General features: G+C 43.1%; 7 protein-coding genes and 1 long non-coding RNA gene across 16 annotated transcripts; 3 read left to right on the top strand and 5 right to left on the bottom strand.

Moving 5' to 3' along the window:
• Window positions 1-1,622: 1,622 nt before the first annotated feature.
• Window positions 1,623-8,925, bottom strand: gcdhb (glutaryl-CoA dehydrogenase b). 2 transcript variants are annotated; one of them, XM_067477681.1, is made up of 12 exons: window positions 8,789-8,925; window positions 7,868-7,983; window positions 6,817-6,849; window positions 6,578-6,718; window positions 6,004-6,066; window positions 5,395-5,565; window positions 5,168-5,297; window positions 3,061-3,277; window positions 2,880-2,983; window positions 2,659-2,784; window positions 2,409-2,569; window positions 1,623-2,204 (listed from the first exon to the last, which is right to left on the bottom strand). In XM_067477681.1, exons 2-12 carry the CDS (start codon window positions 7,968-7,970, stop codon window positions 2,131-2,133), a joined length of 1,323 nt encoding a protein of 440 aa, XP_067333782.1. In that variant the 5' UTR covers window positions 7,971-7,983; window positions 8,789-8,925; the 3' UTR covers window positions 1,623-2,130. The 2 variants fall into 2 exon arrangements, with proteins under 2 accessions (XP_067333782.1, XP_067333783.1); XM_067477682.1 differs by lacking the exon at window positions 8,789-8,925 and adding an exon at window positions 8,307-8,445.
• Window positions 8,926-11,559: 2,634 nt separating this feature from the next.
• On the top strand, window positions 11,560-37,548 carry LOC137100064 (choline transporter-like protein 2). Of its 3 annotated transcripts, none has more exons than XM_067477678.1 (22): window positions 11,560-11,719; window positions 23,063-23,111; window positions 23,193-23,266; window positions 23,365-23,449; window positions 23,526-23,610; window positions 25,724-25,837; window positions 25,936-25,996; window positions 27,134-27,257; window positions 27,616-27,699; window positions 27,797-27,909; window positions 28,664-28,795; window positions 28,879-28,978; window positions 29,143-29,235; window positions 30,195-30,279; window positions 30,654-30,916; window positions 31,010-31,104; window positions 32,611-32,714; window positions 32,807-32,880; window positions 33,130-33,200; window positions 33,764-33,852; window positions 34,161-34,245; window positions 35,096-36,306. In XM_067477678.1, exons 1-22 carry the CDS (start codon window positions 11,692-11,694, stop codon window positions 35,254-35,256), a joined length of 2,169 nt encoding a protein of 722 aa, XP_067333779.1. In that variant the 5' UTR covers window positions 11,560-11,691; the 3' UTR covers window positions 35,257-36,306. The 3 variants fall into 3 exon arrangements, with proteins under 3 accessions (XP_067333779.1, XP_067333778.1, XP_067333780.1); XM_067477677.1 differs by lacking the exon at window positions 11,560-11,719 and adding an exon at window positions 19,649-19,922; XM_067477679.1 differs by lacking the exons at window positions 11,560-11,719; window positions 35,096-36,306 and adding exons at window positions 19,728-19,922; window positions 37,085-37,548.
• A 5,515-nt stretch (window positions 37,549-43,063) lies between these two features.
• Window positions 43,064-56,160, top strand: LOC137100242 (ral guanine nucleotide dissociation stimulator-like 1). 2 transcript variants are annotated; one of them, XM_067477923.1, is made up of 16 exons: window positions 43,064-43,278; window positions 44,505-44,794; window positions 45,534-45,578; window positions 45,680-45,879; window positions 45,987-46,141; window positions 46,231-46,479; window positions 46,612-46,715; window positions 47,024-47,108; window positions 48,888-48,974; window positions 49,666-49,698; window positions 50,300-50,421; window positions 50,608-50,697; window positions 50,962-51,079; window positions 52,224-52,514; window positions 53,237-53,351; window positions 53,444-56,160. In XM_067477923.1, the coding sequence occupies exons 1-16, from the start codon at window positions 43,255-43,257 to the stop codon at window positions 53,590-53,592; spliced, it is 2,157 nt and encodes a 718-aa protein (XP_067334024.1). In that variant the 5' UTR covers window positions 43,064-43,254; the 3' UTR covers window positions 53,593-56,160. The 2 variants fall into 2 exon arrangements, with proteins under 2 accessions (XP_067334024.1, XP_067334023.1); XM_067477922.1 differs by having other exon boundaries at window positions 43,065-43,278; window positions 45,984-46,141.
• A 344-nt stretch (window positions 56,161-56,504) lies between these two features.
• LOC137099523 (uncharacterized) lies at window positions 56,505-74,485 on the top strand. Of its 3 annotated transcripts, none has more exons than XR_010910765.1 (3): window positions 56,505-56,693; window positions 66,421-66,533; window positions 71,813-74,485. It is a non-coding gene; the product is annotated as an uncharacterized lncRNA (long non-coding RNA). The 3 variants fall into 3 exon arrangements; XR_010910764.1 differs by lacking the exon at window positions 56,505-56,693 and adding an exon at window positions 58,483-58,813; XR_010910763.1 differs by lacking the exon at window positions 56,505-56,693 and adding an exon at window positions 62,429-62,736.
• A 6,393-nt stretch (window positions 74,486-80,878) lies between these two features.
• Window positions 80,879-91,329, bottom strand: nfil3-2 (nuclear factor, interleukin 3 regulated, member 2). Of its 2 annotated transcripts, none has more exons than XM_067476493.1 (2): window positions 91,188-91,329; window positions 80,879-85,092 (listed from the first exon to the last, which is right to left on the bottom strand). In XM_067476493.1, exon 2 carries the CDS (start codon window positions 84,608-84,610, stop codon window positions 82,820-82,822), a length of 1,791 nt encoding a protein of 596 aa, XP_067332594.1. In that variant the 5' UTR covers window positions 84,611-85,092; window positions 91,188-91,329; the 3' UTR covers window positions 80,879-82,819. The 2 variants fall into 2 exon arrangements, with proteins under 2 accessions (XP_067332594.1, XP_067332595.1); XM_067476494.1 differs by lacking the exon at window positions 91,188-91,329 and adding an exon at window positions 90,493-90,749.
• A 7,014-nt stretch (window positions 91,330-98,343) lies between these two features.
• Window positions 98,344-100,745, bottom strand: nfil3-6 (nuclear factor, interleukin 3 regulated, member 6). Its single transcript, XM_067476495.1, has 2 exons — window positions 100,452-100,745; window positions 98,344-99,792 (listed from the first exon to the last, which is right to left on the bottom strand). Exon 2 carries the CDS (start codon window positions 99,687-99,689, stop codon window positions 98,532-98,534), a length of 1,158 nt encoding a protein of 385 aa, XP_067332596.1. The 5' UTR covers window positions 99,690-99,792; window positions 100,452-100,745; the 3' UTR covers window positions 98,344-98,531.
• Window positions 100,746-115,856: 15,111 nt separating this feature from the next.
• LOC137100161 (general transcriptional corepressor trfA-like) lies at window positions 115,857-122,834 on the bottom strand. The gene is made up of 3 exons (XM_067477797.1): window positions 120,458-122,834; window positions 118,335-118,417; window positions 115,857-117,728 (listed from the first exon to the last, which is right to left on the bottom strand). The coding sequence occupies exons 1-3, from the start codon at window positions 122,832-122,834 to the stop codon at window positions 117,624-117,626; spliced, it is 2,565 nt and encodes an 854-aa protein (XP_067333898.1). The 3' UTR covers window positions 115,857-117,623.
• A 1,573-nt stretch (window positions 122,835-124,407) lies between these two features.
• On the bottom strand, window positions 124,408-131,298 carry LOC137100343 (paralemmin-1-like). Of its 2 annotated transcripts, none has more exons than XM_067478119.1 (4): window positions 131,181-131,298; window positions 128,104-128,128; window positions 126,691-126,771; window positions 124,408-126,359 (listed from the first exon to the last, which is right to left on the bottom strand). In XM_067478119.1, the coding sequence occupies exons 3-4, from the start codon at window positions 126,734-126,736 to the stop codon at window positions 125,566-125,568; spliced, it is 840 nt and encodes a 279-aa protein (XP_067334220.1). In that variant the 5' UTR covers window positions 126,737-126,771; window positions 128,104-128,128; window positions 131,181-131,298; the 3' UTR covers window positions 124,408-125,565. The 2 variants fall into 2 exon arrangements, with proteins under 2 accessions (XP_067334220.1, XP_067334221.1); XM_067478120.1 differs by having other exon boundaries at window positions 127,926-128,128.
• Between the last annotated feature and the right edge of the window lie 10,867 nt (window positions 131,299-142,165).

The raw sequence follows: 142,165 nt of genomic DNA on the forward strand, positions 1-142,165 counted from the left end.
AGCTGCGTCTCTGTGAGCCGAGGAAGTGGCTGCACTTCCATAGCAGAGACGTTGTCCTGGAAATAAGGAATAAAGGCGCAGAGAAGCTCATTTAATCTAAGCCACAGTGTCAGAGTGAGGGAAGCACCTGCTATGTCGACGGCCAGGTCCTTGATGAGGTGGCCAACAATCGCGTAGGCAACACCGAGCACCACCAGAGCAGCCATGAGCATGTAGAGGACCCCCTTCGGCAGGGGGATGAGCTCCTTCACCGGGGGCTGGTACTGTTTGTACAGAGGCTCGGTTAAAGACAGCGCGTCCGCGGTGGAGTTGACGCTGATGAAATTCATGATCACAGCTGAATTTCTGTTCTCTGGAACACGGAGCGTCATCCAAACGCGATCACGCGCAGATGAATCCGAAGAGATGCGAATCAACAAACTGCATTTAACTCCAAACTTCAGCGTCTGACTGAGCGAGTCCTCAGAGTTCACAGAGTCCACAGAGTCCTGAAGCTGGACTGGGAGTCTGCGACAGATCCTCCAACGCGCTCCCGTTGGCGCTGAGCCTTTAATTCCTGCACTTTACCGAGAAGTCGAGTCAAGTTGTTTCCATTTGATCCGGCTGATGGAGCGGTGGTGGAAAGTCAGAGGGAGGAGGGGAGGGGAGGGGAGGGGTGATGCCCAAAGAAACCGCACCTTGATCCTTTTGATAAGCTTTGACTTTTCTGTCAAAGCCACAAACTATACAGTTTTATTGGCAGATGATGTGAATCAAGGACACTGACGTTTTCTTTCACTTCCTGTTTTTCTTTAATCAGCTTACGGGACATTCACAGGAAAACCACCTGTCCCCAGCAGGTATGAGACCAGGTTCAATGATCACATTTCTGTCCATGTTACTGTAAAACTGAAGACGTCCCTGACCGACAAACGTCTCATTCATAGAATCCTGGATCAGAACCTTTTGGACGAAAACCATCCACAGTATCAGACTGTCGGTGTCACACACAGTCCACTCAGGCTCCTATTGGTCACAGCCACACATGCCCACGAAACGAAAGGACAACGTGCTGGTTCCTCATTCAGACGGTTCTAAGTGGCTGGAGATGGTGTGTCCCCCCCACCCCATCATCAGAGGACCTTGGTCAGGGAGGTGACAGGAACACAACAGTCACTCTGACAGGAGGACGAATGTCTCAGTCTCATCAATCAGACCTTTGTGGTCTGAAATTTAGAGTCATACATTTGTGTCTTCTGACAGTTAGACGAGAAAAGGAAGAAAGTCTGGACTGAGCTCTGAGATAATCATTCAGAGCAGGTTGAAGGTTGTCAAACACGAGAGAGGACAAGAGACACAATTTCAATTTCCCCATTAAGTGCTTTCAATTACGTTTAACAAGCGTTGAACTTTTTTGATTGATTTTATGATGGACATGTATTACAGCATGTACCTAATATACTTGCACTCAAATACTGTTCTGGGCTTGTACTTGAACTTTTACATGAGTTGTGCCTTTTTGTTTTTTTCGTGAACTTTTGTATTAACGCGTATTACGTTGTTTCTGTTTGACATTATTACTTTACTTCAGTAAAATGAGAATAAATGTTGGTTTAACATTTCCAGCTTCATGACTCTTCAGACAATTATTAAAACTGCATTTATTTCTTTACAGTTCTGAGTTACATCTCTGACATCAGACATTCAGTATTAGTGTCAGATACAGTAAAGTGCAGCATAAAGTAAAGTATTTAGCAAAATAAACCCAACAATGATCTTTAGGTTGACACATCATACAGTGGCATCGTCTGCATAACTGAGTCGTGGTTACAAGTCGGGAGATTTTTTTTATTAAAACATATATTTGCACACATCAGTTACCAGCAGCAAATCTGGAGCTTGACCTCATATTATACACTGAATATGATCTTTACATTTGGGAAACTAAAAAAAAAAAAGAATCTCTGCTACGTTGTTGTGGCTCTGAGTAGAAAAATAGCTTCTTTAAAATCCACTAAATTACATTTCACACCGGTTTCTCTCAGATGAACTCGCTCCATGTTCAGACCTGAGAGGAAACAAACACTGCTGTCGCACAGACGACCTGCGGAACCCGTCTTGTTGCAGAGGACGTGCTGGTGGTGCTGGGTTCTAGTTGTCCACAGTGAAGGACTGCAGACCCGTGATGGCTCTACCCAGGATCAGAGCGTGGATGTCATGAGTACCTGAGGAGGAGCAGACACATGTCACACAGTGTTACATGATCTGCTCTGCGAAACACACTCACACACACTGGAATCAATCCCCATAAAGTGTGTGACAGTTTCCCATGAAGTCACTTTAACCTCAGTCAGACAGATCAAACAAACTATCCCCAGCCCAACTAGATAATCCTGTACGTGCTCCATCGCCCTCCTCTTCCTCCTCACCTTCGTACGTGTTGACGGCCTCCAGGTTCAGGACGTGGCGGATGACGTGATACTCGTCCGAGATGCCGTTTCCTCCCAGCATGTCTCTGGCCTGCCGGGCGATGTCCAGGGACTTACCGCAACAGTTTCTCTTCAGCATGGAGATCATCTCTGGAGCCGCTCTGGGAACAAAACAGCATTTCTGGTTTCTCAGAGAGGAGATACTGAGCCGTTTCTGGGAGATGGGGGACACCACACTGTAACAACGTACTTTTTCTCGTCCATCAGTCTCCCCAGCTGCAGGCAGGACTGCAGGCCGATGGTGATCTCTGTTAACATGTCGGCCATCTTCTTCTGCATCAGCTGATTTCTTGCCAGTGGGACGCCGAACTGGAGTCTGGGTCACAAAACAGCAACACCGTGTTAACAAAAACTCAAATTCGCCACGACGTCATTACCAACGTCTCTTTTGTGTAGTTCGTGACGTCCGACCTGTCGAGTGTGTACTGACGAGCTGTGTGGAAACAGAACTCTGCAGCACCCAGAGAGCCCCATGCTATCCCATAACGGGCGTTGTTCAAGCAGCCGAAAGGACCCTGGAGGCGACAAAGGAGAAGAATGTCACTTCTTTAGCAGATTATTAAAGCAACTTAAAGGGTTTCTCTTCGCTCACCCCGAGCCCGGAGACTTTGGGCAGCAGGTTCTCCTCCGGGACCTCCACTTCGTCCATGAGGATCATACCAGTGGCGGATGCTCTGAGGGAGAACTTCCCTTCAATCTTTGGCGTGGAGAGCCCCTTCATCCCACGCTCCAGGATGAAGCCTCGCACTTTCCCATTGTCACATTTGGCCCAGACAATGGCAACATCTGCCTCGGGGGAGTTGGTGATCCTGAAATTGAAGGGAAGGGAAAGGAATCAATGAGTACACTCAGTTTTTTTAATAAAAACGCCAGTGCACCTTAAAAATGTAGATTTTTTTGGTAAATATGATTCAAAAACTGAAACTTATAGATTCTAGATTCATGACATGTAAAGCAAAATATTTCATCCCAGAGGCCTGAAGCAAAAGAACAGAGGCACAGAATGCAAGATGTTTGAAGTCCAGTGGAAAGTTTCCACAGTCGGTGATGATTCCAGGCCAATTCATCTGCTGGTGTGGGTCCAATATTTATAAAATACTGAGTTTTTGATTGTCATAAGCTCTAAGCCGCAGTCATTGAAATTAAAAGAAACAAAATCCCTTTACATGTAACAAATCTACAATAGACAAGTGAAATACGACATATGACATCATCATTTCTTCAGAAGGATTAATATATATGAGGTGCTACTTACCAGTGAACTTGCTCAAGTACGATAATAAGCACTAATAATTAAATTTTAATATAGTGTTTTCATATATATATATATATATTAGTGTTTTACAGGTGCATTAATTAATGTATAAAAAATGTTTCGTTGCAATATATTTCAGAATTCGTGTATGAATGATTACATTAGAAGTGAAATGATATTCTGAGGTTATGGCATTATGGGCCAAATATGTACAACTTCAATTAATCCAAAGAATATGCTCCCTGATCAAAGAAGAAGAGCAACGAGTATCTTTAACCTTATCACAATGACTTAATTATAAAAATTAGGTTCTTTTAAAAACCTTATATATAAAAGTTTCTCACTTACAAAACAATTTGAATTTAACTATATCACAATTTAGTCGAGGATTTTAAAAACTCTAACAGCATCAAAAATAGGTTTGAAAACTACATGAGTTAAAAAATCCGTTGGGTGCATGTTTGCACTAATCAAATGTCTTTTAACTGTGCGGTGCCACCATGTGGACAGATGTGGATGGACATGTTGGACAGCTTGAACCCTGTGACAACAAAAAACGTCAACTAACGAAAACAACTGAACTATTTTACAATATATAGTTATAAATCGTTACTGTATAGTAATAGGTTTATTTATTTATACTAAAAAATGTAGTAAGAGTTTCTTTGTGAGCAGATTGGTCAGAACAGAAAACATTAAAGCAGGTAACTGGTGATCAGACACAGCCCACTTGTGGTTCTTTGGCTCATGGAGACGTTTTTGATCAGATTAACTCTATGATCTATTAAGATCTGCATTAAGTTAAAATATCACAAAGGGATAATATACAGTGGTTACATTAAGTATTCAGACCTCCTCACTTTTCTTTCCACTGTAAAATTACATCCACAAGATCTGAGTACTTGCTGTAGCAACAGTTACCACATTTCCACCGAGCCAGTTCCTGCTCTACAACCAGCACTTTGCATTCCGACAGCGAAAGAACTGGTTCCATCCGCTCATTTATTAGCTAACAGTAATGTGATCAACACCAGCAGAGTTGATGCTAGTAAGCTAAAGGCTAATGGGGGCTAATATTACCTTACGTATCATAAGTTCAGCGTTGTTGCGTTACACTAATTATTGTTCACGTCAGAACACAATCACAGTGCAAAGCAATCAGGACCCAAAACTCCTTAACCAGTGGTGTTTGGATGCTAACGTAGGCTCAAAATCGGGAGCAACATTTGTAAAGAGATGCTGCAGCTGTGCTAAGCAGCAGTGTTGACGTATACAGTGATGTAAAGATGTGAATCTGTGATAAAAAGCAGTGCGACTCTTAACAGGCTCCCAGGTTGAACTGGCCTTGAACCGGCTCTAGTACCAGTTCAGCACTAGCACCAAGTTCATGTTGGATGAAAAGGGGTAAGAGTGGTTCAGTTTTCTGTAGATTTCCACAACTCACCAGGTCTTGGAGCCGGTCAGGGTGTAGGTGCGACTGGACGGATTGTATTTGGCTCTGGTTTCCATGCTGCCAGGGTCGCTGCCGTGGTTCGGCTCTGTCAACCCAAAGCAACCCAGCATCTCTCCACGAGCTGGGACAGACAGGGGGGGACGTGTTCAACAACAAAATACCCAACTCCAGTGTGTAGAGTCTAAACAGGTCAAGTGTCTGACAGCAGGGAAACTTACCCAGCTTGGGTAGGTACTTCTGCTTCTGCTCCTCGGTGCCGTAGGCGTAAATCGGGTGCATCACCAGCGACGACTGGACGCTCATAACCGAGCGGTAGCTGCTGTCCACTCTCTCCACTTCTCTGGCGATCAGACCATAGGCCACGTAGGTCGTTCCAGCGCAGCCGTAACCTTCACATTGAAGGAAGAGGAGTTACTTTCAGATGGTTACAAGAGAGTGAATCTACTGAACTATAATTAGTTTTTCACGTAAAATGTTATATATTACTGGCTTAGTATTAGCCATACATTATTCCATAAGTAGCATTTTGTTGTTGAGCTTGGTTGAGGTGGAGCTCATTAGTTTTGTAAAGGTAATAAATCATTTATGTTTTTCCCATCTAAAGTTGTCACACTGTGCCCATAAAAATTTAAATGTACTCAGTTATGTTCCACCACTCATGTAAAGCATTAAATGAATGAAAGTTAATAAAGTAAAACAGTCAGTGATAAACCTGGAAATGTGTCAAAAAACAAAGTGTCACAGACCTAAACTGCAAATAACCAAAGTCCATTTAGAGCAAACATTGATTTACTGTCAGAGGAAGGTAGTAAAACGTGCACACTGACCTTTAATGGTTGGGCCCAGCACCCCCAGCTCTCCCATCTCTGACACGATGTCCCTGTGAAACACTAAAAACACCAAGGTTCAATGAGAGGAGCTACATTTCGTTGGTAGTATTAACATCAATCTACATACAGTTGTGTGCAAAGAATGTCATAGAAAGGAAAACTAACATAATATTTTATGCCTAATTAGCTCGTACAAGTGTTGATCCGTAATTAACTGAAGTTCATGCATCACCTTACAGTACAGTGGACTTGCAAACTTAACCCTCAACCTACCATCTCAATAACAAGAATGAATGGAAGAATGGTCAAGGACTGTATAAAAAGTTATAGCAAAATAATACAAATGATATCAGTGCAAAAGTTTGCATCGTAATTGATAAACTAACCTTTGCACTAGCTTAATGTAAAATAAATATGTTATGACAAAAACCACTTCCCTTTTCAAAATAATTGGATGCAAACTTTTGTACCCAAAGGTATTAAACACAGAAACATGATTTCAGCTGCAGGATAAATTATGACATGAATGAAGGAAGGAGTCAGAGAAAATGGGAGAAAATGAGTTTCTCACCTTCGTTTCTGTTTGCCATCAGGATGCGAGGCATGAGTTTCTCTTGGCAGTAGGTCCGGAAGGAGTCTCTGATCATGATCTCCTCCTCCGTCAGCTGGCCCTCCAGGTCCAGGGCATCACGCCAGTTGAACTGGACCTTTGCTGTCAGACATGTAGAGAAGGAACAAGTGAGGACAAATTAAACCAACATTAAATGCTTCAGTTTGAAAATTCAAAAACCAGCAGCCATCAACACCTACGTGCTTTAGACTTCTGCTCAGTGTTCTCTGATCCTGTGGAAACAAAAATCAGAAACATGATGAAAGGATTTCTTCTGTGGCTTTTTACTGTGTTCAACATGAGGACATGTAGTGGTGCTTAAAAGTTTCTGAACCCTTTAGAATTCTCTCTTTATTTGTGCATAAATGTGAACACGATCAAACTTTGTTTCATCACTGTTGCAGGATTAAGCTGAACCTGACTTCTAATCTGGATTTTGTCTATTTTCCTTCGGGTGTAGTTAAGTCTAAAAATCTTATTTTCAGTTATAGCACAACTACTATGAAATCTAAACCCTTTAAGAAAAAAAAACATAGTATTTGTAAATCATTTTGCTTTTCTGAATTGCAGAACTCAATGTGCAGTGAGATGTGCTGTTTTCTGGGGAGGTGCAGCTGGAATTGGTTCGTCCTCCCAGCCAGCGAGGGTTTTTCTTTTTAGTTGTCTCTCTTTTGGTGAGATGGACTGAGTTCTTCTGTTTGGGTAGTTTTCTTTCTGTTAGGGTCGGTTTCGCTGCTAGTTTAGTTTTAGGGGAAGTGCCCTGGTCTGGCTGCCCTTTGTGTGACTGGCCTGGGTGGTTTCAATCTTTTTGCCAGCTGGTCACTTCCTACCTCAATCAAAAGTTTTTTTTAACCTGTCTTGTGTCCATAAATTATTCACCTCTTGGTCCTAAAGCCTTTTCAGGGGTCATAAATGGCACGTGGTGATAACAATGAAAGAAATGGTAACAAACCAAAAGGCAAGAATTCACCTAGTTATTTTCATCAGCTGAAGTCTGGTTCTTACATAACTTAGCTTTATGTTTGGTTTGTGAAACTTGAAGCATTAAAAGCACATCAGTGAAGTTTCTTTGCTTATTGTGAGCAGGTTCCTGGTAGCAATCATCTGCTGGTAGTAACCAAGTAAAAACACTTTTTGTTTCTGTGCAAGACTTCTGCTCAGTTTCTGACATGCATTTTTTTCATGACGTGACGATGAAACATGAATGCTACTAACTGCACTGCTGGGGGCTGCAGGTGTCATTGTACTTACCCCGTGTGGCCGCTACTGCAGTTCCCTGAGCTCTGGAAGCTGAGATGAGGGCACATCTCTGGGGCTTGACCAAGAGACGACACACAGCGCTTCTTAATGCCATGATGGAAGTTAGTCTGTAAAAGAAATTAGGTTTCATATTTAATTCAAGTTTATGCAACTGCCACAACTTGTGATTACAGGTCAAACCTTTTAGCACCAAAAGCACCAAGTTTATAGTTCTCATTTAACACGTAATCACTGTTACAATGGTAGAAATACTGCAACAAAGCATCAGTTCCAGGAGCAGAAGTACTGTGCACAAATGACACCGTGCATGGCAGCGGCCATCAGTGTGTGAATGAAAAGCAACTGTAAACTCTGCTGAGTAACTAAAGCTTCACATGCATAAACCGGACATTAAAAATACTCAAGTCAAACTGCACTGGAACAAACTCACCACTGTAATGTTTAATCCAGCAAACAGTCACAACAACCGACCCTGAGGTCACTACACCCGGTGTTACGTCGATGTTTGTTCCCCTGTCGACGTGTTTCTCCCACGATCTAATTACGGTTTCACGTTACCTCAAGTCTTAACCACCTACGTCCACCTGATCCTGAGAGAAGCGTGAGGCTGACACCAAGCCCGAGCTGCTGCACCTCACCGGTCCCCAAAGTGACCACGGGACACGGAAACTCTATCTGAAGCAGAGACACACTTTGTCTCAACACCTGTTCTGCCAAGTAGCCATGCTAGGCTAACGCTAGCTCACCTGACCTGTGCAGCTAGCTACAAGCTAACAGCGACAGCTAGCTAGTTACGCAAGTGTTAATGGCAAGTTATCCCAATGAAAACAGCGACGACGTGACTGAACCCGTCTGCGTTTTTCATGGTAGATAAACACGGGCCTATGTTTTCAGGTTATAGGGAGAATTTACCCGACTTTAGTGAGACAGTGACCCGTGTCCTGCTTCTCCTCTTCTGGTCAACGGTGTGGCGACAGACACACAATTACTCCAGCCACCAGTGGCAGCAGTAAGCAGGTCCGAAGAAGAAGAAGAAGAAGAAGAAGAAGACGAGCGGCGGCGGCGGCAGCGGCACCAGCGGCATCAGCATCAGTAGCAGTCCCGGTCCCAGATGGATATGTACTGGAGTAAACCACACGAAGGTGATATCTGTGCTTGATTAGACTTTTTGAATTTTGTGTTATGTTTTAGAGAAGAGATCTGGGTGAGGACTGAGTGCTGGCCATGAATATGTGTGTTTGTTTGTTTCTCAGCTTTGCTAAAGCGAAGCGCATCGCCGCGTCTCCATCTCAGGGTCTTTCTCTTTTCAAAGAAGATGCCAGGTGTGGCGAATCGTTAGCCTGAGTTTGAAGTGGGTCTACTCGTAATAATTACTTTATATGACTGTCTAAATTGTAAAAACAGGAAAAATGTTGTACGTTTACCTTCACTCCAGGTATCTGAAGCTTTAGTTACCTTGCAAATTGAAATCGTTTAAACAGAATCTCATGAATTAACTAGAATGGGCATTTCCTAAATGCATTTGATTGCTGAAAGCCAGCGGCTATAGCTGCTCGCAGCCTTCGCCGCCGTGAAATTAGAGGCCCTGAAGTTTTTAGAAGTGAAAGCACCTGGGGAATTCTGTAATATGGGAAGCATTTCATCATGAGGCAGCTGTTCACCGTGTTCTGTGTAGTGTGTGTGTAGTTTTTGAGATGTTGCTATTTGTAGCCTTAGGTGCTGTGAGATTGGAAGCCCTGAACTATTTTGAATTGAAGTCCTCAAATGCAATTCACAAAGTCTCCAGCAGATGGTCATCATGGTCATCTTGCCCCTTCAAAATTTGAGACAGCCATTCAAAAACTAAATTTGTGAAAATATTCACAACACTTATTGTGCATTAGATGTCAGCATGAAAACGCTTAGCTCACCTTTCCTAACTGTGCTTAACATGTTACTACTAGCATTTCATGGAGTCCACGCAGTAACATGAGAAGCTTTTCATTCTGATATCTTTTTACCCTTTATTGACAATTTATTGTGAACAGTATGATACCAAACAATTCAGACAGCCATGAAATACAACTACACGCCTTTTACATATAAACGTAGAGGCTAGGTCATAAAAAATACCTTGGCAAACATCCACCAAGTGTCAAAGTAATGTACGGGTGAAAAGAAAAGGGATAAATAATTCCAAGTAAATCAACAGTATTGCAGAGACATCAAAGTTTAGATTTGGCTGAACATCTTTTAAAAAACGTCAGTTATTTGATGGGAGTTTTTGTTTAACAACAGCTAAATGGATTTGATATAGTGTTCTACTTTATTTCAGTGATAAATGGTTCAAAGAATGGGAAAGATATTGAAAAGTTGGATTTGTTGAAATGGAATTTACCCATGTTGCTGTTGATTACTGCTATTACAATATAAGATACTGTGTTTACCAATTTAGTCACATCTGAATATGGAATGTTTCTACATCTACATAACTTACATGTGTCTTCTGTAAAATATAAACATACATTTTACATGTACATGTAATAAAGTAAGTGTAAATAAATGAAGCTCAATTATCCAAAGGTCATTGAAGTCAGCAGCTCACCTCATTTATAATCAGCCAAAAAGAACCATGTCACACCACTGTTCAGGTCTCTGCACTGGCTTCCTGTAGCTGCTCGCATCAGGTTCAAAGCTCTGTCTCTTGCTCACAGGGTGGTTAACTCAACATCTCCTGCTTATCTCAACTCACTCATTCAAGTCTACAATCCTTCCCGTCTGCTGTGGTCTGCCAACGAATGACGTCTGTTGGTGCCAGCGCCGCACAGAAGACACCAAGCAAAACTCTGCAGCACAATGATCCCACGATGGTGGAACGAGCTACCAAACTCTGCACGCTCAGCAAACTCACTCCCAATATTCAAAAACTGCTGAAAACAGAACTCTTCTACATCTTCGTATGCACTTAAATCTATTTTTAAAAAAAATACCTTTCTGCTCTTTCTCATTTTTCTCCTTGACTTACATTCTTGCTGCCTTGTTCCTCACTTGTAAGTTGCTTTGGATAAAAGCATCTGCTAAATGGAAATGTAAATGAAGTTGATTCTTTTTGGAGTTATAGTGGACATGTTGGATTCTAAAAGTCAGGGTAAACCTGGCTCATTAGAGGAGCTGCTCCTCTTAACCTGAAAAACCTGATTAATCATCAAACAATTGTTTTTCAAATATTGACATGAGTATGTGAAAAGGGAAATGATACCATTTCACAGAAACAGGACGGCATCCTCACCACTGCTCATCCACCTCTGCAGCTGTCGTGACTCACATGCAGCAGTGACACCAGGCGGTTTCTGACCCGTGAGGTGAATTATGAATGAATACTTTGCTTTTATAATTAATGCTCTCTCCAGTTTCATCAGGCCAGAAAAAAAAAGTTATGCTGCAACTGCTTTGCTGCGCTCCAGACAGCAAACGTTCACAGTGAAATGGTAATGATGGACTGAAACAGTTGGCGTAGACGGCGTCACGCTTCACGAGTAGTTGCTATGGACTGTTTGGTTCTTTATTAGACAGCAATAACAGCTCAGTGGGCGGAATCCTCCTGTGTGAGTTAACGGTGCTGCGCTCGCCCACTGATTGGTGCAGGGCCCTGTCACTCACCACACGCTGCGCTGTCATTGGTCGGCTTTCTCCTGTCAGGAATCTCTCCCAGTACTGGGAGATTCTTTTAAAGCAGACTTGTGCGAAGCGATAAACCCTCCGGGAGCTCAAGCAGCTGCTGCCGAGGCTGGAGGTACTTAACTGCAGCTGGGTCCACGGAGAAACCCTTGGTGAACATGGAGCTGGAGGAGAAATCAAAATACGGTAAGTACTTAAAGCTGCAAACGGGTTCACTTGATTTGTACCAACAACAGCCGAAGTTTTCTCTCCACGCTAGAAACGAGCTCATTGCGTGTATTTGCGTAGTTTAACTGTGTAACATTACTGACTGGAGTATTACAGTGAAGTATTTTCGCGTATTACTGCAGTTTGACGGCTGTTGCTAGTCACTTTAACTTGTCCCCAACCGACACTACGACTTTCTACCGCAAAGAGTTCAGTTGAAAACATTATCAAATCTTTTGGAGTATTTTACTGTCAATAACACTATACTGACAATTGTAGTATTTATAGACATGAGTACAAGTACGAGCCGCAGTTTGTAAGTTTCGTTACTTAGGAATTAAATCAGTGAAGAAATCTGTGGATTCTGTAAAAAATCAAGCAGCGATGTTTTAACAACTCCAGAATGTCCTTTTAAGACATGTATCACTATACGATGTTTATTTAACAATCTGTAGAGAGAAAAATAATTTGCTGCAACGATTAAAAAAAAAAAAACATTTACCATTTTGTACCTGTTACGGCGCTATTTTCGCTCAAGCCGCCATCTTTGTTTTGATTCCGAAACAGTGAAAATACTTTGGAAACGAGTTAGAAATCGCTCCAATCTTTCGGTGGACTGATTGTTACATAACCCGGTTGTTCAGAACATCGTCTGTGGATTGTAGAAATACATTGAAAAAAATGGTGAGGGGTTTTTAACGGCCTCCCGGGCTTTTCCAAAAGTCACCGTTAATTTATCTATTGCAGAAAAAGACCGTCGGCTCCGCGAGGCGTCAGAACACACGTGGGGCCAATGTATTTACTATAGTCAGTTCACCCACAGTTACAGTGAATAAATGGGGACTAGTAACGTCACGTTTTGAACATTTGAGGAACAGCAGCGTACAGTGTCCCAGTTTGTCCCTTGTTGTGCAATTGGTGCCACATTCCTCAGACGGGTATGGAAGCAGCAGGAGCTCATGTATAACGTATAAGAAAAACCTCATGATGTGAGGATGGCGTTTGTTTGGCTTTAAGGGCTGTAAAGCTTCGTTGTTGCACTGGTTGTCACTCTCTAGGGCTGCTTCTGTGGGCTTGTGATTATTACCACCATACTGTAAGTACACCTCCATAAATGTGTTTTTATGGCAGCTGTGCTTGGTGATATGGAGCTTGCAGAGAAAGTAATTATGCAATAAATGATATACACATAAGACAAACCATATTCCTGTTTAGGGCCAGTACAACTGGCTCCCGCAGAGATTTTGTAATTGTTCTGCTGTTATTGGCATATTTAGCTTATGAAGCATGTTGATGGCTCAGTTGATAGAGTGGAGGCCTACTGACCATAGGTTCATGTCCACATGTCAAAGTGTCCCTGGGCAACACACTGAACCCCCTACGGCCCATCCCATCCCCAGCCGTGCAGCACCTGTCCCAAGTCCGGTAGAAACTGGGGAGAGTTGCATCAGGAAGGGCGTCTGGCATAAAAACTGTGCCAAAACAACATGCGGACAATGATCTGAACTCAGCGTGTACAGCGTATGAAGGATGATGAAAGGAAAGATGATAGGAAGCTTTCCTCTCTCGCTGAAACTGTAACGTGATGTGTCCTCCTCGTCCCTGCACACAACCTTTGTCTTGTGCTGACACATGACAGGTGACTGAGTCATGTTACCAACCTCACATGAAGGCGGCACAATGCTGCTGCTCAGCCAATCCAACCGAATTACTTGGACAGTTCCAAAGTCCGACACTGTCTCTTTGAGAATTCTTGTATTGACAGTCTAGCTGGCAGCAATAAGAGTCTTTAAGGGCACTAAACGATTCATTTGTTGTCACCTCTGTAGTCATTCTGTCTCTGGACATTTTGTGTCTTAGTGAATACTCTGCATAATTTGTGTCTTGTTGAGGACACGTTATATGACTTTGTTGACGATTTCTATGTGTTTAGGGACATTTTGGATATTTTGAGAACATTTTGTGTCACTGCGGGGAGAATATTGTTTCTCTTTGTCATCACAATTTGTGCCCGTGCCTGAGGCCTACTCAGTGATGTAGGCATGAGTTGGACTCACAGTAAGTGTTCACAAATGGAGTAACACAGGAGACACAGAATTGCATTTAAACCCACAGGAGGAGACGGTGGGGACGTGGCTGCAAATTCACTTAAGCAATAATGTTGATTAGTGTGAAAATTCTCTGGAAACTTTTAGCACAACACACATCTTAATCACAGTCAGCTGACAAGGAGCAGCAAGAGAGAAACTGAAAAAGAGAGCTGAGCATGGCACAGGGCGGGTGTCCCAGGCTGTGCAATAGGATCCACCACAGACTCACATGTTGGACTAATTTCAGACTGAGGTATATAAAGAAACCTCAATGAAAGGATCTGAAGCAGTAATACACCCTGGCTTTGCTGCAGATTATGTGTAATTATAAGCCATATTTAGGTTTGAAACCTGATCTCAAACCTTTCTGACCCCCCTTTCATGTCTGTTAAACCTTATTCAAGCTGCAGTTGCACAATTACTTCTAGCCTCTTACAGCTTATGTCCTCTGTAGTCCAGCTTTACCAACAAGCCACCCTAAACATCTCTGTCAACCATCCAGAGCCTCTGCTGAGGACCAGCTCCTCTTCAGTCTGAAATACAAAAGCATGTTCAGTGTGGTGTGAGGCTGATTGACCATTTAGGTCAGAATAAATGAGTCTGGGCAGAGGAGGAATGACTTGGATGTGGGAGCATGTGATGACTCATTTACTCGTCCCACTCAGTAGCAGAGTTTGTTGATGTTGGCTTCTCTCCCTGTCTTCAGAAAAGTCTCTGTGAAACGGGGGTGGCAGCAATAAAAGCACCTGTTATTTTCACTACTCAGATCTCTCACGTCAATAAACATATTATTACCACCGTGGAGACAGACAACTATGAGAGAGAGAGAGACACAAAGTAAATGTCGTGTCAAGGAGCTCAGTGCATCAGGGAGGGGGGTCCCCCAGCAGTCTAAGCCTACCGCAGCATGACCGTAACTAACTATAAGCTTTATCAAAGAGGAAGGTTGTAAGCCGAGACTTAAAAGCAGAGAGGGTTACTTCTGATTTTGAAGAAAGCAATAAAACATTTTTCTTTCATTATTCTGGCATTTAGCTAAAAGAACTAATTTTAATAATTTTAACTGACCTAAAACAGGAAAGGTTTAGTCAGATTTAATGTCAGACAGTGAGGAAATAACGGTTATGTGTATTTTTAAACTCTGTGTGTGTGTGCGTGTGTGTACACACAACTTATTAGTCATAATTTGTTATTTTCTTAATTTGAATACACAAATAACTAAAGCTGTCGAATAAATGTAGTTATTAAAAAATATAGTGTCGCCCATAAACTTGGAATCAAACCGCTTCTCATGACATTATTGTGACTGTGGGATTTATTCTTTATGGATAAAGTGTATATCTTCTCAAAACTTTATTCATCAATTGCTTCCAAATATATCAGGGAAAATGAAACCACAGTTTGAAACCAAAGAAAACAAAATTATTCCAACTTTATGGACAACACTGTATAAAGTATTTTAGAATTGAAATATTTCTACATAAGTATATTGATTCCAATAATTTTAGTTAATTTGTTCAGTAGTTTCTGAGTTTCCTTTTTAATGGGTCAATATGTCTTTAATAAACTTTGTTTTAGGAGTCTGCAAAGTAACATAAGCTTTCAGATACATGTACTTGAGCAAAAAGGATAAGTTTACAAGTCTAAGATGTATTTGATCATAAAGTAAAAAAGTGTAGTACTTGAGTAAATGTACTACGAGTAAATGTTTTGATCAGATGCTCTTCAGCCTCAACTTTAGGTAAGTAAGAGAAAAAGTATTCCAGACAATATCTCGCTTTCACTTTGTGTGTGTGCCCAAGATAAAGAAATAACCCCAGAGATGAGGAAATGATGTTAGTGTTGCGGTCAGCAGACCCCAGGAAATCATAGGGGTGGGCTGCATCTCCAATATGTTCGCTGTAGCTGTGGCTGGTTCTCTGTGGCTTGTGGTAAGTTATCATGTCACATACAGAGAATACAAATTGTTGCTTAACTTCTAAAGCCACCGTCATGAGATTTGCTTTGGTCTTTGGCTTCAGACTCTGCTCTCTGTCTGCTCTAAAAATTCTGGAAGCGCTTGTTTTTGGCACAATACATCCCCACTTTACGACCCACCCTCTAAACACAGTGCTACTACCAACCCACCACCCACTCGGTTAGACAGGATTTTAAGGGGAACGCTCCCTTTATGCTACTGTACGCTAACAAATCATAAACGGTGAAGGGAGGGTTGGCTTAAATGCTCGGTGTGTCACGATGTTAGAGTTCAGGTAACTGAATGCATGTGGTGCATGAGAGTATATAAAGAACAAACCAACACAAACAGAATCTCCTGTGCACGCAGCCAAACTTTATTTAAAAAAAAAGAGAGAGACAAAAGTTGAAAGGCCCACATCTGCAGACATTTAAGTATCTTGTCTCTGGGAGGGAAATTTGCTTCATATGTTGTTGTGTGAAAATATTTTAGTCCATATACAAACAATTTCCAGTTGATTTTCCTGTGAACGGTCTGTGTGTGATCGTAGAGTTGTTTCTTTGTAACACTATAAATAGATGTGAATGTGAACTCTCCACACCCTGTTACTGTGATGAAAGACATGGGGGGGGGCTGAACATGAAATGACTGTACAGTTGGACATGGTTCGGGATTATTTTCTCATGCAAAAGTAGCAGTACTGCAGTATGAAAGTGATTTCTCTAGTTTCCTGTCTTTATGTCCAGTCCAAATTTGTTCCAAATTCAAAGAGAGAACCACCTCAAAATATCAATCAAAATATTTTTCCGCTCTAAAGTTGTAATGGTTATCACAGCTTACGCAACAGCCCCTAAAATCAGGTCTATTCGGTTTGGGAGGGTCCAGAGGGTTCCAAAAGACCCCTCTGGGGTTCCCACAGCAGAGCATGTTCCACACATTGATTTGGCATGTGATTTTATGCCGGATGCCCTTCCTGTCGCAACCCTGCCATTTTTACGCGGGCTTGGGACTGGCACCTAGTTTGCCCTCGGTGGCTGGGGCGGGGTCACACCTGGTGGTGTGGGATTCGAACCCGCAGCCTTCTGCATCCCAGCCCTAGCTCTACCACTGAGCCACCAAAAACTTCAAAAAACCCAAATTGACAACAGCGGCTAAATTGGACCACAGTTTAGTGGCCGTTTGAGGACCGTACGTAGTAAATGAAGTACTTTCCACTGATGTTTAGGGTTCTGGTCCGCGTTGAGGATTTCACTGTGAGGGACAGATAAATAAACTTCACACTATGAAATGTGTGAGAGAGGAAGTGAAGAAATACGTTTGTAGAGAAATGAGACATTTCCCAGAGCTGTTATGAGTCAGTCATAGAGCTTTTTTTATGGTATTGTATGTAAACCTGCTTTATTCTGTGTGAAGATGGTTTAAGGGACTTTAAGCTTTGTGTGTTTTATGAAAATTGTTTATTACTGAAAGACAAACACTTTCCTTCTGTCGTTGGGTATTATGTTCTTCAGGAAATGACAGGTCATGGAGAGAAACATATTTTTAATCAGTAAAGCAGCTGTTTGCAGTGAACAGCAAAGAATTCCAGCTCAGGAAAAGGTTGAGGGACAATCGAATTATACAACTGCAGTGACATACAATAAAAGTCTGATGTGAAAAATCTCATAAAGAGTAAAATGAGCAGGCTGAGAAACAGAAAAGCCACGAGACCACGGCTCAATATATACTAAGCATCTTCTAGTTCACTTATGAATCTCATGAGCCGTCCTACATTTTAAATAAAGGCCTTTATATACCTGATAAATTGCTCTTGTCCTAAAAGTCGAACCAAAGGGTAGGGAAGGGTCAGGGTGCCCGGAACATGGACATCACATGATAAACAAGGACCTAAAGTTACACAAATTCAAAAACTGAAAATAACCAAAAAACAGACATTAAAAGGGCAAAAGAGCAAAAAAGACAGAAAACGTTGACATGATAATGTTCTAATACTTTGAATACAGGACTTGTACATAGCACTCGGTGAGCTGAATTAACGGATGGTTAATCTGACGACTTTGAACAGATTAAAAGTGCCACAAATCATGTAGCTCGGTTACTTCCCCTCACAAAGCCGCCTGCATCGCACCACTGTGTGGCATCAAGTCAAAGTAGTTTAAAAGGGAAAATGACAATTGTCGGATGTCTGGCGTTTGACTCAAGAATTAAAATTCCTCAGAACATATCTGCCTAGGTTTCACTTCGTCTGACTATGCTAAAAATGTTTTGTTGTTTAGGAAGCAACAGCAGAGCCACAGTTCCTGAGGGAATTGGCCATGAAACGAGAATAAAATGGAAACTCTGAGTCTTTCCAGCTGTTGTTCTACTCCTGTCAGCATCTGTAAGCACACAGTGCTGGAAAACATGTTCTTTACTTTCTATACATTTACTGCAAGCAAATAAAAATCCTTCAAAATAATTTGAGTGATTTGATGGAATAAACAATTACTTTGCCTGTAAAAATTCAGAAAACTGCGATTTATATAATGAGAATAATGTGCAATACAACCCAACAATGGTGGAAAGTAACTAAGTACATTTACTCAAGTACAATTTTTAGGAACCTGAACTTAGTTGTGAGCGATTTCATTCACTTCACTCAGAAGAACTTTTGTACTTTTCCCTCCCTTTTATGTGACAGCTGCTTTTAGCTCATTTTTACAGGACTGCACATTTATTTATTAAATATTTTTTTAAATAAATACAGACCTTTAAATAATCAAACGTGTATACAAACGCACACGTTTTAAACCATTTTATTATTTGTAATAAAAAAATTAACTATGTATATTTTATAGTATAAGAGCAACATAAAATAATTATAAACTTTAAAAACAAATGTAAATATAACAAATTTTCATCGTCAACCTCAACATTTCCATCTGAAATGTAGTGGAGTACAAGTATAAAGTGGCACAAAGACGATGTGCACTGGTGAAAACACTGTGGAGTCTATGTTGTGTCATCAGTAAAGAAGCTTCAACATCCAGGAAGAGAGAAGAACATCGACAGAGTTTCAAGTCTCCATCTTATGCAGTTCTAAACCTCATACATCACACATTAGTTTTATAACTTTCTGTTTCTGGGCAGAACATTCTCCACCCTCAGGACACTGCCCCCGACCCTTTTCTCCTTTTCTGGAAACCTTTTCCCTTCCCAGCACCTGTGAGCTGGGATTGACTCAGTGTGGGATGGTCTGCTGTTAGACAATAACTGATCTTGGAGCAGTTCTGCAAACACTTAAAGTCACATAGTATATATGAGACAAAGTTTGAAGAAGATTTTAAAAGTACACTAAGTACAAGTTGCCATTATAACTAGGAAAAATGCTGAGTAAAATGCAATCATTTAATCACACTTGATTTTCCATCCCATTAAGATTCATTTAGAAATATTCTGATGGCCTCAGGCTGCTGAGTGCAGAACAGAGATCTGTTTTATCTCTGAGGCATTTGGAGAAGAAATTCAACATCACAGAATGAGTTTTAGATTAAATATTCTGGATTTTCCCTCGATGGGAGTGATGCTTTTTACAGCCAGAAACCTCCTGCACACCTGAAACTAATCCTCCCACCTCTGCAGCAGCTACGCAACCCTCCACTGGAGGCACTGGAGTTCAGCCCTGTTTCCTCCAAACACATGGTTTTGATAACACACACACACAAACACACAACCTTTCCTCCTCCTGTGCAGCAGTGGCAGACCCCACCTCCTTCTATTCCTCCACACTTTTCCAGCTCTCCTCGAGTTCACTTTTCTGTTTGGAAGGAGACAGAAACCAGACAAGAGGAGGTGTTAGGGGAGCGGGCGGAGGTAGTGGGAGATGCACAGGTGGAGCACGGGCTGAAAAGAGGCCGTATTTTCAGACTAAACCGCACAGGGGGTGGGGAAGTGTGAGAGTGAGGTGGGTGTTGCTGCTCACACAGTTTTTCAGGGACAGGAAGAACTGGTTTCTCCTCCACAGTAGCTACTGGCAGCGCTCATTTACGCCGGCATAGAGGAAGGAAGAGCAGGTGAAGCAGCTCAGAGCTTGTTAGAATAGCCCACAAACGGAGTTTCAACATGCCTGAAGACGGGCAATATTACGGAAAGAACGGTAACTACTGAAAGTCACATCTTTATGTGCTTAAAAAGGAATCTGTGATTGTGAACAGTTGGGAGTGAAAGTGGAGCAGCAAGTCAACACGCTGTGGGCAGAGAATGGGTGTGATTGTACAGGTGTGTGTGAGAGCAGGGAGCTCGTTTATCAGTGGGAGTTTGTTGTGCAAATGTTTGATTCTGTGAGCAAACGAGCTTCTCTTGTAAAAGTGCAGCTGCATCCAGCTTAACCAAAGCTGCCCGGTGCGTATTTTTACCTGTTGTATCTCCATCATCGACGTGGAATTTCCTCGTTGGAAACCTGGTCACACTGTGTGAATGAAAAGCTACGCCCCTGCTCTCTCCAACAGGAAGCTGTGACCTCTCTGAGTGCTTGTCTGGTAAATGCTTTCTGCAGCATTATCCCACTGCCCACATACATAATTAATATGCACAGACGCCACGGTGAACAACGGAGCCCTGTCTGCACCCTGAGGGGCCGAGATCCAAAGACCAACATGGCGGCTGTCATGTCCTGTTGTTGGTTAACAAAAGCTGCTAAAGCTCCATTTGTTCAACTTTCATCACTTCATTCTTTCCTCCATCCTTCATCTAACAGTTCCTTCCTTGTTTCCTTCACCTTTTCCTCCCACTTGAACTCATCCTTATCCTCCTACTGTCCTTTCCTTTTTATTCTCAAAGCTCCTTTCTTTCTTTGCTTGATTCTGTTTCTTTGCATGCTTCCTCTCTCTCATGTTTCATTCCTATAATTTCCACTTGGACTTCCCTTCCACCCTTTTGTCTTCCTTCTGAAGACGTCCCTCATTGTTTCCTTCTTTCCCTTTTCACTCCCTTGTTTTTTTTTTTATATTTTCCTTTCACCTCCATCTTTCCTCCTTTCTTCCTGCATTCGCTTTTTCCAATGTCTTCCCTTTTTAAAATGCTGTTTTCTTCTTTACATACATCCTTTGGTTCTTTGTTCTTCCCTACTTTTCTCAGTTTTTATTTCCTGGTTTCTTTCTGATTTCTATCCTTCTGTCTTCCTTGTTTCACTTCTTTTAAATTTATAATATCTCTCCTTTCCTTCTCCTTACACTTCCATCACTACCTCTGTTACTGTCCTTAAATCCCTTTTTTCTCTTTGTTGCTCCATCTTCACAGTTTTAAATGAACTGAAGATCCTTTATAACGCTCTGTTCTCTTGTTTTCTTCTGAAATGACTTTCTCTGCTGAAGCTGCTGTTGTTGGATGGCTGAGTTTGCAGCCTGATAATCAGTGACTTCTGATCAACATGTGGCACTTTGTTTTTATAGCTGGTAGATAATTTGGTCTGATAGCAGTAGTTTAGCCTCCTCCTTCTGACACACTGTTCTGAAATGACCTGCATGCCTGCAGAAACAATAGCAGCTCAAAGTACATCATCCAACTGACAGGACCCACCCTAATAACGCAGTGGAACCTGATGAAAACAAGCAATAAACATGGCCAGATGATGGTGATGATGCAGCAAAGCTTTAAATAGAAACTGGTTTAGCTCCTTATGGTTCCGTGTTTCAGAAGCTACATATGCAAAAATCTGTTCTACCTGTGGAAACTGCAAAAAAAAAGAGCACAGTAGTTTTCATGTGTACACTCAGAAATGAGCTACTAATTACCCAACAATGGGTTTATCAACGAAGTTCCAGCGGATCAGTAACAAAGTCTGGTTCAGTCAGGATGACCATCCATCATTTAATGTCAGACACCAGTGAGGCGTTTGTGCTGCATGTAGACAAAATGTCTGTCTGCCTCATCGTGGAAACCAAGTACTTTCACACAGGATCTTTGATATGTTTCAGCACTTTTTGGAGCCACTTACACTGGAGATTTTTACCATTTTAAAACGCATTTTACTACATTTGGATTAGTAGTACAAAAAATATTATTTGGGTAAAGTATGCAGAACAATTGGGTGCAAAAGTTTGAAATGTTTAGTTTATTGGACAAATGTGTTTTTACCCCAAATTAAAGGTAATTTTTATAACTATTAGTTCTAAAAGTTGTATTAGCTTAATAACTAATCATTATCAATTATTAATATTTCAGGTGGAGGGTTAGGTTTGCAGCCATCTACAGTACATGACACTTCAGTGGCCACTTCAGAGACAAGTTTGAGTTTAGTCTGCACATCAGTGCCTGTTTGAGTGAGTGTAGGTTTGTGTATGTTTGTAATGAGAAAACCCAGAGTGTGTATGATGAGTGGCCCCCTCTAGTGGAAGTGCTGCTTGGAATGGCTTCCTCTCAAAATGCTGCTGCTTAGTCACCAGGGAGGAATTTGTCGGTCTTCCAGGCGTGTCTGTCTGCAGGGCCTTCACAGGAATGGTGGGGGGCAAAAACTGTGTGTAACTGTTTGTAAATGTTAAATCGCCTCCCATTGAAATTCTTCAAAGTGTGTAGTTTGGAATGTGGTCCTGCAGTTGAAGGCACGGGTGACGGTTGGGACTTGTTGTAATACCGATGCAGTACTGTCCTCAAGTTGTGTGTAACATTGTTGCTGTTGAACTGAAAATGAGATTTTTAGTGTGTTAAACAACAATTTTATCTCGCTCTCATATTACAAATGGGAAGCAGAGTAACTTCAAAGTGAAGCATTAAATATGGATGAAGCAGCTTTTAGAGTGGTTGGTTAATATCAGACCACAACATTTGCTTATTTATTGCTACTAACAAAAGTGTCAATTAGTGATTAGAAGAAATGAAAGAAATGTTTAGTTTTTTCTTTTACAGTAACTAGTCAGAAATCTGGTTTTTGAAGTGGTTCTCTCCTTGAAGACCTCCACATTTTAGGTTTCTGCATAACCTTTATGGGGCTCATGTGAAATAAGTCTGGACTGGATTCATGCTATCAACAGCTCTGATTTCAATAGTATTTAAAACACTTTGTTTTCATCAGTAATTCAGAGAAATCGTTTACTGCAGTACTGCTGCTTTTGGAATTAAGGTACATTTTGCAGCATGAACTCTGTACTTGAGTAAAGAATTGAAGTGGAGCACTTTGTTTGGAGTAGATCATGGATGGATAAAGTAGCACGCCCAACAAACACAGGTGTTAAAAGCTGCAGATCTCAGGTAAAAGATTTTCAGCAGTCAGTGTTCATCGAGTGATCTTCTCTCTTTCAGGCGAGCCGAAGAAGTATGACCCGTCCTTCAAAGGCCCGATCCACAACAGGTGAGAGAGAGATTTTACCTGCAGCTTTGCAGCATCCAGATGACATTACTAACCCTCCAAATGTTGCTCCCACCTTCCCAGGGGCTGCACAGACATCATATGCTGCATCTTCTTCATTATTGCCATTCTGGCTTATTTCGCTGTGGGAATACTTGGTGAGGAAACTTCTCTGCGACTTGCTTTGTGTACCACACATTGAAATTGACCTCTTTGTGACTTGTTATGATGTTTCTCTTATATTTTGTGCACCCAGCCTGGTCCCAGGGTGACCCCAGGAAGGTGATCTACCCCACAGACAGTCGAGGGCAGTTCTGTGGGCAGGTCGGGACCCCGCTGGAGTGAGTCGTTTTCCTGTCCAGGGTGTGTGTATGAGTATGTTTCCACTCTTCTCTTAATTGTTCTGCATTTTTACAGGAACAAGACGTTGTTGTTCTACTTCAACATCATGAAGTGCGCCAGCCCCTTGGTGCTGCTCGAGTTCCAGTGTCCAACCACTCAGGTGACAACTCTTCTTTCCTGCTGCTGTAAAACTACACTTCCCTCCATAATGTTTGCACTCCACCATTTGAGATTTGCAGGAACAAAAGTGGTTAAATGAGCTTTTTTCAAGTTTTATTTGTTGTATGTTTGTTTGTACAGAATTTTTTTTTTTATTGCCGTAAAATACAGCCAAAGTATTAAGTAAAATAGAATTAATCTCATTAAGTCATGTGATTTCATTAAAACTGATGCATTAAATCGTGAGCAACATTGGAGCGAGGTTTCCCTGTTTTAGACTTGATAATCCATCAGTTTTCTTTCACCGTGTAGAACTTCAGAAAACGGGGAGCATTGACGAAGTTTGTGCTGCTCAACCAAGTCGTTTGGAATTGAATTGATGAATAATCTAAATTCTTAAAACGTGAGAAGCAGCAACAGAGCAATGTTTCATATTTTATGAGCGTGTATGTAGGTTAGGTTTATTTTTGTCTCCTGTGGGAGCAGTTTGTCTTGGGTAGAAGGGCAGAGCTGCAGTGACTGGATATACATAAAACAAACATGTGGTGCCAAGAACATACAAAAAATAATACAGTTTCTCTGGCAGTTTATTGTACAGTGAGTGTTTAATTTTTACCAAAGAATCATGTTTCATCACATTTTAAATTCCTCACGTTTTGTTTGTAAAGGAACTAAATGTCTTTCCTCTGAAATGTAGTGAAGTAGAAAAGTAAAGTAGCGTGATAACAAACATGTTTCAGTAAAGTCCAAGTCCTTCAGTCATGCTTTGGACCTGGGTATCAGTTTGTTTTTCCACCAGCTTCACTCCGTCTCACGGACTTTTATTTTGTAGTTGTTACCTCATCACTAGTCCTCATCACCTGTTCTCCAGTCTATTTAAAGCCAGCTTTTCCCACGGTGCCCCTTCAGATCACCTCTGCATGCCGACAGTCAGCCTGGCTGTCTGTAACCCTTTAGCACCAGACTCTGCTTGGATTCCTGTCCTGTGCTCTTTATCCCCCTCGACATTATTTCCTGTTGTTTGTTGGCTCCTGACTTCTGATTTCGTCCTTCGTCTCCTTTATTTGTTGTTCTGAGGTTTGGTCTTTTATTTATCCCCGTCTGTTAGTCTCTGTTCATGTTCTTATGTGGGTTTTGTTAATTTGGACTGATCCTTGTATGTGCACTCGTTCTGTTCGTCTCTGCCCTATATCTGTCTGTCCATCTCATTACAATGCATGGAGGGTTTCAGCCCAAATCCACCATCCTCAGACTCTACACTAAGCAGAAGGACGGAAGCCGAGGATTATTGAGCATCAGAGCCACTATCCAGGATGAAACAACCAAGATCCATGAATCCATCAGGAAGATGGCCCCATGTGATGATGTGCTTAGTGAAAACAGGCAGCAGAGACCACAGGAGCAGGAAACCTCATGGAAGGAGAAGCCCTTGCATGGTATTTACCGCTGTCTGATAGAAGAAGTGGCTATTAAAAAATCCTAGCAATGGCTGGACTGAAAGACTGCACAGAGTCACTGGTCCTAGCAGCACAGGAGAAGGCTCTAAGCACAAGATCAATAGAAGCTAGGGTCTACCATACCAGGCCGGACGCCAGGTGCCCCTGATACAATCCAGCACATAACAGCGGCGTCCAAGATGCTAGCTGGCAGGGCATACGTGGAACACCGAGACCCTTGTGGCTGGCATAGTGTACCGAAACATCTGTGTCGATTACGGGCCCGAAGTCCACATCTGCAAAGGTGGTGGAGAACGACCGAGCTAAGATCGTGTGGGACTACGTGTGTGTTTTGTCTGAGTCCTCCTTAAAGCGGTCGCACCATCTTTTTCCGTCCTCGTTTTAGGGGAAGGTTTCCGGCTGTTTTCTTTCCATTTCATATTTTCATTAAAGCCTGTTAACCACTTCACCTCCTCCTCTCTGTCTCCTGACTTAGGTCCTTATGCAAAAACGTTTAAACTTCAAGTACCTACTTATTCACTGTGTGAAATGGGCTTAAATGATGAGAACTTTTCAGTTTTTTTTGTTTCCACTTAATGTTCATGTGCAATTTCCACTGAAATTATTTCCTGCTTGTTGTAAAACTGCACCCTGCTGCAAATGTTGCCTCCTCCTCAGATCTGTGTGCACAGTTGCCCCAGTAAGTTCATGACTTTAGTCAAAGCCACCACCAGCCAGAATGACTTCAACTACTACAAGCAGTTCTGCCAGGAGGAGGTGACCTATCAGATGGTGAGTTTATGCTTTACTCTTCACACTGATTCGCTTCAGATATTTTAAACATCCAAAACGTTTCAAACACCCTATTGTCTGCATATACTTTGTTGCAGAAAGCACCAGAGATCCTGAAGAATGGTCTCTGTCCTGCCACGCTGATCCCCAGCACGTCATGTGAGTGTAACCTCTGTCTATCAGTAAATGATCCTTCTCTTGTTAGAAGTCGTCCCGAGAGTCGATGCAGACACAGGTAAAAGTGTTGACCCTGAAACGAAGCTCCTTTCCTCCTGAAAAGTGTTCAGAAGTGGACAGTAGAGAGACTCCAGCTTGTTGTCTTCAGTCTCAGAATCAGTCACAACGCACTGAATGTGGACGAGGGAAAGACGAGAAGTAGAAAACAATCAGCAACTTGGTGACGGTAAAGACTACAGGAGCGTGTCCGAGTTGCTCAATGTTCCTCGGAGCACAGCTGCTGATGTTCTCAACAAGTGGCTCCATCATCACACACATACCGACACGTTGGATTCTGACAGTGACGTAGTGACTGATGCATTGTGGATTAGTTTGGGAACATCACAGCAGAATTTATCTGTCCAACACTGTGAGGCGAGCTGAGAAATGGGTTCATGGAGAGAAGACAGACAAATGTGAGAGTCGGCAGCTTATTAGATTTAGAAAATGAAGAAGACGACGTCCCCATCACAAACCAACATGAAGATCTCTTCCGTCACTCTGCTCATCTGTTCCAACCAAAGAGAAAGTGTCAAATATAAACTGAGGGCAGCTCCAGCAGTGGTTTCTGTTCTGAAACACACACAGAAGAACATTTTCTACACAAAAGACACAGTTACCCTCTATTGAAAAGGTGCAAATGACACATGAAAGTCGTGCTGTTTTATCCCTGATACTTTTTTCTGAATCTGAAGTGATGCAGCTCATGTGTTGGACCCTCAGTCCTCTGATTGGCTCGCAGTCCTTGGGTCCTCAGAACTGATGTCTGCAGTTGGATCCTCTTGAAAATCTTGAAGTTTTTTGGTGACAGAAGAAGAGAAGAACATCCCCACTGTGGACCAGGGAGGAGGACCAGGTCTGTTCTGGAGCTGCTTCACTGCAGAAAACGGTGAAAGCAGAAGATGGTGGAGACGTTCTGGAGACAAACAAACGGCCCAGTGTCAGAGACTCTGTCTCAGGATCATGATCCAGACCCTCTAAAAGCACCAAGAACTGAATAGAGGAGACAGTGACTTCACTTCAGAAATAATTGTGTTTTATTAAATAAAACTGTTTGTTTTTTCTTTTTCTGTCCGGCAGTCACTCGAAGGTGTTTCCCCTCTCTGGGTAAGACTGGAAACGTGATAACTGTGGGAAACAGTACCCAGTTTGATGATGGATCTGGAAAAATGGTAGATGCCAAGGATCTCATAAACGGTGTCACGTGAGTTTACATGTCAATGAATTTATTGTTCTACTGTAAATTAATGTTCAGTCGTCCTCTAAAGCAGCAGGTCTGCACAAAAACATACAGGAAGATACTTAAGAACCTCTTTCTATGCAACACATGAGCCTCAATGTTTTCAGATCAGGTTCAGTTTTTAAGCTGTTACTGGTTATATACCAAACCACCGAACCTTCACAAGACTTAATTAGAGCTGGGATTCGTACACAAACTCAGTGCTGCAGTAAGACAGTTGCTGTCCTCCATGTTTCTTTTTAGCAGCTGGATCTGATCTGAGTTCTACAGACCCACAGATCAAAATTCCCCAGTGCTCGAACTGACTAGATTCTTTCCACAGGAACGCCACTGTGGTGATGGAAGCTCGTCAGGTGGTCACCAAAATCTTTGAGGACTTCACTCAGTCCTGGTACTGGATCCTGCTGTAAGTCACTGAATCCACCTCTTGCTGATTGTGACCTTGTTTGTGTGTGAAGACTGGACCCTCAGCTCACTCGCTCTCTCTCTTCCTCTCTCTGCAGAGGCTTGGTCATTGCGATGCTCACCAGCCTGCTCTTCATTGTCCTCCTGCGCTACCTGGCTGGTATCATGGTCTGGGTCATGATCGTCCTGCTGATACTGGTCATAGGATACGGTAGGAGCCAAAACACCACAGACTCTTGCTGTTGTCTTGTGTTTTTCACATCTAATTAGTTGAGCACTACGTTTGGTCTGGTTTTAAAAGTATGCACAAGCTTCATTGGTGCCACCTGTCACAACAGGAGTCTCTGATTGGCCAGTACTCATTGCTGGCTAAGGCATGAGGACTAAGATTGGTCAAGGTGAGAAAGTCAGCCAATCACAGGCAGAGTAGGGTGAGCCTGCACTGAATAGATTCATGGAAAACCTGCATTCCAAGTAAAACATAAAGTGAGAAGACAAGCGCAGGAAAAGAAGCCAAATTGAAAGTGGGAATGTGAAATGCTGCTACTGAACAAACCAAAATTACATTCGGAAAAAATTACCCACTAAATGTTTACTTAAAATGTCAAGTTGTTGGTATTATTGCTATGAAAGTACTTTAATATTGTAATGTGGACCTGTACATGAGGAAAGTTTCTCTATCCAGACCTCCTAAGACCCTCAAACATCGCCCCACACTGGATGTAATTCCACCTTTAAATGTGAGCAGATATGTTTTCATCGGCTGCAGACTGACTGAATGTGCACAATGATTTCTTACTATGAAATATTCATTACACCGGACTTGAGTTCAGTCTGATAGCAAAATATAAATGTATTTCCGTCTGCAAGTTATTCCAGGTGCCCTCAGCCGGAAACATGAACCTTTCTTTCCCGTTCGGAGCATAAAGTGACAGCGCCGTGCTGGTGCGTTTGTGTACCTGCAGGTATCTTCCACTGCTACATGGAGTACGCTGCCCTGAAGGGAGAAGCAGGCGCCAACGTGACCATACAGCAGCTGGGCTTCCAGACAGACTTCTCGGTCTACCTGCAGATCAGACAGACCTGGCTGGCCTTCAGTCAGTACACAGCACACACTCTCATGTTGTCACACTATAAAAAGCTGGGATGTGCACTCAACATGTCCCTCTGCCTCCTCCAGTGATTATCCTTTGCATCGTGGAGGTCATCATCATCCTGCTGCTCATCTTCCTCAGAAAGAGGCTCCTCATCGCCATCGCTCTCATCAAAGAAGCCAGCAGGTTGGACGGCACATGTAGAGCAAAAACACTTAGATATGAATTAACATTTTGAGATAATTCTGTGCAGTGGTACTTAAAAGTTTGTGAATCCTTTAGAAGTTGAAAAAAATGTGACCAGAGTTTCTCTCAGATCCTAAAACTAGATACTGCTGTTATGTTTCCAGAGCCATTGGACATGTGATGTGTTCCCTTTTCTACCCACTGTTCACCTTCCTCCTGCTGGCCATAGTCGTCGCCTACTGGGCAGTTACTGCTGTGTATCCTTCAAGTCACAGTCAGTCATGGCTGATCATGCTTGGTTGAATGCAGACGAAACCTTGGAACTGCAGGTAGACAAAATGAATTTCTTTTCAGGACATCACTCACTCACTATCTTACGTTGGTAAACCTGATTTCCAGGTCGGGAAATTCGGAATTTTATCCAACAAAACATAATTTTCATCAGCTTTTTGCTAAAAACCTGATCTCAGATAAATGTAGTGGATTTGTCTGAATTGTCCTGGAGAAGAGTTGTCACAGATGTGGCAAGAAAACAATAAAGCTTCTAGAATGAGTTGCTGGACAGTAAAATGCTCCTCAGTCCACTGGACAAATAACAAATATGTGGACATGGACTGTAGAGTCTACACAGGAATATGAAGGTAAAATAACTTCAGGTAACGTTCTAGTTACTGTATATAACGCTCGTTGCCAACGTCTCTCTCAAATGTTAAACGCTTTTATAATGTTCTTGAGAAACCTGAGTATAACGGACTGTCGTCATCGATTAACTTAAACCACGAACGTTTTTCCATGTCCACTTACCTGCGCAGGTTAACGTGTACGAGGACACAAAGATGTTATTGTATTATAAATAGTCCCAGATCTTTAGATCTTAGACCATCACAGTTCTATTCAGCTCAAATCCTAATGCTGCCCATTTGTTTTTGTTCTAACCCAGAGGTTCTCAGTCCTTGGCCTTAAGGACCCCTGCTCTGCTTGTTTTCCAACAACCCACTGCTGATTAGTGCTCTGAAGTGTTTTAAGTCCATTACAAGCTGGACGATACCATCTCAGATGGGGGTGGAGAGGGGGGGAGGCAAAGTGAATTGGTATTTTCCAGCTTCCAGCTGATGTCTGGTGTCTTAATGTTGTGGCTGGTTGTGCTCATATGTCATGTATGTTACTTTGTTCACAAGATAGCAGGACTTAATCAATCCTTAACAGAACCGATCAGTTTCTTGTCTACTTCAAACGAGCCCATCTACAAGGTGTTCAATGAGTCGGCGTGCGACTACTCGCTGAGCAAGTGCAACCCAGCTGTACGTGAATTTAGTTTTTACTGCTACAAATGTGGTTAGTGTGAACATCAACTGCTGCAAACACAGGCTTTCTGTGGCACATGGAGTCATTTTCTTCAGTAAAAGTTCCTTTTATTTCAGAAATACAGATATAATAATAATAATAATAATAATAATAATAATAATAATAATAATAATTAATGATGATTTTTCTTCTGCTGCTGCTTCTTGTGCATCTGTTCATCCAGGTTTTGGCTTAAAATGGGGATTAGTTTAATTTAACGGGGTAATTAATGAGTTGACTAATAGCAACTTTGCTCATTGTAGCTGTACACTGTACTAATCCACGTCCACATCACACATGAAGACATTGTTTTCTGTGTATTTGTGCCCAGAACTACTCCACCAGTACTATGAAGACCCAGTGTCCGGACTCCAAGTGCCTTTTTGCCTTCTACGGTGGAGAAACCGTTTACCACAAATACCTGATCGGGCTGCAGTTCTACAACGTCTTCCTCTTTTTCTGGTGTGCCAACTTCGTCACGGCTCTGGGACAGATGACCCTGGCCGGGGCCTTCGCCTCGTACTACTGGGCCTCTGTGAAACCGGACGACATGCCCGCCTTCCCTGTGTTCTCGGCTCTAGGGAGGTCTCTCAGGTGTGTGTGGTCCATCTGTTGATTCTCTAATTTGTCGTCCTCTTACAGTTCGTACATGACGCACAGCAAAACGTGCCGTTTGTGTTGTTGCAGGTATCACACGGGAACTCTGGCGTTCGGCTCCCTCATCCTGTCCATTGTTCAGATCATCAGGGTTCTGTTGGAGTATCTGGATCACAAGCTCAGCGGTTTGTTAATTCTGTGCAGATACAGTAGAGAGGTTGGGTTCCACAGGTTGGCAAACACGACCTTTGATCGAGTCGGCTGCAGCCGCACAGTGATGTACAAAGTATTCAAATCTAATTTAAAAAAAAAAGTTGGGACACTGTAAAATGTAAATTTTGAAAATGAATCCTTTTTTATATGGATACTATTTTTAATTGTAAAAGTACAAAGACAGCACATCTAAATTACATTTATTATTAATATGCTTCAATACTTTTATTTATGTCTTTTTTTTTTATTCATTTATTCAACAAGATAAAACTCATTAAGCTTGAGATCTTGATTTGCTCATCGTGAGTTTGATACCAGCATCATGTCTTAAAAATCTGGATCGTGTGTGTGTGTGTGTGTGTGTGTGTGTGTGTGTATGTGATCACCTCTTCTCTTACCAACACTCTTTAGGAACTGAGAGCATTTGCTTTCAGTTGGAAAAGAAACTTGTTGCTTGATAAAGGATTGGATGTCCTCAGCAGTCCTCTGACAGGTGTCCTCTGTCCTGTTTTTGTCTTCAGTTTGACACCTGGACTCTTACCACTGAGCTTTGCTGGTGTAATACCTGCAGAATGTTGTTTGACATTGTGTTGCTGGGAAAAAAAAACACGAGCTGAATGTCTGAGTGTTGATTTGAGCTGTAGGTGGTAGAATCCCCACATTCTTCCACAGTGATGCTTCTCCACCTCAGTCTTTAAATGTCATCAATGCTCCAAATGTGATACTGACCTGCTCCCATTAACCTCATTAATTACACCAACTTCTTTGTGCCCTGGTCCCAACTTTTTGTAAAAAAACAAAAAAAAAAAAAAAAAAAAAAAAAAACAGATTTAATTTGAAATAGTACAAAGACAACATCACATTTGTTTTTGTTCTAAATCAAATAGAGCAGATATAAAAAGAAACACAAACAAATGTGATGTTGTCTTTGTACTATTTCAAATCTAACTTGACATAAGTTGAGAATCATACCTTATTTACATTTTACATTGTGGCCCAGCTTTGAAACGGTCAGGTTGTTCAGTGGGTCTGTGGGTCACACAGTGAACGTGAGGCTGCTGATCGAGTCCAGAAGAACAAATCGCATTGACGTTTGTTGTTTAGTTAAAACCGTGGAGAACCACATCTTTCTGGGGGGATGTGGAAACCACTCATACTTCTTACACTCTGGATTAACTGTGCGTTAATCAAACTACTGGTTTAATATTTCACATTGTTAGAACTAAGCTCATGTGGTTTTCGGGGATTAGAAAAGTCAGAACTAAAGCAGTGAGACAAATGTGATAGAGTAGATGTAGCATGAAATGGATGTAATCAGGTGATGTAAATGTATAATATTTGAGTAAATGTTCTCGCTAAAATACCTTCTTTTCTACCAGCTTTTTATTTCTGATGTATATTTGTACTTCGAGATGACGTGAAAGACTTGTCTCTTGTGTCTAATTGTCCGCTCGTGTGTCCATCACTGTTGTCCACAGCTGCGCAGAACAAGTTTGCCAAGTTCGTGCTGTGCTGTCTCAAATGCTGCTTCTGGTGCCTGGAAAAGTTCATCAAGTTCCTCAACAGAAACGCCTACATCATGGTGACTTTCCCCGACCTCGTTATGAAGTGTGAAACCTACTGTACTGCAGTATTATTCCAAACGTACATGTAACAAGCGTGTTTGGCCTCCAGGTGGCGATTTATGGCAAGAACTTCTGCACGTCTGCCAGAGACGCCTTCTTCCTCCTCATGAGGAACATGATCAGGTGAGTTCAAACCAACACCTGTAAAAGTAGTCTGAAGTTGTACTTGGCAGTACCACTGTGTAAGTACGCTGTGGTACGAGAAGAGGTTCTGAGTGTCAGCTGAAGCTTTCACCTCTTGCACTTGTAGAGGTATTTTTTTTTTTTTTTCTTCATGTCACTTTATACATCAGCTCTGATCCATGTGAGTGGTGAATTTTGTACCTTTTCCATAAATCCAGAGGAGATGTATAAAACCTTTCCCCCCTGCAGGGTGGCAGTGCTGGACAAAGTCACTGATTTCCTCCTGTTTTTGGGAAAACTGCTCATTGTTGGACTTGTAGGTGAGTCGCCTCAGTTTGTGCTGTGTACAGTTACTGCGTTACAAATGTATAAAACTCCAGTTGAACTTTGTGAATACAGTGAGCTCTGTGTGTAGCCTGTTCATAACTTTATAACAGGTTTACGTGAATTCATTTATTAGTCCATGAAGTAGTGGAGAAAAAGTAATGATGCTGTTCGTAGTTTCCCTGCTTTTCCCGGCATTTTCGCCAAAGTCACAAAGATCAACAAAGCATGACTTTTCTTGGGACTGGACATGAAGACACATACTGTAGTTTGTCTAATTATGAAAACATTGTTGTAGAAGACAGGACTTGACGTGTCTTGTCGGGTTCCCTGGGCCGTCCCTGTTTCTGTAGGTTTACATTATTGTCTTTTGAGCCTTCACAGTGACTTTTTCCTCAAAGCAAATAAAGCGTCGCTCCATCTAAATAACCACAAAATAAATGAAAACACAAAAGTCACTTAGGGACAATATTCATGCGTTTACACACAGAGATACTTGGTGCAGCTTCTAGAATTTTGCAGGATGTCTGACTTGTTTTTGGGTTTTATTTTTCCACAGGGGTCTTTGCCTTCTTCTTCTTCTCGGGCAGAGTAAAGGCCTTTCAGAGCACAGCTCCCAGTCTCCACTACTACTGGGTTCCCATCCTGGTGAGTCCGATGCTGCCAACACGAGCAGACAATTGTTAAGTCAGTGCAAGAAGCAAGAACGTTTCCTTTGTCCTAAATTCCTCTCGTGTTTTACGAGTCAGATTTAACTGTTTCAAACTGGACAATTTATTGACACCTGTTAATGTCCGTAAAACCATGACCTCACGCTTCAGTTCTGCTTCATTCACAAATGCACCAAACCAAAGTCGAGAGCAGGAAGTGTCAGTAGGTGATGTTCCACTTCCCCTTTGTGATCTTTGAGTCTCCTTGTGTGTTATGAGTGACGTGTTTGTTGTTGTCGTCGCCAGACCGTGGTGATCTGTTCCTACCTCATCGCCCACGGATTCTTCAGCGTTTACTCCATGTGCGTGGACACTCTGTTCCTCTGTTTCTGTAAGTAGCACCTCCTCAGCTCTTTGGACATTTTTCATGACACTTGTAGATTATCTATGGAACACGTTGGACTGAAGAGCAGATGAATCTCTCAGTGCTCTGAATTCAAAGCTTAACAGTGACGTAATGTTTAAATCTGCATCTCGCAGCTTTATCCTCCTGAATCTTGAACACATCTTTCAGAAGCTCCTTGATCCAAATGCTGAAGGTCCTGGTTCGAACAAATTAAGTTTCAGATATGACACAACATCTCTGTAGCTGGTGTTAGACTGGAGCATCTTCCCTCACAGACAGACACCAGCTACCACATAATTAATGTCACGCTGAAGCCACGTTTGTCACCTGAAGCAGTGAATGCAGCGCTAGCTCTGCTTCAACAAGAGAAGCTGCTGCAGAATCAGTGCACACTTTACAAACCTCAGCGTCTGAACTCCTCTGCAGCAGGAAGCTGCTCTGTGGAGCAGTGGCTTGATGTTCGACTTCAGGGAGATAAAGTAACACATTGTATTGTAGCTGATATGGATCATTTGACGTATGCTCAGGTCAGCTCTGCACCCTAATAATCAACTGAATTAAAGCTTTTCCCACTGTGCTCTTTGGTGTGGGGCTGTGCCTAAGTCTAAACTGCATGAATAATGTCTCCAAGATTTCCAAATAACAGTACGTTCAGCTTGAAATGCTTGGTGTGGGCTCCTTTGCTTGCTCTTTGACTTTCTGTTTTGTCTCTCTTCTTTTCTCACTTCTCTCAACTCGCCTCCCCCTCCCATTCCCTACTGGCCCCTTTTAACCCCCTTAACTTTCCCTTAACTTTCCGTTCCATTCATTAACACACACACAAACACACAATAAGGTGAAGACCTGGAGCGCAACGACGGTTCAGCCGCACGGCCTTATTACATGTCGCCAACACTTCGGGAGATTCTGTGGAAGATGGCCGCTGACGATCGGTCTCCGGCTCAGCCACTGGACCGTGAGGACACGCGGCCGACTCAGCAGGAGGACGCAGCTTAGACGGGTTTTATGGGCAAAGACCCTCCGTCCAGCCACATGGTTTTTAACTATTATCGATGAAGAGCATCTTCAGTTCTGGAGCCGCTGCTTTCTTGTTGCCTGTTGGGAAATTCGTCTTATCCCACAGATGTAAAGGTGGCAGTGCCTTAAAGTGGCTCTGCTGCAACCATCAGAGGTGCAGACTGAGCAAAGCTGATTGGGGCTTTTTGTTTCTCCTCTGTTTTATCCGCCTTTCAACAGGAGGACACAAAATAATAGTAAAGCATTTTTTTTGTTGTTGTTGATGATCCATTTGTCAAATGCTGGAACTGGATCAACAGAAACTGAACCAGGTTTAGAAAACATCAAGCATGTGTTGTAGAAGTTGCACAGGGACATTGTTACTTTGGAGGTTTATTTAAGGCCTGTCCTCATTTTTACTAGGATGGTTTGTAGAGGATTTATGATCATATTCAGACGTCCGATGCAAATGAACATTTCTAAATGTATTTGTTCTTCCCACTGCCACTTTTCAATAGAAGCTTGAAGCCATTCATGTGCCTGATGTCCAGAAATAAGCGGCTGATGTATTTGTTTTTTACCAACATGTAGAAAACAGCTGCAGCTCTGGTGTTAATTGGTGCGTTTACCTGCTGTTTGGTGACTGTGTTCAGGCGTCTTTCTCCACTGAGTGACTTCTTAACCGTCTTAGAAAGAGAAACCAGGTCACTGTCATGGACACAGGTCTTTACAGCATGTGCAGGATGAAACATTCAGTCGGGATGTGATGTGTGAGCGTGTTGGAACAGAACTGTCTACACTTCATTTAACCCGAATCACATCGTGATCATCGTCCTTATTAGTGCTGCTCTATTAGCACTGTGCAGTTACTGCTCTGTAATTTCTGTTTACACACGGAGTCACAACAGATCTGTGTTTAGATGAATCCTGGTGTTTGGGTTGTTTGGTTGCACACGGTACCTTTTTTTTACTGGGCTCAACTGATTTGACAGTATTTACGGCAACAAGTCTTCACTGTAAAACCGAGGGATTAAAGTTATGGTAAAGATACATGTTGGTGACTGTTTGATGCATTTTACCGTGAAACTGGAACAGAATCAAAGTTTATCACATTTATTAGAACATTGAAGCTTATTTGTAACGTAAAAAGGAAAACGCTCCCTGAGCTGCCGGAACCTTCTCCTGCCCACCTCCCTCGGTGCTATGCTGAGTGCAAACAGGAGTTTGCGGCCAGATGTGGAGAAAAGCAGGAGCCTCAAACACCAACTTTGGAGGAAGTTGAAAACAAGCAGAGCTGTAAAGTTTGTTTCTGTTACTTTGCTGAACGAATAAAAAGCTGAAGCTGAGCTTCAATTCAATTCTCTGTGAACCTGACATGATGCTGCTGCTCTGAAACCTTCTGTTCAAGTCACAGCTGTGCAGCAGCAGGTTTTTCCCCTCACGTTCAGGATCACACTCCAGTTTATTCGTTTCTTTATTAGGGACAGTGAAAGGTCCCAGACTGGGCAGCATTAGCTTCAAAGCTGTATCAGCTGCACACATTACTCCAGGTGAAGAGGCCTCGTTAGAAACTTTGCATCCTTCATTAAAAAGTTCTAATTAGCTCAAATAATGCAAATGTTGCAGCTGCTGCAATACAGAGGAAGCTCACCTGTTAGGAAAGATCAGAACAATGTTTGGTGAATAAAAGCTCATGTTTAATTTCCACTTAGCATCTACAAAAAGGAACCATCGTTCCGGCTCTTTAGAGAACAAAATTACAGTAGTTAAAATAAAAACTGGCTCCAAGGACTTGACTTTAATTTCAACACTGTTTTATTATTTTCAGTGGAGGATCTTGAGAGGAATGATGGCAGTCCAGAGAGACCCTACATGATGCCTGAGAGTCTGCGCAAAATCCTGAATAAGAAAAACAAGGCCCAGCCGGATCCGTAGGACTCTTGGGTTCCAGTCTTCACGGTGTCGCTCTCTGGTTTACGAGCTTTTTGTTTCCAACGCCGTTCACATCCAAACATGTAATTTTTTCTATGTTGTTACTTTTTATAAGAGAAGCAGCAGGTTTCATCTTAAATGTTTGCATGAACGTAAAGTCATCTATTAATATGGTTTAAAAGTATTTTATCTGCTTGTTTTATTATGAGATGTGTATTCTTGTTACATAGGGATTAAGATTTAACCTTCTTGTTAAAGACGTCAGACAAAGGGAATTAGAACTGATATGTGGGACTATATTAGATGTTGACTTCATGTTTCTGGGATAATGTTTTTGAAATAAAATAGTTTTGTACATAATTGCCAGACCTCTGTCATTTCCAAACTAAAAACAGTTTCCACACTGTTATTCCACTGGTCTTCTGCTCCACCCTGCAGCGACGCGTTCGGCGTTGTTGGTTTTGAAGCTGTGCAGATGTTTTTTGGATTTTTTTAATTCAACTTTTACAATGTAAAAGTGTTAACGCACATGACTTGTTTTAATCGTCCACAGCCTGCAACTGTCAGTTGGAAGGTCTGGAAGTACCTTGAGAATTGGGCTGAGGTTGATCTTTGGTGATACCAGCAGTGTTGCTGGGGCTTCAGGACCTGCTCATTAGATGCTTCTGCACTCTGATAGAGGCCTTTACATGTATCTCTGAGCCTTATCTGCGTGTGGGGGCCATGCTGGTTTTACCTGGCGTTTGCAGGAAACTTGCTGCATGCTTAGATCATAATCATCGTATCAGCACCTCATCGACCGGTGCATCACCTGCTGGTTCACTCTAACCCTGTGCCAACACTTCAGTCAGGTCTGTTGTTGACCCCACATTAATGCCACGATCTTTCCAGCCAAAACAAACGCGCCCGTATCAGTGACGGGTCTGAGGTAACGAGGTGATTGGCTTTTGGTGGATCTTGTCCTTCATGTCAGGTGTCAGCTGGGTAAGTTTCCAGCAGGGTCACGACTGAAAGATGCTGATGGTGCAGCGTGTCAGTGGAATATGTGCATGTGTTGGCAGTAAGAAGGTTTCTGGGTAGAAGCTCACTCTCTCGTAGTGAAACTGTGCTGCCTCTGTGTGTTAGTCTGACGAAGGGGTATTTACATTTTAATACTTTGACGCTTTTGTTGAGATGCACAGACCCACTGGGGGCTCAGTGTCTTCGCTGGGGACATGAGGATCCTTGGTGGACGACTTGACTTGGTTTTCCATCTCGTTGTGCTCGTGTTGTCTCTGCATTAGTTTTGAATCACCTGTGGCTCTTTAATTTTTTTGGCTGTTGTTGGAATTTTGCACTTTTGTCTTGTTATGTTTTTAGGATTATTAGCAGGTGAAGACCAGGGTCCCGGTGGGATTTTCCGTTCTGTTTTTTTTCAGTAGCGACTCCTGTGACTGATACAGGACACAGCTGACCTACACTCCGTACAGTCCCTGAAACCCCTCACGGACACATCAGGTCAACCAGAGGTGAGCTGGTGTCTGACCAGAACGTAGAGACGCACATCACTTCAATGAGCGTCGCTCTTATCGTGCTCATGTACAACACTGTGATACACGTTTGAACTGGTCTGAGGGGTTTGGTAAGTTTGGTCGCCATGATGGTCACAAAGCTCTCGGCCCGATGTCAACGTCAGTCAGACCTGCTACTGTCTGAGAGTGGACGGAGTCACTGTTACTCTAATGCTAAAAATATGTGAATGAGTTTTTTGACAACTCAGGATTTTTCCTTTGGAAGCATTTCATGTCTTAGTTGTGTCTCACAACAGTGTCACAGGTGCATAACTGTACCCAAACATGTCTGTAATAGCTTGTGTGACCTTCCCTCCACTTGTTGACTGCTTACATCAGCTGGGAAGAATTCGGCGCAGCATTGAAAACACGTATGAAATTCTTGCTTTAACCAAATCCAAACACACCGAGTCAGTGATCTATAAAGGCCAACTACTCATATGGGCTTTATGAATGTTGAGTATGTCAAAAGGTGCAGTGATAACAAATCGTCCGTCTGCATTCCTGACCAGCGCATCAGCCTTCACTGGAGGTTCAGACGCCAAGTGGCTGAAATGTGCACGAGCTTTAGTTTGCGTCTCATTCTGAGGGAGGAGGGAGTCGATCAAAGCTTATTTAAACCTTTCTGTGTTCGAGTAAAAGCCGACTAAACTGTTCATCGTCGGATCCACGTTTCTATGTGCTTCATTGTTTTGCAGGTGTTTTGGTTGATGACTAAATTCCTGCAACATGAATGACATTCAGCGAGGTCAGCAGTGAGTGTGTGTGTTTTCATGGTTCATGTAGCAGCTCCACAGTCCGACCTGCTGCCGCCGGCCTTTCCAAGAAGAAGAGAACACGTTTAATGTTTCTCTGAAAGGCTCTTTGGTCTGCAGCGTTCTCACAGCTGATCCTCCTCTTCCAAACACACGTCATGTGCTCTGTGTTTAGTGTTGAGCTACGACCCCGCGCTGTTTTATGTAATAAATACTTGTGAGTCACACACACAGAAGCTCTGATCTTTTGTGTTCACAGTGAAACGACTGACACAAGTAGAGGTCATGTGTCCTCTTTGTCTAAAATCGTGTTTAGAGTGTTTGTGAAGTATGTGATCATGAGAAATCTTACCAGTGTGAAGCAGCAAGAAAAGAGTGACCCCTTTGGTTCTGGTCACCTCCACTCAAGTCTGACTGAAGTGGTTCGGTTTTTGAGTCGACACAAACAGAACACACATCCAAACCTCTGCAGGTGTTTTTGTGAAGGTCCTTACTCCTCCAGTTGAGGTTAGAGTCCCGGCAGCAACAGAACTTCTTCTTCAGCTGGTTCAGGACCCTGCTTTTCTAGTCCGTCCCCTGGCCCACTTCAAACTGAAAACAGAGATTCACTGTGTGCACTGAATTACCAGGAGCAGTGCAGCGTTTGAGTCAAAGATCAGCAGAGTGTTGGTCTTCAACTCCTCTTTCAGTGCTCGCTGACTGACCCCGAGGACGCACATCATGTCTTGGCTGGTTTTTCCTGGTCTGTCATTGATGCAGTAAGCAGCACAACAACGTCCTCCATCGACGCGTTGACAAAGTCGCTTCGCTTTTTGTACATGAATTTTGAATTGGAGTAAAACACATTTTCCTCATCAAGTGGTTCCAGATTTCCTCCAGTTACTGAGGCCACTGTTCTGGGAACATTCAGAGCTTCAGAAATGGTTTCTGATCGGTGCTTTACCACTAATGATCAGAGTTCCTTGGATTATGTGTCTTGGTTTTGGTCCTGACATGCAGCTTGAATTGTGGAACATTACATAGACATAAGGAAGTGTGTGTGTGTGTGTGTGTGTGTGTTAATAATTAGTAAGTGCTTTGGATAAAGGTGCTGCATTAGCAGATCATTTCTCATTCTGTAAATGAGAAATCTGAGTTGTTGTTTCCTGTTGCGTCTTCTCTCACTTTACATTTAAAATTATTGAGCTGTGCTTTCAAAATAAAGTGCAGTGGACAAATCAGATTACTTTTCATCTGCATGTGCTTATGTGCACGTTTCCAGTTGCCCCTTCATGTGAACATAGTCATTGGTCATGTCCCGGTGGATTGTTTACTTCTGGCATCTTCTTAAATAAATCCAAATGTGCAGTGTCTGCTCCAACCTCACAGCCTGGACATCAGATCGTGTGACGTAGGATGTACGATGCCTCCGTATGAGAGGATTCGGTGGATGAGCGTCAGGCCAGTGGTGGATTTTACACCAAACGACACATGAGCAGCACATTGTCTGTTTACTTACTGTAAGTACAAAAGACGGACACATGAGCCCTGAGGCTTGTGATGCACAAGGGATTCTTACATAATTCAGCCTGGGTTCATTGCACAAAAGCTGTTTTCTGTTAGAAAGTGTCCACGTCCATGTTGTATCTGGAGGAGGATCAAGTGTGAGGACGCTGCAGAGGAAAACTTGTTTTGTTCTTTTTGGAAAAAAGCCGCATGTGAGCTGGACTGTGAAGCTGCTGCATGAAACACAAACACACACATTCAGCCACATTCAGTCACAGGCTCTGACCCAGATCTGAATAAACTGGGGTTTTCACCGTTTGGGGAGCAGAACTAAAGCATAGTGTCAGAGGCTGATGATACCCTGTGTCACACACACACACACACACACACACACTCACACACACACCTCTCACGTCATCATTTCTATTTGTCAGGTCTAAGCACCTAGAACATTTAAAAATAACATACAAGGAAAGAAAGACAAAGGTGTTATTCAGTTTTACTCATGAGGAGAACAAGCATAGATGCAAGACAGTAACATCTCCTACTCGCTCTGAAATGCATCTATGTTGCTGCCTCTCTTTTATTCAGTTTAGGGAGGTTTCCTGTCCTTCCTAAAGGGAGAGGGATCACACAGCTTTGCACCAAGATAACACTTTGAAATTAAAACAGAGTTCAATGTCGTGTCTGCAGGTGGATGTGGCTTTTTACTTAGCAACTCCTCTCAGAGAGGTTTCCGAAAGGTCCGTGGGATGTGTCTCCTGTTTTTCTCATAAAGCAGAAATGTTAGTTAGACACACACATGCACATACTGTTTATTAAACAAAGAATATATAAAACTTAAGTCGGCCACTAAGAAAATACAGAAAATGAGATAACTTTATATACATTTATTCCAACACTATTTAATTGACTTAAAACGTAGTTGAGAGATACAAAATAACTCATTTGATGACTAAATCTGACTCAAGGGTCTTAGGATTCAAGATTCAAACAACTTTATTGATCCCACTGGTAATTGTGTTGCCTTGTTACAGCTGTCACCTCTGACCTTTACAGCGTCTCTAAACGTTTGAATGCACGTGTCCAACTGTTCAGTGTTTCACTACTTAATGCGAAACATGCTGTTCTCCAACAAGGTGATTAACCACAAACATCCCAACGTGCATCACGCGTCGTGTCTGATCCATGAATCGACCCCTAAATGTTCTGGTCTAATGACAGTTTGTATTTAAACGGTCGTCTTCTTCACGCTGGTCACATTTTGACTTCATGAGACCAAGACGACACCTAACAACTGAAAACTTATTGACACGTTGACGTGTTTTGCGGCGGTTTACCGACCACTGTTGTTAGCTTTGGGTTCAATAATTAGTTTGAGATGAAGACGTCACCACTGCAGGCTTCTACTCAAATGTCCTACTTTCATGATATAATATCACCGTAGCTTGAACTTTTGACATTTTCCATAAATTCCACGTGAAAGTCAAATATCTCTAACTTTTTGTGAGCAGTGTACACAGACATGCATTTCCAGTTGAGGTTAGAGTCCTGCATGCAGGGAGGAAACCCACACGAGCACAGGAAGAACATGCAAGCCACACAGAAAGACAACGGTCGTCTAGGGACACAAACCTGTGACTTGTCTTATCTCATTCTTTCATGTTTTAGTTTTTGCAGGAAACTGACCAAATGTGAATAAACTAATTGAGTCATCATTTAAAGTGGTTTCATGTACTTTGAGACGATCTAGTTTTGTAGCAGCAGGCACATTATTATTACAGGAGGTGGATGTTTACCTCGTCCAAAGTGTTGTTGGTGTTTGTATTTGGAGTAAAAAAGACTGAACTAACTAATATACTGCTTATTGTTTCCGTAAAGGATTTAACCCCCCCCCCCCCCCCCCCCCCCCAATGAAAACTTTCCAGATTCGCCCCTGAATCTGGGTCAGTGGTGGTGCGGACTAATCCAGCTGTCAGTAAACCACGTCCCGACCTGTGAAGGGTCCCCCCCCTGCCAAACACACACACAGTCACTCCTCCCAGCGCGCACTGGCGGCACTGGCCGCCTCCCACTATAAAAGCCGGTGCCTGTCAGAGAGCGCACAGCGGGTTTGAGCGGAGCCAGTTGCGCTCGCAGACGCGCGTGTGATTGGGAACGAGGCGCGTTCATACAACTCCGAGCAGGAGAAAAGCCGCTTTATATCACGATGCAGTAGCAGATCCCGGTTCGACCCGCTGTTTGTGCCAAGATGGAAACTTAGTCAAGCGGACGAGATGGGAAAATGGGAGTTAACGATGGTGAGTTTCGATCCGGATCAACACCCGAGCTGCACTTTGTAACGTGTGACTACAGAGTCAAACAGGGCTGCAGCGCACTTCATTCCACAGTTCGTGTCAGTGTTGACTTTATTCGGAACCTCCGGGTAAAGGGAGTCTGCAGGAAATGTGCCAAAGCTTTGCGCACAAAACACCGTTAAATCACTTTGGTTCACGTGTTTATTGGAGCTGTAATGTGCACAGACTCGATCAGGCTCCGGATGCTGGCTCAGAAAGTCCTGAGACCTTTTGCTGCTCCGTGATTAGACGTGCTGCCTCTGCCACACAGCGGAGGACACAGCTTTCTGTCGTGTGTTGCGTGTGTTGCAGCAGTAAAACACAGGCTGCACATTTACATATAGACATTTAAATAGTGATTTACATCGGAGAAAGTCACTGGAAATGGCTGTGACGTCAGTTTCTTCATGTCTTCTGCAGCATTAAGTCACTGTCCAACAGTATTTATGGTTAAGATGAAAAAGTGCTCAGGCTCATTACGTTCTAGTGGATTTTGTTCCGAGCTGACAGCTGTTTTTTTTTTTTCATAAATGTTCTAAATTCACTTGAGGGACTGGGATTGGACAGATGGGATAAGAGTCCGTGTCCCAAAGTGGACGTGTGGCGTTTTACTATCTCACACAGCTTGTGTCTTCTGTCCCTGACAGTCAGAGGACAGCAGTTGTCCTTTAGTGGACGGCGCTGCGCTGCGTCTTTAGGCTTGAACAGTTAGTGTAAGTTTAACTCAGCGGATAAAGCAAAGCTCTGTTTTTCTTTGGAAGCTGAGAGATGGTGACATTTTGCATGTGTTTGGTATTTTTACTAACCTTTAATAATCCCGTATTTGTCTGTAAACACGCTGTGTCAGAGGTAAAATTTTGAAAATGAAAACTAAGCACAGGCTGGAACCAGCATCTGATAACTGTTATTATTACTACACACGAAGCTGTTTGTGCCTCATTACATATGAGCAGATACTCGCTGCGGCTCATCTGGGATCAGTGCGTGTCTCACTGGTGTTGTGTCACTTGTTGATGTGTGTGTGTGGGTTCACCTGCTATTTTTACACCTTCGTGACTCAACTCAACCCCAGAAATACTGTATTTGTGCCTCTGTGATCCATATCTGTGTAGTTATAAGTCATAAACCGGGCCTGGACGGAAATGTGGGGCTAAACCTCCAATGAGACTTTTCACCTCTGCCGCTCTCAGGACCCAGTGCAGGAGTGGGGTGAGGAGTTCGAGAACGGAGCAGTGTACGGGGTCACTCTGCGTCGGGAGCCCGTCACTTCTTCCTCAAAGCCCTGTGAGACCGATCCATGCTGCGCTTTTGTCCAGTACCGGACCTGCAAGGTGCGGCGACTGAAGGCCGCCACCCCGGACCTGCTCGTTAACCATCTCCTCGACCCCGGCTGCCAGGAGCAGGACTATGGCAGGATCTTCCTCTCCACGTACAGAACCTTCACCAGTAGCTCAGAGCTCATAGAGCTGCTCTTCCAGAGGTACAGTCACATTTGTAAATTAATTTCCATCCCCATAATGAGCGTTGGCTGTGCGATAGGAGCATGGTTGCATTAAAGATCAGGGTCAGTCTCATTGCTCCAAAGATGACAAAGCTCTGCCTGACACCACCTCTCAAGTTCACTTTACACATTTGTTTATCTGTCGAAAAATCCAGCTGCTAAAGTCATTAGCTGGGTTTCAATGCGCCAGTTTTTACTCACGTTTTTCAAAATGCAACAAAGTGCAGTGAATTTATGATGGAACACATGAATCGCATGGAGGCTGACACACAAAATGTTGAACTAGTCCTTTAAAGGCTACTGAATGACATCCTTAATTTCAGTTTACTGACTCTCTCTTTGGTTATTCGCCTCTGACCAGAACGTATTGTTCGTCTCTCGCCGTCTGTTTATGGCAAAACAACTTGGTCGGCACATGCAGAGTCACCGTGTGACGTCAGGATCTTTTTGTACATTGTTTCCCTGACAGAGCAGCCGTCTCCTGCCAGCTTTGATGTAGTAATGAGGACCCAGCAGCTGCTCATTTTCTAGACTCTTGACAACAGCAATTATGCAGTGGTGGTTTCAGACTTGAGGACAGGGTCAGGACAGCTGCAGAGCTTAGATACATAATAATTTAGGCCAACATACAAACACAGCCTACCGAGTGCAGATAAGTGCATTGTAAGTGTCGTCATCCTTTCGTTGGCTGTTTTTGAACCTGTGTCTTTCCTTTCAGGGACAGTGCTGTCTCCAATCTGGACACCAGTGAAAGCTTCAGCAGGTAGCTACTGATCCTTTGACCCACTTCCTTGAAGAAGTTGGGTTATAGTTGAACCCTTCTTTAGTTTACTAGCTTACAAAGTTAATCTGTTGCCTCTCCAGCCCTCTGCTGGCCTTTGTTCAGACCTGGTTGGATGAGTACACTGAGGACTTGAGGGATCCTCCGCTGCACCCGGCGCTCAGGCTGCTGTTGGATCACCTGACCATCAGCTCTGCAGTGCATGACAACATGCGCAGGCAGCCCAACTTTTGCTCGTTGGCCGGGCAAGCGGAGGCCCTGCTCAAGAGGTTCCGGGCAGAAGGTAATCGTCCTTTGTTCGTGTTGCGGCAAAGTCCTCGTGGTCAGCAGCATCGAAATCCTTCCAGACTCGCGTTGTGTTGATTGCTGCTCCGTCTGTTTTCTCAGAAGCTGAGACTGGTGTCAGTTCTGCATCAGCCGATCTGGAACATGATGAGCCCAGATCTGGCGATGACGATTCAGGGTGTGAAAACACAGTGGATCAAGGTGGCATCATGGATTTCTCTGCGGCAGCCATAGCTGAACAGTTAACTCGAACTGACTCGGTAAGTGTGAGCTTGTCTGTAGTGTTGCACACTGACACCTCTCTGTTGTTTTTACACCAATTTCTAACGGCTGGTGGTCGGTTTTTCAGGCTCTGTTTGTCAGAGTGGTGCCTTACCAGTGTCTGGGCTGCGTTTGGTCACAGAGAGACAAGAAAGAAAACATGTCTTCAACCATCCGGGCCACCATTGCACAGTTTAATTCTGTCACCAACCAGGTCATCATGTCCCTGCTCTGCCAGCCCACAGACACCACATCCAGTCCCTCCGTGTCCCACCGGCCTCCCACTACTCCGGCACAAAGAGCCCGCGTCATAGAGAAGTGGATCAGAGTAGCACAGGTCAGTGCATAGGGTGTGTTCAAGACCACATGTGTTTGCCTTAGAACAAATGTGTGGGAGCGTAATTAATTGACCCTCTTTAGGAGAATAACGGTTCTGGCTGTAAATAAAGTGAACTTGCTGTTTCTGTAGGAATGTCGTCGGCTGAAGAACTTCTCCTCCCTCAGGGCGATTCTGTCGGCGCTTCAGTCCAATGCTGTTTACCGCCTGAGAAAGACCTGGTCAGCTGTTAGCAAGTAATTTAAAGTCCACTGTTATCTGTTGGGTTGTGCTCTACATTTTTGGTCTTTATTGACCCTCATTCAGTGCAACACATTGTCTTTAACACAGCAAGTCAGCAAGTGTCTGGCTTCTCGGTGACCCACATTCAGTCTGTGGTAAACTATTACACAAGGACAGGTTAAGGTTCAGGTTGTTGTCTTTACGGCGTGAACATCTGGTCACGGACCAGGAAGTGAAATGTTAAGTTTTAACACTAGTTACTATATATGATCAATGTGGCCTTAAACTCCCCGTGTTGTAACTATCTGTGTCCTCTTTGCAGAGACAGCGTGGCCATGTTTGATAACCTCTGGGAAACATTCCCTGATGAGAACTGTGTTCTGATCAACAGAGAGCTGCTGGTGGAGGTGAGAGGAAGACGCCTTGACTTTTTAAGTTGTGCTAATGTCGATTGGCTCCAAAGCCAGCTTAGCATCATGCTAACGAATTGTAGCAACTCATGACGAATGTTAGGTAGCGAGCTGTTTACCAATAGGAGGAAAAAAATATATATAAGTGCAGTTTTACCTGTCCGGTTTACCGTGAGATGAAATCGCATGTCTGGATTATGGTGAGTATGTACGGGATCCTAAACAGACTCCGTTTCTCTTGGCAGTTTCACGATTTCTCTCAAATTATTATTCCAAAACATGTCAGTCAAGTTTGTTTAGGGCCTGAACAAACTTGACTGACAGCCTCAACTTTAGGCTGTAGAGTCACTTTGTAAATGACCGTATTCACTAACTTATTTCAGATATTCCACGTAGCTAGCAGGCTAATGTTAATCTTGGTGACGGTTTATTGTTTGAACCACCTGTGCATGTAAAGGTCCATATTTACCAGTGTGAATCTCCTCTGTACTGTTGGATTTTTAGTCTTTCAAATCCTAAATGATGTGATCACAAGCACAAAAGAGCAGGAACTTTGAAATAAAACACTGTGCAAAGAAATTGGATAATATCATCTTCCTGGACTTGAACTTTCAATTTTACACATTCATTTTGTTTGGTTAATATTTACAGAAATATGTGACAGAGTGTTAATGGGAAACTAGAGGCCTCACTTTTCTTCATGTTGTCTCCTGAAGGAAAGTGCGTCACAAGTGTCTTGTGTCTAGTTACACTGAAAGGAAGCTTAAGTCAATATGTCACCAGTGAGCTCAGGACACAACAACCGAGAAACCTCCACTAATATTTGCAGCCTCAAAATAATCAATTTCAATTCTTCACTAGGAAACCTTGTTGTGCTCCTTTTCACTGTACGTTGTAGTTGTGCTCAGTCTGGGTCTTCTAATTTCACTTGTATGAGACGGATAATAGATACCAACTTTGAGGACGTGTGGAATTTGCCGCCGTCCTTTGACATGACAACAATTGAACAGGATATCAAGGCTAATGTTTAATAAACTCCTGTTGATGAATAGTTAGCTTCATAAGTTCGTTCCCTCGCATCAATTGTGGCATTTCTGCGCAAATGAATGATGTTCGTAATCTTTCATTTATTTATTTTTTTTTCGATTGGTGTATGTAACCAACTGAATATAGCTCTGCCTGACCTGCTTTGGCTAACATTTCTCTAAAGATGTCCAAGTTGTGTCCGGTCCCCAGACAGATGGTGACCCATTCCTCCGCATAACAAACAGTGAGACCTTTAAGGACAAGAGATAAAAGAATGAGACAGAGAGAAAACCAAGCAGCAACCCTCTTTTTTCCCACACTAAATGTGCTCATGCACAGTACAAAGGCTGCTAAATTATTTTCTGGGAGTCATTTACCTGCGGACAGGTTTATTTTTTTATTCAAGTCTAAACGCTTGATTTCTCTGAGCGTGGGTGGAGTATCTCTGGCATGGCAGAAACCCAAACCTATCTTTAGCCTCGCTCAGCGCTGAGCAAGTTTCAAATGGCCTCCCTTCACCAGGATTACAGGACGGTAATAATAGCCTAGACGTCTGAGTCATATGCACATTCCCCTGGGCTGTAACATGGATCCACAGTGCTGCTAACAGTGCGTCCGGTCTCAACCCAGTCGACACAGTAAAAGAGCTAATGGCTGCATTTAAAGGCTACGAATGAGCAGATGCGGTGACGGTCGAAAGCACTGCAGCACCTGGACTGAGCGGTTTGCTTACATGCTGTCTGTTTGCAGAGCACCTCCAGTGGCGTGGTTCCTTACCTGGGCACGTACCTGACCGTCCTCACCATGCTGGACACGGCCCTGCCAGACACTGTGAAGGTGCAGCTCTACTGTACAATATTTGACCCTTGTTTTACCGGTTGCTAACGTCTCATCACGGACGTAACAGATTCTTTTAGAAAGCTTTACAGAAAGCTGTAGACAATGAAGTAATGCTAATCCATGTATCCAAGCTGTTAGTTTCATATCCATTTTACCTGAAAGGAAATCTTAGATAATAAAACACAAGTCTTTACAAAATCATGTAACCTACGGACATAATGTAGCTAAGTGACAATAGCAGTTGTTGATGTGTTAAATGCTCAAAATGGGGATGTAAAGTCAAATGTAAGAAATATTTGTCATATTTGTGACATTCATTTTTTTTAATCATCAAATTAGCCAAATTGCAGAAATATTTTCTACTTCTTTAAGAAATGCTACCATCTGCTAACTCCTAGCTAAGCTACTGTGCTAGCATTGACAGCGTCCAGATCATGGATGTTTTATAAGAGCTGGCTTCTGGTTTAGCGGGCAACAAAAAAATCCCCCTTCGGACCAAAAAGCATTTTCTTCATTAACAGGACCCTTCCTACTACAAACAAGGTGGGACTTTCCTCCATCGTGGTTCAGTCATGCGCCTGTGCTGCTCCCATAACACATCCATGATCAACAGACACAAGTGCAGTAATATTAGCTCGTAAGCTAATGGCGGTAACACTGTACCAACCCTGCTCTCTTTCTCTTTCAGGCTGGTCTCATCAACTTTGAGAAGAGGAGAAGGGTGAGTGGATCTTCTTGGTGTTGTCTGTATGTAGGCTGTTGTTCCCACTTTAGTCCAAAGGTGTCTTCATAGTGTGGTCGGGCGTAGTCGGGACGTCACTACTTTTTTATATTTCAATGCGGTGCTACTCATTTTCCCGACTTTGTTCTGGAGAATGTAGCGACAAAAATAAATGTTTGAGATCTTTAGTTATGGAATGCTTTCTAAATATTCTTATCTGGTTCTTCAGTTTGGTCCACTTATCTAAACCCATGTATTCAAAGCTCGTAGAGACCTGTTGTCATCCGCATTCAATATCTCGTTTCATGTATCAGCTGCAGTTTTAGGTAGTAGAACTTCCTCACACGTGTGTTTGCTCGTCCTAAGTAGCAATCATTACTATAAAGGTCTAAACTGTTTTTGTAAGTCAGATTTCATTGGTTAAAGTCTCAGACATTTCTAAAAAGACATTTTCATGTTGAGTCTATATTTGTGGGCAGAAGATGCAAATGATATATGTACAGTACAGTACAGTTTGCAAAAGCGCTTTGTATTGGAGCTGCCTCTCTGAAACAGCCTGTGCACCTCTGGTTTGTCCACCAACAAATCTCTGTGTCTGCAGGAGTTTGAGGTCCTGTCACAGATCCGTGTCCTGCAGACGTCCTGTTCCCAGTACAATCTGCCACATCACCCCAGAATTGCTGCGTGGCTGCAGGGGCACGAGCTGCTTAGTGACCAGGAGAGGTGAGGCGGACATTTGGAAGCTCAAAGTTAAACTGATAAAACTTAGTTTAAACATTACCTTACTCTAACTGCTCTCATCAAAACTGTCTCCTCACTTTGCCTTTTAGATTTTATTAATTGCCATTATAATATTTTAATATGGAATCATTTCAGTTCGTTTCATTTTTCCCCTTTGTTGTGTTGCAGCTATGAACTGTCGAGACAGCTGGAGCCTCCAGTGGACTTGTGTTCACCGACGCCCCGGAGCCACCGCTCCCTCACAAAGAAACTCTCCAGGTGAGTTTCGTGCTCTGGTGTCCTTTGAATATTCAAAGAAGCACATGCACCTGCACATTTTACTGTGCACACAGACCTGCATGCAACACTTCAACAGTGAAGTCACTATCGTTTTCACCACAACACGCACACAAAGAGATTTTGATGTGTAGAGAATGATTTTCTGCACGTAGTGCTGAGTCAGAGCAGAGGGAAATAAACTCTCTAATGTGATATTGTTCGGTTCGAGGCAGCGTTTTAAAATGAAGTCAAATGTGTCTCCAGTCTCCTGACAGTGAGCGATGGGTCTAAGAAACTTCCTGCTGACCAGATCAGCGTTTCATCTTCTGGATCCAGTGGATCTGAGATGGAGGATCTCTCCTCTGCAAACTCAGGACTTCAGGTAAACACATGTTCTTGTGTGTACTTGTGTATGTGCACATGGCTGCCTCACTAGCTGGGCCTCCATTCACCCGATCGTGTGCATTTTGAGTTTAATGAGCGACAACTTGAATGGAAACACAGGAAATTTCAAATACTCTTGAGGAGACGGGAAACTTTCAAATCAAATGCCACATTTCTATCATCCTTCCTGCGTTTTTTTTATCAGTGTTCACACATTATAATTATAAAATGACTTCACACAACAAATTTATTTTGCTGATTTGGATGGAAACCCACTTTCTTCTTTAATGGCATGTGTCTGACATTATAGAGAATTAGTTGCACTTTCTGTTAGGAACCAAATTCACGAGTAGTCCAGATCTGTCCTGCAAGTCTTTTTAAAGTCTTTTTAACTTCAGAATTCAATGAATCTGACTTCAAATACTTGTACAAACAAACCTAACAGAACAAAAGAGAATGTACCATTAAAATGTTCTTGAATGAGGTTCATTGTTTCCTTCTTTCTTGTCCTCAGTGATGCCTTCTATGAAAAGTTTTATTATGCCATGTCTTCATCTATTTACACTTCGCAAACAATCAGCCTCTTTAACATAGTCCTGCAAACCCAGAGGCGTTTCTGATTAGAAATAAACGGACTAAATGTCTTTTAAAAGGGGGAAACTTACATAATCTCTCTTGACAAAAGCTCTTTTTGAAGTGCCTCAGCAGGTGGGGTTTCACCGGAGCAGGTCCGAGCAGGAGTTTGTCTTAGTGGTGCACGTTGGCTCAGAAGTTGTTCGGCAGAACAATCGGTTTCCAGTTAATTTGCACAATATCAAAAGGAGAAGATAGGTTACAGAAGTCAGACGAATTCAACAGAAAATTGCATACACAAAATAATCTGCATAGAACCACAAGAGCTGTGCAGACAGAGCCACAAAGCACATCAATCCAGAGAAAATATCCAATCAGCATTCATACACTCACCTGTAAAGACCAGAGTCTCAAATCCTCTTCGATCCTCATACATGTTTTTCTTAACATATTTTTTTAAAAACATCTGGGGACAAGTTACAGAATCAGTTTCTAGTTATGTAATGAAGAGTAGTTTGAGCTAAACTGTAACAATCAAAGAAACCATATTATCTCCCTCTCTTCTTCAGTCCCTCCACAGCTCATACTCCAACGTGTCGGAGGTCTTCTCTTCCTCCTGCTCCTCCTCTTCACATTCTCCCACTCCCTCCAGCTCCTCGTCTGACGGCCGAGTGGATCTCTGCTCTGCGGCCACGTCCCGCAACGGCGCTCAGCCGAAGCCTGCTCCGGCCTCCCACCACAAACGCTCCGTGTCTATGACCGCGCTGCCGGTGTACAACCGTCAGGTGGCCGACTCCTGCATCGTCAGGGTGAGCGTGGACCTGGGCCACAACAATGGCAACATGTACAAAAGCATCCTGGTGAGTTTGTCCTCAAGTAAAATATGTCATCTTAACCAATCTGTTGTTTTTTATGTCAGAAAGAAGTGAGTTATTCTTTTGTTTGCTGGCAGAGAGAAACTAGGTACAAACAGGTTATTAATATTACTAATTCACTGCAGTTCTGATGGAAATATAGCACATTTTCCTTCAGTACTTTTCCCTGACAGCTATAGTTACTAATTACCTCATTGTATATTAACGTTATGCTTAGCAAACATATACATTTGAATACAGTCATTAAAAATTTCAGCGCACTGAAAATATGTCTACATCTTCATTTATTAATAATTGTAACGTCATTACAAATCTGCAAGAAATGTCTGAGCCTGATGCTGCTGCTAAACCAAACTTGTTTGTTGTAAACCAAATACTATGATGTACTCAGCTTGACATTTGTGCAGTCAACATTCAGTCAACAATCATTAAAAGCATTAAAATCACAGTTTCTGGGCAACGGACGAAACTCAGTTTAACAAATGAAACTTTTACAGTTCTGCATATCATATTTTAGGCCACATTTATGGAGAAATAAAGAAAATTCACAAAGTCTGAAGCCCCCCTGTAAGCTACTTTTGGAAAATTCTGAATATATACTACTAGTTACATCTAGCTGAAACTAAGTCATTTGCCTGAAAATGGTAAAACTACTGCTTTTTAAGGATGGGAAGTCAAGATTCACTCATTTATTCATTGTTATACAGTTGACCAGCCAGGACAAAACGCCTCAGGTGATACAGAGGGCTCTGGAGAAACATCATCTCGAGCACATGAACTGGGAGGAGTTCACCCTGACGCAGATCATCTCCTCAGAGAGAGGTCAGAGCAGAATGGCTCGAAAAATACTCCGTGATAAAGTGCTGAAGTAAGAAAACAGCCCTTTCTGACAATTTATCTTGTTTGGTTTTCAGAGCTGCTCATACCCGAGAAAGCAAACGTCTTCTACGCCATGTCCACGACGGCAAACTTTGACTTTGTTCTCCGCCAGTTTCCCAAAGGCCAGAAGAAACCCCTGAGAGCCACATGTAGCCTGGGACAGTGCGCAAAGCAGCTGCTCTAGTCTGCAAGTCCTGCTCCTGGAAGATGTTCTTCAAGACTTAAAAGAACGTACTTTCTCTAAGATCCTTAATTTGAAGAACTTTGAAGGTTAAAAACATTTTACTGTAAAGGACAAGATTTTGGAAAAGCACTTTATGAAGGAGAATCTTAGAATTCACCTGGATCAAAGCCCCTTTGATCCAACCACGGGCGTTACCGATCGATTTTCACTCCGCTGGGACTGCTGCTACAGTAGATGTCCTGTAAGAACTGCATGAAAACACACGTGACATCAGTGATCTATGTTTATGTTTAATATCCCGACACCTTCACACTTTTTTGTGTTGATGCAATGCAATGTTTGTCCATCTGCACACATTCAATTACCCATAATGACAAAGTGAAAAACAAGTTATTAGAACAGATTTGCAAATGTACCTGTATTCAAATTCAAAAACTGGAATCTCTCATTTACAAAAGTATTCAGACCATTTCCTGTGGCACCAAATTGTGATCAGTCACATTGTGTTTGCTTTATTTATTCTTGCCTTGAGTCCAGCTGAAATAAGATGGACAGTGCAGCACTGTGCTCTTTAATTACTACAATCCAAGAATTCTGGAATTCTCTTCTTAACAGAACTAAGTTATTTACAGAGATGGAAGAGCGTGACAGAAACTTTAGAATTACGCAGAAGCTACAACCTGTTTGGAGTTTGTCAAACAACATTCACAGGACCCAGACAGCATGTAAATAAACCCACAGTGTGAGCAGAACTCCAAGCACTGCATCTGGAAAAACTTGTCATTTTGTCTTTCTGAGTAATCAAATGCACGCGGATGAGATTTTATCCATTTCAGTTTAAATAATGATAAACTGTGAGTTCAAAGAATGAAGGTCAGATGCTGCGTGCATGGTCCACAGACAGGCCCTGCCGCACATTGTCAGCCCCTCCTGGTGCCATCTAAGGAGGAGGCTGGATGAAGACAACGTCAGCGAGGATCAATGTGGCCGACTCAACTTGTGATATCCATCATAGCCCTGACTGGAAGGGTGGCATTCCTGAGTGGGGTGATCGTGGTGGCAGCAGCAGCAGCAGCTTTGACAGACAGGACGGGATGTACATGTGCAAATGTCTACTGTGTCTAGAAGAGACCATGTTTGTGCGTTCAGTGTTAGTGCTAGTGAAGTGGATGCTTAGATTTTCTACTGTCTTGTATTTATTTTCACTTTAGTTCAACAGTGATTCACTTTGATTGCACCTTTATTTCATGAGCACCATGAGCCTCATGCGAGACAAAGATTTTCCAATCAACAAAGGAGGGAAAGTTTTTGCTGAGGTATTTTTGAATTTCTGGTCCATGTCTATTCCAGAGTCCTGTACAGACAGACTGACTTTGTTCACAGGGAAGTAATTTAAATCAAAATCTAACTTAAAGTAATTTATTATTCCTAACATTATAACCTCATCATCATGGCTGCAAACCTCACACAGGCAAGTCTGAGAAATTTAGGATCAAAATGCAAAACTGTTCTTGCATGAGGCCCAATGTGACTGGAAATTGTCTTGTGACTCGATGAAACATGTTTGATTAGTGTAGTTTTAACAATATTGACCTGTGACGCCTGGATGGTGCTTTACCGGCTTGACCTGAAGCCTCACGAGGACTTCAGATATAACCATTCCAGTGACGTCAATTGATGCCAGCACTGTAGTGAGATAGTGGATAATGATCATGTTTTCATACCGTCACAGCTTCAGGGAGTCTTTGTAAACTGAATGAGTTATACAACATGTGCTGAAATCACAAGTTGTATCAATGGAAGTCAGGAGCTTGGCTCCAGGACACAGCCGTCATGGAGTAGTACAAACATCTCAGTGATTCTCTCTACAGAAACTAAGAACTTTATGACACGTTTATTGCTTCTGACATTGAATTAATAGTTATTGATTATTGAAAACTGCCATGCCAAGAAATTGTCCATGTTGTATTGAAAACCAAAATAAGTCCTATTTGCCTATTATCGAATGTATATTGTCTATATGCCTAGATATTGAAGTTCTGTGTTTTTCAATCTTACCTTTTTATCTGGTCATGAAGCTAATGTGATAGTCACAGTAAACAGTATATTATGAAAAACTGAGTGTTTTGTTATCATGTTGGAGTCAGCACAAATTATTGCTACATGTCTGTGAGATGTGTGCACAGGATTATTAGGATTTGACTACTGTAAATGAATATAAATGTAATTTTTATGTATTTATTTATTTCTTAGCAGGAATTCCAGGAAGAGATAACGTGTCTTTAACAGAAAAAAAGTGCAAAGGTGGTAGTTATTTATTTTATAATGGCCATTGGCAAAGTAGTATTTTAATAGATTATATGTCAAATTCTGCGTCCGAATCAAGTGAAGAACATTAAAAAAGAAATGTTTGCATGCCTGACTGAAGCTTCGCTTTATTTTTATTGATTTGATTTTGTTACATTATTACTCAAATTGCTATATGAATATGTATATTGTTGTTACAGAATGTTTAGCTCAGTGTATTTTGTAGTGATTATTCTGCTTGAGGAGTTACTGTTAAATAAAGGTTTAATTAAAGAGGTTTTAAGACGCCAGTTCTGGCAGTAAACAATTTAATGCACAGCTGAAACAAATATTCTTTAGAGCTGTGGTGTTATAGGATTAATAAGTAGTCAAAGTAAAACGTAAAATGAAAATAAACCAATTAGTATGAAATTGAGCTTTAAAATAAAGTAAAAATATATAAATAACAAATAGCCTAAAAAACTGGAAGATAAATTGTGGATATTTTCATATTTAAAAACAACAAGGAACGGTTTTGTTCGGGTGGATTTGTTGATATTGTATGAAAGTTCTTATTTATGTATTTTTTAATTTGAAACGGTCACCTGTTTCCCGCTTCCCGTGACGTCACCGTGACCCCTGCGGCTTGTCGTGCTGGGCTTATTCGCGCCTCTTTACTTTTCCTAATGGATGCAAGCAGACAAAAAATACCACAACGACTACGTTCATGTAGAGTTGATTTCCTCGTTGAAAGCAAATGTTGAAAGAAGGTGTTGTTCGCGTCGGCATCCGGAGAAGACCGGAACCTGACAAATGTAAGTTGAGTCAGCCGCCATGTTGTTACACTGCGGCCTTCTCACAGAGGCTGAATTTACAGCTGTTTTACAGCTGTTTGGGTTGTTGTAAACGCTACTGGTGAAGACGCCGAAGCCTTTTGAAGCAAATATGTTGAAAATAGTTAATTGTTTTGAAGCACGTGGCACAGTCAAAGTGGCGACATCTGCTGGTGTATCTGTAGTATGACGCGTGATTGCTGCCATTGTTGTGTTATTCAGTTCATTCAGTATCATAAAATCAGCTTTCTGATAACAGTGTGACGTAAGGAAGCTTCATTTGGAGGTTGTCACGTGGGCGAAGCCTCCAAAGCTCCACTGCGGTTGGAGCAGAGAGAACTTGTCCTTTTGAGCTTTTGTGGACGATTTGTTTGTTGTGTCTTCTTTGTTGCCGTTGTCCTGCCTCAATTCTGAGTATTTGAAATACTTGGACATTTTTGCCACTGTGTATTTCCAGTGTCTTTGTTGCTGTGAGCATTATGTGGTGGTTTGTTGCATCTTTAGTCATTTATGCTTTAGTCTTTATGTCTTTGTAGCTTGTTTGATTATTCTGTACTTGGTTTTCAGCTTCTTTGTGGTGGTTTTGATTCTTTGACTGTCTGGGATTTGTTTTTCCTTTCTTGTAGTTTTGTCTGTCTAGTTGTATTTAGCTTTTTTGTGGTCACTTTTACCTGCAGCCATTTTGAGTGGGCTCAGTGTTCAGTGTATTAATAGTATTGTTGATATCCTAACTTAGTTGGTGCTGCGGGCCTGGTAGGTCTACTCAGTAAACCGTCCACGAGTCTTCTTGGTCTTACATTTACGTTTAGTCGCATGCATTCTTCTGTTGTCCATAGTTGGCCCTTCATTAACATTAGCATTTCTTGGCACCTTACCCAAAACATAACAGTCACAACTAAATATCTAATCCTTGTCTTGGTTTATTTGTTTATTGAAAACAGTTGTAACCTTGTAAACTTTGCTGATCACCTTATTTGAAATAGGGTTTAAAATATTTCGACTGTAAATATAATGTAGTGGATTATTATTTTTTAATTACAGGATTACTGCACAGTGATTGTTGCTGCTGTTAACTGACTGCACTGGCACTGAGACACCACATGGGGGTGGTAGCATCTTGGCTGCAGAGTCTGAACCTCGGTTTCCTTTTATGCATTTGGTGGTTCTAGTATGGCTTTAATGTTGTAGGTGTGTTTGGTGGGAGTTGTTGTAAAATGTGAGCTCCTCAGGGAATCATTTCCACACCTTCAGTCTATCAAACCTGAATCGTTTGTATGCATTTCTTTTCTGTAGAAAACACTCACATTCTATATGTATGCGACTCTCTACACGATCTGAGGTTATCTGTCAGGACAGACCTAAAAGCAATGAGCGCATCACTGAGCACTGCTGGATCTTCCACACAGTGTGCACTTGGCTGCAGGAATCGCACACTCAGCAGACTTGTATAACTTTGGATTCATTAGACAAGGGCCTGTTTGGTGGACTGCGTAGGTCAGCAGTTGTAGAGGAGAAACAGGACACTGCCCCTCACCTCATACTTTCTCATACATTATGTATAACTGTGAGTGTGTTTGTTGCATGTAGCCACACATCGTATCAGAGCTGCCCTTGAGCCCTGACCGCTCCAAAAAGGTACTTATCTGCAGGTGAGACATTCAAGGTCATATCTAGGTTTGGCCTGGAAATAAGCCAAGCCAGCAGGTCTGTAATGGACATTGATTAGATATTGGGTTCGGTTGTCAATAAATTCAAAGATCTTTACCTCTGCTGACCCGAGAGTGAGGAAGCCATAGACGTTTCTGGCGAGGGGTGTAACGTCACCATGTTGTCGTGTCTTTTTGTCGGTTTCCTCCTAAATGGAATATCTTTGCGTAATCTAACACTGACTTGAATTAGCCCCGTCTCGATCTAAAGGTTTAGCTTTTTCATAAAAGGCGTCTGCATTGTTTGAACAAGGCGTGATGACATCCTGTGTGTTGAGTAAGAAGGAAGTGCGGCAAGCACGCAGTGAAACTAAGCTGTGTGAGGAGGCTTTTATTGGTAGCTTTTCTGTCAGAGCTCATGAACCTCAGTCTTTACATCAGGATGGATTTGAGCAGGTAAAAACACAACAAAAGTCCTTAGTTTTTCTATTGTTTCACAGCCACATTGACTGCAGTTATGGGACACGGGTGGGTGTACAGCTAGGACAGTGTGTAGTGGTCTGATCTCTGCTGACAACACACAGCGGAAAAAATAAAAATCGCAAACGTCAAACAAATCTCAAAAATACCAATTTGCCGTCATGATTGTTGTCGTCCTATCATCCCTATTCATTCATTGCACTGCAAACCATCGCACCTAGTTATAAAACTATTTTATTCATCTTTTTAACAGTCATGTTAAAATAATAAGTCAAATTTCATTTTTGTCATTGATGCAAACAGTCCAAGCCGAGACTCAAGTAACAAAGTTGTGTGGTGTTTACATTTTCTAATATTTTATACATCGCTATGTTTCAAGTAATGTACTATTTCATCTAGTACATTTATAAAAAACACCTAGATACTTTTATGATTGGATTAATAAAACAAAATATGATAAACTTAGCAGCTACCCAGCAGCACATAAAGTAATTCATATAATTTTTTTGATTTATAACATATGACCATTAAAAACAGTCAATCGTTAAATCTGCAGTATTGAAGTGATAAAAACAGAAATGCATTAGTTGTTATAATTTTAAAAAACATTTGCTGCTGTTGCTGAAATTGTTACTATTGTTACTCCAAGTATTTTTAATATGCTAATACTTTAGTACTCAAGTACAACTTTAAATGTGGGAGTTTAACTTGTAGAGAGTTTGTGAGTTGTGGTAAGGATACTTTTAGTTACCACCACTGATGCTGTATATCACAGCTTTTAATATTTGTCAGTGACAAGTGCAAGAAAACATGTTGTCAAAACATGTTCAATTGACCTAAATGACACCGTGAACCACTGGAACTAGTGAAACCACTTCATTGTTTGCAAAACAGTGGATACGAGAAGCCACCTTAAGCAAGTTACTTGCATTTTGGCTGCGGCGAAGGAGAGGAGCTTTGCAGCCGGCGGTAAAACTCAGTCCATCTGAATAAAAAAGGAGTAAAAGTGGGTTTTATCTGATAATGATAGACATCTCTTCTACAATACACACTGTATATATTACACATGTGCCAGCTCTGCAGGCTGCTAATGCCTCCAACCTTGTTCCTCATTCTCAGAACAGGAAGCGAGAGGGCAGAGGGTAGTAAGAAAAGCCCACTTGCTGACCCCAAATAGCCTTCGCTGATGCCACGTGTGGTTTACTGAAAGATGGTGTAGAGCTAAGTTATGTAATCACTTGATGTAGAAAGCAGCTGACAAAATGCAGAGATAATAAGTAACAAAAGCTTTTGACCTCGGATTGATGACCGATCAACATTTAATGAAAGTTCAGTTTGCACAGAATAACTGCAGTGGGACTAAATAATGATCTTTATAACCACGATAGTGAGAATTATGCTGTAAATAATTTAGTGATAACTGCAGATGGATGCAGGGAAATGCTTCAGCTCTGACATCTGGTGTGAACATCACATCTCACATCTTCTTTGTTCGTCTCGGCTCTGGACTCTTGAGTCCGAAAGGAGGATTTTCTTGTATGAAGAGGGTTGCTGCAGAAAGGGCATCCAGCATAAAAACTCAAACTCATTCCATGTGTGTTGGTTGATATGCACAACTTCCTACTTGTGTCCACACTCACACACACTCACACACACACCAAACAGAATTCCCACAGACACAGCATACATGCACACACACAGAGGAGGCTGCTTTGAGTGACAGCCGTGCCTGTTTGGACTCACACAGCTGAGAAAGTCTTGGCACAGTGCAAATTGGTTGCAACGTATGTGCACACGCTTGTGCATATGCATGAAGGAATAAGGACCCCCCCACCCCCACCCCCACCTCCACTTTAGTGCACATTTTTACTCATGTACAGATGTTTTGCCTCCCACATGAGTTATTCAGGGCTCGCTCGTTCTCTCTCTCTCTCACACCTCTGAAATAGCGTAGGACGTTAATCACGATTACTAACCTTGTCCTCGCTCTGACTGTAGTCGTGTCACACTGTTACAGAGCTTACACGGTTATGCTGAGCTACTTTTAGAAGATTCGATCACATGATTGCTAATTTTGTATCCCTATACTGAGGCGCTGCTGCTTCTCTTGATGCCTTCATGACTTCTCTAAATGTCAAGCTTCACACGTCTGGCACTCTGTAGTGGAAATCTTCATAGCTTCTAATGATTGAGATCTTGTATTTATTCATTTATTTATTTTAATAAATATGTAAAGCTGTAAAATATAAATGTTGGGAAGGTGAAACAGACATGTGCTGCACTTTGTATAAGTCCAAACTGAGCAGTGCATTCATTGTTGGTGGCTGCAGATAAAAGTCAGGGAAACAGAAGATGTTAATAGAAGTTGTGATTCATATTGTTTCGGCTTTTTTAAGTTAGTTTAGTTTCTTTTAGTTTGCGTGAAACCATAAGAAAGGGATTTACACCCAAACCAGTGACATGTTATGTTCTTGTTAGACCCCTCCCAGCTCCAAGCTCTTAGTGTAATGGTTGTGGATGTCCCAGTGCCTGATGCTTCCTTGGTGTACTTGTACTCTTACTCATACTTGTAAAACCTCTCTGATACTATGCCGAAACCACGTTAGCTTCCGCAGGTTGCCGGGGGTGAAAAAAATAGTTTCGAGCGGTTTTAAGATGCCTAATGAGGACAACAGTAAAGCTGAATGCAAACTCGGCTTCGCAGGAGGGCAGTCTAACAAGAGGGGCTTCTAATGTTGTGGCCCCCCTATAGAAATTGAACAAGGTGGCCACAACATTAGAACCAACTCTTCTTGCAATGCACTCCAGCACGACTTTCACCTAAAAAATAAACCCATAGTAGATTTATCACCCTTCTGGTAGTTTCAACTTATAAACTGTGGAGGAACCTGCAGTGTCTCTGAAACAAAACCTAATTCCTTCAATCATTTAAGTTTGTGTTTCTAGTTTAGGTTGTGGGCTCCTCTGGACCAGGAATAGCAACAACAGAGTTGGTGAGATGTGAACATATTTATTAGCAATAATTAATAGGACATCTAATTTCGTGACTGCTCCAGCACCGATCGAAGAACGGATCCTACATCTTATAATAATTTAGCTGAATAATAATCTCATGCTGTAATCCAGTGGTGTGTTAGCTGCCTGAGCCAACTCAGCTTCCCTCAGCTGCAGAGTGTAGTGGTCCATCGAGAGTCTCCCTCCACATCTGTGCAAAATGCTCTCAAATTTGTTGTGGTGTGTAGTAGTTTTTTGCAACTATGCATTATGCGTATTGTATGTGCTACATTTTTGTGTTAGTGTCTATGTTTAGTTTTTACTTCACATACTCCCTGTATGGATGGGTTGAATGGAGACGTATGAACCTCTGGCCTCTTTCAGTGTGAGTCATCCAGTGACGTGAAAAGCTTCATGCCAGGCCTGAGCACATGGCTCTCAGACAACACACTCCCTGCCTTCACGTGCTTGCTCTCCCTCGCTTTCTTTTTAGTCTTTTTTAATGCTTTTCCCGAGACCCCCCCCCCCCCCATTTACTCATCTCTGCCTGTTGCTTCTCGAACAAGCAGCCATTATTACTTCCTGATTTAAGTGCATGTCAATAACCTCGTGTCTTTTGAAAAACCAGTGACGGAGGAGCTTTTTTCTTTCTTTTTTTTTCCTTTTAACCCTAAGATTTCACATCGTTCACCTGCCCCCTTTTTCTGTTTACCCTAAGTAGAATTTATGCTGTTGCCGGAGAGTTTTTTTTAATGGCTGTTTTTCAGCTCAGCGCAGCTCAAGCTCAATGTAAATAACTGCCCGTGCTGTAGCTGCTATAAATAATGAGCTGTGTGTGCACTAGTTGCATAAGATTTGCCACGAATCGCAGTGGGTTATTTGGAACAGGAGGACTTCTGAGAAAAGTGGGTGAGCGAGCATGTTGTTGGAGGTTTAATCATATGTGTGATAAGTAGCTGTTTGAAACTTTTCTGCTTGGTTCTTATGTCGTAGCGCTTAATTGCTCATGGCTGCAGCTGAAGGTCAATCTGCTGAGACGTGTTCAAACCAACGCAGCATATGTTAGTTGTCACCAGCAGCTTTATGAGAGGGTCAGACATAACTGGTGTTACAGGTTTAGTGACACACATACTCGCGAGTGAAATCCCAACATGACCGGCCTCTCCAACATGTAGAAAAGCTGCCTGTGTGTGTTTAACTCTGGTCTCATGTCTGGAGAGACAAAGACTAAAGTTAGTGCCTAAAAATAGAGCCCTGCACTTCATTTATTTATTGGTGTAAAATGTTTGGAATCACACTTTGGGATTTGTCACCCCCTCTGCTCTCATCACACTCTGATTAAACCTGTTGCATATAAATTACTCGCACATTATGTTGCCTTGGCAGTCGGCTCGCTGTGTTAACAATGCTGCAGCTTATGGTGGCACACTTGAACACAGCATGTAAGAAGTGAAACAGCAAAACAACAGCTGATACTGTAAATCCTCTCGGCCCGAACCCACCGGCTGAGCCTGCTAATACGAGCACGTCTCTCCTGGTATATGGGGCTGCTTTACGTAACTGCCGCCCTGCCGGTAAAGGTGTTACTGTAACACGTTGAGCGCTGGCTGCATGTGAGCAGCCTCTCACATGGGATCTGCTGTTTGCCCTCCTCCCTCAGGGTGTTTGGATTAGAGAAGGAAGAATTGACTGGCGGGGAAGAGAGAGAGAGAGAGAGAGGGAGTGGGGGGGGCTTTACTGTAAACTGACTCCTCTGCTGTCATTGTATAGACTTACAGGCCACTTCTGCCTCCATACTTCCTTATTTCCCTCAGATAACAAATCTCTGTCACTACTTTTGTGCTGTTAGTTAGTGGCTGACTCTCGGTCTTCCCCAGTGACCCAGGGACTGCAGGTCTTTATATTATGATCCTGTCCAAAGGACTGAAAGCAGGCAACAACAAGTATGACAAGCACCACAAACTCCAGTAACCCAGTTACTGTTGCTGTTCTCCAGCAGCTGATTGATTAGCTGTCCTGCAAACCGAGACCTGGTTACTGTAATCAGGGTAGTGGATCAGAGAAAAACCCAGTTTCTCATAGTTTATGGCTCCATGAGAACACAGCTTTCTCTGCCATGTACACATGTAACCACTTTTACTGTGCTGGACAAATGTCTGTAAACTGGGAGGATAAACTAAATCAGACTGAAAAGTAGTTGGCTGTTGCTGGATTCTGGCAACGCTGTAGTTCTGGAAGGTGTTTTGTCTTGTGTTCGTTGTTGTCGGAATCAAGATGATTCTAATTTCCGGGCTGTTGCTGAGCTTCGTCAGTGTCTTTAAATAGTCCCCGGTGTCACACAGGTCATCTTTTTTATTTATTTATTTATTTTTGTCTCCGACTTGCACAGCACTGCAGAAGTTAGAAGTTCTTTTCAACAGCATATTTGTAAAATAGGTTTGTGCTGTGAAAAGGACCTATTGATTTTTTCCCACAACTTCTTAAATGATAAAAACCGTGTAAGTGGCTTAGAATAAGAGCATATGTCAAATTTCTAAATGACTTGCAGCAAGACACTGCTGCATCTTCTGTTAATGCACAGCTTAAATCTGCTGATCTTTTTTTGCTGTGAGTCTGCACTGATTAGTTCCTGCACTGGTCACATTGTGCACATTGTCGACATCTGGTTCATTTGGAATCTTCTTTATTTTTTTTTTTTTATCTCACTAATTATATTATATATGTTGTAGTACGCAACTCTTTCTTAGGTTAAACTAATGGTCTTAATAAATTTAGTAATTTATGGATTTAATGGAACCAGTGAGGAGGTTGGGAAAAATCCCTTTGACCAGTGTTTTTCCTTTTAACTCTCTGAAATGTGGTAATCCATTAATAAACGGTTCATTAATTGTTAACTACTGGATCCTCGCCAGCGCTTCATTAGTCATGAAAATGACTTTTTCACAGTCTGGCAACACAAGTACTTATGACCCATCTATAAAGATTTAGTAAGTTACTTAGTAACTGTTAATAAACTACTTTGGTTGGTTGTTTTCTTAATGTAACTGTTTGATATGTTGAATAAAGTGGGAAATGTAACAGCTAAAGAGAGACATTGATCTCAGGACGTGGTGGAGACCCAAATAGTTTAACCAGTAGAAAACTGAATCAGATTTGTTTTTCTACACCCAAACACGAACAGTAAGTGTCCATTAATAAATATGTATGTAACTGTATCACAGTTAGCCAAAGCCAGAATTAACACAAACACACCAAACATTAACAGGGTTAGACAATGTTTAAAAAATGTATACCCCCCCCCAAAAAAAATACATTATGCCAGGTTTACCTTAATTTAATACTTCAGCACCTTGGCCTGGTTTCACTGAAAGCTTTTTTTTACTTTCATTAAGTAGGACTGTTGGATAGATTGACTAAGATTTTGCCCAGTGTACCTAACAAACTGACAAAAAAAAGTTAATGCCAGTACCAATACTAACACATAGAGTTTGATACCAGTTCCTAAATAATCCTCTCTTTAATATAGATTTTATAAAATCCTTTTTAACACAAAGAAAACTACACTACACATAATTCTACAATTCTAGTACATTTTTGAAAGCTGTTTTAAAACATAAAAAAAAAAAAAAACACAACTTTACCACAACTTAAACTACTAACATGAATACAAATGTGTGAAAACCATATTTGGTTTCAGCACCTCCAGGTCACCAGATGACTCATGAACCTCCTGAACCACATCCACTCTAAAAAAAAATGCTGTTGTAAAAAAGAATGACATGTAAACAATAAAACTTTTTTTCAATGTTAAGTGGACATGTGCTTGTCAGTGTTGAATTCTCACTAATGCTGATAAGGACAAAGCATATTTGGAGCTCGACAGTATTCAGTACCAGCCCTAAACCTTAACAGTAACTATCATTTAAACCATTAAACTTCCTCTCTGCAGCTTTTGTCATTTTACTGCCTTAAGCAGAGGAGTTGCAATTAGAAACTTCCTGCATATTTGGTGTTTGTCAGCATTCAGCAAACTCCTGAAGGGCTGGTTGTGAGGTTGTTGCACCAGGATGCAACCCCCCCCCCCCTCCTCCCCGCCCTCCTCCCCCCCCTCTGCTCTATTTTGTTGTTGTCTTACAGTTCAGTTCATCTTCTTTGTACTTTGCACAAGAAACAGGAAGTGCTCCTTCTGTCTGCTGCCTCCTTACACTAACGTAGCTTCAGGTGTAATCTTCCAGACCCGACTCAATGTGTGTTCTGCTAAACTGTACACTCAGTTGTTAGCTGCATTATAACATTTGGATAGTGTTTTTTTTTAGGCCCTTGACATAAGTCTGCAGCCTATTGACCTCTTGAGTCACATTTGTTGCGTGTTTTGCGTCGTGCTGTGCCGTTTCTTACTTTTATGGAGTTACATGCACCTAAAATAAACACTAATGAAAAATCCTCCTGATTAATGTGAATTATTTGTTACAAAGACGAGTTGATCCAGTTGTGTGATCAGTGTGGAGGCTGTAGTTTGAGGTGTTCAGAAGCACTGTGGGTTATTAGCTTACATTGTTTACATGTAAAGTGTGATTGTGTCTTTACAGGAGCAAAGTGTGGGACAGGAGCACAGGCCCCTGCTGCTGTCCTTACCATCACTTAAAATAGGGCTGATGGAGACAGATGGATGGACCTGTTGACACTAATCCTGCTATATGAGGTAATGGAGCTCGCCTGTGTTTGTGCCGCTCCTTCCTGCCACTCCTGACTTACTGACTGACCTACTTAACCAACAACTCACGTGGCACCAAAGCAAACACACACACTTGGTGTCTTGTTCCCAGAAGCCTGGCGGACTGTAAGGTACTGTGTGTGTTGTTATCACAGTCCTGCTGTTGGTTTGCTGTAATAACACCCTAAATTGATATCATTAATACTCTGTAGGTGTGTGTGTGTGTGTGTGTGTGTGTGTGCTTTGTCTTGTGTATTTCTCTTGTTTTGGTTGGTGCATGTGTGGGTGGATGGGTGGGTGAGTTTGTGCAATGATTCATTTATCTGTAATTAAGGAAACTCACAGAGCTGGAGGTATGATTCAAAGGAGTTTTTACTGCCGTGTGACCTGCTCTCTCAGGAATAAGTTGAGAAGAAAGCGCTTTCACTCCAGTCAGTAAACATTTGTAAAATGAAGAAGTGAACAGAAGTTGTATTTGCATATGCATAAACGCAGCAATACAAAGAATGTAACAACGGTAAAATGTGATAAAATGAGGAAATGTAGTAATATACAATATTACCATACTATAGTCTGTAAAGTGTAAGTAAAAGGAGAAAGCAGCAATTTGCATATCATATATTTGTTCATTTAAAATTTGATGGCAGCTGCAAGTATCCAAAAAGTTGAGGGTGAAACAAAAAACTGGAAAAGCTGCACATTATAAATCTAAAAAACAGTTGTAAAACCTATTTTTTAATTCTAATTTTCTTTTAGTGTGTCTCAAGCCTTTTTATTTAATTTAATTTTCCAGATTTCAGTGACTTTATTTCTTAAGCCAGTTCTGCTGTTTACTCTCAGTGAACCACAGAGACATCACCAAAATCTTTTATCTTCAGATTTTATTTTTAAATTTCACTTGCAGATTAGATTTTTTTTTTAAAATCTGTAACATAAGTCGTATTCATATGTACATATATCTTAGCGCACTGATGATTTTTGTTTTCTCACAGTAGCTTTAGTTTTAATTAATGATTTAATTGCTATATTCACATACAGTACAACACACATAACATTGAGTCATAAATGAGCTTAATACAGAGATGACTTTTATTTAATTTTCTCCACACCCCAGCTTTGCGGTAACAAGTGATAATGGTCTGTCATAAATGGTTGGAGTGGCTGGAATTATAGTTAACTTATGAACAAGTCAGTGCGGTGAAACTGAAACTGAAAGAGTCGGATTTGTTTGAAAACCAATTATTGCATCAGGGGAAAGGTAAGAACGTTGTAGTGACATAAAAGTTGACTGGATGCCAGTTGAAGGAAACGATTGGGATGATTATCATTATTAATTTATTGAGCGATTTATAAAAAATATCTTTTATTTATTGGGTTTAGTGCAGGGAAAGGGGCGACTGGGTGAAGGACAGTGTGTTGTTTTAGTGTCTCTTCCTAGTTCAAGCTTAAATTGCAATTTGTAGCTTTAAGTTTAGTAAAGAAAAGGCCTCAGTTTGTAACGATCGTAAGAGAGAAACAACTGTGTGGATATTTGATTGAGATTTTTTTTACCCTAAATCATGAAACCAAAGTTTTTATTTACGGCCTCTTCTTGTCCTTTTATTACAACAAAACAACATATGAAAAAGTTACCGTGACATTACAAATGCAGCTATATTAAAAATGAAAGTGTGGGGTTGCACAAACAGTACACACATGCACAAATAGGAATTTGCAGTATTTCCCATTACAGTGTAAATCGTGTGTGGAGCGATGAAAAGGCTGGAACCTTCCTCACATTAACATAATGTCTCCATGGCAGTGAGATCTGTGATCAGAAGTAGTATGTTTTCATTTTAGTGATTGCAATATGTCAGTAATGCCTTGAGGAAGTTTCTTCAAACTTTCCAAAATATTCCCATTGAAGGAAGTGATTAGCATATAAGTTTAAGCAGACATGTTTTTAACCTGCAACTTGCCTGAATGCTAGAAGTATCCGTGTGGAATGTGGTAATTCTGCTCCTCTCTTATTTCACTGTTTGAAGTTTGGCTGGAGCACTTTTAATTGCATTGTCTTGTTGTGTCATCTTCTTTCCCAGATGTTTATCCAGACAAACCAACTCAATGTTCTATCCGACATTATTTGGTGAAAACTTTATTCTTTTTCATCTGCAGATTTTCCCAAAACCTTAACCCTCACAACAAAGTCATCCCAAGGCACTTTACAGAATAAAGTTAATGTCAATTATTGTCTATCATTTTTATTGTTGCAATCCACAAAGTGTAAACACATGATAAATGATTTTCTCTTTCCCTGCTTTGATCAGTGCAGTTACAGATGTAGTGAGTGAGCTCTTAAATGTCTCATTATCGTACTCTTAAGTATTATTCCAATTAATTTCATTTGAATTTCCTCTGATTTATCTCTGTGGAAACTTTTTAATGTTATTTATCTAATTCACATGCGGCAGCTTCTCTGATGTTCTGCAGACAGGTGAGACGGGTAAACGAGAAGAAGAATGTATGATTGAGAACATGGTGAGCGGTAAAGACACAGACTCACAAACAAGGCCTGTCATTGTTTAAGAGTCTGAGAATCAGTGTCTGGCTGGCACAATAAACCAGATCCACATGGTGGCCTGTGAGGAATCCAGGCTGATGGTCCAGACCTTTGTCTGTGGCAGGAAGCAATTTCCATGACACATTGTGCAACATGTCAGTAAACTCAACTCTGTACCTGCATTCATTATGTATTGCAATGGATCCTACTGTAATAGGAGAAAAATCACTTTTATGGTTTTTTTTATTTTTTAAATCTGATCCTGTGAGTTCAGTGTCGCCACAGCGGATCATTGTCCGCATGTTGATTTGGCAGTTTTTACACCGGATGCCCTTCCTGACGCAACCCTCCCCAATATCTACCAGGCTTGGACCAGTACTGCACTGCTGAGGAGGGGACTGGTCTGTTGGGGGTTCAGTTAGTGTGATGATGATAATTAAGGAGATGCAAATTTTTACTAAACACATAACACTTCTTATTGTCTTGTACACAATAGTTGTTTGTCAGGTGATAAAATTTCCCAGTGTGTACATGCACCTAAAGTCTTAAAGTGCCTTTTAAAAAGCCTGAATTTTCTAAGTAATGTCTTACATTTTTATATTTATAACCCATAAGCTCAAATGTTTTTGAATGAGTTCTTTAGTCTTAATAAAGTGTTGAATGTGAATCAGGCTTCTGTATCGTTGGCCTGGTTCTGCAGGGACTCCCCCCGAATGCATTTATGAAGAACTGTTAATAATAAGAATAAGAAGAATATTGTTGACTTAAAAACAAGCCAAGTTCCTGAGAAGAGGGCACATCACCTTCTAGCAAAATCTACAAGCAGGACGTAGTCTCTCCAGGAATTTGTGACGTTGGATCACAGTGTTGTCACGAAATCAGACACTTGGGATGGAACAACCACAAAAAGGTCAGAAATCCTCGAGGGACTGTGTAGTTTATGTTACCGTATGAGCCACCAGCGGGGGGCCAATGTCTGACCCAGGGCAACAGAGAGGAGGTGGACAACCTTTAAACTTTACGAGTGTTTCAATGGTTAAATGGATTCAGCTCTGTTTGCTTAAGCATCGCACTGTTCCAGACACTGGGTCATTCTGACCAACAAATGTAGAAGCTAATAGCCCCTAACCTACATTTTTAGGGGGATTCATATTTGCCCCCTTTATGTGTGAGAGAAGGACAGTGCACAATTAAGCATGTGATGCTGTCACTGCAGTATTATGGTCAACTGCAGTGACATTAAACTGTCACAGCAAAAGTCCAAATATCTTTTTCTCTGGAGAATCCCATGTATTTATTTAGGCATTTCAATTAATCACAGTTTTGTTTCATATATATAATGCTTGAAGTGTTGGGATGACTAAGTGACAAGGCTCCTACACACAGTGTTTTACATATGAGAAGTTGATGCTAATGCAGAGCAAATGGGATCATTGAAAACAAAAGCAAACATCAAATCTTATTTAACTCCAGGCTTAAATATAATACATGCTGTGATTAATCTTTGACCAGGACTTTTATTGTTTTATTGTTTGTTTGTTTTTATTAGTTTTTGATCTAACGCTGGACCAGGCAGCATTTATTAAATGATAAATGTACAAATTCTGTAAAGCAGATTGTAAACAAAAGCTACCAAAACAGGGATGTACATCTTTGTATGAAAGCTTTGTGTTTCATGTGTTGCATACGTTATGGCCTTATACATTATGTACATTTTATGGGAGTTTTAATTCAGTATTGGCAAAATAGCATTGCCAACATAGTGACTGATTGCTGTAGCTGTTAAAGCACATTTAGTTGTTCCTGAAAGCTTCTTTTCTTTTTTTTTATTTGGGTCTTAAAAAGTGGGTCTGAACCCTTTATGCAGTTGAGGTGTCTCAGCTCAGTAAATCAAAGGGGGGTTGCAGCTATGCACCAGAAACACTGAGTAATGTTTATACAGTGTAGCTTTGACCTCTGACCCTTTTGGGAAATGGCCAAGTTTTTTTTTTTGACACCCGATCGCAGAGTAATTTCAGGCTCTGAAGAATGTCAGCTCACTCTCAGGTCACAGTCACCTGTTTGCTGCTTTGTGACTAACTGGATAGAACTAGAGGGAACCAGTCACTTTGGCCTTGTTTACCAGTTGAACACTGTGGAACTGAAGCTGTGTGTGTGTTTAAAGCTAAAGCGATGCAGGATGTGAGGTGTGTGCGTTCTACAGTGTTAACTGTACGTGGGAATTAATTAAGATGCTCTTGTGGCCACAGTACAACCTGTCACACTGTGTAAACAACCTTCTAGAATTCTTGCAGTTGTTTGTGCATCTCCTTCCTTTTCTCTGCAAACCCCACAGTGGATTAGATCACCGTCTTCTGTGTTGTCATTACAGGAGAGTTTTTGTCCTGTATGTGTAACAAGCCACTGAATGCAGTGTAGCTTCGCTGCTTTCACATCATTTTTCACCTCAGACCCTTTTCCCTGCTGCATTTCACTTCTGCCAACTGTGGGTCTGTTTTATTTCTGAACTGGAAATTGCAGCAATGCAATCTCTCATTTATTACTTGTCATTGTTTATGAACATGGTCTCTGAGATTGACACATGCACCATGTGTCTGACAGATGCACAGTTCCTGTTGCTGTAAATTGTTGTACCTGTTTCGTATGTACGCTAACATTTTTAAACTGCACAGCTGTTGCTTCATTACCTATGTTTTAACTTCCTTTTTATGTTGAATCTCCTTCTCAGTAATCTGCCCTATAGTGACTGATGTACACTTCCTGTCCATTACATTGACATCTCCTGATGTGACACACTGCCCCGAAAAGAAGACTCACATCTGAAGGCTGTGGTGAGCCACACACACCAATGCCTTCAGCTGCTGCTGGGGGCCCCCTGTGTGAGTTTATGCTTACATTCCTTCAAAAACCACATTTGTTTAAAGTCCTTAAAAGGTGGTCTTGTGTCTGCACCGCAGATAAACAGCCACGGCTCTGCATTAACACTGTGGAAAACTGAACCCGCTGATAGAAAACGGTTGCGCCTAAGAGCTCCCTCCATAGACACGACATTCCTGCAGCGACCGTTGAGGCAGAATCAAAGCCAGCTGAGACACGTGACTACAGTTTGGTCTGTTGCTTTGTAATCCCACAGGCTGCTGTATATGGTCAGGATTCTTGGAGGACAGAGGAAATTTCCTCAGAAGCCTGGGAGGGAAAAAAAGCCAGGAGGTGGGTCGCCAAGAGACACAGCCTTGTTAGGATGGACAAATCTGAATTTTTAGCAGCGCCTCCTCCAATTTGCCCTGGGCCGACCGCCCCCACTCTTAGCCCACAGCCTTACAGGCCTCAGCTGTTTGGCTATGGCGTGTGGGTTCATTTGAGGCTCCTCTGCTCAACAGTGTACTCGATGGAAGGGTGGGGGCCGTGCTGAAGAAAGAGGGAGGAGCTGGCCTACATTTTGCCCTCTGCTTCCAGTGCTTTAGCGCTGTGTGGATTTCCACAACAGGCAGCTTGACTCATACTTATTTTTGGTTTAAATGAATGCTGCCAAGCATCAGGAAAGTGTAAGATTGCACCAGATGGTAGCTCTGAAACTATTTTAACATGGAGCAGGTTTCAGTAAGGACTTCTTTGTCAAGAAAAAGTAGTTGGTGCTCTGTGCTAGTTTTACATTTTTCACTGCAGTTGCAGGTAGTTGTTAATACATTTGCTTTCACTTTGTCATCATGGGTTTATGAGTGTAGATTGACAATAAAAATGACAAAACCCGAGGTGTGTAACAGATGAAGGGCTCTGAATAGTTTCACTATTTCCCTGCCACATGCTTAAACGATGCCATCACTGATACTAAACTTGATTCTTTTGCTTCTGGTCTGGGTAGTACATGTAAATAAATGCCATTTAACTTCCCTTTGACTTCCTTATAGAAAAATAACAAGCTCCTTCCAGCTGAAAAATGCCTCCAGATGACATCACTCGGTTCAGTTCACATTTTGTCATCTTTGCAATCATGGTCAACCTGCATTTTCCTGAGCTCCTCAAGATGACATAACCTAAATTTCTAGTGAGGATGATTAAAAACTCCGGAAGTCATCTGGAGGAGTTTTTCAGCTAGAAGCAGAGAAATCACAGGGAAGTGTATTTACACCCTAAGTGGAGTCGATGCTGACATTCCTCACTGTACTGAACCGTACTGCAAACTGTACACAATGCACCCATTAAATACTCTAAATCCTCTGATTGCACAGGTCATTTAAATTTACTTCAATTTCCTTTTGATACGAATAAAGTATCTATCTGTTAAATGTTTTGTGAACATGGGCAACTTTTCTATAAATGAAATTTCGGTGGAAAAAAGCTTTTGTGTGTTTTAGAATTTCCCAAATTGCACAACAATAAATGATTAATTTCTAGATCAAATGAAGACTCTGCAAGAAATTTGATGAGGTGGGAACATTTTTGTCACTCCTTCCTTTTATGTTGTGCTTATTGTTCTCTTAGTGAATTTAAAGTTGAGACTCCGAATATTAACAATCTTAATTCAATTCAACTTTGTTGGGAATTGGAACTATCACAATAAAGTTACCTGAAGGCACATTACATAATACAGTCAAGACCATACAAATTTGTAGATTTGTAGAAACCCAACAATTCCCCCTAGACTGACCATGCAAAGAAAGAAACTCCCTTAACGGAGGAAACCTCCAGCAGAACCAGGCTCAGGCCTGGAGGCCTTGACTGGTCAGGGAGAGTGGGAAGCGGAGAGGGAGAAAAAAGAGCAACAAGAACCAACAACAATACCTTGGGCAGGTTGTCAGGACCTGAACTCAATTAGGTTCATTGTATTTACAGCGTTTTCAGTTCAGACATCGAGGCTCAAATCTTTCTGCCTCCAGAGTCACTCGCACAGTCTTAATTTAGACGAGTGCTTTAATTAAGACTTGTTTGTTACGTTTGTTCCAAATTATCCAGCTATAAAAGTCTGGTTGCTAGGATGGATTGTCTAACCAGAACCAGACTTTAAAAGCTGAAGTCTGAGATTGGTGAGCTGCCTTCAGAAGGATTGTACAGTGCAGTTGTTGGTGGAGACTGGTGCATTCGTGTGGTTTTAAGGCCCCGATCACGCAGATCACTCCAAGTTGAGCTTTTCTAAATTGTACTGCCGACTCTTTTGGTGGCTCCTGGAACTGGTGCTGACTCTGAGTTTGTAGCAGCTGAATCAACAAAAGTCCAAGAGAAAGAATTGTAGTAAGCTGATGGTTATCTTTGACACGAATAAGCATTTATTAAAATCTTTTTGATATAAAAGTGAAAACTTTTAGATGGTGTTTCTTAAAATTGTATTTTCAAACAAGGCTGTGATTATAGGCAGGTTGTGTGTCGTGGTGCTTATTATTATTATTATTATTATTATTATTATTATTATTATTATTATTATATGCAGACTGACAGCTGTTGTCATCAGTAACCACTGCTAATAACCATGATGGCTATCACATCTTGAACAATACCCAGTGGTAGTGATATTGCTGCATAAACTCGAAAACAAAACAGCCGTGTTGCTGGAAAAAGTGTTGAAGTTGCACTTTAATAAAAACCCAGTGTTGACAATACAAGCAAATGTGACTTAATGTTTTTTTTTGTTTGTTTTGTTTTTCCCCAGCACAAAAAGTTCAAGATTCGATATGGACCTATTCATTTTGAGAACGTTTTATGAACTTAGTGTTTCCAATAAAGAAAAAAAACATGTGCTTTGGTTGCGTCACAGCGTCTGTCCATTGTTTTCCTCCAGGCTTTTTGTAAACCATCGTTCAGCTCGAGAAGCCAGTGGTTGTTTAATGAAAGTGATAGCAAAGCTGCAAGAAAGGCTTAAAGAAACCATCATAAATACCTGAAATAGAAATATGTGGGTCAGTTTTGGTTCTGTGCTCGTCTGCACCGATCTTAAACATACCTGACTTATAAATAGCCGTGACAGCATTTTCCTGTTTTATCTCTCACTTAACGCTTTGCTCTTTGTTTTCGTGTTCCAGTTGCTCCTGTTGTCTGTGAACACTCACATCAGACGTGTGTGTGTGTGTGTGTGCACATATTCACCAGCAGCACCTGTGATTGTGACTTTCCACAAGGTCGCTGAGAATGGATGTCTTCCAAAGTCAACAGTGAGAGGTGTAACACAGCAAAGTGCCTTTTTCTTCTGAGGATGAATTTAAAGAAGATTTGTCCTTAAAGCATCTAGAGATGCCTGAGTTTACAGCTTAATCAGTGATATGTGGAGGTTGTCTGTCTCTTTCCGTCTCTCGCTGCTCCTCTGGCTAACACGCATCACATGTGACTCCTGACCTCATTTTTAGATATGGATGAGCAGCTGAAAACAAAAACACCGGCAGGCCAAGTGAGGGTAATTTGCACAGACACACAACCACCCCCACCCTCTACCGACCTGGGCCCCTTTGACTGAGCCTCTAAAACCAAAGCAAACATTCCACACTCACTGTAACACTGGCAGCCCTGTGTTACTCAACTGCACAGGCTGCAGGTTGTCTGCTATTGTGTAACACTGTCCTCAGAGCCTCGGAACCTGCACCACCACACTGATGGCTGGAGATATGACCTCTGTGAGCGCGCTGTTTTCCCAGCAGACACAACACAAACCACTAAAAATACCACACGAGCTTTGAACAGGACATGTCACGTGTTAAGGGCTTCAGAGCTGTGTCTTGATCAAACATTTTGTTTATTCACACCTCAGCGCACTTCCGCTGTGCTGCAATGCCTGTTACCAGTAAAAGCTTTATTATGCTGTGTGTCATAAAAGCTGCGATAACCCTGAAGTCAATATTTAGCCAAGATTGGACATGTATGGCTCTTTTTCTAGCACTGGCTCGGCCTTATGCTAACAATGCTAACAGTGGTTTAAACCCTAATGTCACATTACATGAGACTTATTTTAGCTGGTGGGTACATTTGCTCTAGGATTGCACCCAAGTACAATTCTTGAATTTGTATTTGAGTATTTTATTTTAATGCCATGTTATATTTCTACACCACTGTGTTTCAGAGATATTGTACCTGAGACAAAAATATTTTTACTTATGTCCAAAGAGAATTACGTTTTACATCTACACCTCAAATGAAATGTTCTTTTATAGGGTTGACAAATTTGAACTAAAATACAATTGAATTTGGTGATGAAAAACAACCTTGTGCTTTTACTGCCCATAACATTTGTCCTGCACGTGGACTAACAAGTCCCCACATAATAAACACAACGTGAGAGTCGGGACAAAAGTAAAAGTGGTTTTAGCTGGAATGTAGCTACCGGGCTGGTTGGTGTTACTGAAATGGTGTAATCTTTGTGAAACTATGCTCCCACTACCTACAGCCAGCGTGTTTTCATTCTTGAGTTTATTATGTCGGCCTTTGATAACTGCTGCCGTGATGTAATTGTGATTGTTTCACGTGGTTCAGGCAGAGAAATTTGCACAACATTTAGCAGGAACTCTGGCTCAGCAGAGGGATTTCAGATGTGTGAGCCCGCACAAGCTCATCAGACAGTGGCGTATGGTGTAGCTGTGTATGTGGGTGTGTGTGTCTGGCTCTGGAGGGCTCGGGTGGAGCTGCAGAATCTGTGGTATTCGTACCACCCGCACCTCTTACATCATTTCTGTAACCCACTGTTTTGGCAGTGCTGCAGGTGGGGCTGCTGTTTGTGTGTGTGTGTGTGTGTTGGGTGGGGCTGCTTCTCTGACTTCAGTCAGACGATGGCCTGTGGTCTAACAGGAAGGAAGCCCGAGGGGTGAACTACACAGCCGTCTTTGTTTTTGTTCCCCTGTAGCCCTCCATCATGGAGCTGGACTCTCTCTGGGCTGTTTCTCCCACACCCTGATAAGAGCTGGCAGAAGCTGCCACTGCAGAGAACAGGTTGTTGCCCCTGTCTGGTGCGGGTTCACTGCTGCTGAGGATTAGTTACAGGGATTCCACTGCGCTGCAGGTGGAGGTGGTGGCAAGTGGCTGAGGCATCATTTGAAAGATTTCCTGTTTTTTTTTTTCCTCCAACATACTTCAGGTCTGGAGAGGAATTGGGTCACATAAAGATACTGATGAGTGTTTGTGGATCAACTTTAGTCAGGTTTAACTTTTTCTTCTCTGTGCACCACACACACACACCTGAAATACAATATGCTATTAGTTGTGCTTATTATTTTTAATAAAGCATAATTTACTGACCCCCATCTCTTTATCGCATGTTGAGGTGTGTGCTGGGCCTCAAGCTAAAAGACATGGTTTTGATATTTCCATCTTCTTAGAACACATGCTTTTTTTTCTAACAAAAGAAAGTTTGTTTCTTTAATAATGTCACTTCAGCAGATCCCGTAGAAGGAATTTCCGGTGTCCGAACTTCATGGTTGAAAATGTTAAAAGCAGTGTGTGAACATATATACTCTGCATGTTTGCATGTGTGCAGGTGTTTGCTAATAAGCTGAATCATACAGTGAACAGCTCTTCTTATTTTTATTAAGGTAAAAGCAGGTGACAGACTGAGGAAACTTTGCGGGATGCAGGTGGTGGAAATCTTCAACAGTGTAAACCTAAATCTGACCTAGATTCTCAGGCATCCTGGAACCTGTCCCCAGAGGTGTGTCGCACCGCTTTTCCGTTCGGGAACTTCCTTGTCGTGCTCTTTCTTTCTTTTCTGCTGAAAATTACAAACCAGGAAGAATCAAATGTGTGTCACTGAGAAGGCTGCATATTTAGGGCGTTGTCATAAGTGTGCCAGTACTGCTCCCGCCCTGATCTTATTAAACTTCTGGAAAATCTTTCTTTGACAAGTTGTGTAAAGCCCCTTGATTTTAAATCGTCTCCAGAAACTAGTTTTTGAACACCAACGACAACTTAAACTTCAAACCCGTGTAAGATTCTCTTAATCTCATTATTTATTATAAATACTGCTTCTCAGTACCCAAATCTTAACTGTGTGACCTTTTTGAAGTTGGAGCAAGTCAGCTTTAAAATGTGATGGTCATTCCCCACTTTATAAACTTTCCTCTGATGAACTAGACTTTATCAAGTAACATGCAACTGTAAGTAGGGAGAGATTTTATTATAGGGAAGTCAGGGGGACTTTTAATGACATTTATTTACATATTTTAGATTATAAGTATTGATAGATTCTTTATGGAGCTTGTTTCGATTAGTAAAAATGAAGATAATTACCTCAAATATTAACTTAAAGTGTGCACTTGAGTAAAAATATTTAGTTACTCTATCAAGGGAACAGATTTGTTGTTTTGGGATCCAGCCTGCTCCCTTTCCGGCCCACTCACCCAATTCTGCTGCTGCTTAACACCCCCACCCCCAAAGCAAAGGGGAACCAGGTAACAAGAGTCTTTTTTTCTTTTCTTTTTTTTCCTGTTCTTTGCCAAGAGCATCTCTGCTGCCAGGCACACGGATGGAGCCATAACCTTCATCGACCAGCGCTGTCCCTCTCTCCTCTCTTCCTGTTCACACTGACCTACTTTCCTCCTGACCTGTTTATGCAGGCTCTGCCGCTGCGGCAGCTGATCAAGTCGAATCAGGAGAATGTGGGACGCGGCAAAAAGCTGCAGGGAGTGTCTCCTTGTATGATGCCTTGGGTTCTAGGTAGCACTGCTGGTTATTGTGAGGAATTCTGTGTTTAGAGTTCTACCCCACCGAGAGCTGGAATCCAATGGAATTTAATTTGTCTGTATGCAAAGGAATGTGCTTCTGTGTGTGTGTCTGTCTGTAAGACTGAGGGCACTGTGAAGGGCATTGATGCGTCAGCCTCAAAGATGTTCTTTGTTTGCAGGCTCGGATCGAGTTGGTGCACTGGGTTAACTTCCCTCCCCTCCTGTATTCCCCCCCCTTCCCTGCTTCCTCCCTTTGCCCTTTATGTTGCCATGAACATGACCCCATTTTGGTTTAGAAGAGCGAGGGAGATGAGCCAAAAGGGTTATTTAAGAGGCACTGTATCATTAGAGCATGATCAGCAAATTGTGTAATAAGTTTTTTTTTATTTTTTATTATATTACATTTGATTGCTGCCAGAGCGTCTGCACTTGGATGTGATCACAGCAGCCTTTTCTGTGTTAAAACAAAGAATGCAGGGACGTGGTCGGGGAGGGTGGCAGCAGCAGTCAGACACTCAGATTGGCTCTGACGTGCCTTTGTCCTGCACATCACACAGCACTGCCTCTCTCTGTTTGGATATGCACTGTTTAGTCCTGATTGTTGCTCCTCTTCTCTAAATATTTCAGTGGGTCACACCTGTTCAGATTTTTGTGTCTCTGCTGCCTGAGCAGAGCATAAGCTTGTTCTCTGCCTTTGCCCCTTCTACAGTAATGTACACTGAGTATTGTTATTGGTTTCTTTAATTTAACTATTACATGTGAACCCAGAGGCAGCTCTGAAGAAGCCCAAAGGAAGTTCACTAAGAGTTTGTGATGTAAGGAGTGAATAGGAAGAAATCTACTGCATATTAAGCTAATTCTGAGGTTTTAGTGGTAAAATAGCTTCAATTTCACATTTTCCTCCTTAATGACTTATAATCACAATCAACTCTATGGTGCTGTTGAGTCACTGCGTAATCCTGACAGACAGAAATGGCTAAAACATTTGCTAAAAAGTCACATCTTGCATTGACATCCTTTAATTCTGATAATATTACTTGACTAACCTCCTTGTGTAAAAACAATCTACTCAGCTCTGTATTGTTCACCGTGTGTCGTAGCAGTGAGGACTTGAGATGTGCTTGACTAACAGTCTGACTTGAGTCATGTCATGTGACTCAGTCCCCCACCTCCTGCAAAGGGCCTAAGTCAGTTTGGGGGACCAGTAAAATGTTTAATAATGGGTTTATGTGTGATTCTTATGTTTGAAATCCTCACTTAAAACCAACAAACTTTCAAATGGAGCATAACAAGTACAACCTTTTACTCTAAAATGTACTTGGGTAAAAGTATAACATAGCATAAGACAGTTTAATAAGTATTGAGTAAACTTAATTACTTGACAGGAAGAATCAAAGCTTCTCTTTGATTGCTGATGCTGATTCATTCCGTTATGTCAAACACTGACTAATGTGTTACCTAACTGGTGTTGCTGGTATGAGCTTTATAGAAAATGTTGAGAAAAAGACGAGCCAGGCCGCCTACAAGCGAAGTCTTAAACACAAATCACCGTGGTCACCGTTCGTGGTCAGTCTTGCTGTGTTGGTTGAGCATTTGTTTATCAGGAGTAAAGTGTTGGATAGTAAGCGACATAGTACATTTACTCAACTTCCCCCCAAATTCAGATTCTTAAATCAAAATGTAATGAACCAGTTTTTGTGTATTACTGTGGATGAAGCAGCTGTCAATACAAACAGGGGTTAAGATCAGCTCCACCTTGACCCACTGCTGTATTTTTAAACTAAATCAGATTTTTCACTTTGGAAAGTCTGTTTGCATTTTACAACTCATGTGAAATTAATTGACAAAAATTCTTGTTTTAAAAGCTTATTTCACTGGTGTGTAGCCTCCAACATTAGTTTTTTTTTTTTTTATTGCTACCATCTAAAGGGTCAATTACTGAACAACAGTATCAAGTTCAGCGGTTAAAATGCTTGAACAACTTGTACTGCTACTTTTGGACTTTGCTGATGTACAAATATGTCCAATGAACGTAAAGAGTAAAGTGGTAATTCCACTCGTAGTGAAGTACCTTTTCCTACCTGACAGCAGGTGTAACATGCCCTAACCCCACATACACTAATGAAAGAATGGAGCAAAAAAGGCTCTTTGTGATACGTTGAGAGGTTCAACATTCTTTTATTTTATTTTTCGATCTTGAAATGCTCTCACCCTCCACAATGAACATTAGTGTCTTTACATACAAGTTCATGTCAAAAGGAAGCGATGGTAATGACCAACCCGACCAACCACCACCCATCTCTAAACAACACACTCTGTTCCTGCTTCTTTTTGTTGTTTTTTTTTTCATAAAACCATCAAAACCATCAGTAAAACCACAAACATTACTGATTAATACACACTGAGAAAAGTTGGAGGAGTGGGGGAGGAATGAGGCAAATACATGTCATCACAGTCAATAGGAAAAAAGACACTGTATAGAGGAAAACAGAACAACACCTTGACGAAAGAGGATATAAAACCGATGAAGTCAACGTTACAGTGTTGCTCAAGGGTGGAGGGGAACTTTACATTTATACACAAGCACCAAAAAGCCAAACATGGTACATAGACATTTGTGATATCGGGATTGAGTGCAGGTGATTCATCACTGTCCAGTAGCAGATCTAACATGAGACAGAGACGAATTTCCCCCGCAATGAAAAATGTAGGCACGTGCGAACAGGTCTTTTTTTATTTGTTAATCAATTTATGCTCAGATTGTCTGTGTGTTTGGGGAATTTGAATATTCGGAGAGTTGGGAGACATTTGCATTCAGTATTTCACAATAACGCCAAGTGCTTGGACACACTACAAAACTTTATTTCTTGTCAATACTTGTACAGTAGTTGTGGATGGAGGGCTCTCAAGTTGTTCAGTGCACTGTAGTGTGTTTACGTGACTTAGCTCCCAGGCCTCCCATGCAAACGGAACAGTTCAAGCTCACGGCTGCAGCATGTATCTAAAGGTCTGTACACTGTCTGTGTCTATGTTCCTGTGGGCTTTTCTACAGTGATGGGTGTGCAGAGGAGAGGGAAATAAATACATGGGGCTAATGAGTGGTGACGACAAGATATGGTTGATAAAGCTCAAAGAAGAACAAAAACTAAAGGCTTAGAGCCTGCAGCTGGTGAATTTCACCGAATATCTAAAGGCTGGTTAAAGGTTACGAAATCCAAACGTTGTAACAACAACGTGTTCTCCATTCAGTGCTGTTGGCTCCAAACTGGACAGCCATTTCTCTGTTAACGGCATTAACAAAAGATTAATGCTAAAGCTTAACAATCAAAGAGAGGCAATTTATTTTAAATGGGTCCTGTAGCAACAGTAGACAATGTGTCTGTACAGAGATTGTGATTCTTATTCAGATGGTCAGTTTCAAAAGTTTCTTTTTTTTTTCTTCTTGCCGGTTTGTCTCATTTTTGTTGAATTTGTATTCAAATTTCTTTGTAAAATATATATTTATAATAGATACATATATTCATATATCACAGTAATATACAAACCAAGTGCTTAAAAAATAAAGGTGATGGTGATCTTTTGTGAAACGATGGAGATGACTGGGGAGAGTTGGTAGAGGTAGGGTCTGGGAAGAGGTATGGAACTTAGAATATCTGTAGTGTTCTTTGGTCAAGGGAATGTCCCCAGTTGGATTTTGTGGTGTTTTGTCTACGGTCAGATATTTTAGTACTGATAAAGCTAAAAAACCTTTTTGTTTTCCTACATTCTTGTTTGTAAATGATCAAAATGTGCTTTTGCTGCTGTGTTGTGTTGTGTTGTTGGATGACAGGTGTAGAAAAGCAGGCAGTTCCATCCCTCCTCTCATCACATAAACAAAAGTGCTTCTGTAAATATGGAGAGGATGTAAGAAATGACAAATCTGTACAATATATACAAATATGATACAGCCCTACACCATGTCCAGCCTTTTGGGGGCATTGAGGGTAGGAGGAGTAGAAAAGCCCAGCTTCCTTTCCTGAGGGCTAGAGGAAGGGGGTTTGATTATAGGTCAAAGGCATGATGGCACTTCTCTTGTTTAACTCGTGACTCAAAGTGAACATTGCCTAATCTCGCCTCTTGTTTCGTCTTCCAGCTGTCTCCTTCCTCCCGCTCTCTTTTCTGGCCCCCTGACCTGAATCCACATGCTTACAGGATCCAATCGAGCTCTCTCGCTTAATGTTCTGCGGCGGTGTGAGAGACAAGTAAGGATGCTGGGGCAGGGGAGGTGTGGTGGCAGAGGGGGGGCTGGGAGGGGACTCCTGCCCGGAGCAGTTGCTGCCACTGCTTCCTGTGCTCATGGCCCTGTGTTTCAGTCTGAGTTTGTGGGGTAATGCTGTTCCCTTCACCTCCCCCTGTGGATCCTGGACCTGGGCCTGAGAGCATCCCTGGGAGGAAAGCAAAGGTGAGGCAGGCTGGTGGAGGCCAGTAAAATGTTGGCTGTGGTAGCTACCCATGTCTGAGCAGGACGATGAGGGGGACTCGTCGTCATCCGTGGAGGCGTCTTTGTCAGAGCTCCGGGGATCCCCGTCACTGGACGACGTGTCTTTGCTGGAGGAGCTTGATTGGCCTGGGTAGTAAACTTTGCCCCTGGGCCCACCCTCATAGATGAGCACAGGTGGCTCCTCGTCTTGGGCAATGAGGTATGAATGATGAAGTTGTTGGAAATGGTGGTGGTTCAGCCCCTCAACCTGTTTGCTTGCAGATGAATCACTCTCCTGCTGCATTCGCTGCTGGGAAAGTTGGCACACACTGTACACCTCTCCATCATTACGGCTGTCTGAGAGCTCGAATGAAGGAGAGTCTAATGTCTTCCTCTCCAGCTGTTTTGTCACCTCAGCCAGTCTCTCTGTGGAGCTCTCTGGGATTGACTGGGGCAGTCTGCTGACACTCGTCTGCTCTTGGGATGCTTGCACATCGATGTCCTGGGGCCTCGTCAATGTGTCCACAGGATAAGAGGCACTGCTGGAGCTGTACAGAATGACGCTCCTCTGGGCAGCAGGTGGGTGAGGGGCAGGCTGGCTGACAGTGCTGATAGCGGTAACAGGCTCCTGTTGTTCAAAGTGCTGCTGCTGCTGCTGCTGCTGCTGGCTATGATAGGCAGCCTCCAGCTCCTGAGGATGCTGCTGGATCTGGTGGTGAGTGGGTACAGAAGCTAGACCACGGTGGACATTAAACATGATCTGGGTGGTGGTGCCATTGGCAATGTCCATCTCCAACCTGTCACCTTCCTGTTTGATCTCAAATGGGATTGGCTCAGGGCTGTCCCTAGAGGACCCGTCGGACATGTCAGAGAGGGAACCACGCGGGGAGTATTTCACCAGCTGCCTGTGGCCCTCGCCTCGTCCTGACTGCTCGGTTTCTGACGAGTCAGAGTTCATCATCACCTGAGAACCGCTAGAGTAACCGCTGGAGTAGTACTGAGTAGAAGAGGATGATGGCGAGCCGCCATTTGCTGTGTTGCTGCCCCCTCCGATCTGCTGGCTCTTTTCAATATATGAAGCAGTGCTTATGAGCCCGAAGCGTAGCTTCAGCTGGAGCAGCTCTGTCTTGAGCCTGACATTCTCATCGTTCAGTGCAATGACACGGTTCTCCAAAACCATATCATTGAGACGTCGCTTCTCACGCGACCGCTTGGCAGCCTCGTTGTTCTTGCGACGTTTCTCCCAGTAGGAGGCGTCCTTCTTCTCATCAGAAATAAACTCACGCTTCCGCCTGCAGCTCATATTGGGTTTGGGTTTGATGAGGCGCCCCATGCGAGCTGGAGGCTCTTCATAACCATTGAAGGTCTCAAGGCAGTTTAGGTTATTCCCTGAGTTTTTGTTTAATGTCTTGAGTGCTGATGTCAGATTTTCCATTCTTGTCTAGTGGCAGCCAGTTTGATATGTTGCTTGGTTGACTGGGGAAAGAATCAGGTCTGACGCTAAGGGACGGAAGGGTGGGTTACAAACACCTTGGAAAATTGTCTCCTAAAGTTCTTGATCTGTGTATTGCCAAACTGAAGTGTCCAAATTGGCCAAAAAGATGAAGAAGAGCAGGATTTCAGCACGAGAAGCCCTCATTTAGCCACTTGAAGGTTTGTGGGTCAGTGTCCAGACGCTAAGTGGCTCAGATCCGTCTTGGGAAAACGCAAAAATAATTATTTTTTTTTCTCCTCTTGCCTTTCCACTGTTGGTAGTAAAAGGTTCAGCTACGAGCTGAGCTGGCAGAGAAATGTCCTAGATCTCCACACAAACTCCAGGATGTAGGTCGGTCTGTCTACCGCAGTGTGTCAGTCTCTTGGGGGGCTGCTCCCTCCCTCTGTCTGCTTCTGTTCTCTCTGCAGTTGACTGTTGAAAGGCTGCAGGGATAAAAGAGAACAAAAAGATACGTTAATCCATGTGGACTGCTCGTGCTCAATTATGCATTCTCAGTTATTTCTTTTAAGGCATTTTTCTTCTTTCTCATAATGTTTTTCTTTCAGCATCAGACACATTTTTACCCTCGCTTAGCTTGGCATATGTGTTTTTTTTTATGTCTGTGTTGCCCCAGCAACCAGTAGACTCACTCAAACCTCAATGTTTGACCTTTTGACCCCACTATTGAGCTGCTCTGTCTGCAGCCTGTGATCCCTGACCGATAGCCAGGCGTGTTGACTTCTGTGATGTAATGTGACCGCTCGGTTCACTGAAAGGCAGATGTGGTATCATCCTAACCCTCAAGCTACAACAATATCTGTCTAATGTTGCAATCATGGAAATAACAGGCCACCGAAAGCAAAAAAATATACAATTTTACTAATTAGAAATAGCAGTTTGAATTCTAAGTGAACACATTGGGTAGGTCCCCCAGGAAGGGTCCTAAGTTCCCCAGTAGCATCACAGTCTGGGGTTAGGTGTTATAATGGATAATTAATTCAAGAAATGAACGTTAATTAAAAAGGGGGCCTGGTGCATCAGTGGTAGAGCAGTGGGTTGGGAAGCAGAAGGTCGTGGGCCGAATCCCACCCCACCAGCTGTGGCCCGCCGATCGACCGAGGGCGACCTTTGTGCCGGTCGCGAGCCCCGATAAAATTGGAGGGTTGCGGGAGAAAGGGCATCCGGCATTAAAACTCATGCCCAATCAACATGTGTAACAGTGTCCCCTGAAGGGACAAGCTGAAAGCGTTACATAAAAAATGTATGTTTTTTCATTATTAATGTCAAACAGTCAAATAGGCTGTAGGAAGTCTACATGTACAGCAACCAACCAGTGTGTTTACGCCAGTAACATTTGCAGCACACTTTAGTTGATGCACAGGATGTATACACATATACACATGCAGACGAGGTTTGCAAATGCACAGCATGGCCACGAAATGTGAATTGGATTACAAGCCAAACTGCAACAACAAATTTGACCATCATGACCAATTTCCACACATCAGACTTTATGTGCTGTCAGATTTTATATTTGGTTTACTGCAGCTCATGAGCTGCTTTCATCTGTTGTCTTCTAGGTCAGCGTGAAATAACTGTGCAAGGGTTTTTATGTCCCCTTCAGTTGAGCAGCCTGTCTCACCTTGCCAACACCCTCCCATAAAGATCTTACTACACAGTGATAAAATCTTCAGAGCAGCATCTGACCTGAGTACACGGCTGCCAAGGCTCCTTGGATCCAGTTTAGATGATTGTCTCTAAAGAGCCCCCCCATGATGGACAGCCCGCTGCTTTCCCTGCGAGAAACCTTAAATTTGCTTACACTGCTTTAACACCCTAGATGAGTTCATCCACAGAGGAATGTGGCTTCGCCAAAACAACTCAGTGCCAAATCAATGAGGCAGAAGGAGCAGATAAGGCAGCAGCCAGTGCAGGTCAAGGATAAAGAGGCTCAGACTGGGGCAAGAGATTCTGAGGTGTGGGGGCAGCTGGAGGTGTTAGCATTGATCAATGCAGGTCAAGGGTCCCTGGGAAGAATTAACACGGCCCATTTAAATTGGGCTAAAATGTGCAAGCAGTCCAACAGTCAAACAAGACATTTACAACAATACATCAACAATATATTTTTATGTTAGTATGTGGCTCTAGGGCAGTTTGACATGTCACTCACTTTCACCAAAGTATTAAGCTCCTATTAAGCCGAAGGAGGAAAATAGTCACATTCTGATTATTGGGAGCAATATAAGTATTTGACTTTAATGAAGTCTCCTTTTTTCTGCAGCTGTGCACAGCTCATATACTGCAGTCCTGCTGCACCGTGTGTGGGGACATTTAATGCCAGTCAGTGCTGAGGAGCATCACATCTTTGCCTCTAATCCTGAGTAAGTTAATGGTGGTGTTTTGGTTCTGAAAGTGTGTGTTAAGAGGTGATGGCTGCCGGCTGCTAGGAGACACACCTTGACACACTGGAGGTTGGTTTTTGCTATTTGAAATTGTGTTAAATTGTTATTTCAGCTTGCAAAGACGTTGAACGTTCAACTGCCAAACACCAGCATGACTTTCATTTGTCAGCATTTAGTTCAAAGGGTTATTTCATTAAAAAGGTGTTTTTTTTTTAAAAAAGGTGCACAATCTTATTGAGACCTGAGAAAATGTAATGCATTCAGGTGAAATGTACCTTCTCTCTCACACAAGAGATCTTGATCTAAGTTGGATTTCCTGACTAAATAAAGTGAAACTTCCATTTTTAGACCTTACAGGAAATGCTGCATTGAGCTGCCTCATGTTATTGTCACAAGACAGATTCTTCCTGGAAAATGATTTGGGCCCACACATATAGTTCTTTGCATTCACATGACTTGAGTTTGGGGACAAAACAAGTAGCTCTTTCTGCAGCTGGGAATAGCATGAACCTACACAAGCAGATAGCTTCCATAAAAACTACAATGTGTCTCAACATCTGCACCAGCACTATCACACTGTCTGAGTGTAAAGATGTTTACACTGGTTTTACTCTGCTGTTGCTCAGGGTTTGTCACACTCGGGTAACTGCATGTTTATCCTCACAGTGACAATGGATTCTAGCCCACATTCTGTGGAGAGCTCTAAAGTCCAGACAGATGCAGGACCAGGAGCTTTTGAAATCTTTGTGATTTACACAATTATATGGCCATTACATTTGTTAGAGAATAAAGGCACAGCTCGCTCAGCCGAGCAGGTTGAGGTTCTCCTCGTGAGCCTGTAACATGTGGCCATCAGGCACGACAGCGAAAGAATGAGGGGACTGTCTAAGCTTGTCCCACTGACCCAGAAACAGTGGACCGACCGCACTCTGTAAACACGAGCCTGGCTTGCTCTACTGTACGGTTTGCTGGAATATAGGTCAGCCGAGCTTTGGAGAGGTGAAGCAATGAGAAACGGGAGAGATGGGGGGGGAGGCAGACAAGAAAAAACATGGAGTAGGAGAAGGCGTGGAGAATTAGAGAGCTGTCTAAATATAGATGGAGGTGAGAGCAAGTGGAGCAGAGACAAAGACATGAAGGGAATCAATGAGAGAGTTAAAACAAAGAGATTATACTGTAGCTGGGGGGGGGGGGCAGTTGCGACAATGTTTGTATTGCATCAATAGAAGGAATGTGTCACCCTTAGCAACAAAAGGGGGGAAACAGAAAGGGCAACCAATCAGATCAGAGGCGCTCGCCCCTCTTCTGAACCAGTGGCTCGACATGGCCGAAAGCAGAAGGTTTTGTGATTGACGTCACCGTAGATTCCATCTCCGGTACACATCAGTGAACTCCGGTCTTTAATCAACTCACCGCAAAGGCTCCTTTTTGTGTTGTGTCTGTGTCCCTCTCTCTGCCCCCCCCCCCACCGAAATTCAACCATGTGAATGAATCACACGAGGTGCTGAGATTCTCCTTCACAGCTTAGCCTCTTATCCAGTTCATTCACCCAATTTGTCATCATTGTTACAACACACTTACATTTCTGGAGCACAAACACAGAAAATAAATCACTGCTGCTTTTATACTTGTGCACATAAATTACATTTTCCAGCTCACAAACACACACAAGCACAGTGTGCAGAGTGCAGCAGCCCTGCTCCTCCACCCAGCTCGCTCTTCCTAATTTATCATATATTCTCCACGTGTCATCACCAGGTCGCTGTGGCCCTTGTGGAATGATAGCACAGTGAAAGAATCCAAGTTGCACCCACTCACACAGCTACAGAGCCGAGCCCCCCCCACCCCCATAAAAAACAGGTCTCAGTCTAAATGTGGCACTGAACTTTGGAAACAGTGGACCAAGTTCAAACCCCTGCACGTTTCTGTGGGGCCTTTCAGGAAATGGGAGCAGCAGTGGTGGTGGGCACATGCTTTGGAGAAAAAAGGGAATGATGAAACTATTAACCCCCCCCCACCTCCAGCCCTTGTCTTCGGAAGAATGTAATCTTTGGCACGTGGTGCAGAATTTGGGGGTCATGGGTGGGGTCTGCAAGGTTCGGGTCTGATTTTTATCTTCCCAAAGAAAAACAAGCAAAGGAGGGAGTGTGGTGGTGGGGGGGGGGGGGTCCTAAAGAGTCAGGCGAGATGCCAGCAAGTTATATCCAAGCTAGATCCTTGTTCCATGAACACCCCCCCCCCCTCTCTGTCTGGAAAGGGGAAAATAAGAGTGAGTCAGTCCATGTGCTGCTCCAGTCACATGTGCTGCTGTGGCCTACTAACTGCTGTAATTCTCCTCTGCTGCTCCAAACCGCAGCACAATAACAAAGCAGAGCCCTCAGCTTTTATCAGGCAACATGTGCCAGGAAACCCCGAGAAAGTGGGACAGGATGGAAACCATGACCTCCCCTCCCACCGTGGTGAAGCTGGACACACTCACATGGTCCAAGCAGACTGAAAGATCTGCAGAGGTCTGTGCAGCTCGGAGCACTGATGCAACGAGTCTGAAATCACGAAAGTTTTCTCTGGGATTAGTTTTAGCTGGAGCGGAGCTTTTCTGGCTGTGCCTCTTCTGTTCCTGCATGTCTGCGCGTTCCTTTGTTATGGCGCAGCGAGGATTTATTTTGGTGGGGTTTTGATGCCGCTATTCCAGTCAGCGGCGGTTGTGCCCCCCCCCCCCCCGGGGGCTAATGTGACCTACATTCATCGCTGGCACAGAGACCCAGTGCGTTCACCAACCAATTGGCAGCGGCCGCTCGGCAGCAAAGCGCAGCGCTGCACAGCCACACACTCCGGGTTTCCACCGATTGCGTAATATGCCCCGTTCTTTAATCCATTTTAATTATTTAATTCATTATTACGCAACGTGCACAACCCCGTCAAGGCCCCTTACACGACATGCGACACATGCACAACGTAAAATACGTGAAATGTCGACACAGGCTCTGGACGCGGCGGATCTGTGGACGTATAACCTGATACTGCAGATGGTGGTTTGACTGCATGCCACTGCTGGGGAGGAGGGGGGGCAAGAGGAGGAGGGGGGTTCATGCCCACGTGCAGGGTATAAACCACAAAGCCGGTGTTTAAGATAAAAACAGTGCGACTTCTCTCTTAGGAGCAAAACGTCAAATATCACATGAAACTCGCGCGGGCACCTGATGACAGCCGGGCAGTTTTGTTTGATCCCGCACAAACCGAAAATCCTCCCCGCAGTGAGGAATCCGTTCCCCCGCATGCCTCCTTTGTTGCTCTGTCCTCCTGCCGGATCCTCGGTCATCCGAGGCGAAATTCAGCCACCGAATTCAAACCACACAGACATCTTCTGCCGTGTTCCCAGTACAACAATACACCAACACATCTGACCCACATTTGATCCAGATGTTCTGATCCACACCCCACCTTGTCACAGAACTTCACCGCTCTTCGTCGCCGGTTTCTGGGTCAGTCCGAGCTGACGCTGTAAACACACAGGTTTGAAACGGCCCACGCGCCTCGGTGCGCTCCGGTTAGCGTGGTCGTCCTTCACGCTGCTCCTGCTGCTGCTGCCTCCTACGAAAGGGTTAAACCCGGAGGGCTGCACAGCCGCGTTAACCTTTACAAAGAGCTGCTACACGTGACAGAGAGAAGTGTGTCCTCAGAGGCTGTGTGGGATTTTTCCAGTTGTCTGCGTGGACTGGTCCACTAACCCCGAACGAGCCCCAGCCCCCGGTGTGTGCCACAAACAGACCAGACCCCGACTCTCCCTGTAGCTGACGATGATATTAATAACGATAATAATGTAAACACAGCGCATACGTGCACTCTTCTCGCTTACCTGAGTCACGTGTGTTGCGAAAGCAGGTGTGTTACCAAACAAGTGGAGTGTACACACACACACACACACTAACACAGCAGCGCGGATGTGTTGAGCCAGCCTCACTACAGCTGTGGCACCTTTTGGTGAAGGAATCCCAAAACCTCTGACCACACGCACACACACGCACGCACACGCGAGCCCTCGCGTAGCTCCACAAGGTGAACGCAGCTGCGCTTTGACCAATAAGCCTGAGCATCTCATTCTGAACGTAAATATGCAGATGGTAACGCGAACGTACCTGATGGTCGTCAACAAAGACGGAATCCACTGAGGGTCCAGAAAGTCCTGCTCCTGTGCAACAGTCCGCTGGTCAAGATCAGGCCACGCAGCTCTCCGGTTAATGCAGGTAGACGCGGGTGTGAACAGTGTGCGCTCCTCATGTCATGTCCCGCTCTCTCCCCCCTTCTCTCTCTCTCCGTGCGTTTCCTCCTCTCTCTCCTCCTCTCTCCGACTCTCTGAATGTATGTTAGTAGGTCAGCTGTTGCATAACAGGACGCTTTGGGTGCCTCGTCACGTTTTTTGTTTCTCTCCGTCTCTCGGCTCTGCCCCCTCCCTCTCGTCTCGCCCTCAAATCCTGTTGCAGGAGTGGGGAGGAGAAAGGCCCGGCGGGGGAGGGACTAGGCTCTGATCCAGTCAGATGAAGACCTGTGATGCCCATCACGAGCTTCCTACATTAAACACACAAACGGGTGAAACAAGTGGAGAAATGATGATGCAGGTCACATTTACCAGACTGAGTCCTAACAGTATCAGCTGACCTACAGTAGCCAGGAGGATTCTGACGTGAGGCGTTTTGGGGTGCGATATGTAGTAGAATGGGATGTTTGAAGGAGGTTTACAAATGTAATTGGCCATTTGATTCTGCTGTGAATCCTCCTCTGGATTTCCGCAATTCATCTGTAGATAAAACATTTCTTGGTGCTTCTGGTTAGAAGCTGTTTTAACAAAGTGTGTCGACCTGTTTCACCGTGTGACTGATACTTGTATTTAAAGATGTACGAGTGAAGTTTGCGCTAACATGAGGTCAGTAGGCCGTGTCCGAAATCGACCCCCCACTTACTCTCTCACTAATCCCTATGTGATGTACAGCACGTAGTTAATTAGTGAGCAGTGAATTTCGGACCCTTGTCAGTGTCACGTTGTCTCGTCACTAACACTAATTTTCTCATCTCTAAAACAGGGAGCACTGTGGGACACTCGTAGTTCATTATATGGACAGATTTACAACCTAAGCGTTCAGCCACAACTACAAAATGACGAACACACTGTATAGCGAGTAGGGGGTGATTTCAGACACAGCCAGTTCACTCTGCTCTGCTCCACCACGCTCTGCACAGTGCTTCAGGTATTAGTCATTGTCGAATTACAAGAATTAAGAAACTGCAAAACCAATACCGCAGAAATACTTGAAATTCTTCGGTCAGAATTACTTGTGAATATTTCCACACTGCGTCTGCTGCTTCACACGAGGTGTCAACAGCACTGCAACTGCTGCACTGCAAGTTTTTGGAGAATACTCAGCATGTAAGTTAGCACAGGGTCTTAGTACTTCTTTGACCAGTGCTGTGAGTGTGTATGTGTGTGGGAGGGTTTTTCTGCCCCCTGACCCGTTGCATGCACCTTGTTTGTGCATCACCAGCCTGTAGAAGACATTTTCTGTCTCTCAGATCAAACGCTGTGACGCTGCCTCTGTGCAGGAAACCGCACATCATCCTGTCACTGCCATCAGTGCATGAAGAAAAGTGGGAAGCTTAGGTGTAACAGGTACTCGCTGTGCTGTTGCTAAAGGCAGAATCTATTTCCTCCACACAGTGTCGAAGAAGCTCATTAAACGAGCTCCTCTGGGCTGAGTGTAAGCACGTTGTGTAATAAAAAATGTGTGATTCATCTTGATCAGTAGCAGGAATGTGTGTCAGTCCTGCTGGCAGTGACAAAGCATGTAGGAGTGAAACTATTCCGTTAAAGTCACTGCTGTGTTTGAAATGCGTCTTCTGGGTGAGTGAAGAGGAGCTTTTCAATGAGCTCACACTGGGTAGTGGTTATCTCTCACAGCCGGACCACAGGGAGACTCACCCATAGAGCTGGGGGGTGGTGGGGTGGTGGGGAGGGGGCAACAGCCACCCTTTGAAACTGCAGCCAGAAGATGGTTGATACTAGTTTTGTGATTATACCAGAATGTTTCCTGAAGTGTTCAGGCAGCTCCTGTTTAATGACAGACCCACAGCAGCACAGAGCTGTGCTGACACTTACTGCATGGGACTGTCTCCAAAGATCGGAGACACACATGCATGTTAGCTTAATTTAGGTGTGAATGGTTGTCTGTGTGTGTACGTGTCTCCGTGTTGGCCCGACGTGCACTGGCCCCCTTTCCAGGGCGGAGCTCAGTTTTCAGGAAAACAAAATTCAAGGTTCCAGAGCCTGAAATATCAAAATCTTTGCTTTTTCTTGTGATTATTTTCAGAATAATGAAAAAGGAGCAACAATTACTTAATTACTTAACATCAGTGTATGTGTAATACATTATGCAATAGTTGTACCAAGTACAAATACCACACAATACTAGTAATAAATAAAACCTATTGCTGACATTATTTAAATAAAACATACTTATACCAAAGTAAAACTACTGTGTACTTTATGAGAGAAACCTGATGATTCATGGGAGTGGAAGGAAAAAGTGCATCAGTCTTTTGTTTTATTAATCTCAGTGTGGATAATTTGAATGAAACAATGGAAAATCAGCCTATTTAAAATATAACACGTACTTATGTTATACTTCTTACATACTTGAATTACTTATAGAACTTGAAGCAGAACAGGTTTACAGTGTAGAATTAATACTTGTGTGTAAAATACATTTGAGTCCAGATGTGTGCAGATGCTACTTCCATGGTTTTATGTGTTTGTCACCAGAGGGAAACCCCGGCTGTGAGCTAACGATGGCTCACCATTCCTTTACTTCTCTTTGTTTCCTCATGTAGCTGCAGGAGGAGATGAGCTGAAGGAGCAGAGGCCTTGGCCCTGAACTTGGATCCCCCTCCCCCCACAAAACACACACTCAGTCTCTGCATCTCTGTGAACCCCCATCCTTATCTCTACTCGACCCAACATTTCCCCCACCTTTCCAGCTATGTCTGCAAGCGTTCCCATGGCAACTGTCGCAATGCCTGCCTAGCAACAGGCTTTATCCTTTCACTGGCAAAAAAAAAGGGTTGGGTGGGGTGTAGTGGGGGAGACAGACTAGGTGAAAGAGGGGGTCGTGGTTTTTTTTTTTGCATACATGGGTGTTGTTGAAGATGTAGCAGCAGCTTCATGAACCAGAAGCTTTTCTTTAATCTCAGAGCTCAGTAGCTGCTTACTGAATCTGTTTTCATTGTTTTGGAGAAAAAAACCTAAAAATGAGTGTTTTATATTTGGATGTGCACAGATCAAAATGATTCAATTCAACTTTAGTTATATTGCGCCAATTCACAACAAAGTCATCTCAAGGCACTTTACAGAATAAAATCAAGACTATACAGACTGTAAAGAAAACCCATCAAATCAAAGCCTATAGGCAACAGTGGAGACAACTCCCTTTAAAGGAAGAAACCTCCAACAGAACCAGGCTCAGGGTGAGTGGCCATCTGCCTCGACCGGTTGGGGTGAGTGGAAAGTGAAGAGAGAAAAGAAAAAGAGCAACAAAAGCAACAACAGATCATCGCGCAGGTTGGTAGGACCAGTAGCTGCACACTGGAAAACACAGCTTCAATGCCGGGGACACCTGCAGAAAGGGACAGAGAGAGGGAGACAGAGAAGGACAAAGACAACTACTGGAGAAAACACAGAGTTAGTCTCATACAGTGGTGACAATTAAATGTATAGAGGGAGGAAAGGAGCTCATTGCACTTGGGTCCCCCAACAGTCTGAACATGTAGCATCACAACTGAGAGTAAGTTCAGGTTGACTGAGCAGCTTTAACTACAAGCTTTATCAAAGAGGAAGTTTTAAGCCTAGACTTAAAAGTAGAGAGGGTGTCTGCTTCCCGAATCTGAACTGGGAGCTGGTTCCACAGGAGAGGAGCTTGATAGCTAAAGGCTCTACCTCCCATTCTACCTTTGGAAATTCTAGGAACCACAGGTAGGCCTGCATTCTGAGATCGAAGTGGTCTACTGGGATGATATGGTGCTATGAGGTCTTCTATATATGATGGAGCCTGACCATTCAGAGCTTTATATGTAAGAAGCAGGGTTTTAAATTCTATTCTAGATTTAATGGGAAGCTAGCTAGCACTCTGGCTGCAGCATTTTGGATTAATTGCAGGGTTTTTGGGGGAGTTACTGGCTCATCCTGAAAGTAGGGAATTACAGTAGTCCAACCTAGAAGTAACAAAAGCATGGACTAGTTTTTCAGCATCACTTTGAGACAGGATGCTCGTAATGGTAAAAGTTCTGCACTTATGTAGCACTTTTCTACCTATTGGGACTCAAAGGGCTTTGCACTGCTTCTTATTCATCCATTCACACTCACAATAACACTCACAGCTGGCCAACACTAAGTTTAGTGTAAAACAATGTAGAACTAAAAAATGTCCTTATGTCTTGTAGGCTTGAAGCTTTATTAACTGATTATTTTCATCTGGTTCCATAGATAAATATAGCTGGGTATCATCAGCAAAGCATGGAAATTTATGGTGTGTTTCTAATAATGTTGCCTAAAGGAGACATATATGAAGTAAAAAGTATTGGTCCTAACACAGAGCCTTGTGGAACTCCATAGCTAACCTTTGTGTGCATGGAGGATTCATCATTAACATGAACAAATTGAAATCTATCAGATAGATAAGATTTAAACCAACCTAGTGTAGTTCCTGTAATTCCATTTTCATGTTCCAGTCTCTGTAATAAAATGTTATGATCAATGGTATCAAATGCAGCACTAAGATCTAACAGAACAAGTATAGAGATGAGTCCAGTATCTGAGGCCATGAGAAGATCGTTGGTGACTTTTACCAGTGCTGTTTCTGTACTATGATGAACTCTAAATCCTGACTGAAAGTCTTCATACAAATTATTCCTATGAAGGTGGTCACATAATTGTTTTGCAACTACTTTTTCAAGAATTTTAGAAATAAAAGGGAGATTAGATATTGGTCTGTAGTTGGCTAGAATGCCTGGATCAAGACAAGATTTTTGATATTATGACCTCATGTATTTGGTCCCAGCTCAAAGATTGGTAATCAAACTCTGTACTTTCTGTGCAGCAGCAGAAGATTTTCTGTGGTAATAAAATGTTGACCGAGGTTCAGTAAACTGTCTGTAATTCTTCTGACCAAACCATAAATAACGAGCCCTTCACATATTTATGACTAAATATCAGTTAATCTTTCCATACTTTTCATACACGCTTCCAACTCACGTACATTCACACCTAAAAATACTGCAGTTTCTGAATTTAGCCATTGCTCATCTCCATGCCAACTGACCTGCTCACCTGCTGAAACAATACAACCTGCAGTGATGGTTAATATCATGAGGCAGATGTGTGTGTGGGGGGGGAATCTTCCTCCTGAAGGTGTTGTCTCTGCTGCCCCCTGCTGACACCAGTGGAGCATCACTTTAAGAAACGAGCTGTAGCAACAAGATGATACAAAACTGCACTGATGTTCTGACACAGTTTTTAAGTTTGTGCGATGACACAGACTGAATCCTCCTCCACATCCTCTGAATCCTGTCTGATTGTCGATTCCCCTCAGGCCCCTAATTGAGCTGCTAAGTAATAGCAGCATTCTGTCTGTCTCTGTCTGACCTGCAGGGGCTGTGGGGGAGAAACCTGACGAGCATTTGTCCGAACTTGTCAGTCAAACCAGACTCTTGTCTCATTTTTCCAATGATCTGTTATTATGGAAATGAAACCCAGTGGTATTTCATGTCTTTAGCTGTGTAGTTGGATAATTGTGTTCATAACGTGCTTTATGTAAGACTTTCGATTGGTGGTGTGTGAAATTGTCTTCTGTTGACTTTGCACAATCACTTGCCAAATAGTTCAAGGACTCAACATATTTCATTATATTGCAAATACTACAACTCAACTACAACTGTACAGTTTCTAGCTACTTTACTAGTTAATATTTTATGTGCAAAGCATGAACAGCTTTGAACGACATGCATTGCACTGATGTAGCTTAAGCCCTTTGGCCTTTACACTGTGAATGTTTTGAATGTGTTTTTCACTGTATTCTAGTTTTATTCTACTGTAGTATTTTCATGTTTCATACAGGTTTCGCTCTGCTGTTAAAACACCTGAATGAAAGTGTGTCTATACACAGCATGTTGTTTTGTTCAACATCCATAGTTACTGTTAATCGGTTTCTTTCTTTTCTTACACTGAACTAACTCATTTTGCAGTTTCTTTCTGAGACGTTTCTCACTGTTTTATCAGATTTTACAGTCGTCATCACATTGACTAAAATTTAAATTTAATTGAAAATAAAATTACCTTAATACCTTTAAATATGTGTAATTTTCAGGTATTCACGGTTGAATTTTTCTCTTATGATAGTTTTACTCCAATGACAGCTGCATTCAGTAAAGGGAGGGAATATAAATAAATATATAAATGGACATATAATGATGTAACGTTATGGGTTAATTCAATACAATGAGCTCCATCTTTACTAGGTGATAAACTTGTGATTTACTTTGCTAAATGCAGAACTTTTACTTGGAAAAGAGTATGTTACCATTGTAGTATTGATACTTTTACTTTCATATTTTTGGTATCGTACTTTCAAACCACTGAAGTAACTTTGTAAGTGCTGGAGCTCTGAGTAGTTTAACAGGGTGTGTTACCATTTTTACATAAGGTCAAAACACTTCAACTGCTGCTAACATGGAACATAGCCTGGCTTTCAAACTCTTCGTGGGTCAAGCTCGATAAAATGTGTCAACATCGAAGCTCATTCCTCTGTCTGAACTTGATACTAAAATTGGTGGACTGCTCGTTTAAGACTTTCCTCCAGTAAAGATCACCACACCGACACATGCTGATTCTGTCAAATAGATTTCTTTTAATTATGAAAACACACAGACAGACACATGTGGTCAAACCGGGCTGAGACAGAAACAAGCTGCTGACATGAGACAAACAGTCTGTTAACGTGACACAATGCAGAACAAGGCCGACACAGACCAGCTCATACTTTTATTTCTGACTAGTTACCATCTGTTCTGTTGCACCAGAACAACATGTCTGAAAATGACAATTACAAAACTGCAAACACGCTGTTTGTTAAGCTAGTAATAACGTGATGTAAACACTTTGTGTGTGTGTGTGTGTGTGTGTGTGCTCACAGTGTAAGAAATAGAAACTACTGCACAATTAACACTGATACACACAAGATGCTACAGACTCTCTGAAGCTGTTAGAGACGAATCTTTATGGACATTTAATTCAGTTTCACACAGTATCTGGAATAAAAACAACACATGGAGGTTTTGTGTCCTTGAAGTCCATGGAGGTTTTTTTTGAGTCCTTGTGCAAGTTGGAACTGTTGGAACTGTTCTAGGCTCACGTACGATCAGGAGCTGACCCTCGATGGACCTCAGTTGACTTTGGACATGAGCTGCTCTGTGAAGAGCTTCTTCAGCTGAGCCACCTCCTCGCTCAGAGAGCTGAGCTGGGACTTGAGGTAAGTGTTCTCGTGCTGATAGTGGACCTCAGTGTGTCCCTGTGTGGGTGGGGGCTGGAGGCTGTAGCTAGATGGGTACTGCGGGGACAGTCTCCCCTTCCTGGTCTCCTCCATCTCTGGCTGTGGCAGCCAGTTCCCTGCTCCTCCCTCACTTGCGCTCAGTCCTTTCATGGTGTCTCTCTGAGCTTCCCGACCTGCTGTGGCGAGGGTGGGGCTGCGTCTGGCACTGTTGGGGTCCCCCATAGCCTCCACTGCGTCCCCACTGCCGGGGGTCTTAAAACGCAGCTTGTGAGGAAGGTTTTTCATTGTTTCTAAGTGGTCTGGCTTTCCTCCAGCGAGTCCAGCAGGAGAGTGATGGAGGTCGTAGACCAGCTCCTCCGCCCTGTGAGGGGATAACTTCCCGTGTTCGCTCAGGCGGTCTTCAAAGAAGATCGGGCTGCCCACGCTGGACCCCCCTGGTGTAGAAAATCCAGAGTCCTCAGATGTGTTTCCAGCATCCCTGGAGCCACGCACACCCAGTGGGATTGCGTGGCTGCTGGGGTGTGATGCTGAGGAGCCGGCGAGGCCTGAGTCTCCTCTGTGGACGTAGTAGTGAGGAGTGAGGTGCTGGGGAGCCGAAGTGAGGGGCAGGATGGGGGCGTTGGAGGGGTCTTTAACCAGGCCAAAGCGGAATTTCAGGGCCAGCAGCTCGGCCCTGAGTCGAGCGTTTTCCTCCAGAAGGGCCAGAACCCGACTTTCCAAAACCATGTCGTTCACACGGCGCTTTTCCCGTGAACGCTTCGCCGCCTCGTTGTTTTTTCTCCTCTTGTCCCAGTAGCCCTCGTCCTTCTTGTCATGAGGGATGAACTCGCGCTTGCGTCTGACGCTGGACGACGGGCTGTCTTTGCGCTTGATGGCAGAGGTGCGACCCAGGAGGGAGCGGGCCAGCAGGCTGCTGGAGGTCAGGATGGACACTGCTTCGTCTGTGAAGGACACAGGCCCCACTCCTCCGCCTCCACCTGCAGGGATGGCTGCAGGTGACTCCAGTGCCTGCAGGACATCCACTTCCTGCTGGGACTCGTCCTCATACATGATGGCCGCCTCGCGCCGACAGGCTGTCCAGGAAGACTCTGCGGTGCTGACTGCTCCTGCACTCTCAGATCTGTTGGAGGCGAGGACGGTGCTGCAGTTCCACCTAGTGGTCACAGAGACAACAGGACAGCAGAGGGGGGATTTAGTGGTTACGCAAGCGCCATTACAACACAACATTATGTAAGCGCATTAAATCTCTCCAACTAAACCAGAGCAACTTGTACCAGAACCCTGGCAGTGAATATGGGACAGTGGGAAGCGGCTCAGTTGTAGCTTCACTTGAATCACTGTGTGACACTGAGCTGGAACCTGCTTTTTTGTCTTGGCTTCATCTTTCTGTGGTTCTTGTCCTGCGGTTTAAGCCCAATTAAGGAGTTCGCGCTCGGTTTCCGGTCTGTTTGCTTCATCAGCACTGACCCACATGTCGGGAGCTGTCACCCTGACCTACACTCTGCATCAGCGTCATCTGACGCTTCTCATTTGCAGATTAAATTTAGAGCAGGACGCGCTGCTGATCGCGCTCCGCGTTGTTTGAGTGACGGCGAACGGGATATTTTTGGTGCAGTCGCAGCAAAAAAGCAGCAAACATGAAGCGGAAACGGCTTTTCACATTAAACAACCACAGAATCCGTTGGAACCATGGTTCCTGTTACACACGCTGACGCCTCGTTTCCACTTCCACGGTTTGACCCCAGCAGCACACTGTCCACACCTGGACAAGTTTAAAACGATCCAACCAGAGGGAAACGTTGAATTTATTACCTTCTGTAGTCTCGGTGCGCACGGCTCCACTCCGCCCGTCCCAACGTCCTTACGTCCGCTTCGCGCTGCAGTTTGTGTCCGCGGCTGCTCGGTGTAACGCGGTGCCGCACCTCCGCTCTGCTCCACTTGGATGCCGCAGCTCCTATTTGTAACGACGAGTTCAGCTCAGGACGGTTCCTGTCCTCACTTGAACCAGCGGGACTCTGTTGGTGCGTGTTTCTCTGACGCCGCCTCCCCTCCCTCCAGAGGAGAGCTTTCACATAACAGGCATCATCATCATCATCATCATCTGACCTCCTCCCCTCCTCAGTGACTGGATAACAATTAGATAATATTGCGCCTGAAGAAGCAGCCACTGAGTCAGACACGCAGGCAGCAGTGCTGGTTACTGTGGTTACTGCACTTATGTACGATTTTATGGCACTTTTACTTCTTGTTTACAGGAGGAGTTTATACCTATTAAAGTGATAAGTCGTGTATTATTGTGGATGAATTAGTTTCAGTACATGAAGCGGTTAAATCAATTTTTAACTGCTGCCGACTTTATTAGAGACCAAATCTCTAAAGGAAAACTGATTTTGTTCTTAGTTTTTATTCATCTAAAATTCAAATATTTGATATTTAAATTTTTTTTTTTACAGTAACTAGTCAGAAATCGGATTTGTGAAGTGGTTCTTTCCTTGAATCTGTGCACGAATTAAACCAAACTAGACCTGAACGTTTTAGGTTCCTGACGTGGAACAACTCTGGGCTGGACTTGTTTGTTCATGTTTTCAACAGTATCAAGTTCTATAGTCTTTAAATACTTTGTTTGCATCAGAGAAATCACTCCAAGTACATTCAACAGTATCCAGAGTAAAGAATTAGAAGGGGCAGTGATACACTTTTACTTGAATATAGAACTTTAATTATGTCTCCCTTCCTCTTGTAGAGACCTGCATTTTAAGGCCAGTACATTAACACATTAACTTGACATTGCGTAATATGGGCTGAAAAAAAATAAAGCTGTAATTATTGTACTTTGTTTTGTAAAGTCTTTGTTTTCCTGGAACTGCAGCTTCCTCCATAGTCACGTTAAGTTAGCTCAGTTTGTATGTTTGACTTATTTGATTTGTCTACAAGGTTCCTGTTCTGTGTTTGTGTGATTGCTGACTGGAAGTTAAATGCAGCACCTCCAAATTCCAAATATTGTCTACTTGGATTTCTGTTACAGGGGTTTTGTAACAGTTTGTTGACAAGAAGGTGAACGGGGAGTTTGACCTCTGACCCCTAACACAGATCACCATGCAGAGTTACTGTGCACTTACCAAACATGCACCGCTCCTATGTGAAGCCTTTCTTTAGTTTGTGCACTGAGCCTGTTTGATGGTCAGCTCTTTGTTTTATTTCAGAGGGGGAAACAGCTGATTGGTCATTGAACACAGCTAGTGGTGACTGCAGACAACAAGCTTGTAAAGCCAACGTGAACACCACAAAAAGGGTTGATACACAAAGGCCCTAATGAACACTAATTACTGTAAATGTGCCAGCGTTTGCCAAGAGGCTCATTCTCGACTGCTGTCCCAGAGCCAGATATTAAATTAGCCATGAAAACAAAAATAAAGCACAACATACAATGGTTATGACAGAAAATGAATTTCTGCACAGCCTGTCAACAGAGTACAGTATTAAAGTGAGTCCTGCTTTAGCAGCTGAGCGAATGTGTGATCTTTATTATTTAGGTTTGTATTCTGCTCTTTCAAAATAAAGTTGGGCTGAATTAATCACCAGAGAGGGAGGCTTGTTCAGGATTCATGGGAAAGTGGAGGAGATGGTGTATTAACGTTACACAGAGGACAGTAGGTGGAGACGTCAGGAGACAAAAAGCACATTTGTGCCCCGAGGCCCCCGACAGGTTATTCTGCTCACGTGTGTCATAAACAGGTTTGAAGAACATTGCAGAAAATCAAGGTGTCGTTTGTCTCCCTTTTACAAAAATTACACATTCGCTCATGAGAGTTTAGAGATGTTGAACATTGATCCGTCCTTTATAAGAAATAATGAGACAACATGGCACATAATGAGGGATTAGCAGACGACAAAGATCCAGTTGAGCCAGACAGTTGCTGTCTGGAGTGGATTATGTAATGTGTAACACTTCATACACATACAGTTCACAGCACATAATACTGCTGAAGAAATAAGAATTTAAACTGCCTGCTGGGTTTGACAGGACTTAGCAGACGTCTCTCCTGTGTATTACACAACATTACCGAGTGGTCTCTCTTCCTTTTCCTGTTCTCTCCACATCTTCCTCCTGAGCAGTCACAGAAAAATATCACTGCAAAAACAGTGACCTGAAGTAGTCGTGATATGGGAGGAAACGGGTTAAACTCATGTATGACGCTGTAGGAGCAGGTCACAACAAAACCGTTACATAGATCAGTACAGTGATGCTTTTCCTGTTTGACAGTCAGAGCTTCTGCCTGTTTGTGTGCAGACTCTGTGCTGTACTATGTTAGAGGACATTTACCTGCATGGACACGTTGTAAAAATGAGTGGGCCCCCTGACTTTTTGGGTCCTTGGGGCTGTGGCCAGTGAAGCTGAGATTGAAGCTCAGGAAGCAGTAAAAATACTCGCAACTTTATCATGATACACTGTGAGTCCAGTTTAAATGGCTGTAGGTGATGATTCGTGCACTTTGGTGTTTGTGGAGACTCTAATAACTGGGTTTGTGAGAATTAAGTGTGAGAGCAGCATCAGAACAGAGACGGGATTAGCAACATTTTATTGAGTCTAAATTCAGTTTGGAATCTGCATAGCACCTCTGAACCCTTTAGATTCCCTAAGGAATAACAGCAGGAGTAGATGCTGAGCACTTGCCCTCCTCCAGTTATCGACTGTGACGTTTTGGATGCTGCAGAAACATTGAAACTGTTGGTCTATGTTTGATGTGAACCACAGCGTCTCTGGGTTTAGTTTTTTCTTCTTTGGTGTTTGTGTAGTATCAGAGGAGAAACGCAGTGAAATATCAGGGTTCATTGAATCTTTCCTTCACATTCTCTAACTTGGCACTAGTTATCAGAACTCATCCCTACACAATGAACTGTGTGTACTCACAGAAAAAATATGTTCCTACTGTTCAGGGAACGTGTTATTTATCATTTTAGAAAAATGAATATGGGAAATAAAAAGGTTTTTAATCACAAATAATAAACAAATATACGGGACATTACAGAGGGCTTTAAATGATGTATTGGGGAAGAAACCAAGTGTTACTGTAGTTTATATACATACAGCAAATACTTAATCAGTGAAGTAAAGAGAGAAGGAATGAATATCCACAGACAGCGTTAATCACTGGAAGCCTGAGGGGGTTCAGTAAGTCAGTGTTGGTGTTTAAGTTGAATATAATAGATGACAGGTTGAACAGGAATTATTAACCCTTAGCTTTGCTGAACACTGTGGGTTGGGCAGCAAGAGGATTAGCAGGTTCAACTTTAACATCAGCATAGAAAAAGGCCAAAGTGATCCCTCTACAAAAACAGCTACAACAGTGGATTAACCCGCAGCATCGAGCGGGGAATCGTCTAGTGCTCTGGATGGGCAACTATGGTCAGTGATCACAGTGGGCAGTAAGTAATAGGTTCGTGCTGAAGCCTGAAAAAACAAAATCCATAGTGTGATGAACAGGTAGGGAAACTAGGAGTCACACCAGATGGCAAAGAAGTTAGAGGATAAGAGCTGGCTGTTATTAAAATGGGTTAGATTTCAGAGCAGCCTGACTCCCCCTGAACTAAACTGTAGCGGACGAACTAATATCAGTGGAAAGCACAAAACATTCGGTTGATCATTGGTGAGAGGAAAATAAAAGCCCACATTTCATTTTAATACAAGGCCCACAGTGAAAGGATCTTATTCAAGAACAAATACAAGGCAGTGCACAGTGATTTATAGAAAAATAAAACTAAGAATGATCTACTGTCATACATTTTACTTTCAGTAAGTCAGTATGTGGGGAACAAAAGGCCAAACGCCTAATAATCACCTTCATCAATTATTATTTTCTATCATCCTCCACCAGTCTTCTAACATTACTGTATACCAACCAGGCAGACCTGCCCCCTGCCAGATCAGTCCTTCATGCAGTTGTGGACTTGTGGAGTTTTTGTGACCCTCTTGTGTTTGAATCCTCTGTCTTTGTCTTCATTTGAGTATCACCACTGCCGACCTGTGCTCCCACCCATTCACTCCATACTGTTAGGGTCAGTGCCCGTGCAGTCACACGACCATGGATGGATTACTGAACAGGCTCAGGTCCAGAGGCCTGAAAGGTCGGAGGGGGAATAGTAAATAATCTGCACTTATATGGCAAATTTCTACCTGTTGGCGCTTTACACTGCTTCTCATTCACCCATTCATACATGCACTCACTCACCAGGAGCAACGAAGTTGGGGTTCAGTGTCTTCCTCAAGGACACTTTGACCCAGTTAAAATATAACATTTGCAGAAAGGGATGTGCAACAAAACCCTAATCATATGTAAATAGTCAAAAAATAGAATGAGCTGAGTGACAAATGAATCTGTCTTTGCACCTGACAACAGCTGCTCTGAACAAGACTTTTTTAATGTGGGGTTTTTTTTTTTGCATTAAAGTACATCTTGAAATGAGTTGTCATTGATGATCACATGACATGCAGATCACCAGCTGTTCAGTTTAGCCCGGACCTCAGTCGTTCATTACTTGAACTCAAAGATCTGATCTATTTATGCATAAATACATCAACGTATTCTTCATGCTACTGTATTGCTGCACCTTCATCACTTTAGTGAAGAGATGAAGTCCATGTGCACTGTGACTCAGTATTTTTTATTTTAACGTCAGTGACATCTGTCTTGCAGAGAACTGGATGAACAGAGAAATAAATTAAAAGTGGCACTGAGCATTTTAATATCATCACTGAACTCAAGTTAGTTCTCACTCTGTCCGTTTGATGCAACAAGAAGTGAGTTAACTCGTGCATCCGGTAACAGTTTAAGTTTTGAAATATGTGCATGTAACACATCTACTTAAGAAAGTGGTTTTGCCTTTGGCTTCTTTGGAAATTAGCAAACGCAGGTATCAGCGAGTTTGTCAGACCCATCTCGTGGTCAGCTCAGTGAAAACCTCCGGAGGTCAACGGGTTCCAGCTTAATTCTTGACATTTCTCAGAGGCTCTTATGGAGCAGCTCAGCTGAAAAGCAGATGACCCCATAACGGATCACCTCCCCACTGACAAACACATCAGGTCTCTGGAAACTTTCATAATCCCACATCAGGACCTTCAGTGTTGCCAAATCCTTTTCTTCTTCCATTTTCTGGCCCCTGCCCCTCAGACAAAGTCAATCTGCTAGTGCTGCACTGACATGAGAGCGGTCAGCTGTGTAGCCAACATCTGCTCTAAACCGTTTGATTCTATATTTATTTTTAGTCAAATCCCTGGTAAATCCTTAAATGGGAAACTAAAACAGGAACCATAACAACTTTGCTTCCATTTTATTGATATTCTGTCCTCACTGTTCATCCAGCCTTTATCTTTACCCACTTATTGTGTTCAGGGTCACGGGGGGCTGGAGCCTATCACAGCTGTCAGAGTGAGAGGCAGGGTCCATCCCGGACAGGTCTGGAGTCTGTCTCTGGGGCAACACAGAGAGAGACACACAGACGGACAACGTTCACATTCAGTCTCCAATTAAGCTAAGATGCAAGAGTTGGATTTGAACTGTGGACCCTCCGGCGGTGTGGTGGTGCTGTGAACCACTCCACCAGGCACCACGTTCATTTCTGCATCTTTCTAAAGAATGGAAGTCAGCTACATGAAGAGAGACTGGAACCAGTGATGAGGGGGTGAGATGCTTGGAGCAGAAAGTCTGAGCGGTGCAGGAACTGTGAGACATTCTTCATAATTCATCAGCCCTCTGTGCAGCAGTGTGGACAGGAATATCTGTGGCCTGTTCTCGCTGAGGGGGCGGCACAGACAGGACTGTTTACACCAGCTGACCGGCTTTTACAAAAGCAGCCCCTGGCAGTCTGACAGATGAGCTGGGAGGTGTGAGCCATAGTTGACGGGCAGATGCACGTTACGTAAAGTGCCCTGCGGGCGGCTGCAAGGCCGAGCTTAAAATAGACACCCAAGCAGATATTTTGGGGGGGGGGGGGGGGGGGGCGATGCTCTGCTGACACACTTACAGTAGCTGTTGCTGGGAAAAGGTCACGTAGACATACAATCACTTTCAGTCAGAACAGCTCTGATCTGTTCCCCTGTGTGATTCTTTGTACATTCTTTAACCCCCCCCCCCCCCCCCCCGCTTTATCTTAGTGCAGTGGCACAGTGGTGTCATCACACTCTGTGCTGACTTGGCCTCGTGTCCCCGGCTATATAACGTTACCCAGTGCGATAACACAGTTGTTGTCAGCTGGCATTATGACAGATCAGAGGTGCGGCCGCCCACACTCTCAGTGGTTTCATCATGACCACATCTTCTCTGCTAACCATCACAAGATGCATGGAGCTGTTTTCCCGTAGCTTTTGGACAACGGGCTTCTTTGTTTTCTCGCTGAGTGTGACATGATAGAATTGATTGAAACCCAAGTCTCTGTGTTAAATCTGAGGCAGCACTGAGCAGCAGTTAAAATGCTGTTGCTAAGCTAAGCTAAGCTAAGCTAAGCTAACCAGCTGCCGGCTTAAGATTCAAAGGTTCTGCGCGTAAAAGCCATTATGTAAAGTAACTGTCGTGGATTCGTTGGACCCCTGTCTGCTGCCCTTTTAGCAGATTCAGGATGTTGAATCTGCATTAGCCTCGTCAGTGAGAGACATCACTCTGATTGGCTGGTAAACTTGACCGCACAGTCCGTAACTTTGGATCAGGTATATCCTCAGTTAGAAGTAGCTGTGATAAGTGAGACGCTGCTTTGTGTACAGTTCAAACCTGGTCCCATGTCTTCTGCTTTTTCCTCCTCTGTCACATTAGCAGAATGTGAAGGGCGACATGCTTCTGCAGCAGTTAGTCTTCATCGCTGCTGGTTCCTTCCAGCACCTGGATTCAGCTGCTCTGCTGCTGATAAGAAACTTTCAGTAATGTTTTCTTTCATCCACCGAAGACATAACATGACAGAACAAAGACATGTTTGAAAATGTGGGCGAGTTTTTGTGACCAACACTAATCAGCTTTCACATGTCCAACAACATGTAGCTGTCTGGGTGAATGTGTTTTGGTGGGTTTGGTGAGTAAGAACACTGCAGGTAAAGAGAGTTCTGCTGTGAATCACGGCTCTTCTGAGACGTATGCAGAAAAGCTCGTCCGTAGCACCAGTCCAAGCCTCATACACACAAGAGACGTATTGCTATAGCTATAAATAGGCTGTGACTCACTTTGTTTGACTTGGGGGTGCTGTTTCATAACAAGCAGAGTGTGTGTGTGTGTGTGTGTGTGTGTGGAGGATTTCTAGTCAGTGCACTGGTTTGTATTCTCTTAGATTCCTGCTCCACAGGCCAGGTGATGGGGTAGCCCCTCCAACTCAGGGTCAGCCCCTGCTGTCTGCTCCCAGCATCATCTGACTGTCGACACACATTAAAGGGAGGACATTTGGACATTTGGACATTTGGGCTGCTCTCAGACCAGCTGAGAGGGAGAAGCCAAGAGCCTAAGACCCGCTTCACTCCTCACGCTTCTATTCTTGGGCTCTGAAATGCGTCACGATGTTGCCAAAGCAACCGCTTTTGATGGTCTGTCCGGGGGGCAGGGGTGGCTGAGTTGGGGGGGGCGGCTTATGAAATGCTCATAAAAGAAATGACATATTAGAGAGGATATGTGTCTGGACAAAGAGGAAGGATGATGAGAAATAGCAGGAAACACTGCACAGTGGGAAATGGCAGGTTTCACACAAGGTTTCGTCTTTACGCGTCTTTTTTAATTGTGCCCAGACGTAAAGTACCTGGGGGGGGGGGATTTCCCCCTCAGCAACCAGAGCAGTGATATTAACCGACACCAGGACAGAAAAATCCCACAGAACCCCCCCCACTGTCTTTATGCTTATAACAGTCAGTAATGATATAAGCAGCAAAAATGAATTATAGTCAATAAAACCTATGGGACTGTATGAAATGAAAGGTTCACTTCAGTATTATTAGTACTTCATCCTTATGGAAAACATAAACACAATAGCACCAATACCTGAGAATACAGTGTTTTCTGCCGCATGAGGGAACTGGAAAAAAAGCTCCTTATTCCATGAAGCTTGGATACTGCTCCTTAATTTTACACTCAGTGCTCAGTTTATTAGGTACACTGAGCTGAAACTAATGCCCACACTACAGGATAACTGGGCTGATTGTGGGTGTGATTCGTCTCTGTTGGTGATCATGTCAGTTATCAAGGTAATATTAAATTAATGCTCCAAGACGCTGAGGCTCTGTTTAGTATCATGTGTAGTATTTAAAATTCTGCAGTGTGAAAGAAACAGCCAATAAGAGCCAGCTTAGCAGGAAGTGTCACCGACAGGGTTGTAGCCTCCACCGGCCTCATACGTGGCTAAAACGAAACAAGCCATCTCCAGCTTGTGCTCTGAAACATAGATGCCTTGTTGGTGTCTTCTTCTCAGCCACGACTTTATTCACAGCTTTCTTCTCTTCTGGTTCCCAGTGAAATAAAACTGAAATTATTTTCACATTAAGCTTCTGAAAGAAGAAAATATTGCAAACCCGTCTCTAAACTCTGTTAGTTCGATCTACACCAGATGCAAAGTCTGTCTGTTCTGTTACATGATGACACGAGTTTGAGTTTTCCCCAAACTCTTCTCCTTTTCCAAACTCCTCTCTGCACTAATATTAATTTTACCAATTTAACCACAGTCCCTAAAAACGTTGTTCCATTCAGACACCGATTCACATCTGTGCTACAAAGTGGGGTGAGGTTGAGGTTGATGAGGTTCATTTCATTACAAAGAAGGAAATTGAACCCTTATAGTGTGAGGAGTTGAGGTGGTTCACATGTATGTAACAGATCTGATAAGGTGTCAGGTGGACAGATGGCTCAGATCGGACGAGGTTGAGGCAATTAAATATTCAACTTAGGGGCAAGTGCTGTATACAGAAGGAGTGAGTGCTGGACGCGGCCCGTTATGTAAAGCATGCTGTGCGGTTGCATAATCTGCTCATAATCAGGGGCTAGTGCAGATATAGATGGCCCAGTTTCCACCTTGTTCAGTGCAGCATGACAGTGACACGGTGTCCTGAGGGCTCAGCTTCGCCTCAGGCAGCCTACACACAGAGAAGGTTCATCACAACGCCCCATTTCTAATGAAGACTGCACAGATATGGGCAAACGCTGAAGTTGTTTCTGCCACAGTGTGTTAGATAATCTCTCTGAAGCTCTTGCCAAGACATTACACGGTTTACAAACCGCAGTAGAAAGGCTCCATGTCACACAGGCTACATCCAGAGTAGCAATGCAACACTAGAAACGATGTTACTACACACAAGTGGCAAACAGGAATGTGCTCACCTTTGTACCTGCTGGTCATCGGGGGAAAACTCAGTGCCACTGTGCTTCTGTGTTTTAGGCAGCAGTAGTGAGCAAATGACGAGGCTTCATTCAAAAACAAAATGACGACACGTCACATAAAGGTGACATTGGGTCACGTTCTGACTGAGGCTTTTTTTTTCTGCCTTTTTCACTGGTTATTGAAAAGCTACAGTTTATTGACTGTCTTCCTGTAAAACATGGCTGTGAAGCAGTGATTAATTTTAGCAGTGAGCCAGTCAATTTTAGCAAACCACACCGCGGTTATTTCGTGCCTCGTTTACGGCCGTGTGGCTGTTTCTTTATTCCTTCATCTCGTTGTTCAGTTGCTATATCAAAAGAAGAAGCAGCATTTATCAAGCCTTTCACAACATGAGATGACTCTTGCGTGAATCTTGTGTTGCTTTCACCAACTAAAGTCACATTTCCTGAAATCCCTTTTGCGCAACGCTTACACAATCTCCCTTTTCGAATTGGACACAGCAGAACGTAGCTGTCAAATGATCCTGTACAGCAGTGGCAGCATTGTGAAGCAGCACATTCTCTATGATTTTCCACTCTGCACTCAGCCACATGTAATAATTAAATAAGTTTTCCCATACGCTTTCTTAAATACAAAGGTTTGCCCAGACCCAGGAAACGTGTTTGTAGTTCACAGGGAGCTGGCTATTGGTGTTTTGGCTGCAATTAAGGGGCTTTACTTTAAACCCAGAGGGGCCCAATTACCACAGCTTTGTTTCACAAATTATAATCAAACAAATGATCATTTAGCCAAATCTTAACACACTACAGTGACACACGGTTTAGTTTCTGTCAATAAAGCCCGTGAGAAGTCAACTCTTCCTTTAACTGCAGAATTTGCCTGAGGATCAGCCCTAACGACTTTTGAGCTTGTTTTTTTGGATCTAGTGTGGGTAGTACATGTAAATTAAAGCCATTTAACTCCCCTCTGACATCCCTATATTAAAACATCTCTCTGATTCTAGCTGACAAAATGCCTCCAGATGACATCATCTGAACTCCTAATGAGGAAATGTGATGTCATGTGAGGGAGTTTTTTAGCTAGAAGCAGATAATATTTTAATACAGAGGGAAGTTTCAAGAAATGTCAGTAGCTAATTCTGCAAAATGTGTCCAAAGAGAATTTAAAGTGTAGTGTAGCAACAGAATCAGTGTTTATTCTGAAACTTCAGTTTATACCTGTTCAGAAGGTTTTTACCCAGCACGACAGTTTTTTGCCTGTATGGGCCTTGTTAAAAAATATGAGTAAATTATAAAATAACCAAAGTTATGTGATCTCTCCAAGAGTTTTCGACATCGGTGTGTACAAGCTCAGGTGTCGAGAGGCCAAGTGCGTGCAGGGATCCACGAGCGCAAAGAGCAATTGTATAGGAGGACGAGTGAGCATAAGATAAGATAAAGATTTCACAGTGTGGGAAACGTCCATAGGTGAGTCACAGAGTTTAGAAATGCACAGTTTTATAGACGACAGAAAAAGTACGGATACGTTTTCTTTGTGTTTTCCTGTTGTTTGGGTCCCTCTTTTGAATGTGATCATTAACACCTTGGTGAACTGATTAGATTTTCGTGGTTAAAGGTCAATCGCTGTGACTTCACATTAGTCCCATTCTTGACAAAGACTGGGGGCAATTTCATCTAGAACAAATGTCTGCTTGGGCTGATGGATGAACTAATTAGAATATGAGTCTGGACAGATGTGTAAACTGCACCCGGACTGGTTGGTGGAGGGAAACAACCCCAATGCAATAATTCTAGTTTTACACAATGATTTGTGGTTTCTGCTCTCGGATTGTCCCACCATGAACCAATACATTGACCATTTGACGCTGGAGGGAGGTGGGACATCTGTGTTTTGAAGCGACTTTGCTCAGTGACACTGTTGTTTAGTGTTTTCACATCGCGTGTAGAGTTCGTACTGTATTTTCTGAAGCTTTAGTTGAGTTGCTCAGAAACAGTTTGTATGAGCTCTTTAAATTTTAATAATTTCCGTTATAGGCCTAACAGCCCCCACCACAGTCTGACAGTGGTGATTGTTGTTCTCATGGGAGAATTTCCTTCTTTGGTTTAACATTCAGGGAGGATGGGATTTTCACTTTTATGTAACGCAGGCTGCATCTTAATCCCAGCGGTGTTCTGTACAGTGGATTGAAAGGATTTTCTTTAGAGTGGAGCAAGAATACGCTCATTCCTTTTAACCCCAGAATAGAAGTGGGGAGGCAGCCACTGGAGAGAACAACCATGCAAAAAGGGCTTTGAACAGTTGGGTGAGAGAGCTTGACCCAAAGTGAACTCAGAGCCCAGTGGCTCGGCCTGCTGCCAAGAGACGGAAGAAAAATGTTAACTGATCAGAATTTAGTGCCGTGAAATGATTTGTTCCAGACTGATGGCTGTAGTCTGTGTGACCTTAAAGCGCCCTGGTCAACCACTGATCTCACCGCACACTTCACCACCTCCTGCAGAACTATGTGTCTTATTATATCAGTTAGAATTTCGGCCTTAGAGGGAAGAAATGATTTTCTTACACTGGTGCCTTCCCAAAAGTAGAAGTACTGGTGCTATAATTGTCCTCATCACTAACTGAGCACAAAGTCCTTATTTATTCTCTCGTTGAAGTAGATGTTGCTTTTAATCCCAACTAATTGAAGAAGAGCGGTTTGCTGAGTGGCGTCTCATTGACCTGTTGTGTCCTGTTTTTTTTTTTTAAAGTTTGCTCATCTTTCATGCTTGGGACATGTTTCTCTGTCCAGCATTCCCAAAAGCTTCTAATGCTACTGCTCCCACTGAATATGAAATAGTTTTTAGAGTCTGGCTGTTAGCATTTGAGTCTTTCACAGATGGTTACTGGTCATATATTTAGAGGAGGTAAAGTCATTTATGTTAAAGTGATATTGGACTATGTCAGTCCTGCACTGAAATATGCCGTTGCAGAATTAGATGAGACCGATTCGCTCTTATGCCTCCAAAGGCTTAACGTGAAGCCAGAGCGAGCAGGGGGAAGGAGCTGGCCCGGTTTACCATTAAATAGAGAGAAAATAGGGGGCCTGGTGGCCCAGTAGAGCATTGGGGTAGGATGCAGAAGGCTGTGGGTTCGAATCCCACCCCACCCTGGTGCCGGTCTGAAGGGTTGCAGCAGGAAGGCCTTACGGCATAAAGACTCGTGCCAAACCACGTTCCGCTGTGGCGACCCCTGAAGGGACAAGCCGAAAGCCGTTGGGAATGGAACGATTTAAACTCCTCCACCCACAGACTGCATCCTGCAAATTGCTTAGTTATTCCCCTAATTATGTTTCAAGAGAAAATCATTCTGCTTTTTCTTACAGATCACAACAACAGTATTGGGAATAAAACCAGGGCACAGAGACAAAGAGTGACTGAAGCCATTTAATGGCCGCACTCATCATCTTATTGTGCATGGCTGCTTTCTATTAATGCTGTAATGTGGGATCATAGAAGTAGACAATTGAGTTTCATTGTGCAAAAGGAGAGCGTGGGAGGGGGGAGGGGGAGGAGGCGAGAGTGGAAGCAAATAGAGGGTTTGTTGAGGACAATGACTCCACTCAGCAGAGCCCGAGGTCTGTTTATTCTGCCCTTACATCATGCTCCCCCCTCACTGGTGCTTGTTCTTTCATTCACGCCAGTAACTGGGCAAGTTAAACAGCCAGAGCGTGTCATTAAATATACTTAAAGCACTTTACTGAACTCAGCGGTTCTCAGCCAGCTTGTTACCAAACACTCCTGTCCGATAAACCACCACTCAGTTATGTTCCAAATTCGACTCCGTTCTACTCTGCGGTTAAATATGTCACAGTGAAGTGGACGAGCATCCCTGTGGTTAGCGCTGCATGTTCTCCTCTGGTTTCCTCCCACAGTCCAAAGACATACATGGAGGTTAATTGTCTCTAAATTGGCTGAAGGTGTCTCCCACCTCTGGCCCACTGACAGCTGGCAGCTGGATGAGCGGTCAGATAATGCGAGGACCTTGTTACAGTTGTTTTACACAGTGTTTAGAATGGACTGAATCGTGAGAGGCGGAAGCTTAGTTTTAGCTGTAGCAGTTTTTGGTAAATATTAACCGTGTACAGCAGCCATCCAAAGCTAACAAACAGCTATTTATCTCTTACTGTCACTAACTATTGCCACCAATTATCTACAGCTGTATATTAAACCAGTTTTCCATTGCTGACTACTTTGACCCTGTTACATTATTTGGACATCTTGCAGCATTTATCCACATCTCTACTGACCTGAGAGGAAACACAGCCTCTGCTTTAACACAGATAACGCTTTAACTTCTCTGCTCATTTGCTAACTATGCACTGTAGATTGCAACACATTGTGTTCAAGCCAGCAGCTGACTCAGTATGTGGATTAGTGGAAAAAATATTCTCTCTTCTTCGGGAATCACCGCTGTAATTTTCTTTTTTCGTGGAGCATCCAAACCACATGTGTAGTCTTCCCCTGAGTGAGACTTGCATTCAGTGCTGCATGAGGGAAGCTAAGATTTGAGCCAAGTGAGAGAGTTTCCTCATGGTGGATCCTGACCAAGGGAAGCTGTGTGGGTGGAGACAATGAGTCATCCATCCTCCGTCCACTGCGTGAGGTTACTCCTGCTGGGGCAGAGCAGAGTCGAGCCCCATCTCACGGCGCCGAAGAAACCTTCAGTGTTCTGCTCTGTCATCAGCACCTACTCGCACAGCTCCTGGTGTTTGTACGTTCGGCGTGGAATTCAATAAAAGCTCTGAGGGGTCCTGTGTCCTTTAGACCCTCTGTCTGTACTGTAAAATTTTTTATGGCTGCTTTCTGGCGAATTATCACCGGGAGACATAAAACTGAATCAAGCAATGAAATCTAAGTCCGTGTTTTTAACAAACATGCCAACATGGTGTCACTACATCTTCATCAGTTGCTTCTGTCTAATTCCCAGATCAGAACAACCCGCTCAGAGATTGTCCACACGTTCTTCGGTCTCGTGTGTTTCTCAGAGAGTCTGATGCTGATTGGAAGCATCAACATCCCTTTCATGTGCTGTATGTTGTTGTTGGTATTTTCATGGGAGCAGACTCAGTTTGCTTTTGCAGAACAACACAACCCTAATGTGTTCAGGAGGAGACGCTCCTCATGAATGAGTCACTGTTAGACAAACATCTGAAAAAGTGACCACCCACATGTTGTTGCAGAAAATGACGCAGATGTGCCCTTAAACAACTTTTTTTTTTGAAATTTATGGCTGTGTACTTAGAAATGAAAATACTTGTAGCTGATGACTCTAGTTCTGTGAAGTAAGTGACTCATAATTGAATGAATTGCAGTGGTTACATAACTGCTGTACTTTCTCAGCATATGTTTACTGATCCTATGAAATCACTTCCTGACGTTGTGTAATAGTTATAAACGCAGAAGAAGAAGGATATACACATTTTTATGAATAAACTCATCTTGAGATACGAGTTTAAGTCAAATCTGGCTTTATTGTCATTTGAACTTTATTTTTTTTATGTTTGGTAGTTTAAAAACATTCCTCTGGTTACAGCTTCTGACAGTAGTGTTTGCAATACGCAGTTTGGAAAAAATCTAATGATCAGAAATGTTTTTAAAGGAATATGTTTGCTTTATGTCCCAAAATACTTTCTCCTGCTTATCAAGCCTGTGCTGCCCCCATCTGGTGAATGTGAGAACATAAGGAAAAGAAAGTGGAGATTTAATGTCAAAGCAGCTGCAAAACACAAACTGTGTGTGTGTGTGTGTGTGTGTGTGTATATATATATATATATATATATATATATATATATATATATATATATATATATATATATATATATATACCATTTTATATGCACACATATATACATATTACACCAATACTTTTTTATATACATAATTGTGTGCTGACAATCACACACGCATCAATGGGGGAGCTGCTAAGCACTTGGACAACAATCACCAGGAGCAACTAAGTTTGGTTCAGTGTCTTGCTCAAGGACACTCGACATGTGACCAGAGGAGCCAGGGTTCGAACCAACAACTGTGGGATTGGCGGACGACCACTTTACTTGAGTAAGTCCAAGGTTTGATGGTTGGAATCACCTGAAGTTGTGTTTGTGTTTCCTGAATTTCACAGTTAGGACCAGTGTGGTTGTAGAAAAAGTGGTTCTGGAATGCAGCAAAGTGACAGTTCATGCTCCACAGTCTCATTTTAGCACATGGATAAGTATTTTAAGTAAGATCATTCCTAGTGTTAAGTTAAAACCAGACTGCTGAAGGCAGTTTGGACTACACAAGAGGAAGTCTCTCATTAGCTGTGGGGGCATGAACCTTATATTTAATGATGTGGGAACTGAGGGCCAGGCTTTGGCTGGTCCCTGGTGTTTGTTGGTGGGTGGGAACTGCAGCCAATTAACCCGGGGATATGTGAGCTAAGAAGGGCAGAGGGAAAGTCCTGCTTCTCTTGGCAGAGCCACGGGGGCTGACAGATGGTACTTAGATGGGCTGAGCTGCCTGCTTGTGTCTGTGGACATCAGAAATCTAGCTCCCATGGTCACATGATCACAGGTCAACTAGGGAACATTGTCCTAAAGGTTTTCTGATGGTTTGAGTTCCATCTTCATCTGGATCAGAAGCACCTCTACGGGGAATTGCACATTTCATTCAGCAAGCACAAGTTGTACCGTAGCTGAGTGAAAGACTGTTTCTTTAGTCCTGAGATGACTTTGCTTCATTAGCGTATGTGCGGTAAAACGCAGCAATAATTATAAGTATAATAAGTAAAAAGGGTCTGGTAGCTCTGAGAGCTCAACACACTGCAGCTTAACTCACACAACTAGATAAAACAAAAGTAAATTAAGAAAATAGCTGCGCAAGCTCGACAACACAGGGGCAGAATTTGGAAGAAACATTGCAAATAGTAATTCAAATTACAAAGTGTTGGAGATATTAAATCTTCTACAGAGATTATGCTGTTTAGTGTTAGGAAGCTTTAAATGATGCAACCATCAGTATTTTAGTTCTGGGGATGTCTCCTTTTTCTTCCTGCAAACGTTGCTTGTTTATCAAACACTTTTCAACGTTCTATTTGATTTGGCAGAAGTACACGTGCAGGATGTGGTATTTGGTATTGGCGAGTACTAAAATGTAAGAAAAGTGCTATTAGGAAAACGCTATTTAGCACCATGCTTCCACAAAAGTGGGCCACCAATCCCCCAAATCACTGGGTCCCACACCCTGTTATACATCCGGATGGAATTTCCCCACAGTCGGCCTCCAGCTGTTGACACACAGTTTTTACTAACTCATTACCTTCCTCATGAGTTTCTCCAACATGCAGTGAACACATGTTTGACTGGGCAGGACATAAATGAAATATGTTGTTTTCTTTATTTACATGCAGCTTTGGAAATGAAGCCTCGCATTATAAGTCCATAATCCGTGGGACTACTCTGTTTTAGTAAAAGGGATAATGGACAGAATGACTGAAGCCACGTTTAATTTGATTTGTTCATGTGCAGATCCACACACAAAGCAGCTTTAGAAGAGCCACAGAGCTTCGAGCTGGAACTACTTCACTGAACCATCTCCACTAACATTCATAGATCCTGTGTAAGGTTCAGGCCAATCAGCTGTTCTCCTCCTGTGGCGGCTGCCCGTTGATCCGACCGGACTCCCAGAGTTGCCACAGAGGAGCTTTCTCACCTCCGGCCCTGTGAACTCTGGGCTCCTGCTGTGGGAGAAAACAACAGTTTAAAATGGAAATTGTAATAATAGTAATAATGTCTATTGGTGTTGCCAGCTTTTTCAAGAAGCTACTGACAAACTGAGAGATTTTTAGTCAGAACTAAGCTTGTTGTCCTTGACTGCAGTCTCTAATATTATAAATACAGTTTTAAAATGTTGTTTCCTATAAACAAGGTGTCGGGTTACGTGGGAAACAACCTTTGCTTCACTGTGTCACACAATGATTTAGTCACTGTTTCAGCAAACAAGAGGATTAGATCACTTGCTAGTGGCAGAAACCGTATTCTCTTAAAGGACCTGGATCAGGATCAGTATCAAGAAAATTCTGACAAAACTCATCTCACGAATAGCAAATGCTTGCAGGGCAAATGCTTTTACCGTGTTACATCTTTAGTGGTCATTATAAGGGCTGAAGTGCTGCATTAGGGCACATTAGTGACAACTCTCTGCAGCTGCTGACAAAATTCTTTAGATTGCAAATGAGAAAATGTGTTTCCATCCTTTCCCTGAATTAGTGACATCACAGCCCGGCGCTGTGGAGAGTTCTCACTGTGCTGTAAATACAGATCCTCCAGAAAGATGGAAGCATCACCTGTGTCTGCTCAGATTTCGTCTGCTCTTTCCTGGACAGAGGAGGCCAAACCCGGTCCAGTTTCCCAGTGGACTGTTTGACATCTAGCAGGCAAGAAGACAAAAGGAGCAAGAAAACATGACTTTAAGCTGATTTCTAATAAACTGTTAATGAAGCAGGGACTTTAACTGGGATAACAGGGGAAAATATCTCTGATGCTACTGAGCAGTGGTGGAAGAAATATTCAGGGCTTCTACTCCAGTAAAAGTATTATTACACAGTGGTCCATTACAAACGTCCTGCACTGGAACCTTATCTTAAAGCACAAGGTCACAATTTCTAACACTGTCCACATCTGAACATCCAAATGTGTCTTTCTTGCTGGGATCGTCCTTCCTGTTCATGCTGACCACAGAGAGATTTGCCCATAAAGCCCCTCTGACTGGAAGCGGCTCAAACTGGACAGTTCAGGCCAGTCGAGCCATTTGATGGTTGGTATTGTCAAATTCTTTTATTAGTCTATAAGTTCACACTCTTGTTCCAGTCTAGGCTTTTGATTTAGTACCAAGGATAAGAGGTTTAGATCCTTTGGTTCTTGTCTTTTAAATGTTCCAAAATGCAGAACCAAACCATGGTGATGCTGCTCTGAAGATCTTGTCCTTCAGTGAAATTCAGGCCATTTGTACCAGCAGACATGAACAAATGAAGTAAATGTCTCGGTGATGGCTGTGGCCAACAAAACAGAGGACTTTTCCAGTGTGAAAGCCACAGGAGGATGAATCAGTGAGACCAAGCAACAATTTACCACGTTTAAAGAGGGACCACAACCAATTTATTCTAGCATGATGACTACATCATCATTTATTAGCTCATCGGATTCTGTTTTCACAATCTCCATCTGCAAAACGTGTAGAAAAAGAATTCTCAAGGACAATATTTGAGTAAATGCACTTTCCATGACTGAGCCCTGACTTCCCTCACCCACCGAACTGAAGACATCAGAGCTGAAACAGCTGATGTGACAGTTTTGATTGAAGCTTGTATTTTATTTTCAGCGGCACCACTGTGCAGACATGTCCTCTCTGAAGACATCCCAGTGTAGCTGGGTTATTTGATGTCACAGCTGGTTAGGGTAACAGTCTGCTGTTGTATTTGGCCTTGAGAATGAGTCATTCCCTTCACTGAAGCCTCCAGACACATTATATCCATTGTCTTCACCTTGAGTCAACCCATACATCATCCAGCTGCTGTGGCTGAAAATACCACTGAGTGGCTGAGAAGCCACATAATCACACACTCACTGGCTGCACTGTTTTTCTGATTCTCCTGCTGCTCTGAAGACTATGCAGACTATGTGTACACACACACACACACACACACACACACTTTAACCAGAGCTGCTGCCTCACACTGAAGTGCAGATTGTGGCCTTTGTGTTGTCACTCAGCTCGCTGACACTGTGTCCTTGCCCGTCTGCGACAGGGTTGACTACGTTGTGCAAAAGACTTCCTGGACAACAGTAACGATGCTAACGCAGAGAGGCAGGGAATAAAGATCCATGTGATGATGTATCCTGTCCACCACATGAGCCACAACAATGGAATTACTTGGTTGAGGATCAACGAAGTAAGCTGTGTTTTAATTGTAAGTGAGTATTTCTACGTGTTAGTAATGATCTTGTTTCTTAAGTTCCAACACGATTTAGCCCAAATTTAACAGAGTTTTCAGGAAATAAACCAAAAACCTTATTAATTCAGAAATACAGAAATACAACTGGAAATACTAATTGTAGGTTATGGAGTGGGTCCCTACGGTCTGTGCTAATAAATGACGGCCGAAGAACATGACATAGTGACAACAGCTGGCGTCAAACCTCCAGCAGTGACAAACTGTTTGTGTATTAGTGTGAGGAAACTAGTCTCACTCCACTTCCTGTACATGTCTTTCAGTTTGCTGCTGCTTCTCATCTCTTTCAGTGATGTTTAATAAGTCACATGATTCACGAATGTCACTTATTTAATCACCATCTGTTTCTGTTGCACTTTGTCATGTTTTGCTTTTGATGATAACTTTTTTGCTACACATTGTAAATACAAATAAAGCCTGTTGGACTGAAAGTCTCCCACAAGAACATGCAGACTAACCTGGCGTCTTTGTGAATCGTGACTTTTCTTCCTCTCGACTGCTCTTCCTCTTCTCTCCGTACAGAGTGCTTCTCTGTCTGCGCAGCTCCTCCTCTCGTTCTCTGGCCTCCCGTATGTCTTTCTCCACCTCCGACTGCAGAGCCAGGGCTGGACGTAGTTTAAAGAAGGGGTTGTGTTTGAAGATGGGAGAATCTTGTCTTGTGTTTCCTTCCCTTGTTTTGCTCCTCGTCTCCACAGCTGATCCAGAGACATCAGGGCTCAGTGAGTCCATGCTTCTGCATACATGCAGGTGTTTGTCTTTTTTTGGGTAAGGGGATAAACGGGTTTTGTCTTGCGAACCCCCATTTGGGCTTCTTGATCTCAGGTTTTCTGGACTTTTTTCATGCTCAGTGGCTGCAGGTTTGTACAACCTGAGGGACTGTGCTCTGGAAACAGGGCAACTTTTGATGCGAAACATCTCTAGACTACGTGTGCGCTCCAGCACAGAAGGGTAAACGTGACCTTTTATCACAGAGGCACCAGGTTTCCTGTGCCTTGTTGGACCCTCTGTGTTTTCCTGCTGGAAAGCCTCAAACACCAGTTTTGTCTCCTTTAACTGGCGGATCTCCCCTTTGCTGTACCCTCCTGGGATCTTGCCCTGGTTGACCAGAGCCAGTTCTCTGTGGAGGTCCTGACTGATTTCCTTCTGCATCTTCTGCTCTGAGAATTGCCCACTACTCTGTTGGCCCTGACCGTCCTTGGAGGGAAACAGCTTGAGTGAGATATTGGTCTTGAAGGGTATCTCCAGAACATCATCTGGATCATCTGTGAGATTGAAGACACCCCCAGCTCTCTGCAGGTTTTGCTTCCCCTGGTCCGCTTCTAGGATCTCGATGGAGGTCTCGGCGGCTGAGAATCTGTGTCGGGCGGATGGAACCGGACCTTTGGTGGTAGATGTTTCTTGGGGGTTGACTAAAGGCAAATCGGAAAGAACCAAGTTCTCACACTGTTCCATCTCAGACTTTTCTGCCTCTGCTCCAATGCTCCTCCGGTGCTCTGTCTGGTCAGGCATTGAGGACAAAGATTCCCGTGCTGTTGTTTCAGTATCTTTACCCTTATTCTTTTCCTGTTCATCCCCTTCACACATTGTCCGATCATCCACTTCAGTCCCACTTGTACCCTTTTGCTCATCTCCCGTTTCATGGACAACCTGCTGGGAGGTCAAATGACTCTCCGACATGTGCACATCCTGTCGCTGCTGCACCAGTTGCAGACGTTGAAGCAGTATCTCACCTTGTTGGATGTGACTAGCTATTTTCCTACTTCCATCTCCTGTCTCCGCCTTTGTCGCTGTCTCGTCGGTGCCTTCAGAGGTGGGAAGTTGGAGCACTCGTTTTCCGCTCATGTCACACTCTCGCCTTTCCGACTCATCCTTTGTGAGGTTGTGGTCGAAAGACCTGTTGTCAACAAAATCTTGGTCATCAGTGGTCTCATCTGCTGGAATCTCTGCCACCTGTAGTTGATTGGTTTCTCCATCAATATTGTTTTGGTTGCATTTGTGGACTTCTGTAATCCCACAGGACTTGAAATCATCATCATCCACACCGAGACCGGACAGTGTTGGTGCACTTGTCTTCACGCTATCGCTGTCTGCATTTTCTGCTGTTAGGTTTGAGTTATTGTCAGCAAGACCACAAATGTCACTAGATCTAGTTGTGTCTCCCTTACTGTCAGAATGTGGGTCATTGTCAGAGTTCTGTTCTGGATAGAAGTATCTCTCTGCTGCACTCACAATGACCCTACCCTCAGTTTCCTCATTGGATTTCCTGTCTGTCGCAGCCGGATGGCGTCGTCCATGTGTATCAGGGCATGTTTCCATCAGACTGCTTGTGCCCTCCACAGAAGTTGGGTCTGTGTCTGTTGCCAGAGTAAAGTTCTTGTTGTTGGACAGAGATCCGAGGTCCATAGACGCCTTAAGTATCTGTGCTGTCACTTGGTCTACCTGTGCAGCCTTTAACTGCTTTTCACCATGATGCCAGTCTAAGCCGCTGGGATTAGCTTTAGCTTCTGTGGCGTCAGCTGCCTCATTTGAAAGGGTCACAATGGAATTATTGGCAGTTGCATCTGTGCTGCCCTCTGCTGGTATCAGAGGAGCCATAAAAGCTGGAAGAGAAGGAGGGGGTGGTGGTGGGATGAAGACGTCATCTGCATCTTCATTGTCCATCACACTGTAGTATCTGGTGATTACGGCAGGAGGAGCTTGAGGTGTCTCAGCAGAAGCTATCGATGGGCTCTCTGTGTGCTCCTTGTTGGGGCTCGAGTCCAGCTTCATCCAAAGACCGTCATCATCCGGAGAGACCAGACCTGGAGGACTGGGTCTGGGATCATGTGTTTCCATGGTGACAACCCTTTGACAAAGGTGTTTCTTGTGGTTTCCCTTTCACACCTTCTCTGTTTGGGTAACGTGCAGAAGGAAAATAAGCTGATATTAACTCCCCTGTTCATTGAAGTACATGGAAGGTGCTTTTATGAGGTTTGGTTTTCTAGGCTAAGGTATCAACTTAATACAAAAATGCAACTTATAGTATAACAATAAAATGTTCGGAAACAAAATGTTAACACCGAGCTCCATGAGCTGGCAGATCAGGAAACGTGTTGTTGTGTCGTGTTGTTTGTACGACTTTTGTCCCTCACTGTGACTTAGTGCGGCCAATTCTGCCGACAAAGGGGAACAATAATTGGCTTTTCTCTGTCTGTTTTGGGACGTGCACACTTCATTCAGTATTTGCCGGCCTCTGCAGCCACAGAGCTTCTCATCGTCTCACCAACTTGCCTGTGGAGAATGATGCTTTTTAATGGGTCTCATTTAACCCCCTAAGTCGTCTTAATAACTGGTATCCATGAGTCACTGGACATGCACTGAGTATGCACAGGGGAATTACAGAAAGCACAGATGCACTGTGTCTATATAAGTTAAGTTCTACTTAACTGAGATATTAAACTGGTTTCTGAGCTGCAGGTTTAAATATAGAATCCTCCATATACAGGCAGCTAATGGCATCAACACTACAGTTCAGGATTATTACCAGCAGCAGCACCTGATGTACTATATATAAAGCTCTTTATATTAATACGCCTTAATGAGCTTAACATGTTTTTTCCAGCCTCCTTTCAATAAACATTCTCTTTTGTTATGAAGCAGGTTTGTATTATAAGACTATTCAAAGACATGACTAGTATTGTTAGTAGAGAGGAGTCAGAATGAAGGCTGACACACAGGAAAACAATCACAGTGTGATGGTTTTTCAAGCATTGCTGTGATTTATTATTGCATGATTACTGCTAATCTATTTGGAGGTGGACATGTTACCCTGCTTGTTCACTATCCAAACACTGTGTTGAGGAACGTTTGGTTTCTCACTTTAAACTATTAGGAGTCATTCTTCAGTTCATATGCACTAAAAGCTGACCGGTATGAGGCCTAACTCAGCTCATGACAAACACTGTATTCTTATTTTCATTTGTTTTTCTCGCTATCAGACATAACCTGACATTTGCTTAAGAAAAAATATGAAAGCGAACCAGCACAAAGGTAAATTCAGAAACAGACTCACCTGACGGCTGCAGGGTTGTGGATGGAAATATGAATGATCCAGATGATCTGCTTATCTCCTGTACCTCATTGTCCTCTGTGTCATGTGGGCAAACAAAATCCTCTTCTGTGAGAAGCAGCTCACAACCTCAGTGAGTGGTGGATGAAGTATTTAAGTACTACAACATGGCTGCTAAAATACTCCTTATACAAGTAAATAGCCGGCACTGAAAATGCTGATATGAAAAGTATGATCCAGTAAATGTCTCCACTGAATGATTAAAATCCCTGTGACTGATATCAGATCAGTGCAGAAGCAGCAACATGTTACTGCAGCTCATTTTTAAACTGTAGTACAACACAGAAAATGCGGACAACGTTCACGATGGATTAACCTGTTCACCGTTGTCTTTATTAGTTTGCAGAGAACAAATCCCAGTAAATATGTCAAAGCTTACAAAAGAGAATGCAGCAGGAAGCCTGTGGAAACATGATCAAAGACTTGTGTCTTCAGGGAAAACGAGTCTGTGGGTTTTAAGTGAAAAAAGCAGTAAAATGTAGAAAATATTATTTACATTATGTTACATGACAAGTTATAAAATGCAGTGCAAATGATATCCTGAAAATAGCTGTTTTTACATGAGCTGTAAATTGTAGACAGCTTTTAAACATTTAAGGAAGCTGGAAACATCCACTTTTTGCAGATGTTTTCTCTGAAAAACACTGTTGTTTATAAAATGGTGATGATCCACAAGCCGGAAAATAACTTTATTTTGTGTGTTTACAAAGGTCAATAATATTATTCAATAAAAAAATTCATTTGCTTTCAACATTTATGGAATGACAAAAAATGTCCTTGTAGAAAAAAGGGAACTATAAAATGACAGCAAATGTACTTTCTTTGTGTAGTATTTTGTAGAGGTACTGTATCTGTACTGTGTATAGTGATTTTAATTTCTAATTTTATTACAAATCATCAAACAAGCAAATTTAATTCATACACATGCTTCACCATTTTTTGTCATTTCTTTCTTTTAAATATTTGTGTGTTTGACTGAGGAAAAGCCTTAAGATCTGTGTTTCTGTGTGAGGTACAAGGGAAGGTCAAATTCCTGGCAGGTAGTTTTGGTGCTAATTGTAGATCAGTGACAAAGACTTGTGGTGACCTGGCTCAGATAAAAGGACAAGAAGTGCTTGATGTCTGAGATTCTCCTGACAGAAACAGTATAAGATGGATCATAAGACACGGGAAAAGTCCTGAGGTGGAGGAAACTGGACTCCTCAGACGCTGCATCTGTGTGCAGGTTGAAATATCAGCTCAGTCCACCAGAGGGCAGAAGTGTATCTTGGTGATCCAGCAGAGCTGCTGGCAGTCGTCTCCTGCAGGAAAGAGACATGACAAATGTCTCTTTGTTTGCCCAAGTGAAGAGAAGAGGAGGCTGCTCTGTTGGTAACTAAACTGCTGTCAAACCAGAGCAGCTCGATCAGCATATGAAGCACAAACGAAGGAGAAACGAAGCCCAAAGATACATGTTTCCTACATGACAGAGCAGCACTGACAGCTCTTACACTTTGAGGTGCCCCCTCCCTCTGCTGCACTGGCTGCAGATGATTTCTGGACTTCAGCGTCCTCACTCTGGACTTGAACTCCTGCTCCATTTCCGTCCAGGTGAATGTCCCGATACGCTTTTCCCGCCTCTCGCTCTGTCACTGTCTCTGAGGTTTCAGCTCCAACAACGTGCTCTTCTCCATCCTCAGTGATGATCACTCGCTCCACGGTGAGTTGTCCTTCGTGGTCCTCTTGGTCGTGGCCAGCCGTGGCATCGTTGTATCCCATGAACACCATAGTGACTGGGCCTCGTTCCAGCCTGTGGCCCTCCATGCTTCCTCCGTCTCCTGCAGCGTCTCTAAGCACCACTGTGCTTCTGGCCTCCGTGTTCTCCACCCTTACAGCACAGCTCTCCGTCCCCAGCACGTAGCTTCTACAGCTGTCTAACTGTGGGTCCTTTGAGGTGACTTGAGGTGTGAAAAGGTACTTTCCCTGTGCCTTTTTCCTGGTGTCGGTGTTCCGTGTCTCCGTTCCTGTGACGGTGACCTCATCCAGCAGCACCTTCATTCCAACTCCATCGACAGCGCTCAAGATCTGCCCCAGCTCTTCGGTCGAGGGCTGACTTCCCGATTTACCGACGGCATGGATAGTCTTCCTGCCGTCGTCAAAGAGAGCAACTGCTTCCGGAGCACCAGCTGGGGCGGACACAGGGACCACAGACCTGATGACAGTGGTTCCTGTCTTGGGGTCTTTCTCAACCTGCACTTCCAACATCCCCAGGACTGCAGAGACAAAGCAGACAAATTGAAGAACCGTTGATGATGAAAGCACCTAAAACACCTGTTTCAGCCTGGAGCCTGCACTTGGACAGAGCCACATTAAAGAAAAGGCTCTAAATTCCTGCTCATTGATATTTAGCCTCTCTGAGTCCCATCATTAGAGAGACGAGTGACAGTTATTGGAGACGAGCTGCACTTCAGGCCGCTCAAAGCGCCAAATTCCGAGGTAAAAAGGTAAAAATGACACGACCTTGATACAGTTGTGGTCTGGCACCAGAGTAAATACTTAAACTGAACACAGACAGTAATACTGACAGACTGACCGCCACCTCACCTGATCGCCCCTCTCGTCCACTTTCCTGAAACATCGTTTGTGCCATTTGTTCTGAGATGTGGTGGTCGACTTCGTTTTTTACTGGGAAGGAAAATGTGCATTTTAGTCACAAGCAGAAGATGACGCCAACAAAACCTTCAGTACAGGCAAGAAAAGCAACTGTTAGCAAAAATACAGCAGTTATAATAAACTGATACTTTAAGAGCCATAAGAACAGGCAGGCATGTCACTCATATCACTCAATAGGAGGCCTGTTGAAGGGCTCTATAGCAGTTTTCCAACATGTTTTCGTATCTTTCTGTGCCTATGAACAGCCGTTGACAAGCTGGACCTACAAAAAACATGGAGGCTAAATACATTTGAAATGCACAGCGTTTGTCCTGGATTCCTTCTTCAAAGACGTTTTTTACTGTACTGCATCAGATTTAATTCTCATTGCCATAATGTTGAAACTAAAAAAATAATAATAGTGTAACTGCTACTGTCCAAATTCAGAGAAATACACCCAAAGCCAGTAGCAGACTGTATAATAAATGGCTTATGTGGAAACAGGCGCTGTAGGACTCAATCAACCCAGGAGCCTTGGAACTGTCTTGAATATGAAAACCTGATCATGAAGTAAGACAGAATGTTCCTTATGCTCAGAGATTTCTTTGTTAGGATACAATTCATCAGGGTTTGAATAAAACCATCTCCTGGATGTGATGTCGTATACTGGTAATGACTGAAAGGGTTAGAGTGAAGTGTAATGCTCATATCTGCCTGTCCTACATGGGAACCTAAATTATTATTTATATTTATGATCATAATAACCAGCCTTATTTATGGTACCAATAGCTCATTTTGGAAACACAATTATTGAATTAATAGCAGCTTCAAAAGTTGATCCTCACAATTCTACACAATACGATATATGGGAGAATAAGTCAAGTAGAATTCAGATACAATTATTTGCAATTTGAATTTATATACAATTGATTTTGATATTTTACTTTTGATATAATTAATAAGTTGTCTCCATGTTAATTTATCTTCTTTCACTGCTCCAAACTCTTTTGTCATCACATATCTTTTTGTCTCTTTTTGTTTTATTTCCAAAAACCGTGAATCGAGTTTTCTTTATATTGAGGGACAATTTTTTAAAACCAACATTTTAAAATCTCAAGTTCCTTCTCTACAGCAAACAAAAGTTATTTTAGATGCTTTCCAGAACCAAATAAATTGGCATCATCAACCTTTGCCCTGAAGTCTTCTACAAGGGGATGTTAGTAATGTTATGACAGTGAAGATGGAGCAGCTCCATCCTGTGGCCCTCAGTGAACTGACAGCTCTTCAGGTGCAATATCATGTGTCTGGAGACGGGAGACTGCAGGCAGGCAGACGCCACAGTGCAGCTGACTGGGGACTTCTTACCTCATACGTCCTCATCAGCTCCAGCCTGTGGACAAAGAAAAGGGACAGTGTGCAACTTTAAACACCTCCTTTCTCCTCAACATGCAGAGAGGATTTTGTCCAAAAAAACATTTGATGCCATGCTTTCAATGGGTGACAGGTCTGGTCTGCAGACAGCCCAGTTTAGCCCAGTTTAGCCCAGTTTAGCCCAGTTTAGCCCCACTGAGCACAAACCCTTTTTCCACTTCTGCTAATTTTAAAACATGCATCGCATTTATTTTATTATTCACCAAATTGAGAGTAAAACTCAGCTTGAATAAAACATTATGTCTTGGCACCGTATTTTGTCTTTACGATGCATAATTAGAGATATTTACTTCCTGGTTGTACTGTAGCAAATTATTTTGCAGTCAAGTTTATTTACTTCGCACTCTGTTGCCTGCGATGTGGCAAGAAGCTAAACTGAAAAGCATTTACATCCTCTGACCCCGTTTCATATTCACTAATGAATTCTTTGGGATTTTTAAAGAGTTTAGTCCCAGAGGAGAATTCACGGCACAGAAGACACAGCTCTGCAGTTACTGCGTTTCTCTCACCGTACGAGCTGGGATCTCTCTGATTTGACCACATGTGGACAGTATTTGTCATAAAGTCTGTGTGTTCAGGCTGCAGTGTGTCAGATTATATGCTTACGTCCTTGGACATTGAAAGATCCATCAAAGTGATTGGGGACAGTGATCTCTATCTTTTGACTTCATACTTTATTAATATCAGGGGGAAACTGTTGTGGGCCAGCTGCTACATTCATTTTTTCATCTCTTGGGCTTTAGGGGCATTCAGAGTCTTCTCCAATGACAGTTTGACATGTGGACAGGATGAAGTGGGATTTGAACCATTAACCCTCTCTCTTAATGGCCAACTCCCAAATTCAATCGTCGAGTTTTTCTGGTTAAGAGATGAGCAGGCTGAGCTCAGGTAAGTAGATATCTGTTAAACTCCAAAGACTTCACAATTTGTCTCCTTCCTGCTGTGTTAATCTAGTTTTAAGGTGCCAGCAGGTTCCTGCACAGAGCCGGCAGCCAGCTGCAGGTGTACGTATGGACACTGACCTGTACTGGGACAGAGCCACCAGTCAGTTGCTGAACACGTCAAGTAAGTTGCAGTGTTGTTTGTAAATGGCTGCTAGTGGAAAAAGTTTGAAAATGGAGACAGATCGTGGACTTTTGTCCTTCGTGGATGTCGTCCACTTAGAACATGCAGATTTATTAACTTGTTTTTGCTCAAAACACTGTTGTCCTATCTTCTAAAGGAGAACTGAACCAACAATCCTCCCATGTTCAGTGTCAGGCTGCTACTCTCTTCATACCAGAAGCTTCATTAAGACAAAGAGAAATGACCCTAATTCCACTGGAGATTTCAAACATGGGCGTCGGACTCTCACTTACTTCAGATGTTCAAAATCCTACGTTGACCTCGACAAATTCCCAGTATTTAGGGAAACAACTTAAAATGTGCAGCAGGCACCTGCTGCTTTTAATGTCTGTTAAACATAACACTCATTCAGAAAAGAGCAGGACAACAATGATCACAGCAACATTTGTGAACTTATTCTTCAATTACTTTGGCCCTAAAGTCACTAGTGCATCACCATCATGCACGTTCTAACATGTTGTCCTTTCCTCCTGCTGGACTTTCCAGGTCACAGCTCACCATCACCAAACCTGCTCACAGCCGGCTCACTAGTTTCAACACGGTACAAATTCACAATTCCTGTACATCCCAATTTTTTTTTGACTCACTCAGGACTTCGAACATACAAGGCAAGAATGGTTACTGGCTCTGTGCTCTTGAATCTAGAGTTTTTTAGGAGCTTACATCTGATACCAACTGTTCTTTTTTACACAAACACTAATTGCACACTGAAGAACAAGCACAGAGGCAGAGCAGATGTAAAAGGAGACATTTTTCTCCCTGTTGCTTCGTCAACGTGAGGCAGTTTTTCTATGAATTAACGCAAGAAGCCCCGGCTCTCGGTCTTGGTGGGCAGTGGTTGGAGTGAAGATGATGAGGTTTCCATCTTCAGGCTGAACTCCTGCATCTGGAGCAGAGCCTCGTGTTGCACTGTGTTTGTGTTGGAGGCTGTTGCGGTGATGCAGCTCCGGCAGTGTTGGTTTGGGAACAGTGAAGTAGTTAACTGGATGTTAACATCATTCAGCCCCTGAGCAGCTGGTCATCTATTGTTTTCGTGCCGTAGATCCGAGTGATGTTGCTGGGAGTAAACCAGAAACATAACAACGTCCAGGGGACCCCACCCAGAACATATGATATCAGCTAGCAACACGAGGGTGGGATGCAGCACCGGTCAGTTTTTAACACGAAACAGCTGGAAGCTGAGGGAGGACGACAAAAACATGCAGCTTCAGCCTCCAGTTTTCTCTGCATGTACAAAGAAAGATTTTCCTGTGCTAAAAGGGCGTCGGACGCTTTCTGCATGTTCAACAAGTTCAGCTGTTGGACCTTTTCACACCCACACTGATGAAAAAAGCACAGCTAACACAGCTTCTGAAATGAATACACTAATCAAACATTAGTATGTTCGGACATTATAAACCAGATGTTTGTCTAAACCATGTTCAGCCACAGGCAGCGACAGTCACGTTGCAGACTCACGGCCAGAAAATTAAATCAAACAGGACAAACCTGTCCACAATACGGCCTCTGATACACCAAAGGGTCTGAATACTTTCACAAGATTTCAGTTTTACAGTTTTATTTCATCAGCAAATGACGGCATATAGTTTGTAGACTGATACAAATAACTTCAAATTAAATCAACATGCAGTCAAATGAGCAAAAGGGGTCTGAGGGGTCTGAATACTTTATGAAGCCACTCAATCCTCCTACATGTATGTTACATGCTCCCATGGTTACATACACGTAGACATACAGTAAACACACATACACACAGTGACTGAACTGTCCTGACATAGTTCCAGTTCAGGAAAGAGGCTGCAACAAGTGATGGTCCACTCAAACATGTATTCTGAGGAGCATTTAGTCCTTTTCGAGGTAGTTAGAGGTTAGTTTTCTTTACTCACCTGTCAGATTCTTCCTGTGTGCAACAACCGGAGGAAAAAGCCGATGAATGTGGCCTGAAAACTGCAGCAGATCCCTGAACAGTGCACTGATGTTACAGGGCTACACCCACTCTGTTATTTAACTCTTTGGTGACACCCCCTCTGCACTCAGACAGAGTGAGGGGGGGCAGGGGGTGACAGCTGACACTGTGCAGCACACTGCATGCAGACTGGCTGATGTTGAGCTGGTGCCCTCCAGGTCTCTGTCTCGGGTGAAGTGGGTCCAGGCCGATTTTACGTCGGCAGGGGGTCAAACATGCTGCACTCGGGCCCTCGGAGCATTCGGTTCACCGACCAGTGATCTCGGCACAAAGTGAACCGGGGACGTTCCCAGCACGCTCACTTCAGGCAGAACGGATCAAGTGGGACCTTTCCACTGAAGCGACATGAGGCTTCGTTTGCGCAGTGAGATTGTTTTGACGTGAGGTGAAGGTTCATGTTGGTTTGGGGCAAACTGAAGTGGGCAGTAAGAAGGCAAAATGTGGGGAAAGAGCAGCCTTTTGTTGGTGCTTCAGCTTCACCCAGACATACTGGACGTAGAGTCACCTGACGTCATCTGTACCTTCACTTCATTTTTGGGGCCAAAACCCTGAAAAGTAAAACTAACCGGGGGTCGATTATGTGACTCACGCAATGCTCGAAACATCTCCCTGCAAAGAACTTGGGTCACGTTTCAGATGTGGATTCATGTACTGATGCTTTGAGCAGTTTACGTATCTGTTGCCTGCTGTTTGATGTGTTTCTCCACTGTCATGATGCACATAACGCACAACTTATGCAAGATGAGTGAGAACACAGCAGGGTGGTGCTTTAAAAACGTGTTTTCCTGATGCTCAGCTTCGATGTGCGCTGGATAAAGTTTCCCGCAGCCTGACTTTTTTTTATCTGTTTTCCACCATGTTGTGAGCAGCATCTCTGGACAATGTCCAGCAGCAGCAGCTCTGTAAAAAGATCACAGAGCGGCATGTTGGCGGCCTGTCAGAGTTTAGTGAACTGCAGAAAGTGCCGCAAAGAAGCTGCTGCAGACTTTTTACTGTAATTAGTTGCAGCTTGGGAAGTTGATGACACATGGGGACACAATGGCAACAACTAGCCTCCAACAAGTCAAAGGTAACGAGGATGGAAACTCGTGCATTGATTGATAGTCGACTGAAACTTTTCATTACGTCTAATCTCATTGTATCTAAAGTGTAGTATAGTGTAGAAAACAAAGTAAAAGTGGTGGATCCTGCGAGATAAATGCTTATTTACTCACATTACCAGTTTCTAGACTACTATGTGGCAAAGTTTCCCCTCTGGACTAACTGCAGCTGTCTGTGCTACAAACTGAACCCAAACTACTTCAGCACTGAGCTGTAGTTCAGTTACTCCCTGACAGAAGTTTGTCACTGGAAGAAGAAAGCACAGCAGAGATCACAGGAAACGCAAAGATCAAAGCTAATTAGATCCTTGACACGTGATAACACACATCCACAGGCGGGACGGGTTGTGTCTTTGTAGCATGTGATGGAGGAGAGTTTTTGTGTTTGAATATGAGAAGGAAGCTCACTGAAAGACACAAGGTCAGTGCAGACCCCGGGGGAACTGTTATCTCCTCATGACAGCAGCCTCATCTGATACATGCGCACACACACACATACACACACCCTGGGACTGGGCGGAGATGATACGTTGTGTGTGTGTGTGTGTGTGTGTGTGTGTGTGTGTGTGCGTGCGTCGCCCGGAGGTTAACGAGATGAGAAGCGGTTGATGTTTGCTGGCAGTGGAGCCTCTGTTTCACAGACACCACTGCTCTCTGTGGAAACATGGCTACAAGAAGGATGTTCTTCAGTTCACATCACACAGTGTCGCTTCCTCCGAGCGCAGACACAGCAAAGCAACCTGATGACAAAGACCCAGCGGTATGATACAAGCAAACAAATTAAGAAAGACAAACAGATGTGGAGGGAATTCCCCGAAGGTTTCGAAGGCAGAAAACATCTCATCACAGTCGCAGGACTGGAAGAGAAAGTTTTCAACATACTGCTCCTGACTCACATTAGAGCTGCTGATGCTGCAGACTGACAGGACAAGATTTAATGTGTGTTTTAAAGACCACGGCATCAAGGTGAACCGAAAATAAACGATCTTACTAACTGATGGGGAACCGGTGGAGGTGCAGGACGGGACGACCCCACATGTTCCACTGAGCTCCAGTCGAAGCTAAACCTGTGAACACATGATGGAAACGTGTCCCGTCACCTCATCGCTCCACAGTGATCTGATGTGGGCAACAGCAGCTTCATCCACAAGTTCAGCCACTTTTTTTGATATTTCAAGACCTTCTACCTAAACCTTTAATGCCCCAAGTGAAAATAACCACACGTGTCAGTAAATTTTCTGGATCTTGTTGTTGCTGCATCTTCATCTTACTGTCCATCTTCTGCTCAAATCAACAACTACGTTCGGCTGCCATGTTTGTGTGCAGCCAGTTCTGAACTTGTCCCCGTGCATCAGCTTATTTGTGGCACTGCAGTGGACATTTCTCTTCTGAAACTGCTTTTTTCTCCCGTCTGTGTGGAACCATCTACACACAATCCCCGTAAATCTGCTGATATATATGCAGCTAGATCGCCACCTTGTGGACTGAGCTCGGTCACCTCCACAGGCGGATGCACTTTGGACTATGCCCCACACGTAAATCCCAGCTTGTGCCTCATTTAAATGCAGCCATAGGGATCGATTCTAAATCCTTAGTGGTCTTATGTCTCCTCAGGATACAAATAGTCTGCTCAGGTCTTTCAGGATTCCAGACAAACCTTTAGAGTTTGGGTCGGTGTTGTTAAATGACGAAGGACATGGACACGGAAAGCTTTGGCATGAACTCGTTTTGTGGGTGTCAGATAATAGATGAGAGACACAAGCTGAACAGAGAACGTGAAGGGGGATTTGATGGCTTTCCCAACTTGGATCTGGATCCTCAGTGGAACCATTTGTCGCACGCACACAAAGGAGAGGAAGAAGAAAAACAGACACTTGGATTTTGAAGCTTGTGTCGGTCACAGAAGAGGCAGCATCTTATTTTCTCCCGGGGGCTCAAAGCGGTCTTTTACCGCTGTCACTTCCCGTTAACGTGACTCATTTTTCAGGCCTGGCGAGAAGTGACAGCGAGATGTGCGAGAGCTGGGAATGAGTGGGTGTGAGCATCAGTGGAGAATCCGGTGTTTAAAAGCACACTTCTAACCTACACGTCGTCTGAGGGAACAGAACAAAACGCCAGGCCCCATCTTCAGAGCAGCGGGCTGAGAGATGAACCCGGGTCGTAGATTGTGTGTTCGTAAAGTCATGTTGAGACGATTTTTACGCTCACAAAGATCCAAAATGTTAAAGCAGCAGCACAACAGATAAACGGACATCACACAAAGCAGCTAATTACCAGTAATAACGGAATTCATGACGTCACACACAGTCCAGTATTAACCTGCTTCAGGAGGCTCAGATGTCTAAACCAGTCTGAGCTCTGTTCCCTCTTTCTGACTTGAGTCCAGCACCTTATGTGGGAGATTCCTTTGGCTGATCGCATTTGTGATCCCACCGTGATCCCACTCTTTGAGTCTTTACTTTATCAAACGATTATTGATGAACTTACTGTTGCTAATGCGGCCGAACATCAACAAGGACAAAAGTCATCGAGTAATAAATCTCTTCATAGCATCATCATGTGATCATGGAGCGAAGATGAATCAGTGCAGAGCACCGATCTAGATATAGTTAGTCAGACCTGCGGGACCTCCACTCAGCCTCCACTCAGCCTCCACCGCACAGCCTTCAGTCAGTGATCCGGGCCTCTAAGTGCCAGACTGCTTTTCTAGACATTTCTCCTCATGTATTATACGTTACATCACATCCCTCTCATGCACGTATCAGGGCTCTGTCCCATGTGAATAAGCAGTTTGTCTCCGGGCCTGGGACGTGTCGTGTTGTGGCTCTGCTTCCTTCGTGGATGTGCATGCAGCCTGATGTCGCCGCTGCTGGGTTCTGTATTTCTGAGCGTCTCTGTCAAGTGCTTGTTAATTACGAGGAAGAGACGCTCGTGCAGCCCCGCGCACACGCACGCACAACCACGCTTCCTCCAGTAACACATCGCTGAAACGTGATGTTACTCCCCGTGTGTCTCACTTTGGATGCTCTGTTGATGGGAGCTTGCTAACTGCTTCAAACCTGTGCACAAATGATCCACTCAAACCAGGAGGAGATGAAGTATTCAGTTCCACGATATTGTTTAGAAAATGCGGCCATCGTTGAGCTGCAGTTAATAAATATGCATATTAACGTTTTATATTTTTTAATGAATTGAAAAGAAAAGTGTTTAAATGTCTGTTAGCAGCCAGAGACGCTGATGTTCATCAGCGAGTTCGTTTTTCTGCAATAGCTTAATACGTAGAAGTTGATGCTTCCTGCTTGTGGCTGTTTTGCCAATAAGCAATTTTATCATTAAGCCAGTTGGTAAAAAAAAAAGAACGTATGACTTAATCTACTTACACTCAAACACTTTCACAGTCTGCACTAGTTAGATTTGAACATGTGTGTTTCACTTTGGAATTAGGATGATGGTCTTTCTAACACTGTCTGCTCTCAGTTAAAATGTGACAGGTGGTTGATCTGAGTCACGTCCCACTGATGTTGTTATTGGGTTCATATTATCTTTATATTATATATGTATGCAGCACCATCGAACGAATGGGAGAAATGGAAGAAAGCTCAGGGAGAGCAACAAACATTTTCCAACAGCTTTGACCTTATTGTGAGTGTTTCAGCTGCGTCCTTCAGGTGAAGGAAGAACGTGAGCGCTCGGCCTCAGTCTGCCGCTGGTTTTACACCAGATTCTGTGACCTTCTGGAAACTTCAGAGATTCACTGAACAGATCTTCTCCGAATCCCATCTCAGCTTCTGTCCGTGGATTCGCTGCATTAACGTGTTCTGGCAGTGTGTTAAAGTGGGGGTGTCACAACTGAGGCTGAATCACCACGTTCACTCCCACTGTTTGCATCACCTCAGGCAGGACACAGCTGCTGCGCTGTGTCCACCACAGCAGACTGAGCTTGGTCCAATAAGTGAACCAATATAAAGATAAGAAGCGTGTGATGAGTCAGACAGTGCGCGTCCAAATCACACGCTCTCTTTAAGATTCTCGGCTTTTTCTCTTTTGCTGGATCACGAAGATGTTAAAAACTTTTCCGACTCTTGTGTGTTTGTAGATCGCATGTGGTCATACAGTCAAAATGAAAGAAGGTGAGGTTTTGCTGAAAAAGCCTCAGGTTTCCTGTAAAGTCGCCCTTTTTTTCCTGAAAGTGTATTTTTACACTGGTCAGAAGAAGCTGGCCTCTGCAGGACTGGACAAATCTCAGGCTGCTTTTTGTCTCTTCTATCTTTTTGTCCCCACTGGTCCTTCTTTGTTTGGATTAGGCTCAACTGTGAAAATGCATGTTTGCACTATATGAAGAGCCCGTGACTCTTCTGAAAGATGCAATAGATGGATGCTGATCATAATTCTGCCAGCTACATCCAGTCCAGCTGAAACGAGGCTAATGCAGATGGCGTTTCTCATTTCTACTGTCAAAATGGGTTTGTGTTCGCTGTATTGATGCACGACGATGAGTCTGATTCTCAGACACGAGGGACACAACTTGTCGTAAATCACTGCATCCATCCTTGCACGTGATCCACAGCCTCACTGTCACATCAATGTGTCGTTTCCTGTGATCTTCATTCTAAGATGCTGGAAGCTCGCAGCAACTCTCCCTCCTGCTGAATTAACTCAGCCTACACATGATCACAGCCACGTTCTCCACAGCAAACATATGATTTGACCGAATGTGCGCGCGTCGGCGCTCCGTGGCAGCTCGGGGCAGGAAGCTGCATCCTGCTCGTGAGGAGCAGTGTTTCACATCATCTCTGCGTCCTCCCACCCCGAGTGCAGACTGAGCTCAGCTTCACTCATGTTTATCAGCTGGGGACATGTAGCGCTGGGGGCGCGCGCGTTCTGTGTTGCATTCTCACACAGCAGCGTCGCTCCCGGTACAGAGATAAACACGAGGCTCCTCTGTTCCACATTTACGCGTCCTCTCTCCCTCTGCCCTTCGCTCCGCAGCTCTCTCCTCCCCTGGGAGCAGGGATCAGGAATAATGGGCGCCGTGCCAAGCGGTGCCATTTCCTGAAGGTCAGTGTGTTGTGCTAATTGCAGTGTGAAGGGGATTAAAGGAGCCGATTTAACAGGCACAGAAAGTCACACGTGCAGCACATTTCTGAGACCATTTTAAGAAACAATTTCGCGTTTGTCATTTAAGTGCAGCATGAGACCAAGCTGCGACCACCACAGCTACAAGCTGCAGCATCAGGAGAAAAAAGGCAGCACCACCTCCACCTCTTCCTGGTTCATGTTATGGCTCACAGATTTTAGCTGGAGTGGGAGATTATTAGATTTCTGCTTTTCCACAGCTCCACTCACTGTCCACAGACTTTTGTCGTGAACAAATGACACATGTGACATACATGTGACATACATGTGACCTGGGGAAGCAGGTTCCTCTGATCTCCTGTGCTGATCACAGCAGAAAGCACCGACTCGAGTGGGCGCAGTAATTCTGACACGTGGAAAGGAGGAAGTTAGTGATGGAGTGAGAAAGTCTTTGCTGGGAAGAGGCCGAGGCGGGAGGTGGCACCACAACGCCCAGGACTGTCCCGACCTTCAAGTCCAGTGTGAAATGTTTGATTTTATCCGTGAACATTCAACCGTGTTTATTATTGTAACCATAGCAACAAAGAGTTTGTTATTTTAATTTGGAAGTTCATCCTAAATCATCACGCATCAGTTTGTGCAGCTGTCCAACCCCCTGTCAACGTGAAACCTCAGAGACCCCAGTGACGAGTCAGTGCGTCCTGTCCTGCCTTTCACAGCGTGAAGCATCAGCTGATTCCTTTTTTTATTTAATGGTGGAAACTATTCTTAGCAGCAGCATAGATATTTCTGTCCTCTGCTGATGCACGTTCTTTAAATAGTCCTCTGTGTTCCTCGGTTCACTTCACGTTTTCTTCCTCATTTGTGTTTCCTCTTCACTTCCTCTGCCTCGCTTCCTGTTTTAACATGTAAAGCAAATGGCCACCGATCTTGTTATCAACTCCATCCTGAAGCAAAGTGCTCAGTCACACGGGCTCTTAACCTCCAGAAACCTGGGCATCATTAAAGAAAACTCTCAAATGTCTGGCAACAGGCCTGTGACCCAATTTTAAAGCCAGACGTGGTGTAAAGGCTGATGCAGAGAAACACAGGGTGCAGCAGAGGAGTTATCCAGCTATAATGGTTAAATTAGGTTAATTAAGCGTAAACTCTCATAATCCAGTTTCCCTTTCCAGCCGTTATAGTTTTATTTGTATCAAATAAACAACACTATTCTGTAGTTTCATAAATAAATGATCTTTTTTCAAATGAAGCCTAAAAGGCAGATGAAAAAAATGATTGAATTAATATTATTATTCTGTTTAACAATATTTTATTCACAATTCAGAGCAACTTTACTCAATAGAAAACTCTATTATACAGTAAAGTTAAGCTGAGGTAACAGAATCACACAGTACTTCAGTAATTGTGAAAGTACTAGCTCCAAAATGTACCTGAGTACCACAGTCGTACCACTTGATGTTCTCTACTCAAGTTATATTTGAAACTATATTCTGATAAATATACCTACGGTCCAAAAAGTGATTTATCTGAATTAGCGATAAATAAGAAGCATTTTAAACACCGTCGAACTTAATGATGTTGGTAAAATGAATATAAGTCCATTCAGTTCATCCGGTGAGTTCAGTGTCGCCACAGTGGATCATTGTCCGCATCTTGATTTGGCAGTTTTTACGCCGGATGCCCTTCCTGACGCGATTCCTACCGGGCTTGGACCGGCACTGCACAGCTGGGGATGGGAATTAGAGACACTTTGACATATAGCCGGGACCGCGATTATTAAATATTCTCAAATATTACCCGCCTGTAATATCACATACAAATACCTGTAATACCACTAACAGCTTGATTGACACACGACTCTCTCTGAGCTAAAAGCAGCACCCAGACGTATGGAACCTGAAACAACAGAGTTCATCAACGGTTTGTGCACATGTTGACATGTTTCCATGGTAACCAGCGAGCAACAATAAATTCTACAACACATTTGCTAACTCATATTTGCCACGGGCACCGTGAGTGAAACCCTGCTCCTCAGCTACAGCCCACAGGTTCCCAGGAAACAGCCTAAATAAAAGCACCGTTAATAGCAGCGCCGAGATCGATCCAAGAACGTGACTGAGGTCTACGAGCTCTGTCAGGGCTGATGAGGACATGCCAGCAGCCGGGGCTCTGTGAGGCCTACAGATATAGAGGGTTAAAGCAAATGCAAACAAAGGTTCACTGGCTTTTTGCACACTTCAGATTGACAAATGGTAACAGAGTACTTTGCTCTCCAAATGTAAATGGTAAATATTCTGCACTTATATAGCACTTTTCTACCTATTGGCACTCAAAGCATTTTACACTGCTTCTTATTCACCCATTCACACTCACAACCACACACACTCACACACCGATGGGGGAGCTGCTATACAGCTGGCCAACGCTCAGCGGGAGCAACTAAGTTGGGGTTCAGTGTCTTGCTCAAGGACACTTCGACATGTGACCAGAGGAGCCGGGGATTGAACCAACAACTCTGAGATTGGTGGACAACTGCTCTACCTTCCTGCGCCACAGTTGCAAATGTGTACAGGTGTCAGGTCTGCTACAGAATGTTTAACCTCACTTTCCCTGTAAAGTAGCACACATGTCACAATCTGAGTTTTTTCTGGATCTAAAAAATTCAGACTGAGAAGCCTCTTGTCTCACACTGATGCCACAAACTGACTAGTAGTCTGTTTGGTGCATTTATTGTCTCCCGGCTTTGAATTCTGTGCACTTGGATGTCGTTACTTCATCTCATGAGATCTAATAATAACCCAGAGAGCATGTCTGCACGTCCCCTCATCACTGAGCTACACGCTGCTCCAACTGCCCACTCAACAGCTGAATGAGCAGACAGCGTTTCCATCCGTGTTGATGGATGAGGCCCACGCAGGCTTCCCCGTCAGAACTGGGTCACCTGACCGGAGAGTAATGGGTCTGTGGGACAGAGAGCAGAGAGCAGAACAGAGGCAGATGTGTGGCTGCGAGAGGAGACAGGCGAGAGACAGCTCAGTTCTTTACCCAAACACCACGGCTTTGTTAGTTTCTGCAAATAAACGCAACCACAGAATCGGGCCAAAGGTTTGCTCTCTCTGTGCTGCTGATCCATCACGGTGCAGAGCTGATTCACTGACTGCTCATTGTGTGCTGCAGGCTCCTGCTGTGGCTTTTATTTTCTCAGCTATTCAGCAAAAGTCTTCTTAAAACCACTTGAAGCCACATGATGGCCATCAGCAGCTGGCAGAAATAGGTGAGCCGGTGTTTCAGGTCAGTGCTCAATGCACAGCTGAATGCTCCATCAGTGAATCGGAGAGTCTGGGAGAAAGGAAATGACAGGATCAGGCTCCAGGAGAGAGCTGCTAATTGAGCTGAGTATCACCACAGAGAACAAAAGTCTCTCTTCAGCTTCGAGACCATTAGCAGTGTTTCTAAAGCTTTTATTCCATGGGGGGGTGTGACTGGAAAAACCAAAACAAAATGTCCTCCCACAGCTCAGTATCAGTCAAAACCTTTCGTTTCCCCCCCGCTTTGATTCTGTTTGCCATCGAGCACAGTACGGTGTCCACACCACGGGGGGAGGGGGCCCATTGTCCAGAGCCTCTGAAACTCTGAATAAGTGGCACAAACCCTTACAAAACCTGACTAAAGCATAATGTTTCTACAGTGGTACCCAGTATTTATGATTGTTTCCACGGCAACAGGTCCAACACAGCAGCTGGCGTTTTGGTGTTTTCGCGTGGCGTCGAAACCAAAGGGGTGATGGCACAGTTCTTCCATCGAAGCTCTGCGACTTTGAGCCGGTATCTTTTAGTTCTAAGCACTAGTGGTGAAAATCATCAGTATCTTTGTTCAAGTCTGTCGTTCACTTTTCCTGCTGTGTTGAGTCTGTTGTTTGGCCAAATTTTCCTTCAGACCAAAACCAGGCATTAAAAAACTGCACAGCTGAATTATTGTACGACTGACTTATCAAATTAGGATGTTTATGTGGCTCCACTGTGGCTTAATAAGCTTTTAATGTGTGAGTGATGCACTGTGAATCACATCGACACTCATTGAAGAGCCCCACTGCTAAAAGTCACTGTTTCAGTCCCTGTTTCAGTCCCTGGCAATGATGATTCAGTCTGGTCAGTTGGATGTGACTCTGGCGTGAACACTGTCGAGCTCTGAAACGCTACACATGCTCAGATGGAACTGAAATCTGAGCAGCACGTGAACACGAACAACAGTAACGTGTGTCATGTGTCAAATCCTCAACAGCTGCTCAGTTCCGATCTGTTTTCTCCAGTGTGTCAACAGCAGAGGCTTCTCTAAAAATGTTCACATCCTGGTCTTTGCATCGACCCCCGTCTCTGTCGTTGCTCCTGCTCCATGTTGTTTTTTTACCAGCTGCATAGACTCGACGCTGAACGACGACGACAGGCGACATGTGAGCGTTCTGACAGCCGTCATAGAGCCACAGGGTGGACATGGAGCAGTGGAGCGGCTTCCATGGAAAGAAAAGAGGGGAAAACTCTGGATTGGGGCAGCTGGAGGTGAAGCATTGTAGTTGGAGCCATTTGAGCCGTGATGTGAATGCAGCCTCTGTAATTTATGGAACAGGGACGTGGTTTATTTGAGCTGAACGAGCAGCAAACACTGACCCGACCAAAACTAATCACCCCACACATTCAGAGGATTTCATGGTAAAATGTTAAGTCCTGAC

The sequence above is a fragment of the Channa argus genome, chromosome 15, assembly GCF_033026475.1.
Source record: "Channa argus isolate prfri chromosome 15, Channa argus male v1.0, whole genome shotgun sequence".
Classification (NCBI taxonomy): domain Eukaryota; kingdom Metazoa; phylum Chordata; class Actinopteri; order Anabantiformes; family Channidae; genus Channa; species Channa argus.

Bases quoted from the DNA above. Each gene is read 5' to 3' on its own strand.
- nfil3-6 (XM_067476495.1), bottom strand. From the start codon at position 99,689: ATGTATGAGGACGAGTCCCAGCAGGAAGTGGATGTCCTGCAGGCACTG.
- LOC137100161 (XM_067477797.1), bottom strand. From the start codon at position 122,834: ATGGAAACACATGATCCCAGACCCAGTCCTCCAGGTCTGGTCTCTCCG. The intron at 118,418-120,457 runs GTTAGTCTGCAT...CTTGCCTGCTAG, and splicing joins ACGATTCACAAAGACGCCAG to ATGTCAAACAGTCCACTGGG. The intron at 117,729-118,334 runs GTGATGCTTCCA...TTTCTCCCACAG, and splicing joins CGAAATCTGAGCAGACACAG to CAGGAGCCCAGAGTTCACAG.
- LOC137100242 (XM_067477922.1), top strand. From the start codon at position 43,255: ATGGGAAAATGGGAGTTAACGATG. The intron at 46,480-46,611 runs GTCAGTGCATAG...CTGTTTCTGTAG, and splicing joins AGTGGATCAGAGTAGCACAG to GAATGTCGTCGGCTGAAGAA. The intron at 52,515-53,236 runs GTGAGTTTGTCC...ATTGTTATACAG, and splicing joins ACATGTACAAAAGCATCCTG to TTGACCAGCCAGGACAAAAC.
- nfil3-2 (XM_067476493.1), bottom strand. From the start codon at position 84,610: ATGGAAAATCTGACATCAGCACTCAAGACATTAAACAAAAACTCAGGG.
- LOC137100343 (XM_067478119.1), bottom strand. From the start codon at position 126,736: ATGGCACAAACGATGTTTCAGGAAAGTGGACGAGAGGGGCGATCAG. The intron at 126,360-126,690 runs GTGAGGTGGCGG...TTGTCTCTGCAG, and splicing joins TGGACGAGAGGGGCGATCAG to TCCTGGGGATGTTGGAAGTG.
- gcdhb (XM_067477681.1), bottom strand. From the start codon at position 7,970: ATGGCATTAAGAAGCGCTGTGTGTCGTCTCTTGGTCAAGCCCCAGAGA. The intron at 5,298-5,394 runs GTAAGTTTCCCT...TGTCTGTCCCAG, and splicing joins GAAGTACCTACCCAAGCTGG to CTCGTGGAGAGATGCTGGGT. The intron at 2,785-2,879 runs GTCGGACGTCAC...TTTGTGACCCAG, and splicing joins CGTCAGTACACACTCGACAG to ACTCCAGTTCGGCGTCCCAC.
- LOC137100064 (XM_067477677.1), top strand. From the start codon at position 19,889: ATGCCTGAAGACGGGCAATATTACGGAAAGAACG. The intron at 23,112-23,192 runs GTGAGAGAGAGA...CCACCTTCCCAG, and splicing joins AAAGGCCCGATCCACAACAG to GGGCTGCACAGACATCATAT. The intron at 23,450-23,525 runs GTGAGTCGTTTT...GCATTTTTACAG, and splicing joins CAGGTCGGGACCCCGCTGGA to GAACAAGACGTTGTTGTTCT.